Source organism: Equus asinus, unplaced genomic scaffold (genome assembly GCF_041296235.1).
Source record: "Equus asinus isolate D_3611 breed Donkey unplaced genomic scaffold, EquAss-T2T_v2 contig_1, whole genome shotgun sequence".
Taxonomy (NCBI): Eukaryota; Metazoa; Chordata; class Mammalia; order Perissodactyla; family Equidae; genus Equus; species Equus asinus.
Genome location: NW_027224738.1, coordinates 1,358,898 through 1,503,076, shown reverse-complemented (window position 1 = coordinate 1,503,076; position 144,179 = coordinate 1,358,898). Strand labels below are relative to the sequence as shown.

At 43.9% G+C, this 144,179-nt stretch overlaps 2 protein-coding genes, 1 long non-coding RNA gene and 1 pseudogene across 13 annotated transcripts; 2 read left to right on the top strand and 2 right to left on the bottom strand.

Moving 5' to 3' along the window:
* The first annotated feature begins 10,154 nt into the window (after positions 1-10,154).
* LOC139042858 (uncharacterized) lies at positions 10,155-17,189 on the top strand. 2 transcript variants are annotated; one of them, XR_011499995.1, is made up of 3 exons: positions 10,155-10,385; positions 10,900-11,128; positions 11,428-17,189. It is a non-coding gene; the product is annotated as an uncharacterized lncRNA (long non-coding RNA). The 2 variants fall into 2 exon arrangements; XR_011499994.1 differs by having other exon boundaries at positions 10,157-10,385; positions 11,424-17,189.
* Positions 17,190-41,798: 24,609 nt separating this feature from the next.
* LOC139042847 (ral guanine nucleotide dissociation stimulator-like) lies at positions 41,799-43,553 on the top strand. The gene is made up of 4 exons (XM_070503416.1): positions 41,799-42,121; positions 42,497-42,618; positions 42,824-42,915; positions 43,250-43,553. Exons 2-4 carry the CDS (start codon positions 42,509-42,511, stop codon positions 43,309-43,311), a joined length of 264 nt encoding a protein of 87 aa, XP_070359517.1. The 5' UTR covers positions 41,799-42,121; positions 42,497-42,508; the 3' UTR covers positions 43,312-43,553.
* A 15,020-nt stretch (positions 43,554-58,573) lies between these two features.
* LOC139042831 (sodium/hydrogen exchanger 9B2-like) lies at positions 58,574-118,277 on the bottom strand. Of its 10 annotated transcripts, none has more exons than XR_011499981.1 (13): positions 112,979-113,103; positions 100,410-100,549; positions 99,559-99,738; positions 87,928-88,098; positions 82,941-83,083; positions 81,952-82,079; positions 80,082-80,257; positions 76,497-76,603; positions 74,272-74,421; positions 65,526-65,600; positions 64,789-64,912; positions 61,791-61,927; positions 58,574-58,904 (listed from the first exon to the last, which is right to left on the bottom strand). XR_011499981.1 is itself a non-coding variant. In XM_070503374.1 (13 exons), the coding sequence occupies exons 6-13, from the start codon at positions 83,079-83,081 to the stop codon at positions 58,683-58,685; spliced, it is 1,170 nt and encodes a 389-aa protein (XP_070359475.1). In that variant the 5' UTR covers positions 83,082-83,083; positions 87,928-88,098; positions 99,559-99,738; positions 100,410-100,544; positions 113,605-113,723; positions 118,179-118,277; the 3' UTR covers positions 58,574-58,682. The 10 variants fall into 10 exon arrangements, 8 of the variants coding, with proteins under 8 accessions (XP_070359475.1, XP_070359476.1, XP_070359474.1 ...); XM_070503374.1 differs by lacking the exons at positions 64,789-64,912; positions 112,979-113,103 and adding exons at positions 113,605-113,723; positions 118,179-118,277 and having other exon boundaries at positions 65,492-65,600; positions 100,410-100,544; XR_011499980.1 differs by lacking the exon at positions 64,789-64,912.
* Positions 117,924-143,887, bottom strand: LOC123284038 (dehydrogenase/reductase SDR family member 6-like; annotated as a pseudogene).
* Positions 143,888-144,179: the final 292 nt, after the last annotated feature.

The following is a 144,179-nucleotide window of genomic DNA, read 5'->3' as shown; positions in this document are numbered from 1 at the left end:
ATTTTTTGATGTACATTTTAGATAGTAACTAGAACTGCAGTTAATAACGTTATAATAGGACATATCAGATTTTTAGGAATTATATACAATTTCTACAACACATTAGTAACGTTCACCCATACAATAAACCTAAAAAGATTTATTATTGCTTATTTGGCCATGTTTCTCATGTAATTTGATATATCAAATAAGCCTAATTAGTGTAATATGTCTCTTTTTATAAGGAGAGGGAATAAATCTTTTGAGATGTCCGAGGTGCCACTCAGAAAATCCCAAAATTATATCCAGGTTGAAAAAAACTTCATTTAGAATTTGAATATTTTGGGAAGCTTGTCAAAATAGCAAAAGGTTTGGACGCTTGACCAAATAGGATCACACATCAGTATAAAATAATATTTAAGTATCTATTTGACCAAAGTAACAGAACAGGTTTCAAAGGCAAATAAAAAAGTCACGTGGTGATAAGCAAAACTCAACTTCAACCCTAAGAAGATTGAGTTTTCCTAAGAAAGTAGAGACCTAATTTTAAAAAGCACAAGAAATCATTTTGATAAAACATAAAATCTCTGTTTTGTAGGCATATTACTTAAAGGCAAAGAAGCTTTCCAAATCTGTTATCACGAGCAGACCAATAGCCCAAGAAAACCTTGTCCTTTCCATAGAACAGAAGGCCAAGTTTTAATTTTGCATCACCTTATTTTAGTATTAAAGCTCATTTTAATAAATTCATTTTAATCTTACCCAGCCTGACCACACATTAAAATTCTTTTCACAAGATTCTTTTCCATAAACCTTCTACAGCTTTCTTTTTACATTTAGATTTTGTCCTATGATTCCCTCTTTCCCATTCCAAAATAACCAGCTTCTTTTTAAGACAAAATTACTTTCTTTTTGCTCAATAAAATGCATTTCCAATCCTTATACCTTCTTTTACCGAAAACACATGCTACTTCCCTTGCATACAGGGGTGTTTCCCTTTTTATTTCTTGTAGCTTTAGTTACATATATTAGAATTCTTAACCCTTAGAGTCCCCAATTCCTGGTAAAAATTAAGAAATAAGAAATTGTGAACTATATTAGCATTTTGTGGCTTAGCAAACCTAAAATACCTTTTATAAATTTCTAGAAACATTGCCCTTTTTTCTGTGGAAAATTTCTCAGCATGGCATAGAACTTGTTCACTAATAGACTCAAATATCTTTAGTTTTCTGCCACAGGAAGCCAAAATGAGATAAACTTATCTTCGGTAATTAATGTTTTGGTATTTTGTTTAGTTTGGAAAATGATTTAGGGATTCGATGAGTAGCCATTATTTAGTTTAACTTAGTATAAACTTTGATCTCATTTACATTTATTTTAATTACTTGCTTTAGCAATCATGCTTGGAGTAGACATTAAACAGCCAACCGTCATCTTGTTACTTTCTTGCTGACAAATTTTGTAGCAGACAGAGACAGCATGAGCCTACATGACTCGTGAACCCAGGCAGAGAGAAAAGTTGCACGTTTGCATTACACCCAACTAATGACTCTGAAGATATGCCTACTTTTTATTTACACCAACAACCTTCAGCCAGCTTTTATTTACTAAAGATTAATTCTAGATCACATAAACTTGAAAAGCATTTGAGTTAGTTTCTTTTATATTTCTGAGATTTAGGAATACTTAATTTATAAGTAGTTAATTTCAAGCCAATTAAATTGAGCTTTTTACAAGTCAATTCTAGTAACATCATTTGGAGGTAGAAAAATATCACATCTCTATAACATGCATACATAGACACATAGACAGACACAAAGAAAGATCTCATAGCTTTCATTTAAAGAACTTTAGACATGTCTCAAAAGAATAATCGGATCCAAGCTGTATTTCTGGCAGATGGACTAAGGTGAAGTTTAGCTGTTCAGAGACGGCTGAAGTCTCTTACTGAAGGTTTTTATTTGCATCATTTTAGAGCTACTTTTGGAGTCATTTTGTCTATCATCAAAAGTCTAGGGTAGTTGATATTTAAACTTTTCCTTCTAGTTTTTATTTGTTCCAGTTAACTTAGAAATAGCAATAAGGAGTTAAGCTTTTGAATCCTCAGAGGTCTGATTTTAAAGGGGCAGGTTTTTGCAGAGAGGAAGAGTGGAAGGTGGCATCTGGGGTGGAGCCTGAGACAAAGGAGTCTGGGAAGACAAGATGGTGCCTGAGACAGAGAAAGGGGGAAGGGAGCAGGAGGCTTAAGAAACCTTTTTGTTTTCCCTCAGCTTTTTAGTTGTTTTGGTGAATTTAGACAAGATGTCTAGTAGTGAGGCAATTTTAGAGCTTTGTGGGTATCCAGTGAAAATACACTTACCATTTGTTTTGCTTCATTTTAGAGCCATGGTCTTCCAATATGATTTTAAGAAAAGCTAGTTTGGGGAGATTGAAAGTTCTCCATGATGGCCATTGCAATTCTGAACTGCTTTTGGTCAGTTCATCCCACTTAGTTAAAAGTGCACATATAGAGGCCCACAGTTCTTAAACATAACCCGGCTGGCATCCCTGAAGGAGGATTTCCCTCAGAACATTTAGATGACTGGGATCCCATTTCCGAAATGTCCTCTGAAAACCCAAGAAAGTCTCTGGAGTCCTAGCCCTGAGCCCTGAAGGAATCTAAAGACAAAAGAGTTGCTGTATTCCCAACCCTGATTCCAAAAGGAACCTGAAAACCAAAGAAACCTCCAGGAAGTCAGCCAGCTTTGAGCAGTCCCACGAGTCCTTCTAGGAGGTGAAGTATCAAACCTGACTGTGATCTGGAGGACCCCACCCTTGGGCCCACAACACTGATGTTCATGCCAAATCCTAGACATGAATGATGCCAGCAGCTCTGTTCATCACTGCTCCAAGCTGGAAACCACACAATGTCCTTCAAAGAGCAAATGGCTAAACATAGGGTTGGGGGTTAGTTGAACAGTGGGTGGAAGTGGAGAGAGGTGTTGGGAGACACATACCAGAGGAGGACTGGGCAGGACCGGGCAATGGATTGTGTGTGATTTGGGGAGATACAGGATGAGGACACACTTCTGGAGTTTGGAAAGAGTGAGGTCACCAGGTGAACAGGGATACAGTCCACTCAGCGGGGAAGCCTGGGGCACGGCCCAGATGACTCTGAACAAACTTTTAGTGTCAGATCATTCTTGGAATGTAATGTTCAGGCAACATCCAAGCCAGAAGATCAACCAGGCAGTTGTATGTCTGATTCTGGGTGGAGATAAATCTGGGGTGCATAAGCACTAAGGTGGTAATGAATGCCTTCAGAATGGATTGGATCACCCAGAGGTTATTTAAAACAATGAAAGCATAGAGATAAAAGATTACGGCCCTGAGTTGAGCATGGGAGCACTTCAATTATTAAAACCCAGGCAGATGAGGCTCTGCTGGCAAACATTCCTGCGGAGGAGCATCCAGAGAGGTAGAAAGAGAAGGAGAAGATTCTGGCATCAGGAGCAGAAACCAGAGTGTCCTCAGAAACAAGGAGGAGCCCATCCCCACTTCTTTGCCCCTGTCCACCCCAGAGCCAGGCAGGTGCTGGTATCCCAGCCCCTCAGTCTCGCTGCTCCACACTGACCTGGGGCCAACCAGGGTGGGTGGGACCCCAAGCCTCTAGGTCATTGGCCTCTTCCATATACCAGAGCCCCTGGAGATTCAGTGGGCTGTCCCAACCCTCCAAGACCTGGGGCTGGCAGTCCTGATCTCTGGGCCAGTGCAGTCCTGCTCTGCATGAGACTCAGGCTGCTTTCCCAAGGGAAGGATATTCCTGTCACATGGCAGGGATGAGCCAAGGGGGCAGCATCCCTTTGCACCTGGACCCCATCTTACAAACTTTGAGTGCCCTCCACTCTGGAGAAACAAGATGACTGATGCTTCAGGCCCCACTGGCCTACTGATATCCACTGCTCTCATGGGAGGCATGAGCTCTCATTAGGTCCAGGGTTACCCAGCAGGCAGGGGAAAGACACACACAACACATACACTCACACACTCCCCAAGGGCCAGTTGGTCCTCCTGCTGGGGCCCAGCAGTGGTGGTAGTAAAAAAAATTTCAGGAGACCATCGCTGCCACTTCTTGGTCCCCTAAGCTGTCACCCCCAGCTGATTCAAGTTTGTTTGTTTGTTTGTTTGATGTTACCACAAATTGAGAGCTTGGAGCTTCCTAATCTGCCATTGCATTTTATTCTTTCTACTCCACTCCTTCTCCAGAGCACACAATCATAATTAAGAAAACAATATTATGCATATATTGCATTTGGCTTTCAAACTTGAACCAAGGTTAGTAAGAGAGGGAAATTGAGTTGTCTTTGTTAAGAGAACTTTATCTTTTTTTGGTACTATCAAAATGTTCAAGTATAGTCTATAAAAACCTTAATATGTTCAAAATTGAGAAACATACATAAGTGGTTCCTCATTGCTGTCTCTGGTCCTATCCTCTCCCCCCACCTCCAGGCTGCAACTATTTACTGGGGGGCTTTGGGGAGAAAAGAAAAAGAAAAAAAAGAAGATTGGCAACAGATGTTAGCTCAGGTGCCAATCTTAAAAAAAAATATTGATTTAGTTGGTACTTTACAGATTACAAATGCTGTTATATATGTAAACTGTGAAATGAAGAGTTGGTCTTCTCACCACATCCTCACATGGTCTTTCCTCTGTACACTATAGCTTATAAAAACTTTAATATGTTCAAAATTGAGGGACATAAATAAGTGGTTCCTCATCGCTCTCTCTCGTCCTATCCTCTTCCCCCACCTCCAGGCTGCACAGCCTCCACTCCAGCTCTTGTGACACTGGACTCACCTGCTGAAACACCTACCTCCCCACTGGTCTAGGAGCTTCTGCCCTCACTCATCTCTATTGCCTGTGTTCACACATATGTAAGGCCACTGCAGCTACTAACATGGTAAGTGAGGGAATTATTTCTCCACTGAGCCACTGGATGAGAAGAAAATCTTTCCCATCTCTTCTGTGAAGACACAGCCTCAATGGAGACTAGAGCAAGTGAGTGTGAATGCTGGGAAGATTATTTCCACACCCATCCCTCACCTGCTGCACGCCTAACAGGGTGGTGAACATAATGGACACCAATATTTCCCAGGGTGTTTAGAGGATCCAGGCCCGAAGGAGAAACCCGACCACTTGGCAAAAGAGGGATCAATCCAGGAATGAGAGCAAGTCCCTTCTCACCTGTTGTGTCATTGTCAGGAGCTCAGCTGCCACCCGTCCTCCTCTGTGTCTCATCCAGGAACAGTTTGAAAACTAAGCAGATAAAGCTGATGAAAAAGAAGGAAGTCATGAGAATCCAGTCTTTAAAACAAAAGAGAGACCACATAGGTAGGGAGTATCGCTGGATACACCAGGCACGAACCCCTGAACATTCACCTGGGAGTGGCCCCCACCCAGCCCAACCCACAGGAATGCCCTGTGAGTGAAGACCAGCAGGGAGACCCTCTCCCCTCCCAGGGTCAAAAGTAAGAAGGCTTTGGTGACTTCGCACATAGGAAGATAGCAATATCCCCATTTTACAGATAACAAAATGAGCATCGGGGATGTTATGGGCTGGACTGTGTCCCCCTAACTCACATGTTGAAGTGCCAAGCCCCACTGTGTCTGTATTTAGAGACAGAGTCTTTAAAGAGCTAATGAACATTAAATGAGGTCCTCTGGGTGGGGCCCTAACCATAAGACTGGTGTCCTTGTAAGAAGAGGAAGACACACAGAGGAAAGACCATGTGAGGACGTGGTGAGAAGGCAGCTGTCTGCAAGCCAAGGAGAGAGGTCTCTGGAGAAACCAACCCTGCTGACATCTTGATCAACTTTCAGCCTCCAGAATTGCGAGAAAATACATTTCTGTTATTTAAGCCCAGTTTGTAGTATTTGGTTAAGGCAGCCCTTGCCAAATAATAATAGTTTTAGACTTTAATTAGACCTCCTGTTCATAGTTGTTATTTAATTTTTAATTCCTAGGATTAAAACCATATCCTAGGAAACCCTCACAATTGTCACATGGGGATTCTTGTCTCCACAGCAGCACACCACTCTGGAATTTATGGGTTAATAATTCTTGGTTAGGTGCACCCGATTGCTTCTCCAACACCACCCCAGCCCTTTAGAGCCCCCACCCTCCCTGCTGTGCCCTGCCACCACTCTCTGGATGCACCTGCCTTCAGTCCCCTTGGCTCCTCCACATGTGGGATTCAGATAACATCAGAAATTCAGCCCTAGCTCTGCTTAACATGGCCTCAGACATGTGGCCAGGCTCCTGTGGTATCTCTTTTTTTTTTTTTTTTTTAGGAAGATTAGCCCTGAGCTAACATCTGCTGCCAATCCTCCTCTTTTTGCTGAGGAAGACTGGCCCTGAGCTAACATCCATGACCACCTTCATCTAGTTAATATGTGGGACACCTCCCACAGCATGGCTTGCCAAGCAGTGCCCTGTCCGCACCCGGGATCCAAACCAGCAAACCCTGGGCTGTCAAAGCAGAATGTGCGAACTTAACCTCTGCGCCACCGGGCCGGCCCCTGTAGTATCTTTTTAGTGGTGAGTGGAACGATCTAAGGACTCATGTCAGTGACTCTCATTACACAAGTCAGGCACTAACCCCTCTCACCCAGGGAAGAAGCAGGAGTGCACACATCACAAGTCTAGTCGTGTCCCACAGTCCCCACAGGGTGGACAGGCGGAGCAGAGAGTGCAGGAGTTTAATTTGGGGGAATTGAGTTGACTCCTGCAGATATCTTAGTGAAATGCTAGCTAGAGTTCCGTCTTAGTCATTAGCATTGGCAGAAACATTCTTCACCTCACAATTTACGTATATACATATATATTTGTAAACTGTAAAGTACCACCTAAATCAATATTTTTTTAAAAGATTGGCACTGGAGCTAACATCTGTTGCCAATCTTCTTCTTCTCCCCAAAGCCCCCCAGTATGTAGTTGTATGTTCTAGTGGTGGGTGCCTTTGCTTGTGCTATGTGGGACGCCACCTCAGCATGGCTTGATGAGCAGTGCCATCTCCGTGTCCAGGATCCAAACTGGTGAAATCCTGGGTCACTGAAGTGGAGCACACAAACTTAACCACCTGGCCACGGGGCTGGCCCTAAATCAATATTAATCATTAACTACTGCAAGGTCAAATACTGATAATGTGTCAGGAAAAAGGATGGCTTAAAACACTTTGACCCTGGAGGTCCCAAAAAGAGAAAACATTTCTCGTAGCTTTAATTGAAACCCTGCGATGGGGATTTACATGTATTTGCTTCTTTAACCTCTACCATAACCCTGCTAGTTATAGACAAGTTATTCATTTTATAAGTGACATGAGCTAGGTTCAGAAAGCTTGATTAAAATGACAAAATCATGAGGCTAGAAAATGACAGAGCCAGAACTTGAACTTAGCTCTGCCTGTCTCTGAATCTCAAATTCCTAAACCCGGTGGTCTTGAGGGGTGGCCCCCAGACTCTAGCTTTACCTGGATATGTCACCTCTCAGATCAGTGATCAGAGACACCTCTTCTTATCACAGTGCTTCCCAGTGCAGCCTATTTACACAGTCTTCCATGCCCAGGTTCTCCCACCGCAGGGGTCCTCAAGGGTGCTCAACCAACTTCCCCAAATCAGCCGCAACTTTCCTCTGCTTTACATGTCAGTTTCACCACGCAAAAAAGTCTCAGGCCCCTCTGACCTTTCAGCATGGCTGATGACCAAGCCTCAAGCCCACAGGATAATACTATCTCCCCATCCCACAGCTGCATCTGTCATAGCCCCCACTGGGTTTTATAACTGACATTTATCACTTGACCCAGGTGGCTGGGACAGCTGGCCTCCTTTGGACAAAGCAGGCAAGCTGCAGGGTGCTCCTCTCCTACTGCCCCGCATGTATGCACTCACGGAGAGGGCCAGGGGAGGGCCAGTATCAGCTCACAGTCACAGATTTCTCACAAGGTTAGTGCCTTAGGGAACAGGAGAGCATGGCTTTCCTGACTCCAGAGTTGAGGGCAGTACCTGCTGATGGAAGGGCATGCCTGATGAGTTCCCTGTCTGTTCCCTAGGGTGTCTGCCTTGTGTGGTCACACTCCTTTGGCAAGCTGTTCTCGGCCTTGTGACTTGACGAAGTCTTTCCCTCTCTGGGTGTCAAAAGATTCATTTGTGATGAGAGGCAGTGTCTGTCAGAAGAACAAATGAGGCCTGGAATGAACCATCAGGCAGAGGGACAGCTTGACTGACTCTGCGGTCTGTTGCAGGCAAAGAGGGTGAGAAAACCACCACTGCCAAACAATGCAAATGGGCCCTTGGAAAAGTAGAAGGGGATGTGAGGCACAGCTGAGGGAAATGGGGACCACTGCCTTCACTGGCAAATGATCACTGGAAGAGTGTGCCCCACACCATCAGAGCCCTGCTGACCCGATACTCAGCCATCGTGAGGGTCACTGCGAGGCCACAGGCACCAGTCACAAGGCGTGTGTAGTTGGAGTGATGGGCTTAAATAAAGGCAAGAGGGCTCCTAAAGGGGTGAGAGTCAGCAGGAACTTTGGGAAAGGTCAGGGACTTGGGGATGGTGTGAGTGGTCCATGACACTCTCCTCAGATTCCCAAGATGCCAGGTGTCTGGATTACAGCCACCTCCACACCCCACCAAAGCAGCCACTGCCACCCCCCCCCACCCTTTCTCTCACCACTGCCAATAATATCTCAGCATAGGCCCAATAGAGTGGTGAAAGCTGGGTCCCCAGGTCACATCTGTGGCCTCTGAACCAGACCTGGTTTCATGGGGAAGGGGGGCATGAGGCAGGATGAAATCCACTGAGGCATGGGTGGTGAGGATCCCTGAGTCCCATTCCAGTGTATGGTCATGGCAACTGACAATCTCTGGACCACAAGACAGTCCTTCCAAGACCAGGCCAGAGGCAGCCTGTTCCCTGGTCCCAAAACCTGGGGTACCCAGCTCCTCCCAGGGCAACACAGGAAATGATGGAAGGCCTGTCTCACCACTCACATCCTTCTCCCCACCACTGCCGAGACAATCAACCTCCCTCAGGAGGAAGGACATGGTCGGCAAGGACCCGGATGAAGCTGGTGCTACCTCCCATGTCAGGCACATGACATGCACAGGAGCTTCCTCCCAAAACAGGGGCAATGACACCTTCCAGAAAACCTTCAGGACTCAGGGCCCTTTCCTCTGTCCTTGCCCCACTGACAGAGTCTTGGCCCAAATGAGTGGGACAGTCAGCCTCCTTTGGGTATATCAGGCAAGCCCTAGGGTGGTCTCCCTCCGCCCCTCCTCGGTAGACTCAGGGAGTGGGCCAGGAGAGGGCTTCTCTCAGCCCTTCTTGTCAGGTATCTCCCAAGGGGAGCACCCTAGGCAGCAGCAATGCAGGCTTTCCTCAGTCCAGAGTGGAGGGTGGGAACCGCTGATAGGAGAGCATGCCTGTGGGTTTCCCCTTCGTTCCCTGGGTGGCATGCCTGTGCTGCCACACTCCTTTGGCAAGCCTTTCTCAGCCTTCTGACTTGACACAGCCTTTCCAACTCCTGGGGAAGAAAGGTTCATTCGTGATGAGAGGCTGTGTTTTTTCCAGCAATAAGTGAGGATGGGGATGAACCAGCTGGCACAGGGAGAGTCTTGCTGCCCTTCTGGGTCAGATGTGAGCAAACAGGGCTGGAAAATCTCTTCCAAGGAGGCAGCAGTGACCTGAGCGGAACGGGGGAAGGGGATGTGAAACACAGCTGAAGGAAAGCAGGCAAGCCAGAGTGCACCTCCCCCTGTGCCCTGTGGCTGTGCACTCAGGGAAAGAGCCAGGAGAAGGTGTCTCTCCGCCCTTATTCTAGGATTTCTGGCAAGGGTAGTGCCCCAGGCAGCAGGACATCAGGCTTGTCTGACTCCTGGAGCTGAGGGTGAGTCCTGCTGAGGGAAGAGCTTGCATGGAGGGCTCCTGGTTTGCTCCCTAGGTGGCCTGTCTGCCTTGCCACACTACTGAGCAAGGCATTCTGGGACTTCTGAATAGACAGGGCCTTTCCTTCTCCTGGAGTCAAAGGGTTCATTTGTGATGTGGGGCTGTGATTTTTCTACCAGTCACTGAGGCCTGGAATGAGCCAGCTGGCAGAGAGACAGCCTGGGTGTCCTCCCCTAGTCGTTGTTGGAAAACAGGGTCAGAAGGCCTCCCCCGTGAGAAGGCCAGCAGCCACCTGAGCCGAAGGTCAGAAGGGGAGGTGAGAAACAGGAGAAGGAAAGGTGGACCCTAGTTCACCTTTGAACATTTCTACCCCAGGAGGAGGGAAGACTGTGCCTAGTCTGTCAGAAGGCCTGGAGCTCCTTGCAAAGAAGAGCGGCACAGCAGACTGGCCACCTACGTAACGGATGGGGCATCCCCCCAGGTAAGTGCTTGCACTGGGAGGACCCACCCACATGCCACTCTGGGGCAGAGGGAGAGGAGAACCCTATAACTTGCCGACTTTCCCAAAGAGGGCCAGCCAACGCAGCCCCTCGAGCCAAGACGGTGTCCATGGGACTGCTAGGAAGGAAAGAGCCCTGGGTCCAGAAAGTTTTCGGTGAAGGGTCATCAGCTCTATCAGAGGTAGAAGCTGCTGGAATTCTGGTGTGCCCGACCTGGGAGCTGCTGCCCGCCGCACCCGGGTCCTTAGTGCCCTGCCTGGGCTCCCCAGGGAGGATGCCAGACTTAGTCTTGGCCTTGGCCTGAGGGATGCCTGCGGTGATGGGGGCGTTCCACAGTTGCCTGGGCTTCCCTGGGAGAGTCAGAGATCCCTGGGTGGTGGCCTTATGGAACGGGCCACCTCTGGCCAAGTCTAGGGGAGGGAGCCGCCTCAGGGTCGAGATGGGTGGTGGCCAGCATCATCCTCACCAGGAGCAGCCCTCGGGGATCTTTCGCAGGGATTGTGTCACGCCCCGCCTTCCCCGTCGGATGCTATCCTCCTGCACCCAGATCCAGGTTGGAGGCCACGGATGACGCCTGGAAACTGCCTTTCAGCACCCTGTCTGGCCTTCCCTGCGCCTTGTAGGGCAGCGGTGGGAGAAAAACCTGTAGGGACGGCTGGACGTTGGCTTCGTGGGCTGCCACGTGGGCATCCAGAATCTTGGGGACCTGAGGAGAGGAGGGCAGGTGCACCCATGGCCTCTCTACCTCCCCGACCTGACCTAGGGTTCTGACTGACTCTCACGACTGTGGGAGCCCTGCTCCCTGGCCTGAGGACCATTCCTCCCACTGTGCATGCACGGGTGGGAGGGAGGGGTGGGGGGAGGAATCCGGCCTCTGGCCTCACTGGGAGCCCCGCACTGGGTGGGGGGGATCTGGCGGGGTGGGGGCGCCCTCTGGCGGAGGCCCCGTGCAGCTGCCAGGGAGCTGGGGTTCCCACTTCCTTCAGGGCTTCTCATGACCCTTTCCCCTCTCTGCTCAGGTAGCTGCTTTCCTCCTTGGAAGAGGTTTTCTGGCCCTGTTTGCTCCCAACTGACCCAGAAGGGCAGCAAGACTCCCTGTGCCAGCTGGTTCATCCCCATCCTCACTTATTGCTGGAAAAAACACAGCCTCTCATCACAAATGAACCTTTCTTCCCCAGGAGTTGGGAAAGCTGTGTCAAGTCAGAAGGCTGAGAAAGGCTTGCCAAAGGAGTGTGGCAGCACAGGCATGCCACCCAGGGAACGAAGGGGAAACCCACAGGCATGCTCTCCTATCAGCGGTTCCCATCCTCCACTCTGGACTGAGGAAAGCCCGCATTCCTTCCGCCTAGGGTGCTCCCCTTGGGAGATACCTGACAAGAAGGGCTGAGAGAAGCCCTCTCCTGGCCCACTCCCTGAGTCCACCGAGGAGGGGCGGAGGGAGACCACCCTAGGGCTTGCCTGATATACCCAAAGGAGGCTGACTGTCCCACTCATTTGGGCCAAGACTCTGTCAGTGGGGCAAGGACAGAGAAAAGGGCCCTGAGTCCTGAAGGTTTTCTGGGAGGTGTCACTGGCCCTGCTGGGGGAGGGAGCCCCTGGGTGTGTCATGTGCCCGACATGGGAGGTAGTGCCTGCTTCATCTGGGTCCTTGCTAGCCATGCCCTGCGTCCCAAGGGAGGTTGATGGTCTCGGCAGTGGTGGGGAGAGGGATCTTCGTACCTCACAGAGACCTCCCCTAATCTAAGAGATGCCCTCTGAACTCAGAGAGACCTCTCCTGACCTCACAGAGCCCTCGCCTGACCTCAGAGACACCCCATCTGACCTCACCTGGATCTCCCCTGACCTCACAAAGAAACCCTCTCACCTCACAGAGACCTACCAAGACCTCACAGAGACCCCTTTCTGTCCTCAAAGGGCCCTCCTATGACCTCAAAGAGACCTACTCTGATGTCACATCCTCCGCTGAACTCATAGAGACCCCCTCTGACCTCACAGAGACATCCCCCTGACCTCACAGAGATGTCCAACATCACAGACACCCCATCTGATCTCATAGAGATGTCAAGTGACCTCAGAGACCACCTCTGACTACAGTGACCCCTTCTCTGACCTCAAAGAGAACCCTGGTGATGACACAGAAACATCCCCTGACATCATAGATTCCTCCCCTGAACTCAAAGACCTCCCTGACCCCAGAGACATCCCTGATCTCATAGGGACCTCCTGTGACCACACAGAGAACTCCTCTGAAATCACAAAGACTTCCTCTGACATCAAAGAGACGTTAGCTGACCTCAGAGACCTACTGTGACCTCACAGGGACCTCCCCTGACTTCACACAGACCCCACTTGGCCTCACAGAGACCTCCTCTGTTCTCAAAGAGATGCCATCTGACCTCACAAACTCATCCTCTGGTTTCATAAAGACACACCCTGACCTCAAAGAGACCCCACAGAGACTTCTCTGACATCACAGGGACCACCTTTGACATCACAAAGTCCTTCCTGACCTCACAGTGACCCCCTCTAACCAAACAGAGACCCCCCTGACCTCACAGAGACCTCCTTGATCTCACAGAGGTCTGCTCTGACCACACAGAGACCTCCCCTGACCTCACAGAGAGCCCTCTGACTTCACTGAGGCCTCCTCTGACCTTGCAGATAGCCCCTCTGACCATACACATACCTCCCTTGCCCTGATGATGACCCGCTCTGACACACGGAGACATCCCCTGATCTCACAGAGACCTCCATGACCTTGCTGAGACCCCATCTCACATCAAGAGACCTCCCTAACCTCACAGAGACCAACTGTGCCCTCACAAAGACCTCCCGTGACCTCACTGAGAAACCCTTTGACCTCACAGAGACCTCCCCACACCTCATAGAGACTCCCTCAGATGACACAGAGACGTCACATCACCTCACAGTGATGTCCTCTGGGCTAGCAGAGACCTCCTGCGAACTCAGATAGACCACTTTGACCTCAGAGAGAACTCCCCTGACCTAAAAGAGAACTCCCTGACCTAAAAGACCTCCCCTGACTGCACAGATACCTCCCCTGAGCTCACAGAGACCTCCCTGACCTCAGAGACCTCAGTGGCATCAGAGACCTCCACTGAACTCAGAGACATCAAGTGAGCACAAAGAGACCTCTCTGATCTCAAAGACACCTCCCTGACATCAAAGAGACCTGTGTGAGGTCACAGAGACATCCAGTGATGTCACAGAGACCACTCTGACCTCACAGAGACCTCATGTGACCTCACAGAGACCTCCAGTGACCTCAAAGAGACCATCTTTATCCTCAAAGAGACCTCTCCAACCTCACAGAGACATTCTCTGAACACACAGAGACCTCCCTGCCCTCTGAGACATTCTCTGATCTCACAGAAACCTCCCCTGACCTGGAATAGACCTCCCCTGTCTCACAGAGACCTTGCCTGACATCACAGATACCTCCCTGTCTTTGAGGACCGCTCCTGACCTCAGAAAGACACCCTCTGATCTCACAGAGACCTTCCCTGACCTATAGAGACCCACTTTTATCTCATAGAGACCTCCCCTGATGCCACATAGACCTCCCCTGAACTCACAGAGGCCTGCCTGAACTCACAGAGATCTCCTTGATCTCAGAGACCTCCCATGACCTCACAGATACCCACTCTGACCTCACAGAGAGCTGATCTTGCCACACAGAACTTGGTCTGACTTCACAGAGACCTCCGCTGACATCACAACATGCTCTCTGACCTCACTGTGACAAGATCTAATCTCACAGAGACCTCTGATCTCACAGAGACCTCCTTGAAATCACAGAGGTCTCTCCTGACCTCACAGAGACCTCTCTGCCATCTGAGAAACACCCAGATCTCACAGAAATCTCCCCAGACATCAGATAGGCCTCCCTTCTCTCACAGAGACCTCGCCTACCATCAGAGACACATCTCTGTCCTCACAGACCTACCCTGACCTGAGAGACAGCCCCTCTGACCTCACAGAGATATCCCTTACTTCACAGAGACATCCTTGACTTCACAGAGACCTCTCCTACCTCACAGAGACTTTACTTGACTTCATAGACACACCATCTGGCCACAAAGAGACCTCCCCCTAACTCACAGAAAGCCCCTCTGACCTCATTGAGACCTCCCCTGGCCTCACAGATACACACTCTGATGTCACAGAGACCTCCCAAGACCTCACCGAGAACTCCCATGACCCCACAGAAACCACCTCTGACCCCACAGAGTACTCCCTGACCTCACAGAAGCCACAGCTGACATCAAGAGACCTCTCTGACCTCAGAGAGACAACCCTGACCTCAGAGAGACAACCCTGACCTCAGAGAGACATCCCCTTACATCACAGAGACCTACCCTGATCTCACAGAAACCTCCCCTTATATCATAGATATCTCCTCTGACCTCACAGAGAATTCCTCTGACAACACACAGACCTCTGCTGACCTCGGAGACCTCATATCCCCTCGCAGAAGCCTCCTTTGAACTCAGAGAACTCCCTTGATTTCAGAGATCTCCCTGACCTGACAGAGACCTCCCATGAAGACACAGAGAACTGTGGGGGACTGGAATTGGCCATCCCAAGATACGTCTCTTTAGCATGAGGATTATTTTGGGCTGGTTAATTTTAAAAACTGCAGACATGGGGGCTGGCCCGATGGCCAAGTGGTGAGTTTGCGCGCTCCTCTTCAGTGGCCCAGGGTTTTGCTAGTTTGAGTCCTGGGTGTGAACATGGCACCGCTCATCAAGCCATGCTGAGGCAGCATCCCACATGCCACAACTGGAAGGACCAACAACTAAGAATACACAGCTGTGTAGAGGGGCGCTTTGGGGAGAAAAAGGAAAAATAAAAAAAAATTTAAAAATCTTTCAAAAAACTGCAGACATGAGAGAAACTCTGAAAAGTAGAATTTACTTACCCTCTGTTAAGAGATATTTACATTTGTAAAGGAAATCTCCATCTGTAAAGATATCTCCCTTTCTGTACCAGGAAGAAGGGGGATGACCTTATCTCTAGAAACTCTTATCAATGCAGAAGGCAAGGACTTATATCTGTATATAACCTTACTCTGTGTACTGTGCTTTTCTGACAATCTCCCATAACTGACTCCCTCCACCCCCAACATCCTCCTTTGTCTTTAGCTGAAGATGGTATTTAAGGTGAGGTCTCTCCCATGTATACATGTTATAAAGCTTTAATTTTCTCCTGCTATTCTGTCTCATGTGAATTTAATTCATTGTACAGCCAGAAGGACCCAGAGTGGATGGAGGAAATGTCTTCCTCCCCTGCAGAACTCTGACCTCACAGAGATGACCCTGAACTCAGAGACCTGCATGGCCACCCAGAGACCTCCCCTGACATGAAAGACCACCCATGATCAAACAGAGACAACATCTGTCCTCACAGAGACTCCCTCTGACCTCACAGAGGCCTCCCCTGACCTAACAGAGAACTTCCCTGACCACATGGCTCTCCCATGTGATCAGAGGCAACCCCTCTGACCTCACAGAGACCAAATCTGACCTCATAGAGACCTGCCCTGACCTCACAGAGACACCCACTTACCTCACAGAGACCCACCCCTGAACTCATGGGGAGTGCCCCTGACCTCACAGATACCTCCCCTGACCTCACATATACCCCCTCTGACCTCACAGAGTCCTCCCTTGAATTCACAGTGACCCTGTCAGAACTGACAGGGACCTGCCCTTATCACTGACTAGTTGTCCTGAGGAACTCAAGAGTGGGTTTACAAGAATTTAACTTTTTCCAAATTTTTTCCTTTTGTTATGTTAAGAAGATGCCATCACCAACCTCCTGGTGCCAGACCAGACCTTCCCACAAGAGCTACATGTATGACCTTTGCCTTATTTTTAATGCTAAGTTCTCTCCAGGAGGAGCGTAGGCCTTGTTAACATCACCTGCAGTGTGTGTGGAAGCATGCTTTCTATCTGAGTCTGTGCAAGAGGATATTCACCTCTCCCTTTTGAATATTCATTCCCCATCTGAAATAAATGTCCCTCCTTCCCTTTGTCTGGGGACACCATGACTCTGGAAATGATTCCTCATGGTCTCCTATTTGCTGCAAATATAGCTTACTTTGTGAGACAACTACTTCTGGTAGAGAGTCTGATGTAACTCACCAGGATGGAACGCGTTTTGCTTTCAGTAACAAATTGGCACCCAATATCGGGTTTGCCTCTTTGTGGTGCTCATGTTGCCAGCTTGATGTCTCCGCCCCCTCGGGAGACCCAGCAGCAGCTGCACTGAGCGCGTTGCTCTGTGGATCTTTCAATGGAGGTGAGTGGCGCCAACCGCACAGCATGGCTATAAGATTTATTTCTTTATGTTGCCTCATAAAGTCTTCCTGTTAATGTCTGGCTTCAGGGTTTGAGTCCCATCTGGGGGTAGCCTGGCTCAGGGGAGTGAGAGTCCCCTCTGAATGGAAGGATTGCATGACCCAGCTACTCAGGATGGGACGATGCTTGGCTCTGGTGAAACAGGAGCAATCCCTGTTGACTAGTCTAGGGTTCCGGATCCCTCTGGAGAATGAATCTCCTCTGGAATGATGAGGTGGGGCTTTTAGGCTCCCACCCGAAGTCACTGAGTCTGTCTTTGTGTTATGTCTGTGATCGGAGAGGGGTCCCCTTAGATGCGGTCAAGCCCCCTCTGGAGTTGGTGAGTCTGTTTTTTTGTCATTGGTTTTTGTTGAGGATGCTCGACATCAATCTTGTTTGTCCACAGTCTGGCTTTTCTGGACTCCTAGGTCTCTTTCCTTGCCCTCCCTATCACTGACCCCTGGGTGAAACCCAGTGTTCACCCAGTATTATTTTCCCTTTTCCGGCACTTGGTTCTGGCATGTCCGGCAGGTAGTTTCTGCGAATCAGGCACCTGGTTCTGGCGTATCCAACAGGTGGTTCTGGCGTGTCTGGCAGGTGGTTCCAGCATGCCTTGCAGGTGGTCCAGTCGTGTCTGGACCCTGGTTTTGGCGTGTGCGACACATGTTTCTGGAGTATCCGTCCGGTGATTCCAGTGCATCCACCAGGTGGTTCTCGCAAATCTGGCAGGTGGTTCTGGCGTGTCCAGCAGTTGGTTCTGGCGTGTCGGGCACCTGGTTCCAGTGTGTCTGGCAGGTGGTTCCGGACCATCCGGCAGCAGGTTGTACTGTGTCCCCTACCTGATTCCCACGTGTGTGGGGGGTGGTTCCGGTGTGTCTTAATGGTGGTTCCAGTGTGTCCGGTGGGTGATTCCAGCATGAGTCCTGGGTGGTTCTGGTGTATAAGGAGCTTGGTTCTGTCATATCCAGCAGGGAATCTTGGCTTGTCCGGCAGGTGGTTCCAGAGAGTCAAGCAGTTGGTTCCAGACTGTCGGGCAGGTGGTTCAGGTGTGTCCAGCAGGTAGTTCAGGCCTGTCTGGAAGGTGGTTCCGGCGTGTCTGACACCTGGTTCTGGCATATCTGACAGGTGGTTCCGCCGTACCCGGCGTGTGGTTCCGAAGTGTCTGTCAAGTGGTTCAGGCATATCCGGCAGGTGGTTCAATCTTGCCTGACACGTGGTTCAGTTTTTGTCTGGCAGGTTGTTCTGGCATATCCGGTGGGTGCTACTGGCTTATCATTCAGATGGTTCCGGCGTGTCAGGCAGGGGGTTCCTGTGTGTCTGGCATGAGCTTCTGGGATGTCTGGAAGGTGGTTCTGACCTGTCCATTGGGTGCTTCCGGTGAGTCTGGCAGTTGGTTCCCGCATGTCTGGCGGGTGATTCCAGCATGTCTGGCAGGTGGCTACGGCATGTCTGGGACCTGATTTCATCGAGTCTAGTTGGTGGTTTCAGCATCTCCAGGTGATGGTTCTGGCATGTCCGGCATGTTGTTCTGAAGTTGGTTCTGGCGTATCCAGGACCCGGTTCCAGCATATCCACCAGGTGATTTCGGCGTGTCTCGCACATTGCTCCAACGTGGCAGGCGAGTGGTTCTAGCTTGTCCGGCTGGTCGTTCTGGCGTGTCCACCAGAGGGTTCCAGCGTGTCCTGAAGGTGGTTAAGGAGTGTCAGGCAGGTGGTTCATTCTCGTCCAGCAGGTGGTTCAGGCTTCTCCAACAGGTGTTTCAGTCATGTCCAGCACCTGGTTCAGGTGTGAGACACCTGTTTATGGTGTATCAGGCATGTGGCTCCATAGTGTCTGGCAGGTCTTCAGTCATGTCCGGCACCAGGTTTCGGCGTGTGCCACAACTGTTTCTGGCATATCCAGCAGGTGCTTCCAACGTGTCCGGCAGGTGGTTCACAAAAGTCTGGCAGGTGGTTCGGGCGTGTCCAGCAGGTGGTACTGGCGTGTTGGACATCTGGTTTTAGTGTGCCTGGCATGGTGCTTCAGAATGTCAGACTACCCGCCGGACATGCTGGAACCACATTCTGGCCATGCCTGAACCACCTGCTGGACACCCTGAACCACCTGCCAGATACGCGTGAACCACTTGATGGAAACTCCAGAACCACATGCTGGGCACGCCGGAACCACTTGTCAAGTACACCAGAATCAGGTGCCGGACAAGCTGCAACCACCTGCTTGACTTGCCGGAACCACTGCTGGACATGCCAAAATCACCTGCCAGAAACGCTGGAAACAGGCAGCTTATATGCTGGAAAAACCCGCCAGACATGCATGAACCACCGGCCGGACACACTGGAACCACCACTCAGACACACCGGAACCACCTGCCAGACATGCCAGAACCAACTGCCGGACATGCCGGAAGCACCCACCAGACACGCCGGAACCACCTTCTGAACGTACCAGAACCACATGCCAGTCACACAGGAACCACCTGGCAGACACACCGGAACCATCTGAGGGAAGTGGCGGAGTCACCCACTGGACATGACAGAGCCACCTTCTGGACATGCCGGAACCACCTGCCAGACACTTCGGAACCACCTGTTGGATATGCCGCAACCAGGTACCAGATACTCTGAAACCACCTGCCGTATACGCCAGAGTCAGGTGCCAGACATGCCACAAACACCTGCCACGGAGGCCGGAACCACCAGCGTAACACGTCGGAACAACCTGCTGGACACGCCAAAATCACCTGCCGGATACACCAGAACCAGGTCCTGGGTACGCCAGAAGCAATTTCTGGAAAAGGCCAGAACAACCTGCTGGACACACCGGAATCACCCCTGGACATGCGGGAACCAATGGCCAGACATGCTGGAACCAACACCTGGACACTCTGAAAGTACCAACCGCACACGACGGAATCAGGTCCTGGACACATGGTAGCCACCTGACGGACACGCTGGAACCACATTCAGAGCATACCGGAACCACATGCCAGACATGCAGGAACCACCTGCCAGAAACCATGGAACCCACTGTCAGATACGCCGGAACCAGGCACCCAGTACGCTGAAGCCACCTGCCGAATATGCCAGAACCATGTGCCAGCCATGCTGGAACCATGTGATGGATACACCAGAAACAGGTACAGCAGAGGCCAGAACCAGGTGCCTGAAATGCCAGAACCACCTGCTTGACACACCTGAACCACCTGTCAGTCTTGTGAGAACCACTTGCCGGATACACCAGATGCAGGTGTCGCACATGCCAAAAACCAGGTTCCAGACACATCTGAACCACCTGCCAGTCTTGTGAGTACCACCTGCCAGATACACCAGACACAGGTGTCACACATGCCAAAACCAGGTGCTGACATGACGGAACCACCTGCAAAACATGCCAGAACCAGGTGCTGGACATGCTGGAACCACCTGCCGGACACGTCGAAATCCCCTGCCGGATACACCGGAACCACATGTCACATGTGCTGGAATCGCCTACCAGACATGCCGGGGCCACCTGTTGGATACGCCGGAACCAGGTGCCTGATTCACTGAAACTACCTGCCGGACGCGCCAGAATCAGCTGTCGGACACGCATGGAAAACACACAGGATATGTCGAAATCACCTGCATGATATCCCATAACAATGTGCCAGAAAATAAAGTACCTAGGATGTGTGAAATCCTATTGAGGCATATTCATATAATGCATTTATTATCATCTTTCTCGCTTTTTCTGTTTTATTGTTATTATCATTTTTTTTTGAGGAAGATTAGCCCTGACTAACATCTACCACCAATCCTCCTCTTTTTGCTGAGGAAGACTGGCCCTGAGCTAACATCCATGCCCATCTTCCTCTACTTTATATGTGGGACTCCTGCCACAAAATGGCTTGATGAGTGGTGCATAGGTCTGCACCCAGGATCTGAACCGGCAAACTCCAGGCCACTGAAGGAGAACATGCAAACCTAACCACTGTGCCACCAGGCTGGCCCCAAGCTTTCTGTTTTTTTAAAGCAATTTCAATTCTTGCATTTGTTTCACCAGCAGTGGTATCATCATCTTGGACAGTTTCCTCCAGAGTCACAGTATCTAAAATTTGGAGCATTTCTGTTGCTTGTTTGGATAAGTGATGTCAGAATGTCTAGTAAATCTTCCCTAGGAGAACTGTCTAAAAGACATCTCAATTTAGCAACTGCAGGGACATGTATATTCAACATTTCAATCAATAGTAGTTCATTTTTGTAGAACTCTTCTGATAATTCTCCTAGTTTCTCTTTAGTTTTACAGGTGTTGAAAAATTCCTCAAGGCAGCCCACCAGTTCCACTTTAACGACAGGATATGACTTCTCTTTTAAATCTGTACCATCTGCAAACAGCACAGGTGTGTGGTCAACAAAAGTGGGTGGGAATTGGGCTGGGTATTGCCCACAATCTGAACCATCAGTGCAGCTGCCCCAATCCTGTGCAGTGGAGGCAGATCCTGAGTATTGCTGGCCATGTAGGTCATGCTGGGGATGAGACTTAGGATGGTGCTCTGCAGCCCTCGAGCAGGCAGCTCCACACCAGCTGCCAGTTGCAAGTCCAGTCCACACTGGGTGCACATGGGGGAGCTTGGAAGCAGGCAGCCATCTGGGTGAGCAGCAGCAGGAAGTGGCTGAAGAAAAATTATGGGAAGAGGAGGGGAAAAAATGTATAATAAATAAAGCTTGCCTTGTTATGCAGATAAATCTCTCAGTTAAAAAAATTCTCTAGGGGTTGGCCTGGTGGTTCACTGGTTAAGTGCGCACGTTCTGCTTCGGTGGCCTGGGGTTCACCGGTTCTGATCCCAGGTGCAGACATGGCACTACTTGGCACGCCAGGCTGTGGCAGGTGTCCCACACATAAAGCAGAGGAAGATGGGCGTGGATGCTAGCTCAGGGCCAGTCTTCCTCAGCAAAAAGAGGAGGATTGGCAGCAGTTAGCTCAGGGCTAATCTTCCTAAAAAAAAAAAAAATTCTGTAGGGGCTGGCCTGGTGGCACACGGGTTAAATTCACACATTCTGCTTTGATGGCCTGGGGTTCACCAGTTCAGATCCCAGGTGCGGACCTACACAACACTTATTGAGCCATGCTGTGGCAGGCATCCCACGTATAAAGTAGAGGAGGATGGGCACGGATGTTAGCTCAGGGCCAATCTTTTTAAGCAAAAGAGGAGGGTTGGTGGGGAATGTTAGCTCAGGGCTAATCTTCCTCAAAAAAAATTCTCTAAGAGTCATTCTCTTTCTGGTGCAGATGCTTTTACTAACGGAAATTTCCTTTAGAAACATAAATTTCCTTTCCAAAGAGGAAGTCTATCCTTCATTTAAAGCAGTCAAGGTGGAGATCAAGAGTTTTTCTTGCATCTGCTGGCTCTCGATTGCTTTTGGCTCCAAATAATTTGTATGTCAAAGTACCATACTTTGGGCATCTTCAGCATTCCTTCAAGAAGAAACAACTTGTTCTTGGAAGTCTCTGTCTCCTCCCCAACCCAGATGCACTCAAGCTGTTAGGGGCCAACAGCAAACAGGGTTCTGCCTCAAGAAGCTTTGGGGAAGCCTCTTCACCCTCAAAGGCCTGAGACACACGAGAGGGATAGATCACTGCAGGTTCTTCAGCCATTGAAAATAATATAAACAGTTCCATTCTCATAAATTTAACAACTTGAAAACAAGGAACAACTTACCAAAAATTTCAAACTAACAAAACTCAACCAAGATGATAGTATTTTCCTCAATCGGGCGCTGCTAGCCAAGCTTTTTGCCACAAAACTCAAGACTTGGATTCATGCGACACACCTGAAGAAAGCACAAACTCTGGGGGGAACTGCACATCATTTGGTGACTTAAAAATAAAGATTTCTCCAAATGGAAGCAGACAGTATCTGATGCGAAGATTTCCAAGGTGTCTGGACCAGGTCTGTTGGAAGTTTGTCTGCCAAACCTTTGAGGATGACATGACACTTCAGATCATCTCCAATGCCTATGATCTTGATAACATGCAAACTTCAGGTAAAAAGTGCCAGAGAGTTCTCCCTCCTCTCCCTCCGTGTTCCTCAAATGTGGCCACAATAGGTTTCCAATCTGTGTGTTTTTCCTCCAACCTGGGACATGACTCCCAGAGAAGCTCCTTCCTGGCCTCGAGGGACGAGAGGCTACTGAAAGTGGAAAAATCTGACTGCAGATCAACAGTGCTTTCAGAGAAAGATGGCAATCAAAATGGGGACATGTGAAAGTTAATAAACGGAAACGTAGTTGAAATAGTGTTGGAAGGCTAATAGAGGGAGTTCTCATGCCCTATGTCAAAGGCGCAGTGCAACAGGAAGAATAAAGACATCCTCTTCCTGACCAGTCAGAAACTAACCCAAGGAGAGACTGTCACAACTCTGCCGATGAAAAGCCACTGCCCTCAAGACTGTGTCCAATAGCCCCCACAGTTTTCCCCACTCTGAGATAAAAGAGCTTCTCCTCTCTTCCTTGCTGGGTGCTCCTGCATGGCTTGCCATGGTTGCACACTCCAAATGGCTATTCTTTGCTAATCCCAGATAAACCAATTTTTGCCAGAGAAATAACTGGCTGTCTATTTGTTTAAGGGCAAGACTTGTTAATAGGCAAGAGATGTAGAGAAAACATTTGATACAATCCAACTCCTGTTTGTCATAAAATTTTCTAGCAAGTTTGAAATAGATGGAAACTACTTTAACTTGTTGAAGGTCATCTACAGAAAATGCACAGTTGACTTCATGCTTAACAGGGAAAGACTAAATGATTCTCCCCACAATAAGGAACACGGAAAGGAATACCACTTTCACTACTCTTATTCAACAAAATACTGAAGCTTCTGGCAATAACAGAAGTAAAGGAAATAAAAGCCATAGAGTTTAGAAAGGAAAAAATGTAACCATTCCTAGTTTCATTGTTGTCTGTGTAAAAAAACTCTGGGAATCTACAAAAAAAAAAAAAATCAGAACTAATACATGAGTACAAAAAGTTCACCAAGTACAAAGTACAAGATCAACACACAAAAGACAATTTTATTTCTACAACTAATGATGAACCTGCAGATGATAAACTTGAAAATGCTGTATTATTTAGAACCACTCCGAAGAACATGAAATATTCAGGCATAAATTCAAGAACATGTGTACAGGATCTGATGCTGAAAATTATAAAATACTGATTACAGTGATTAAAGAAGATGCAAATAAATTGAGAGCCTTACTATTGTCAAAGACAAATGCAGCAGAAATTAGTTAAAGTGGTGAAAGCAGATTTTATTCAGTAACAGCTGACAGAAGCTGAGCTGCGCTCAGATTTGTACGGAGGTGAATCTAGAATTTTAAAGACGGAATGAAGGAGCAGGGTTCAGGGGCTCAGTAGAGTCAAAGAAGTAAAAAAGTACAAAGGTTGGTCAGTGTAACTGTGATTAGACCCACTGTGTTCGTTACTTTGCAGTTATCAAAGTTAGGATTCTATCCTCACTCAGAAGTTGAGAGAAAGAGGCTCTATCTGTCTTAATGATCGTATTTCAAAGGAGTGGCTCTTAGGTCCTTTAGAGAATTGTGAGAGATACATATCTACAGTTGTAAGCCCTCTTTAGTAAATACTCTAAGAAGGGGGATCAGAGGCCTATAATTGGGTGTTGACTAAAATAAATAGCAAATTTTTCTGTCAGCTTTGAGCTCTCAGGAAGGCATTTTAATGGTGGGCTGGAGTCATTCCGGTTACACAGACTTATGCAGCTAGAAGCCACGCCAGAGTTTGGTTGAGTCTCCTCCTGGTGTGGGGGTTTGGAAGGAGTTGTTATGTGCTGAGAATTCTGCAGTCCTCACCATGTTACTGGATAGAATAATGAGGACAGGTCTCAATTATCCCCAAATTGATCTATAGGTCTAATATTATTCTAATAAAAATTCCACCACAGTTTGTAGACAGAGACACCTTTTTCTAAAATTTATATAGAAAGGCACATAGCTGAGAGTAGCTAAAACAATCATGACAGGAAGAATAATGCGGCAGTAAACACTTTAACAATATTTAGTATTGCCTTGTACATACTGTAATCACAGCATCATCATTTTCATTGTAGGACAGCTACATAAATCAATGGAACAGAGTAGAGAATCCAGAAATGGACCACAGAGTTATACCCTAGTGATCTCTGACACCAAGAGTGAACCTTAATGTAAATTATGGACTTTGAGTGATAATGATGTGCCTATGTATGTTCATCAATTGTGAAAAGTATACTACTCTGATGAGGGGTATTGACAACAGAAAGGTTATGCATATGTGGGGGCAGGGACTATATGAGAACACTGTGTATTTCATTAAATTTTGCTGTAAACGTAAAACTGCTCTAAAAAATAACATCCATTGATTTTTTAATAGGCAATGCAAGAATACCTTGTAGTGATTAAACTGGTCATTATTTTAGCTGTGATGGATACAGAAACTTGCACATCTGATAAAATTGTACAGAACTAAATACACAGGAACAAATTAGTACAAGTAAAACTGGAGAAATCTGAATAAGATAGTGGATTGCATCAATGCCAACAAGCTGGCTGTGGTATCGTCCTATAGTTTTGCAGAATGTTATCATTGTAAGGAACTGGGTAAAGTGTACACTGGAACTTTTGGAGTTATTCCTTACAGCAGTGTAGAATCTACAATGATCACACTATAAATTTCAATTAAAAATAGTTGGCAAATGGAAAGTCAGTCTATGTTTTAAGTTAGGAAGTTTCATTAAATGGTCAGTCCCATTACTTTATAAATTGAATACAATGCCAATAAAAATTTTAACGAGCTTTTCTGTTGAGTTAGATAAATGATCCTACATGGAAAAAATAAACGCATAAGCTAAGCTAGGAAAATATGGACCAGGAAGAACTCTGAGGGAGGAGCTGGTCTATCACACGTTAAAAATATTGCAGAGACTGTAATGCGACAGGAGAGGATTGTCGCATGCACAAGAAGAGGAGAGAAGGGAAAGGGAGGGGAGAGGGTGGCAGAGGTCAGGGGAGTGGGGGAGGGGTGGCCTGATTGGAATTTGTTGACACGGGGAAGCTGGAGCTCACTAAGTAGAAGGCAGGCATCCTATGTGATGGTTTAGGGAGCACATGTGGCTTTCTCTGGCGGTCCTGTGTTGAAAGCAGAACGAGAGTTTTGGAAACTGGCAGTTACTGACCAAGTGCTGACTGTTCTGTGCTGAATGCTGCAGGGGCTGTGATTTGGCTTCTTGGGATGTTTGCTTCCCACGTTGGGGGGTCAGAGTTATACTGTCATATATGATCTGTCCTTTGTCCATTTGTATATTCAGTCTCAAAAAAACAGTTGGTGCACAAATTCATCAGTTAGCTCATCATTAAAAAATAGTCTCTTGGAAAGTTAAACCTTCGAAAGTTAAAAAGATGAAAATGGTAAAAAGATGAAAGATGCCAAATAAGTTTTATAGATAAATATGAAGAAATTGAATAAGAATCTCAAAATAAAATGTCCAGCAGTTAAGTGTATTTACTTGAGAATATATCATGCAAACTATGTTTCAGTAGAGTGTCATTTTTATTATCAGCATAGGAGAAAAGATGAGTTATGGAAGGGATTCTGCTCATGCTCAGTTATTTCCTTTACTTAACATTAAATCTTGAATAAAGTATAATGTCAAGCTGACTCATTTACTCCTTCATTTTAAAAGCTGAAGACTATTTCCTTGGTTTTTAAATAATGAGGTGTAAAGGAGGGGGTGAGGTGTTGAAAATAACTTCCACTGAGATTGACAGTAGCAATTGCTCTTGATTTTTTTGAGAGTCGTGGGGTCACCCATCAAAGCAGGAATGCTATTTATGTTCAGAAATTAAGAATCTGAATTTTATTAGAAATTTTGACTTTTATGCACCCTCAAAAAGTAAACTTAGGAATTTATTTGAATTTTTAGCTCTGTTGAGGTATGAGTAATAGACAAAAAATGCACACGTTTTCTATATGTGTATTGATTAGTTTGGACATATGCATACACCCATCATATCATCCCCACAACCAAGTGCTGAACACATCCATGACCTCCAAAACTTTCCTTGTGATTTTTGTGTGTTTTTTTAAGCTTAGGAATTTCATGGATTTTAACCTAATGCTCAGATAAAAGAGGGAGAAGATGAGGTGTACGTTGTTTCATTATGGTACCTTAAGACATAGACTTTCAACATACACATGACTTCTGAAAAGCAACATTTATTACTTTCACAATGAAATATTTTCTCCTATTTCCTTCAAATATATGGCCTTCTTATTCTACCCCCCACCCACTTCCTTTTTGAGTAGGGACTCAGGAGAAATTTCCAATGGTACTAACAAACAGGGTCCAAGGGGTGGCTGCCCCTCAGCCCTGCAGGCTTTTCCCTTGTGAGAAGCGACCACTTTGCACATGTGTGAGCCAGTGTGGAACAGGACAGAGTATGTCTGCAGACTGGTTCAGCCTGCTGAGCCCCTTTGCTGCTTCTAACCTATGGCCACGAAAAAGGCTAAATGGAGGGAAATTAAACTTTGATGTGTTGATGATTGAAAAGGAAAGTGCCTTGCTCTCTAAGGGATAAAGTCATTTGGAGGAAAATCAAATAACTATCATAGTTATTTTTTCCTATCTTATTTTTCCGCTGAAGCCACTAGATATTTCAATCTTTCTGACTTCCTAACAGAATCCAGTAGTACTTTCCTTTTCTAAGGCCAATGAACTGTCATGTAAGGGGCTTCTCTTGCTTTTTCCAAACCCTCCTGGGATTCTGTTTATCTACTGTTCGTTTTTCACCCCCTGCTTTTCAGATTGCTTTGTTCACTGTCCTTGTCAAATAAATGTGGCTCATTAAAATAAGCAGCATTAATATGTATCTCTTTCACTGCATTTTATCTAATAAATATGCTGAAGATTTTCTGTATTCTGCATGTGAATCCTTTGTTGAATATTGGAACTGGGACAATCTCTTCGCATCCTGTGACTTGCAAATTCCCTCTTGTAATGTGTCTTATGATGAACCGAAAGCCTAAATTTTAGTGAATCCCAGTTTACCGATATTTCTTGTATGGAGAGTGTGTGTGTGTCTTCTTTGAGAAGTTTTTTCTACCCTGTGGTCCCGAGGATGTTTTCTTATGTTGTCTTCTAGAAGTTTCATTATTTTACCTTTCCCCTTTAGGTCAAAGTGTCCAGGAATTGAGTTTTGTGTGTTGTGAGGGTAGGGCTCAAGGTTTCCTTTACATCCATATGCCCGTCTCTACGAGTAATAACAGGCAGCATTGGGACAGGTGGACACAAGCCTGGGAGTTAGGGGTCCTGTATTCTCAGCCTTACCCTCCCTTTAAAGCACCCTCTGAACGTGGGCAGGTGACTTTCCCAGTTCTCCCTCCTCTCAGACTCCTTCCTTCCTCTCTTCCTCCTATCCTTCATTCCTCCCTCCCTCGCTCCCTCCATTCTTTCCTTCCTTCCTTCCATCTATCCACCCGAGCATCTGTCCAGGTATCAATCTGTCCAACTGTCCTCCTGCCTGTTCGCCGGTTTGTCCTTCTTCTCTCCTTCCATCCTCTTTCCTCCCATGTCTCAACTTCTCTTCCTTGTCTTTGTTCTTCCTGCTTTCCCTGTGACCCTCCATTTGTCTGCTCTTCCTCTGTCCATCCAGGTATCCCCTCTATCTGTGCCTCTACCTGTCTCTTTGTTGCGTCTCTCTCTTCTTCAAGCACACTGTCTCTCTTGGGTTCATCTCACTCACAGGCTCGAACATCCCGCTACTCACACAATCCCTCCTTCTGTCACTCACATTTATGGCTCACCTGTGAATGGTTGTCCTGGGACAGCCACTGTTGGAGTGCAGATGAGCCTGTGGGGCTTCACCCACTGTGTGGGGTCTCTGTGTCTCCCAGACGACAGCCCTTTCCACAGCTCCTGAGCCGGGCAGCATGTTCCTGCCTACTTCCTCATTGCTTGAGCAACCAGAAGCCACCACAGGCCTAGGGGGCCCCTCTTCCTTCTCCAGAGGAGCTCTCCAGCCCCACACCTCAACTGACCAATTCTTACTGGGCAGCTGGGAAGCCGAGGTGTGCAATTCTGCTTTGAGGGCAAGCATGCTGATCACAAGGATTATACCAATATTTCAATCTGATGCAGCCCTCAGAGAGCCCCTGGTCTTGTGAAAGTCACAGAAAATTCTAATACAAGGTGGGATGTTTTGAGGAGAAGCACCTGGCATCCTTTGGGTGGGAAGAGCTCTCTGGAGGGAGTTTTGCCCAATTGGGGTCTTTAAGAAGGAGTAGGAGTTATATAGGGAAATAAGGTGTGGAGCGTGTTCCTGGCAGAGGAAATTGCATGAGCAATGGCCCTGTAGGCAAAAACAGCATAGTGTACGGGAGAAGTGACAGGAATTGTGTTTGCCTGAAGCACAAAGCCTAACTCAGAGTGAATGCATCAATGAGGCTGAAGAGTCAGCAGGAGCCAGATGTGCAAGGGCTTTGAGTGCCAGGTCAAGAAGTTTGAACTTAACCCTGAAGGCCTTAGGGAGCCATGGGTGATGCTAGAGCAGGAGTGTTCTAGTGAGATCTTCATTTCAGAAAAATGCTTCTAATGTTCAAGGCAGAGAACATCCTTTAGACAATGCATCCAGTGAGCATGTTAGGGTGTTGGTTCCGGTGAGAAAAGATAAGACCTACCTGGGACGTGAATGAACAGAAGGAATGCATTGAGGAGCAATCTGTAGGTTCAGTTGGTGTTACCGGCAGGGGAGGGAGGAGGAGCTGAGAGATATGCTGGCTTCAACTTGGATGAGCGCAGCATTGGGTGGTGGTTCCACTGGGAGCAAAGGCAACAGATGATACTGAGTTCAGGCTTCTGATCTGGTCTCAGCCCAGCTCTCAGTGATGGCCATCTCTCTCCCTCTCTTCTTGCAGCCAAGGGGCACGACCTGAAGGCCCTCACACTCAACTCCACCATCTCCAACATCCAGTATTTGACAGACATGAGCAAGAGCTCAGCCACATTGAACTCCACTGAGAGAGTCCTGCAGCACCTGATGAGACCCTGGTGCCAGCAGCTCCCGGCAGGATGAGTCCCAGCCAGCCGCACCCCACCTGCTGTCTCTCCTGCTCGTCCTTCTCCTGCCTCCTCCCCTGCTTGGATCCTTGTTCAAGAAGAGCAGCCTGGGCCCCTTGTCTTGGGCTGTAGACTGATCTCCCTCAGGGAAGTCCCTTTTCTGAGCATTTGAGAGTCATGAACACTTTCGGTGACCACCCCAGTTTTCACTCTTCCCACTGACTGCCAATTTGCTCCTCCCTCCCTCTGGCCCCCATTATCAGAGGATTTGGGACATCTCTCTAGAGTCCCCACATTCCTCTCTCCCCGGGCCTGCGGAGGAAGGGGCAGCCTCCAGCATGGAAGCTGTCTGCACCTACCACCCTGACCCCATGGCTCATGATGGAGAGTGTGACAGAGACCCCATGTGACAGAGAGCAGCATTCCTGGGTGCGGAACCAGCTGATCCACCCTGTCACCCCGAGGGGCCTCTACTCCCTGCTCAGGGACAGCCTTTTTGTCGGTGGTGAGTGTTCGTGCTGAGCTGGATTGACAGTGATCGTTACTTATGCCTGTTCTGCTTTATTTCATCTCTAACACGTCAGCCCAGGTTCTGAGTGGGGGACACAGAAACCGCATATGTAAAAAGTTTCAACTTACAAACGGAGACTATGTAAATGGATTTGTTGATCCCAATAAAAAAAAATGTGAACTATCTCACTATTAATTTTTATATAGATTGCCTGGACAAATGGTAATATCTTGGTTATAATGGGTTTAAATATCCCATTAAAAATTAGTTTCACTTGTTTATTTTTACTTTTTTAAATGTCAGTATTTAAAAAAAGTTTAAATTTCATTAGATAGAGTGTGAAATTCTACTGTTGGACAGCACTGTTCAAGACGTGAAAATAAAGCCCAGAGAAAGTGGTTAGGGACAACTTTTCCAAGGAAAGGAGTCAATCTGACCCACGTGGCAAGATGCAGACAACAGTCTCATACACACATACATACACACACACACACTTAGAAAGCAAGACCAACATCATCATAGAGTTGAACCACTACTTCTCAAGTGGCAAGAGCTTGCAGTCCTACATTGCTCTAAGTGGATGAACCTCAGGAAAGGAGCCAGGAGTCAAGAAAATTTACCAACCAGGAAGATCTAAAACCAGAGAGTAAAGGTCAGGATCTTTGGTGAAGTTCCCAGCAGTGGATTCTGTTAGAGACTCAATACATTAGCGAGAACTTTGCAAGAAGCGTTGTTACAGAACTCACCTATCCTTTCCTATGTAAAAGTACACAAGTTTCGTAAAGAATACTAGCTCCTGCCAATCAACGAAAAGATGGTAGAACACGAATATCGCCCTTGTAAATCACTCCTGGATTAGTGAGCCAGTCAGGGAACAGATGACAGTGGATTGAGCTGGACCTCATTAGGCTGATTCTGACTTCATGACCATCCTGTGGATTGTCTCATGCCAGGAACTCTAAAACATGCTGTCCCCACCACTCTTTTGCCACCAAGGTCCACCAACCAGACCTTGCTGACAAATGCCCTGGCTGGGCCCCTTCTGACCACACCTGGAGGACTCTCCACAAATCCTACTCCATCACGGCGCTCTTCCACCTGCCACTGGCCAGGGAGGCATTTCCTCCAAGGCTGACACTCTGTGTGCCCAGCTCTGGGAATGACACGTCTCCCTCAAGTGAAGAAAAGGATCTGAGTTCAGAGCCTGTGGGCTGCAGCCATTAGGACAAGGCCTGGGGTTTGCTGTCAGACAGAAGAGAACCTGTGGTGGGTGTGGGTCCCAGGGTTCAAGAAGCCCCCGTGATTCCTGGATAGAATCCCAGAAGACGATGCAGGACGGAGGAGGGATGCTTGGGTGTGATTGTGCTTGGGAATGTCCATAGGGAGGCGGATTTGCCATTGGTAATGCCTTCAACAGGGTTGTTCATTCATCGATTCATCCTGTCTCAGGGAGTGCTGTCTACATCCTTCCAGCCCCTAGTCTCCCGTCTGGAGCAAACAGACAACGTCAGAAGAACATTTACATTTCATTTGTAATGTATGCGTACAGGGCATGCAATGTGCTGGATGTTGCAAGTGTTCTGAAACATTAACTCCTTTAGCAGTCTCCATATCCTCACAAATTAGGTACGCTTATCCTTCTTGCCAACAACAGATGAAGAAACTGAGGCACCAATGAGGTAAGTACTTTGCCCTCTACCAATATCTAGGAAGTGATTGAGGTGGAATTTGCACATAAGCTGTGGCTCCATATTCTCTGCTCTTAACCATGTTCTTTGCTCCCTATGACTTCACACCATGAAGACGTTGGCTCAGTGTATCCATTTTCTTGTTACACCCGGTAGCCCCACTCTTTGATCTCTGTCTGAAAAAGATGCTATTCGCATCAAAACTGTTGCACATACACAACCAAAATGACTTCTCCCCATATCCCATGTCCTGGAAAATACATAGAGAACATTTCAAAACATTTCTTGCCCAGGCTGGGAGTGCTTCTGGGAAATCCCACTGTTCCTGTAAGAAGCCAAGGGCAGGCTGGGAGCTGTGTCTTAGCGGAAAGGTGAGATCAGGAGATACTATGGGGTTACAAAATGGATGGGGGACCTCAGCAGGAATTGACTTCAGGATCTGGTGGTGTTTCAAGCTGGGTGCTAATTTTCTGGCTTTGGGTGTAGGGGCTGGTGCCGCATTCCAGGGAGAGGCCAGTCTCCCTGTGTTCTTGGGGAAACCAGACCCTTGAAAGCAAGGGAATGAGAATTTCCTTTCACGATGGACTTGGGAGGGGAAACATTCAGCCCAGAAGAGACAGTCATGATCCTGAGGAAACCAGAAGAAGCTGCCTCCTCGTCCGCCAAGCAGAAAGCCCTCCTTCATGGACTCACTTTATCCAGATGAGACCAAGAAGGAGGACATCATGAGATGCCCTTGCAGGTGGGAGACCTGTGACAGTGGAGCCTGTGCCTGGGAGGCTCTGAAAGGCATCATAGGGGTGACATTTGCTGTCAGCAGGGTGCCAGATGATAGGCACGCCTGCTTGTGTCTGGGAACAGTTTGAGTGTCAGGGAGAAGGCACTGCTGGCGCAGAGGCTCACAGGAAGAAGTGGGTCTGACCAGACAATGTCTGAAAGAGGGCAGTGTAGCTGGAAGGAGCCTGAGAAGAGAGAGGAGGGTAGATGGGGACAGGCAGGGCCAGAGGGCAGGAACTGGCAGACTGTGCTTTTCCCGTCGCTCTCTGATGACACTGCTCTAAGACATTGCACCTAGAAAATACAAATCCTTAACATCTCACACATTCTGTGTGCCAGGAATGGGGCACAGCTTAGCTGGGTGCCTCCGCCTCAAGGTCTCTGTGAAGCAGGGGCTGCGGCTATATTGCGGCTCGACTTGTGGAGGGTTTGCTCCCAAGTTCACTCACATGCATGCTGACGGGGTTTGTTTGGACTGAAAGTCTGAGTTCCTGCCTGTCTGTTGGCCAATCATTCCCTCCGTTCTCTCCTATGGAACATCTTCATAGGACAACTGAAAACATGCACACTTGCTCCCCCAGTTCCAGAGATATAAGATGCAGAGAGAGAGAGAGATGGAAACAGAAGGAGGGAAAGACGGAGGGGACTAAAGCCAATGAGTAAGAAGGAAGGGCCAGGCTTTTTGTTCTTAACCCTGGGTTGCAGGCCATCCCATCACCTTGGCTGCATTCTATTCAGAAGGCAGCTCCTGACCACTTGTGGTTCCACAAGGACGTGCACAGCAGAAGACAGTGAGCACCAGGAGCCATAGTGGAGGCTGCCCACTACATAGGCCGACACGAGGCACTTGGGTCTGATTCTAAGTCAAACAGGAGACCTTGCAAGGTTTCATGCCAGTGAATGGAAGTATCTGAATTTCCCCTAATTTCCACCTCTTAAAGGTGCAGACCTGGAAATGAGGCCCAGAGGGGCAGTGACTTTCTCAAGGTCACAGAGCTGGAACCCAGTCCTGTTTTGAGGGGTACTCCACACTACATCCCACCCCTTCTTGTCATTCTTTCATCTCTAAGTGTGTGCATCAGACACATGCAAACCAGACCACAGGTGTTGTTGCTATTATCTCTTCTACACCTGAGGACGTCCCGAGGGAGATATTTCTGGCCTCGTCCCCATTGTGCAGGTTGGGTGATTGAGGAGGCCCTGGGAGGCCCATTGGCATTTCCAGGACACAGAGCTTGTAGGAAAAAAGAGGTCGGAACTCAGCTGCATGTCCTCAAGCTGGAACCCTGGTTCCATCTCAAGGTCCTGTGTTGGGATCTGTGCTGGCTATTTGTGTACAGTTCTGGAGGTGACATGGGCAAGGAGGGTGAGCAGCCAAGATCCCAGAGAGGTTTTCGGTGGGTGTGATTGAAGAAGGCGCCCAGGTAAGGGAAACTTGAGGAAGTGACCTCACTTCCTTGGAGACAGACCCCAACAGAACTTAGCACACAGGTCTCCAGGCGCCCACATTCTAGACATAGCATCCTATTGAGCCCACTTGAGTGGCGACACTGAAGACAAGAGGATGTTCTCCTGCTGTCTCCCGAGTTGTGGAGGCTCTGGCTTCAGGAAAGCCAAGAAAAAGAGCCTTTTCAGTCACTATAGACACTGGCTTGGCCCTCACCTGCACCGCCTCTGTCCAACTGGCAGGAGGAGCACTCAGGTAACACAGGGAAAGCCAACCGGGTTAGGCCACAACTGGATGCCACCCGCACACCCCTTTGAGCCTCCTTGTGTGTCGGAGGGGAGTGAGAGATGGACGGCGGTGCTGAGCGGGGACCCACCCTGGGCAGGAGCCATTTGCTCGGTGTTGGAAGCCTGGCAGTGTGTCGTGTCCCCAGCCTAGGTGGTGGCTAGCAGGATGGGAGAGTGGGTGCTGGGAACCAAGCTCCTCTACCCATAGGTTAGTCCCGAGCCATCCAGGTGTCATCTCATTCCCTCCCTGGCTGGAGGTCTATGCAGATGCTGCTCGGTACCTGATCTGTGCTGGGGTTTCCTCCTGTGGCCAAGTCGAGGCATGCCCCTCAGACCTCCCGGCCCGGCTCTCGGGCACTGTCTTTGCAGAGCTGCACGCAGGAGGTGGTGGAAGAGCTGATGGATGGCTTCGGGTACTCCATCTCCCTGGACAGGGACCAGCTGCACCGCGCCACCATCAATAACCAGGGCTGCTCTGAGGTGAGAGTGGGCACAGAGGGTTCTTCCCACCCAGGCCCCTGAGATGACCAGGGCCGGCCCAGAATCCAACCTCAAACTGCCGTTCTCCTGGGACCCTAACAGGGCTGTCCCCCATGAGTGTCCCACAGTCCCATTCCCAAAGGAATCTGGACTTCCGCTCCTCCCCACCAGCTGCATAGGAGGGTAGGAGGGCACTCTTTGCATTTTCCTAGGAAGATTAAACGTTGATGTCGTTGTCACTTCCCAATAGGCCCTGAGTATCTTTGAATTTTGCCTTTTTTGGAAAATGAAACCTCGATAACAAGGGTCTCCAAACTCCCTTTAATGTAAAAGAAATAACCATCAGCGTGTTTGAAAGTCAAAGGGATTCTCAGAACGTGTCACTGCCCTGTACACTGTTTCCAGACCTGGGAGGGGTGAGGTGGCCACATAACATTTCCCTCCAGGTCAGGGTCTGATGAAGCCTCAGGCAGTTACAGGGGATGTCCCTCAGCCCTCACTTTGGGCGGTTCTCAGTTCTGAGCCACAGGACCTAGAGAAGCCACTTGGCATGCCTAAGCCTCTGTTCTCCTCTCTAGAGAGGGGTGTCTGTTGAGGATTCACTGGGCTGGTGCCCTGCACAGACGGAGGTCTGTTGTCCCTCAGCGAGCAAATGGCCTTGAGGGAGATCAATGTGGAATCCTTCGCAGGACCAAAGTCAGATTGTGCTTTGAGAGCCCAGAACTTTGCTGAGTTGGGACCCCTGTCTCTCCTGTCGCACACGTCTGGGAGGGGCTAGGAGTTCCTGGGTCAGCTGCAGACCCTGATAACGCTGGTGGTTGGCAGTGGTGACCCTGACTCTGTGTCCCTCCTCGTCCCACCCAGAGTGAAGATGAGTCCACTCTGTCTGTCACTGAGGCCTGCAGGATGCGTGCCCTCCGGGCAGGCATGATGCAGAGGCTCTCAGAGACTGTGCTGCCAGCCTTCCCCAGCAGAGTCCTCCGCAGTGTCATCACCTCCCTCTGCAGCTACTCAGGCTCCAGCACAGCCCACCAGGTGCTGGACCAGCTGTTTCCCAGGTGACTGCCCGCCTCCTCCTCAGCACAGTGGTGACTCTGCCCACTGCCAGCTGTGTGTCTTGCCTTGGGAATGTCACCGCATCTCTCTGAGCCTGAGTTGGCTCCTATGAAAGGTGGGGTGGCAGAGGATGAACTTGCTAGGCTTCTCCCAGGGATGAATGGGATCAGCCCTCCAGGTGCTGCCCTGGTGCCCGGCTCTGCAGAGAGGGTGGTGGGCCATGCTGTGGTTGCTGGTGGTGATTATTTCTCTGTCCCCCACGGAAAGTAGTCTTCCTCTCCCTTCACTGGCTTGTGGCTTTTTGAGTTTGGAAAAGCACCTGGAGAGCACCCTGTCAAGGAGTTTGAGATGCCATCCAGCTGGTCCTGGTGCTTGTCTTTGGTGTAGCCACTTAGGGATCTCTAGGGCCACAGAGGGGCCACAGGCCCACTCAGACACCCGGGGTGGTTCTGGTTGGAGGTCATTCAACAATGTCTATGAAGGACCTACTCTGAGCAGGACTTCTGGACACACTAAGTGTCACTCAGTGACTGAAGCAGACAGCCTCCCTGGCCCTCCCCTCTAATCTGAGAGTCAGACAGTCACACTTGACATCATTCACAGGTCCCATCTACCCTCCATCCCGGGCGATGCCCTCATCCCCTTTGGGACACATGGAGGCAGCTTGGCCCATTGCGTGCGGGATGCTGGAGGACAGGACCACCTCCCAAAGTGAGTGGTCTTTGGGTCGAGAAGGAGGGCCTCCTGTCTCTAGCAAACAGGGTGTGGGGAGAGGATGGAGGCTGTGGCCGGGTCAGGCCTGGGAGAACCCTGCATCTCACCCATCTTTTGATCCCCATGGGAGGGCTGAGTTCTGGTGGCTTCCACTCCGGCAGGACTGGACTCAAAGAGAGCTGTGCATGGGTCCCAGGCCCCTTGAGAATTGGAAGGGAGGCTGGGCTGCGTTGTCCCCAAGAGACCCACTCCCAGCAGAGTCCCAGCCCCTCCTGCCTCCCTTTCTCCACATCCACACCTTGTGAGCACCACCGCCAGGTCCATAGTAGGAGGTGTGTGAGCAAGCTGCTCCCAAATCTGCTGGAGTCTTCATTCCAGTGGCCCACATTCATGCAGGGCTTGGGTGGGCTCTGTCCAGACCCTTGGGGAGGAGAGTATCGGTGGGAACAAGAGACTCTCACAGACTCTGTGTTCAGCCTGCTGGATGAGCAGGCCTGCCACAGCCAGGACAGCCAGCCAGGGCTCAGGGCTGGGATGGGGCCCTCCTCTGGAGGGGGAGGGTCTGGCAAAGGGGCGCAGATGCTAACAAGAGTGCCTTGGGAGGACGGTGTTTAAGGAAAGGCCAGGCCACTGACTCTCTGGCCCATCTGCCTCCACGCAGTGCTATCTATTTCCTGCTGGGAACTTGGCTGGGCCAAGGGCAGGATTGCAGGGAGCCCCTGCGGTTTCCCTCTTGGACCCTGCAGCTGGCCACTCTGCACGTCAGCTTTGGTGGCTCCCACGTGGAGGGCCATGCCTACCTTCTGCCAGGCCACCTGGAGCATCTCAAGGCCATTGAGGCCGAACGGAAAGGTGAGGGGACTGGAGTCTGGGAAGACTGTCTGTGTTGAGGTTCATGGGCTAGCGTTCCCTTAGAGGCAGTAGAGCCCTTCCTATCTTTGGAAAGGCACAGAAACTGTCAGGTGTGTGGGTGCAACTTTCTCTTTATCCTGCTCCAGAGCCAGCTCCAAAGCTCCTGCCACTTCCAGAGCCAGAGCCAGTGCCAGCCCCCGGGCTGGAGCCAGCTGCACCTCCAGTCTCACCACGTGTGGTAGAGCTGGAGCCAGCAGCCCCTGAGTCGGCCACTCCAGGACCAGAGCAAGGGCCACCATTAGAGGCAGCCCCAGAGCCCAGCTGCCCCCGGGCCGTGACCACCGAGGACCAGCTGCGGGAGGAGAAGCTGAACATCTTGGACTTCCCTCCCCAGCTGGTGGCAGAGCAGCTGACGAGGATGGCTGCGGTGAGCAGAGGAGCTCACGGGGCGGGTGGCCCCTGCCTTCCCGGTGCCATGAGCCACCCCACACCTGCCATTCCCTGCTCGGGATTCCGATGATCTGGGTCCAAATCCCTGCTCCCTCCCTTATCAACACTGTGACCTGGGCAGCTTTCTTTCTCCCCAAGCCTTCGCTGTCCCCTAGAGAACAGGGGACAGTAGAGATGGACACTCAGAGCACCTGCTGTACAGGGTGGCTGTGCCGGTGAATGAGGTGGGAGAGAGTGGAAGGTGGGCAGAGTCTGGCCCTTTGGTGGGGGATGGGCACTCACTGAAGTGCTGCCAGGTCCTTGGGTGGATCCCCCATCTGTGCAGGTGGCCCGGACAGCCTCAGCACTTAGCAGGAAGGTGATGTGTATTGACTCCAGTGGAGACAGTCAAACAAAGCCGGGGGTTGTCCCTGCCTCAGGGGGAATGTGCATGGGAATGGGGAGTGGGACTCGAGGGGCACTGGGATGGGTGGATGATGGCCCTTCTGGTGGGCATGTGTGGGCTGCCTTCTGGAGCTTGGAGGAAGTGAGACGGGGCTGGGAGCAAATGTCCCCTCCCTTCCCCACAGTACTGTGTCCGGGGTCATCCTGGACTGGGTGCATTCAGTGGACACAGACAAAACCCAGGGACTCCCACAAGCCTCAGGCCACATGCTCTGCTTCCTGAGCTCCAGTTCTGATCTCACCCTGCTGGGCCTATGGGGGACTGTGGACGCCGAGCTGGGGTGCGGCAGGACCGGGTGACACTCCGAATCTTCTGCAGGAGCTGTTCAAGAAGTTGGTGCCCGCCCACTGCCTCGGCTCCATCTGGTCCAAGTGCGACAACAGGGAACGAGATTACCTGGCACCCACTGTCCGTGACAGTGTGATGCACGACAACACCGTGGCCAATTGCATCCTCGTCACCTGCCTTGGGGACCCCAGCATGACAGCGCGGGACAGGGCCAGGGTGGTTGAGCTGTGGATCAGGGTGGCTGAGGTAAGCCTTGGCACGCTCTGTCTGGATGCGTGGGAATTGCCTCTTGTTTCTCAGCTCTCAGGATTGAAGTCTGGGGTCTTAGTCACTGGACTGTCCCTTGACCCTCATGCCAGGGCCACGTTGACCTTGACTTGAGGTCCCAGTGGGGACAAGCTCACTTCCTCCCTTGTGTTGAGCTACAAATCCTTGTGCCTGGCAATGTTACTCATCGGGTGGCAGGTGTGCCCTCCCTGGCTTCCCTGGGCATGTGTCTCCTCCAGGACAGGGGAAGTCCGTGAGGGGACAGAAACCAGAGGCAGCAGAGCTTCAGCTCCCCCTCACGGCTCCAACTCTTCGCTTCCCCAGGAGTGTCGAGGCCTCGGGAACTTCTGTTCCCTCCACACAATCCTTTCTGCCCTGCAGAGCCCTGCCATTGCCCATCTCCAAGACACCTGGGGACAAGTTTCCAGGTGGGTAGTGGGTGGTCTGCTCTCCAGCCAAGCACCATGAGGGTGAGGTGGCCCAGGCAGCCTGATTTGGGCCGGCATGTCCCCCAAAGTCAGCTGAGACCACCTGGGAGACAGCGAACGCCGGGCACAGGGACTGACCTGGGTGCTGGGTCTCTGAGTCTCTCAGCGCCCTTAAGCCAGCAGTTCCGTCCCAGGGATTCATTTCCTTCCAGACCAGATCATGGCTTGAGCCCAGGTGGAGATTCTCAGGTGTTTCCTTTGCAGCAACAGAAGCCTCTATGCAGCTGAAACCAACACTGTTCCAAAGAGATCTGTTTGGGACATCTGGGAATGGAGGCCCCAAGGGACAAGAGGAGAGGCCCCTCTGCAGTCCCATGGGGACCTTAGAGCTCAGAACACCCCAGTGAAATCCCTCATCCAGGCCCCAGGCAGTTTGGATCTGCTGGGTTCTCAAACAAATGGGATTTGCCTTCAAGCATCCCACAGTTTTTCTTGCTTGCTTGCTTTCTTTCTTTCCCCACCCCGCAGGGAGAGTTCTCGAACCTGGAAGAAGTGGGTCAGGAGAGAGAAACGCGTGAGCAGGGAGCTGCTAGTGCAGGTAACCTGGAGGCTGGAGATCTGGAAGGAGGCCAGAAGGAGAGGGGAGGGGAGCATCCTGAGGGGATCCTAGGAGGTGAGGCTATGGCAAGGCTTGGCCCAGGCTGGGGGTCAGAGAGCCCTGTGAGGGTGGGGCAGGCCGGGGCCACTCGGCCAGGTCCCCCAAGACACCCTGCCCTCCCCCTCCCTGTCTGTTCAGCTGGGGTCTGGACGCACCCCTGGAGTCCAGAGGTCGGGGCCTTGGTCAGATTTGGAGCCAGGGCTGGGGTGAAGGCAGCGGGGACAGGGCCTGTAGCTGGCACGGGGAGCAGCCTCTCCCAGTGGGTCCTTGAGCCAGTCACTGCCCCTCTGGGGGCCTCCATCTCCTCCTCTGGGAAGTGGAGGGAACTGATCAGTGGTGCAGGCCCCCCAGCGAGGTGCTACCATCCAAGGGAGGACAGGAACGCAAGGAGATTTGTGCCGGCTCCTCCTCGAGAGGTGAGGGGAGAGCAGTGATGACACGCAGATGACTCTGAGTCCTCAGGAGACTCCTGGAAGCAGGTGACGTTCTCCTCACACTTTTCAGCTGAGGAAAGAGGGCCAGGGAGGCCTGGGCAGGCCCAAGGTCACACAGGGCTGAGTCCTGGAGCTGGGACTGGTCTAGAATCAGAGCACCCTGGAGGTGGGAGCAGCAGAGGCAGCAGGGGACTGGAGCCGATGGCCAGGGTCTGAGATCAGGGGCCTTGGGGGACATGCGGAGGGGAGTATGGGCGCACTGACCCTGTCCTCGGCCCCGACAGGAGGCGACCTCCGTGTTAAAGACTGCAGAGAGGGCCCGCCAGGGAGCCCAGGAGAGGCAGCGGCAGCAGGTGAGGGTGACTGTGGGGGAGGGGCCTAGGAGTCAGAGGAGAGGGGGCTCCCCCTCCCAGCTGGAGACCTCCCTCAGGAGAGGGGCCTTCCTCCTCAGGCGAATCTGCTGTGGCTGCCAAGCATGACGGGCCTGCAGTGGCAGTGAGCAGGAGGAGGCCTGGAAGGGCTGGCAGCAGGGCAGATTTGGGGTGGGGAAGGGCAGGGGCCACTACCCCTGGGAGGGGCCAACAGCCAGCCCTGGGACTTGACTGATGGAGTTTGGTGTTCCTGGCGGGGAGCGGGGGAGGGAATTGTGTGTGTTGGGGTGTCCCGACGATCGTAGGCTGCTCTGTGTGGGAGCGTGGGGTGGGCAGGAGGCTGGGCTGAGGGGTTTCAGGGGAAGGTTCATGGGGGCACCTGAGAGCGGGAGCTCATCGCCATGCCCATCCCGATGGCGGCACAGGGTGTCGTCCCCTCCCTGGTGACGTTCTTCCATTCCCTGGAGCTGCTGGACGCTACGATGGAGGATTATGTGGAGGTGAGTGAGCCCGGAGGTGGGTCCGGGGGCTCAGGCTCCTGAGGGTGGGGAGGAGAGAGTCCTGTCCTGAGCCCTGAGCTCTCTGCGTTTGGCAAAGGTCCTCTCAGCAGGGCCTCCAGCCTCGTGTGGGAGTTGGGGTGTCAGGCCCATCTCCCCAGTGGGTGATGCAGGCTCTGCATAAGCCACCGTCCAGGTTCCCTGGGCTGATGAGGCTCAGAGCTGCCTGACTGTGTGGCCGCAGGAGGTGGTGTCTGAGCTGGACTCAGCGTCTCCCTCTGGCCCTGCCAGTGAGGGAAGAGAAGTCGGGCCCCTCCCAGTCAGGAAGCACATCAGACGCTGAGCTGTCCCTTCCTGCCTGAGGCCTGAGTCTCCCCACGTGTCATCAGAGAGGGTTGGGTCACAAGGTCTGTTGCCTCAGTTGCTCTGCGCCCCCTGCTCTGGAGCCCAGAGACTGGCCCAGGTCCAAGTCCGGGCTCTGGATGGGCCTGCCCACTGGCAGTAGTGCAACATTGCAAGAGGTGTGGACGGGGCCTAGTGCTGGCCCCAGGGGGCTGTTTCTGATGGACTGCGGCTGTCTGCTTTCCAGGGCAATGTGCTCAACTGTCGGAAATGGAATGAGGTAAGCGGCTGCGGCCTCCCGGTGGGGAGGGTGGGGGTTGGAAATCAGAGACCCCCCCCCGCAGTGGGCAGGACCCCCTCTGGCCCAATCCCCAGGGTGGAACATTTATTTGCCCACTTCGATATACAGAGCTAGGGATCCTATGGCATTGGCGGGTGGGGGAAGGGCTGGCATCAAAGACTCCTTCCTGGAGGAGGAGCTATTTTGGGCCAAGTGTGAGAGCAGGCAAGCCCTGACTGGAATCGCAGGGAGGGAGGGCTCCCAAGTGGGCAAAGGCCCCAGACTGGCCCCTTGCCCCCTTCCTCACCCCCTCCACGAGCCCTGCAGGGTCCCCCACTCAGGCCCTGTGGGCATCCTGTGCTTGCTCTGTCCTAGCAATTCAAACTGATGGACGAGATCGAGCTGCTCCAGGAGGCTGCAAATCTGTACACCGTGCAGCCCGACGAGCACTTTGGGGCCTGGTTCCAGGCCGTGGAGCCCCTGAGCAAGGAGGAGAGGTGAGTCGGGTCAGGAGTTGGGGGAGGGCAGGGCAACCTCTCTCTGCTGACCAGCTCCAGAGCCCATGGCCGTTGCTCCATGGTCAGCCCCTGATCTGACTGCATGGCGACCCCTGGGGCCCTTCGACCCCAGCTGCTGGCAGGCTCCAGGACGCACATGTGATGTGTGGCTCCTGAGAGCTCCCAGCTCCACTCTGTCGCGTAGCTACAGCCTGTCCTGCCAGCTGGAGCCCCGATACCACTGGGTCAGAAAGATTCGACTCTTCTTCAAAGGCAAGAAGAACCGCTCAGGCCAGAGTGAGTGTCCAGACCGGCAATGGCTGAAACCATGGGCTCAGGAAACATTCAGGCTGAGCGTGGGCCTGGGGAGGCAGACAGCTGGCCCTGGGTTCCAGCTCCACTGCTGAGCAGTCCCGTCCTGGGCGATTGCACTCACGTTTCTGGGACTGGTTTCCTCCTCTGTGAAGTGGGTGACGCTAAATATCAGCCCCTGTGTCAGGGACAGATGGGGTGCTGTTGGCTGACTGAGCACTGAGCACAGGGCTGGAGCACAGAGCGCAGTGGGGGCCGGGATGCGGTGTGCACTGTGGTTCCAGGGCAGGCCGCTCAGGAAATGCCTCTCTTTCTCCAGACACCAGACCCCCAACCAAGGGCCCAGTGGTGGTGGTCGATGACCCTCCTGAGACCAGCTGAGCTACAGCGGGGACACAGCGTTGATACTCAGGGTGCACAGGGCCACCTCCCCTGATTCTGATGAGGAGAACTTTGTGATCCGTTTCTTGGGGTCCCCTGTTGGCCACGAGGGAAGGCACCAACCCCTCTTCCCCCTCCCCCCTTTTGCCCAGCACCTATTTCCCTATTTGGCGGGGCCATATTTTGTTGTCAATGGTAAATGCTCCGTTTGAGTATTATATTAAATTGTTGCTTCCTTCTAATCCTGGGAGTGGAGGTGTGAGTCTTTCGCTCGCAGCGCTCATGGAAACCAGATCCAGAAACTCACATTCCTCCTCGAATTTAGAAATCTCCCACAGTGAGCGGCTCAGTTTATGTGGAGAAGGGAGAAGTTCCAGTCCCCTCCCTGGCTACTGAAGGACGTGCCCAAGTGCCCCTCCCTCCGAGGACAGGATCATTGCAGTGTGGTTCACCCTGTCCGGGAGCAGAGAGGGCCCCTCCGACCTCTTGGGACTAAGCGGTTGGAGGCGTTTTCTCAGGCAGAGCCACAACCACTAAGCTGGGCGTGTCTGTCAAACTAGCACGTGCCTGTCCCTAGCACACGTCCTGCCCAGGACAGTGGCTGCCTTTCGACACTCTGCCGGAAGAGGGAACATTTTCCCGGTTTCTCTTGCACATAGATTAGGACCTTGTTTTCTGATTCAGTCTCCGCAATGGCTTCAGCTCTAAGTGGGGAAAATACCGTCAAAAGCTCAAAACGTGCACATAGAGAGGACGAGGCCAGAGGAAGGTCCTGTGGACATGGACCATGGGCAGGCAGGACTCTTCCTTCTCGGGCCCACTAGGGGCTCCCTGTTCACCTCTGACCTAGACTGGATCCCCCTGGGCTTCTGGTCCCTGACTCCGAATACCATTTCCTGCTTGTTGCCTATCCAAGGGGAAAGCTGTGGGATGCAGCTTTTAGGGCCTCAGCCAGGTCTCCCTCCAGAAACCTAGTGCTCCCAACAATCTGTTCCAGAAAATATAACCAGAGACAACACTTTCCAACTCATCTTATGAGCCCAGCAGTACCCTAAAAGCAAAACTAGAGTTTAAAAGTAGGGAAAACTTGAGAACAGCAAGTCTCAGAAATGAGCAATTACTGTCTTCTACAAATATTAGAAAACTGAAGCCAACAATGTAAAACAATCATACACCAGGACAAAGAGGAAATTTATTCAGGTATGCAAGGTTGTATCAGCATTCCAAAATCAAATCAATGTGCATCAATTCTGTGTTTGTGAGGCTGTATTCCTTTGAAGTCTTTGGAACTGTTGCTGTCTTTCAGACAAGTCTGAGTTTACATCAAAGGTCATCAACTAAAAACAACTACAGTATAAATCTTTTAACAAATGAATTTGAGAGTCATACCCACAAACAGAATATTCTTTATAAAGAGCATTCAAACTAGATCTATTTTTTCTTTTTTAAGATAATGACTAGCTGGCATTAAGGTTCAATCAGAAAAATACAACTCTGGGCAAAACTACTATTCCAATTCAAATAGACTTTGCTACTGTTAAAATTCCTATAGTATTTGGTGTTTGTTCTCAATAATCAGATATTATCTTGAATTTATATTCTTTTCAAGTGCCTAGATCTTGTTTCCACAATAAAATGGCATTCCACGGTTCAGAGTATGCTTTATATTATTCTCTTTCCCTTAGCACCAAACACATTGGTTTTTCTCACCTATAGAACAGTTGCCAACAACTTACCCAGAATCTGTTTTCCACAACATGGCACAAACTATCTTGTCAGCTTTCTCTTGAGTTCTCTGGACCCTGCATTTCAGTCAATTAAACTGTTACATGTTCTCCCACGCATTATTTGTTTTCTTTTATTTGCTCGGAATACCTTCCCACCGCATCTCTTCTTTGTAAATGATATCTGTCTATCGCTTGAGGGTCACTCCAAGGAAAGCTTCCTGCAGGTGTACCACCAAACTGGCAGTCGTCTTCCCCTTTGGAATTCTTACATCATTTTGTCACTTGCTCTGTCTTCCTTCTCCCTCTGCTTGTGCCTTCTTGGTCTTCTTTACAGGCTTCTTTTCCTCTGTCCATTCCTCAATGCGCACTGAAATGTTAGACTTCCTCGGCATTCTGCCCTATGCCCTCTTCTCTTCTTGCTCTCCATACATTTCTTAAGCAATGTATTTCACTCCTGTGGCTCTAATGGTGACCAGTATGCTAATGAGCCTGGCCTAGAGAAGCTCTCTTGAGATTCTGACTAGCATATTTAACTATTCATTGGATATCTCTACCTGATTGTCTTTACAAGTATCTTAAGCTCAACATACGCACAACTGAATTCAAGACCTTTCCCCACCAAACCTATTCCTTCTTCAGAGAATTTCCTGTCTTAGAGATTGGAGCCACCATCTACCTAGTTGCTCAAACTAGAAACTGAGGAGTCATTCCTTCTATGCACTACCCCTCCTTGCTGACATCCACTGAGTTACTCGATCATGTTAAATCAGGCTCCTAAATATTTAAAAACTTTGTCCATCTCTCTCCATATAAATTGCCATTATTTCAGTCCAGGCCATAAGCACCTTTCCCCCAAAACACCATAAGGGCCTCCAGTCTTGGTCCTCCCCAGTGGAATTTCCACAATCCAGAGTAATCTTCTAAAATGTAGGGCAATTATGAGAACTTCCTGCTTAATATTCATCAATGGCTTCCCATAGAAGAAAAATGTCCAAATTCCTTAAACATAGCTTACAGAGCCCTCTGTAATAAGGGCTAACCTTGTCCCTGCCTATCTCTTCATTCTTCACTTAACATTCTAAACTTCAGGCATATGAAATTTCAGTTCTTCAAACTTGCCATGCATCACATCTCTGAGACTTTACATTCTGTATGCTGCCTTCTAACCCCACACCCCTGCTTTTTGCTCAGCAAACTCTATGTCAGTGTAAGAAGTCCTTCTTGTGGAAGCTCTCTTCACTTTGCATTCTTTTTTTTTTTTTCTTTTGGGGGGTGAGGAAGATTGGCCCTGAGCCAATATCTGTTGCCAATCTTCCTCTTTTTGCTTGAAGAAGATTGCCACTGAGCTAACATCTGTGCCAGTCTTCCTGTATTTTGTATCTGGGATGCTGCCACACCATGGTTTGATGAGCAGTGTATAGGTCCATGCCTGGGATCCGAACTTGTGAACCCCAGGCCACCGAAGGGGAGTGTGCAAACTTAAGCATTATGCCACCTGGCCGGCCCCCAGGATGCATCCTTATCATAGCATCTACCCCTTCTCACAGCATCCACCTTACTACTGTAATTGCTTGTTTAACTATTATCATTCTTTTATTTGACAAATATTCACTGAGAGTCCGCTATGTCACTGGTACTGCATTCTCCTCTGCATATAGAATTTAGTCAATTCAGGGTATTGTGTAAGCACATAAGGTATGTGGGAGACGGTCCAAGAAATGTCTCTTAATGACTTGCATTTCCATCTATTTCCCTACCAGTTTAAATTTCATAATCATTTCCGAGTTCTTTGAATTACCTAACACAGTGGATGGTAGATAAATATCTAATCTCATTAACTGTTGGATTTTAAACATATACAAACAATTTTTGCATTGTAAGAGGACTGCACCCAGCCATTACTTTCTACCTAGCAGAGTTTTTCTTTGATATCACTTTGGATATAATGGAGTGTAAACACTTAGGCAAATTTCTGCAGTGAAAAACGTGAGCCTCAGTATCAGAACAGTGTAATAATGCTGCCGCTTACTAGGCTGTGTCCATGGCCAAGAGCCTTAACCCCTCTGAGCCTCAGTTTCCTCATCTGAAAAAGTTAGTTACAAAGTCAAATGAGATATGAGAAAATAAAAGCATAGCACAAAATGTAAAGGGCTATCCAAATGCCATTATTACGATTGTTATTAGAGTGAACACAGATCAGGCCTCCCTGTCACTGGTCATCCCAGCTCTACAGGCAACGAGATTTCCAAATCTCATCCTTCACCTTCCCTTTATCATTTAAGAGGTAGGCTTCTGTACTTTAATAAACACATATTGATGGAAATGGTTAAAAAAAAAACACCCCACAACACCAGGAAAACCAAGCCAAAAAATTTAACAAGTAAATATTAAAGGGACAAGAGAGACAGAAGCACCAGCCTATGAAGTCTAGAATTTGGATATATGGACCAAAAAAAATCAGGCCACAATTACTTTTTTATTTTTATATTAACTAGAAGGGTAAGTGGCACAAAAGAGTAATGATCTGAATCACTTCTCAGTAAAATGGTAACCCACTGAGCTGCAAAGTCAGGAGATTGGGTTCAAGAACTAGTTTAGCTACGAACCTAACCACTAATCCCCAGGCAGTCTACCCACCCCACACTCTGGTCTTTCAGCTCCTGATCTCCTTGGCTCCTATCATCTTTTTTTCCACCCTATCTCAGCCACACACTCAGAAGGCCACAAATATCAAATGGCCACTCCATCGAGCCCAGCGATGCTACCATGCTCCTCTAGTATTACTATATACTGAATGTTTGTGTCTTCTCAAAATCCTTAGGCTGAAATCCTAACCCCCAACGTGATGGTGTTAGAAGGTGGGGCCTTTGGGAGGTGATTATGTGATGAGGGCAGAGCCCTCACGAATGGGATTAAGGCTCTTATTAAAAGAGACCCTGAGAGCTCCCTTGCCCCTTTTGGCCATCCATGGACCAGGAATTGGGCCCTCAGCAGACAGCAAATAGGCTGGCACCTTGATCTTGGACTTCCTAGCCTTTCGAACTGTGAGAAATAAATTTCTGTTGTTTAGGGGCCAGCCCCAGGGTTGAGTGGTTCGGTTCGTGTGCTCCACTTCAGTGGCCTGGGGTTTGCCAGTTTGGATCCGGGGTGTGGACCTATGATCAGGCCGTGCTGTGGCAGCATCCCACATAGAAGAACTAGAATGACCTACGACTAGCATATACAACTATGTCCTGGGGCTGTGGGGAGGAAAAAAGATAAAAGGAGGAAGACTGGCAACAGATGTTAGCTCAGGACCAATCTTCCTCACCAAAAAAGTATACTTAGAGAAAAAAAAATTCTTAAATTTCTGTTGTTTTATAAGCCTATGGTATTTTTATAACAGCGTCCCAGACTAAGACAAGTATGATTGCCTTCTGTCCTCCCAATGATTATTTTCTACTTTCCCTTTGCCCCTTAAACTGCCTACCCAAACATCCCTAGTCTCCTCTTACTGATCATGCTCATAATTCATTGAGAAAAAGTGAATCAATATCAGGCAGAAACTCTCTCACCTTCTAATCACTGAATCTACCCATCCACCTGCATCTCTACTTATACTCATTACCTTTCTTCCTATTACTGTAAATTTTATGTTCATATTTCTAAGCCAATACTTCATACAAGTTCTTTGGATCCTATTCCTTCTTGTTTCCTCAAAGACTTTACTCCTCTAATATACACATTCTCTGTTATACTATAATTTTTCCCCCTCTCTACTGGATCGTTCCCATCAGCCTTTTTATCCCCATCTTTAAGACCCTAATTTGACCCCACATATTCCTCTGTTACCTCCGTTTCTCAACTCTTCATAGTAAAGTATCTTGAGAAGTCTGTGCTATGTCCATTTCTTCACGTCACGTTTCGTCTTCATTGTGCTTGTCAGAGCACATCACCATATGTTGCCAAAATCCAATGGTCAGATCTCTTTATTTACGTGACTCTTCAGCATGTTTCAATACCATTGGCCATGCTTTGTTGTCTTGGCTTTTAAGTCATCATACTCTTCAGGTTTTCTTCACCAGATACTCCTTCTCCATCTCCTTTGGTTGCTTCTTTTCCTCGGCGTTACCTCTGATCATTGGAATACTCTACAAACACACTTTCTCTAGGTAGTTTTTCCTACATGCTGATGACTCTCAACTTTTATCTTTCGTCCCTTACACAGAACTCGACTCCCAAATTACTTTAGATTTCTAATAAGCACATCAAACTTAAGGTGAGCAAAACAAGAATATACCCCCCCCCACACACACACACACTATTTCTTCCCTAGTCTTTTCCATTTGGTAAAGGGCACAACCATCCACTCAAGCTCAAGATGAAAATCAGGAGCTCCCCTTTTTTTTCTCACCTCTATATTTAAAACATCATCAAGTCTGTAGGCTCTGCCTCCAAATCTATCTCACAGTCATCTACTTCCTACCACTTTAGCCCAAGCTACTGTCCTTCCTTCCTTCCTGGATTACTGCAAGTGTCTTCTGCTACTAATCTGCTCCCCATCCCTATGACCCATTCACCACATGACAGGTGGAACAAACCTTTTCATAAAGTAATCAGATTACTCCCTTCCGAAACACTCTGTACTAGTTTCTCATCACACTTTACATACATTCCAAATGTATACCATGGGTATATTGCCATGGCTGATTCAGAGCACTACCTGATTTCGCCCCTCCCTATCTCTTCATGCTTATCCTGTACCGCTGTCTCTACATTCCAGCTACAGCGGTCTTTATGATGTTCCTTGAAAGAGTCAAGCTCTTTCATACCTTACGGCTTTTGCAATTGAAGTTCCCTTTACCTGAAATCCTCTGGCCCCAAATATTTCTGTGGCTGGCTTTTTTTAAAGATTTTTTAATTTTTTCCTTTTTCTCCCCAAAGCCCCCCGGTACATAGTTGTGTATTCTTCGTTGTGGGTTCTTCTAGTTGTGGCATGTGGGACGCTGCCTCAGCGTGGTCTGATGAGCAGTGCCATGTCCACGCCCAGGATTCGAACTAACGAAACACTGGGCCGCCTGCTGCGGAGTGCGCGAACTTAACCACTCGGCCACGGGGCCAGCCCCTGTGGCTGGCTTTTTTATATCACTGAGGCCAGCACAAATGTCAGCTCCTCAGAGAGGCCTTCCCTAACCAATCAATCTAAAGTAACCCCTCCCCTAGTCTTTCTCACTTCACACGGTTTTACTTCTTCACTGCACTCACCATTATCAACACTTCCTTGTTCATATATTACCTGTTTATTTTCTATCTTTGTTCACCAGAATTTAACCTCCATGAGAACAGGAATCTTACCAGTCTTCCTTACCGTTGTATTCACAACGCTTGGCAAAGCAGTAGATTCCTTAAAAAGATGTGACATATGCCCATCTCTGAGCAAGTCACTCAACTTCTCTGACTCATATTTGTGGGGCTACTATTGCTAGACTTAGCTCTGGGTGTCGGGATTACAAAGGTGAATAAGGCATGGCTCCTTGAGAATCTTATCCATTTATCTCTTCAACAAATATATACTGAATGCATATTTTACTATGTTCCAGGTCCTGTTCAATGTCATTATGTAGTTCCCTCTTCAGTAAAATGGAGTTTTGTTAACTAACTCTATCTCACAGAGTGTATAAACAGGATGAGTATGAAAATTATGCACAAAAAGAGGACTGCTATCAAAATGTTACCTTATATATTACTATCCCTGCACCTGCCTCTTTCTTTTTGTCTGGTAATGGGCAGGAGCTTATGACAAGAGAGAATCAACTGACAGAAACACAAGTATAAATTCTGGTACTCATAGAAAGTAACAAATATGAATAGCATTTCATAGGTTTTCATAATGTGCCAAACGACTAAGACGTTTGGCGCATTAATGTTTTAGATGTGATAGTAATCTGTTAATTTTCTGCATTTGTATTGCACAAATAACAGTTCTATTTACCTCCCTGCGAAAAACCAGGGAGTAGGGTGTGGCCTCCCTCAGTGCCACCGGGCCAATCGCCCTCTCCATCACTGCGTCTGATCTGTCACAGACTACAGGGCACACTTGGAGGGCGTCAGGGGCCTGGCGTGGGCCTGCAGAGCTCTTGGGCGGCCTCCTAAATGATGCGCCTGACACACGGTGCATGTGCAACAGCTGTCCCATCCTCTAAACGCACTGAGCTACAGCGCGGTCCACTGTGAGAAAGCCAACACCGGGAGCGGGGCAGGGTGAAGGAGCACGGAGGAGCGCTCTCCCTGCATCAGCAGCCAATCCTGGGCCACGTCTCCAGTCACAGGCGCGCGTGAAGGCTCCTGTGCAGGTATTCACTATTTGTACAACAGGCTGCGCTGAATAAAATGGATTGTGCGGTCTGGACTGACAGACCCGCTTTTTTCTTACTTGTGAGTACCTGTAAGACGAGAGAGAGGAGGCAGCGAACAGGAGCAGCGATGCGAGGGACGCGAGGGCGTGAAGGACCGAGTCGGGGGAGAGGAGGGGTCCGCGGCTGTGCCCTGCGTCGTGGGGAGAAGACGGGCGCTCCCTCGAATGGAGGGGGAGCGGCGTTCCCGCGGCCGCCGGAAGGGACCAGCGCGGGGGACGAGGCGCTGGTGCCCCGGGGCCTGGAAAGGGGCAGTGTCGAGAAAAATGGACCCTACCTACAATTCCTTTAGCATCCCCCGCCGCCCCAGGAGCGGCCCTGGCACCCAGCAACCGCCGCGGAGACCGCGCGCCGCTCTGGCAGAAGCCGCCAGGAGCGGACCTCTGGGAGGGTCACGGGGCCAGGCTGAAGGCCGCGGGCGCGGCGGGGGCGGCGGGGCGGGGCGGGTGGCGGCGGCGGGGCGGGGGCGGGGCCTGAGCGGGCGGGCCGGCCGGCGGGGCAGGGGGCAGGGGTCGGGGGTCGGGGGTCGGGGGCGGAGCCTGAGGGTGCAGGCCGGTGGGGGCGGGGCGGGGCTGGCGGCGGCGGCGCCTTCCAGTGGCTTGGCGGCCGCCTCGGCTTGCGGAGGCCTGGGTTCCAGGATCACCTGGGACCGCCTGATGTGTTTTCAGTCTTTTCTGACTATTGACCTACTGGGTTATACAAGTCCAGGGACAGAGTTGACGTCACAGAGCCCGTTAGCCAAAAAACAGCGCCAGGGGCTGCACGTGCCAGAAGTAATTTATCAAAACTCAGATCGTATTTCCCCTTAAATCAGCTTAAGTATAGTGCAATCGTAAAAGGGCATAGTCTGTGGGGTCATGACCGTCAGGGTTCAAAGTTCAGCGCTGCCACTTTTTAGCTATGGGACCACCGGCAATTACATGATCTCTTTGAGCTTCGGTTTTCTCACTGTAAAGGATGTGGTGGTGAGAATAAATGAATTGATACCTGGCAAGTGTCTGGAATAGGGCTTGGTACAAAGTAAACACAATATCCTGTTATCAGTATAGAACCTTTGGCTTTTCCCCCCTCACAAAATAACCTTCATAGGAAACAAATGAAAGCAGAACTGCTCTGGTTGAAGGTGGGCCCAGAAGCCTTGATTTCTCAATCCCAAAGGTTGTCTATAAGGTTCCTCTAATGGAATCTCCAAGCTTCCTAAAATATAGACAAAAACAACTATTATGGGAGAATATCCAAACTTCTTAGAAGGACAAACTGCTCTTTTGTATCTAATTTTTCTTGTGATAATCCGAACTTTTCCTCCTGCAGACAGTACTCCTTTTTGCCTCTGTGTTTTTTCTAGTTTGTCTATCGGCAGTGTTCTCTTTCTCCTTTTCCTATTTATCACTTAAGATCTGATTCAGATTACAACTCTTTCTTGGGTGACAATGAGAAATTCTCTTTTCATTGTAACCCCCTCCCACCTTCAGCATGGTGTAGACATCTCAGCAAAGATGGAAAGTTATTTTCCTCCTTGTTTTAGAAGAGTAGACAAAGTCTTTTGTGCTTATAGGGTTAAACGCTTTGTTCTCATGGTAGGGAAAGGGAAAGCAGGTAGATCCCCAAGGATACTGGGAGGAAGGACCTTTGAGAGAAGTCCGATGACCTCCAGGGCACGGCTCTGTGCCTCAGATGCAGTGGACTGCTGGAGGTGAAGTGCTTCCGGGTCCATCTAAAGAAGTGAAGGGCACATCAACAAATGGCGTTTTGGAATTCTCACCAGGTCAGAGGGCTCAGGCCAGATTTGAGTTAGTCAACTAACACTTGTGATGTTACTTGCTCCCAAAATGGCATGAAGCAATTCCCACCTGCTACGGAGAACTACAGAAATTATTCATATAGAAATACGTTCAGAAATGTTTAAAAAATAATGTCCTTCATTTATTTAAGGACAATGTGATGAACATCTAATAATGGATTAAACAACATCTAAAGAAACATCTGATATTTTTTCTCGTAAAAAATTAACAGCAACTTAAAAATAATTAAATTGTTTATATTAGCATCAATGCCACTGAAAGCAAACAACTTCTGAGGAACAAGGAGAACCTTATTCATGACAGCAGTTTTCAATAAATTTAATATGATGAAAATAGTTTTATTTTTAAAGATTGGCACCTGAGCTAACAACTGTTGCCGATCTTTTTTTTTTTTTCCCCCTGCTTTATCTCCCCAAATCCCCCCTGGTACATAGGTGTATATCTTAGTTGCAGGTCCTTCTAGTTGTGGAGTTTGAGACGCCGTCTCAATGTGGCCTGACGAGCAGTGCCATGTCTGCGCCCAGGATCCAAACCAGCGAAACCCTGGGCCACCGCAGCAGAGCACGCAAACTTAACCACTCAGCCACGGGGCCGGCCCCAAAAATAGTTTTTAAAATATCTTCTATATAAATGGTTCTGTACTTCTGAAAGCACTTCAATAAAAATAGAAATTTGGCTAATGATATATTTGGTATGAATTAAGTGCCAATCTTCTCTTCCAGTCTTACCTCTCACTAATTCTATCAACCTTAAGTGTCAATCATTTACTATATCCTAAGCTTTACTGTTTTTAAACTTTGCTAATATACTGGCCCTCCACCTACTTAATCCTTTCTTCACCTTACTCCCTAATATTAACCCACCAATGCAAACCATAGCCACCCTTGAAGGTCCAATTCAAGTGTCATCTCCTTTAAGAAGTTCCCCTCACTCAGACTCTGAATCCTTCCTTTGGATTACAGCTATTTGTACATATTTTATTTTCTTGTAAGGTTCTTGGAGGCAAGTATCATGTCTCATTCATATTTGTATTCCCCACAGGGTCAATCTCCCAACTAGAATACAAGTTCCACCACACAGAGCCCTTGACTATCATGTTCATCACTGTATTCCCCAGCAACCATAATGCCTGGCACATAGTAGGCATGTTATGAGAATATTTCGAGTGAGTGAATGAATGGATTTTAAAACATAAGCTCCATGAAGGCAGGGATTTGTCTGTTTTATTCATTGCAAAGTGAATATTTGAATATTACCAGGTGAATAAATGATTTTTTTGGAAAGCTTAGCATTCATTATAGACAACAAAAATTCTTCAATCTATATATCTTCACGGAACTCAAATATAAAGTATTTATGTTACCTTTCACCCAACTAATTCAGTGGATGATATATCTTTCTGAAAATAAGACACCTCCCAAAACTGTAAGAGCAAAATTTAAAAGAATCATAAAATGGGTGTTTACATTAAGAGTAGTTTCAGTTTTCTTCTTTGCACTTTTCTGTGTTCTAAATTTTCTGCAATGGAAATATATTATTTTGTAATCAGAAAAAATAATATTATTTTTAAAGAATGTAATGGATGAGATCATTTGCAAATCTATGGCTGAGGAAATTTTGAGGACACTCAAATCTCATCAGGGTTATTTGGAGTTAATACTTAAAGAGCTGAAACTTAGTCTGCTTAAAAAAAAAAAGAGCTTCTCAGAGGGAAGATGGATGACACCAGCCCTAGGAGAAAAGGGCACTGAAGAACAAGAATTTATTCTGTTTATCTAGCACCATCCTTGGAACTCTGACACCCCTGCTGTGGACTGAATTGTGTCGCAGCAAATTCTAACCTCCAGTGTGATGGTATTTAGAGGTAGGGCCTTTGGGAGGTGACTAGGTTTAGACGAGTCTTGAGGGTGGGGCTCTCATGATGGGATTAGTGTCTTATAAGAAGAGACCAGAGAGGCTGCACACTCTGCCCCAAACCCCTCTATTTCCCCACCATGTGAGGACACAGGGAGAGGAGGCTATCGGCAAGCCAGGAAGAGAGCCCTCATCAGAGCTTAATCGTGCTGGCACCCTCCTGTTGGACTTCAAGTGTCTAGAACTGTGAGAAAGTCAACGTCTGCTGTTTAAGCCCCTCCGTCTATGGTGTTTTGCTGTAGTAGCCCGCGCTGACTGAGACAGATGAAGCAGTCTAAGATCTGAACTCTTAAGTGGCAAGGAGTTTTCTGATACTGGAAGAGGATCTCCTGATTTGGTCAACAAACATTTATTAAATGCCTACTGTGTTCCATGCCCTGTGCAAAGTGCTGAGGATTCAAAGATGACCAAGGCAAGGCTCCCACCCCTAAGGGGCTGATTTAATAGGAGACAAACCTGTAAAAAAAAAAAAAAAACTGAAAAAAGGTTCTAAGTCCTCTGACAGAAGTGTGTGTAGGGTACATACAGCCTTCTTTCAGGCACCCAGAGGTTAAAGTAACCCTTTCTATCTGTGGTTGGGGTGGAGTAAATTAGCTTGGTGGGAGTCAACACTCTGTATCAAGTTAACTCTGAGTTCACCAACCAAGTCAAGAGCTGTGACTTAGGATGTGGTGATGAACCTGAGACTTCACACGGTGAGCCCTGCAGAGGCCAGTACTGGACAGAGTCACAGAGATTTAGACAGTGGCCATCCACCGAGGAGAGGGAGGAAAGAGCTTGCTGCCTGCTGTGCAAAATGGAACACGCTATCGGCAGGGGCTTAGTGGGCTCTTCAACTATTTCTTCACACTGAAGTTCCATTTCTGATACTTCTTTGGGGACTTGGATATTTATAATAACATTCTCATTTACTTATACTAACTGTACTTTGTATAAGTTAGTAAGTATTCAAAGCCTGGTACTTAAACTACTGGTGAAGGTGGGAACGAGCGCTAACTGCTGCGCCCTTCGGTCTCACGTGCCCTTTGCTGTCCAGGTCCTCATCGTCCCCCATGTCCCAGCCGAGGCCACCCCCTGGATTAGCTGGGGGCTCCTGCTGCAAGCTCCCTAGCACTCCTGTACTTCTTGCCTCACAGCACTTATCACACCATTCTTCAATCTCTTGTTTAATTGTCTCTCTCTTCTATCAGACTGTCAGATCCTTAAGGACACGAACAATATTAGTCTTAATAATGTGCCTGGGTCACCAAAGCCCTTTAGTAAGTATTTGTTGAATGGATCTAGTTTCAGAGTCTGTGAAAGTGGAGGACCAGATGAGCATTCGGTTTATGGTACCACCAAGGGGCACCTAACCAACGAAGTGCAGTTTGAAACATCTGTCTGAACTTCGGCATGAATTAACCCAGTCCAAACTGACAGCACAAACACTAAGGGAATATATTACCATGGAGTAACCAGTGTCAGGCTGACATAAAAATTAAGCCTGTTAAGGCTTCATATTGTGTTAGCTTAATAAGAATTAAGCTAGTTTTGGACAGGGGTGAAAGTCATGGTGGCAGTGGCTGGAATGGTAGTCTAATGACGAGAGGAGTGGACAGGCTATATGCAGATCAGCTTGGTGGGATCAGAAGATTCTAATTCATTCATTTAATACGTATTTAATATCTCCTTCAAGATTAGCTTCAACTTCAAGTTCTAGATTAAAGAGTTTAGATGGGAAGTGATAAGTAATAAACGCTGCAGGTATACAGCATGATAAAAGGTGTAAACTGTATTTAAACATGATTATTCTAGCAACTAGGCAGGAGTTGACCTAGACTAAAGAGAAACTTACGGGTGATACACAAAAGCCAAGATGGTCTGTTGAATAAGTGGGATAAAATACGACCTATGCAGATAAGCCTTTCTTCTAATATCATCTCTGTTGTCATGTCACAACGTCTGAAATTCCTGCCACAGAAGTCAGTTTTTTGGTCAAAGGTACTATCTTTAGAAAGCCCTTGTTAACATGCAAGAACATGCTACTAAGTGATGGTAACACCCAATACAATGGTACCTCTGACTCCCAAATCTGATCTTTCCATCTTCATAGGAATGTGAATGTTTATTGACAGACACTTCTCAGCTTCCTCATAGCTGGGTGTGGTTATCACCAATAGAAGGTAAGAGAAGAGATGTGTCTAACTTCCTCACAACTTTCTTAAAAATAAATTGCTTGCCTTGGACTTTCTTTTTTCCTTCTTCCTGAAGGCTAGAAAAGAGACATGGGAGAGATCTACTTCCAACCTGTGTCCTAAGCTAGGGCGTGGCGGAACATCAAGACAGAAGGACACAAATCGGGGCTGGCCTGGTGACGCAGCGGTTAAGTTCGCACATTCCACTTTGGCGGCCCCAGGGTTCGCTGGTTCGGATCCTGGGTGCGGACATGGCACCACTTGGCAAGCCATGCTGTGGCAGGCGTCCCACATATAAAGTAGAGGAAGATGGGCACAGATGTTAGCTCAGGGCCAGCCTTCCTCAGCAAAAAGAGTAGGATTGGCAGCAGATGTTAGCTAATCTTCCTCCGAAAAAAAAAAGGACACAAATCTCAGTAGACCTCATGAGCAGAGTAACCCTGTCAGCATCGACCAGGCAGCCAGTTTCATGAGAGGTAAATAAATTTCCATTTTCTTTTAAGTACTGTATTTCTTGTTTCTTCATTATAGCAGCTTAACTTACCCTGATTAATATGATATTCTTGAGAGTGGCATAGATTTGAAAATTGGCTCTCTGTCACCTAGAGAACAGGAAGAGCCTGAAGACGTGGGTCACAAGAAACAACTAAGAAAGGGCTAGACCAGGGCACGTCTTAGCGGGAGGCAAACTCAGAGGGGCCACTGAAGTGGGGGACTCTGTGGAGCCAGGCAGGAAGTTGAATGAGGGCTTTTGTCATCCAAATAGGTGCAAGAGGAAGAGCCAATGAAGATACTTTGTGTACATAAAAATTTTGGTGGGGCCAATCAGTTACAATACTTCACAGAAAGGTAGTAAGAGGGGCAGAAATGGAGAAGAGGCAGATTAACAGGGAAAGCGAGGGGAGAAACTGATGAGAGATTACAATGTATTTAAAAAGAAAAGAGGATCCAAAAACAACTCAAGGCATGAGAGGCTAGGTGGCCACGCATCATAAAACTGTGGCGGCAACAGTCACTCAGAGCGAGCTGTTGGCCAGCAGAACGCCACACCGAACTCGGTCTTTCCCCTGTTAATCTGATATCGTGGTAGTACATTAAAGAGTATTTCTCCCCACACAGATTAAGATAATGATGGAGTGTTTGAAGCAAAAAGAAGAAGATAGAGAAATCAGGCTAGAAATGTAGAACATTACCACCTACATGGAAAGGGTAATGGCTGAAAATGCTGTTTAAAGAAATAACCACACTTTAAGTTCTGTTACATTTTAAGCTTAAATATTATATATTTCAATATCTATCTTGATAAAAGCAGCCTCTGGTACAGCTTTCTAATCATATATTTAGCATTCTCTCTTTTCACCTCTAAACTTCTTCAGAGGGCTCTCCTCGAACTTCTCCATCATTATTTTGATGTGCAGCTTTCTGGAGAAGCCTGGGGCCCAGCAAACCAATGAGGAGACTTCCAATTGGGGCTGTGATGAGGATGGACAAAAATGCCACTGTCAACACATCCATTCCATATTCTTCTAATTGTTTCTCTCCATGTGACCTTGCTGTGTCCAAGGCCACGGATCCTATTGCAGCCTGTAAAAGTTTAATGGTAAAGTTGGACACAGGCATATAAGACAGGCACATAGAAAAAAGGTGAATTATTTTATCATTTGCAAAAACAAACTGCTTGTTCTTTTGTTCAACTAAGAAAGTTCTTTCTTTCAAAGTGTACTGCAATTGGTTTTGGTATTCTGAAAATTCTCCTGCCCTGGCATGGGGAAGGGATGGTGATTCATATGTACTTAGTTGCAGAAGGCAGGGTTACAAAAATATCAGGCAAATATATTTCAAAACACAAGGTAAATACAGCCTCATGATATAATTGACTATAAGACGATTCTGTATACTAAATTCCTTATGAGTAAAGAAAGTCACTGGTCATCTCACTCTTTTATCTTCAGGAATCTGGAATTAAAAAAGAACAAGATGAAAAAGTGCAGTGAGCCCTGTGGCCGAGTGGTTAAGTTTGCATATTCCACTTCAGCGGCTGAGAGTTTTGCTAGTTTGGGGGTGGACATGGTACCGCTCATCAGGCCATGCTGAGGCGGCGTCCCACATAGCGCAACCAGTGGCACTCACAACTAGAATGCACAACTGTGTACTGAGGGGCTTTGGGGAGAAGAAGAAGAAGAAAAAAGAAGATTGGCAGCAGATGTTAGCTCAGATACCAATCTTTTAAAAAAAGTGTAGTGATACTTACTGGAAGATGGCAAAGTTTTAAATGAAAAAACATAAGAATATGTATTGCTATAGAGCTAAACTAATTGTTAAACATAAAGAAACCTGAAAGTGGTAGGCACTGTCAAAACTTGAAGGTAATCTTATTAGGTATTTGGTGAACTCTTTGCCTTAGGTCTTGGTGAAATGTTTTATTTAAAATTTGTCTACTGGGAAGTATTATGAAAACCTTCATTTTCTTTTAGAGGCAAAATGCCATATTAGTGCACTTGGGAAAATAATATATTAATCAATCTGGTTATTCCCTTATTCCACAAAACACAACAATGTTGTCCTCTAGGACAATGAATCAGAAGAGAGAATGCTGGTGTGGATGAGACACAATGGCAGAGACTACTAATTGCCCACAAATATCTGAATGCCCCTTTTCCCTTCTAAACTAGAACTCCTGAGTGTTAGCTGGTCACATTGCTGTCCAAACCAAGACTTTTTTTCATCCTTCTTTGCAACTAGATGAAGCTATATATCTAAGTTCTGGCCACTGAGAGGTGAGCAGAAGTGATAAATGCTACTTTTGGATTGTTCCCTGAAGAGAAATGGACACTTGCACATCATTCTTTTTCCCCTTCCCCCTGATGAGAAATGGTGAACTGATGGAAGGCACATGCTGAGGACAGTGTCACCCTGCCAGCTCTGGAGTGTCCATGCTGGACTGCTGGTGGGAGAGAAGGAAAAATCTATCTCACTTAGTCCCTGTATGTGAGGGCTCTTTGTTATTTCAGGTTCCTTGTACCATAACTAATTCAACATTTCAAGAATTCTTGGCAAGAACTGCACTCATTACAATGTATATTTCTCTTTCAGTTCTCCGTTGTGTGTGTATGTTTTGAGGTTTGTAGGTATGCTGATTTAAAATATATTGTGATTTAAAATATATTTCTTACAGCAGGTCATGGACCAAAAAGTTTGAAGAACACTAATATGGAAAAAAACATACAAGAAAGTCTTGTTTCTTAGGCAGTGGCAAAAGAAGAAAAAAGAAAATTCCATACAATACTTGCTTCACAGTACATACATTATTCACCACATCCAAGATAATTTCTCCTTATTATAAATTTGCTTTGACAGCAGGAAAGTGCTGTCTTTCAAATTTTAACCTTTAGAAACAAATCTTTCAAACCAAAGCTACTAGAGTAATTATTTTGATAGTTACCTAATAAAGTTACCAGAAGTAGTGTAGAAGCTGGAGACACTGAGGGAGAAACTATTCCACTTATTGTACCATATAAACCTCACAGTATTCTTAGCCATTATGTCCCAGACATCTTTCAAAGTCTGATGAAAAAAAAACTTCTCTGGGATAATGCCCAAACCTATAGCCACACCAAATCTGGCATATAGTTACAGAGCATACACAACCCTCAAAGTTTCCTAAATTAAAAATATCTGATTTTCATCTCATGAAATAGAAATTTACATATTTAAATAATTGCAAAATAATCAAGGATGCAACAGTTAAATCTTGTTTGCTATAATTAGTCTGAAAATATACAATACAATCAGGGCTATTTGCAACAAATGATAATCTATACAGTTCTAATTTAATTAGCAATTATAGGTATTCTACCAAATGCATGGTCAATAATTTCAAGCACCTGTTAGTGCCTTGTTAGAGTGCACAAATTTTGGGTCATGTGATTGAGACAACTGACAGGAAGTACAGCTAGTTTGAAAAATTTAATATTAACTAATAATCTAGGAAATCAATAAAGCATTTTCTGAGTTGTTTCTCAATAAATCTTTCTCCATTATATATAAAGACCGAGGTTGAGCATAACTGATCATCAATCATATTGACAGTGAAGTATTTCCAAACACTAACATGGGCCGCGCTATTTCTGTTTCACTCTCTTCTTAGAAGACATCAAAACGAAAAATCTCTAGGTGATTCAGAGAGCTCTGACTGATGAAAATTCAAACTCTTCCCTCCCTCTACTACTGCTTTCTAGTAACATAGGGATTTATTGGATTTTCAGTTGTACCCTGGAGATCTAAAGAAATTTAAATGAGCCATCATATTAAAGGAATCAGCATACCAAAAATAAAACTTTTAGAGTAGATTAGTAAAAATTCTTTTCATAAATCAAACTTTAGTTACTTTTGTTCACCAAATTTGGACAAGCCCTCTTATTCAAAATTTTAAGGGATCATATTGAAATAGGAGTTAAGATCCATCATTACCTGGACTGTGGCCTTTGGAAGCCATGCAAATGAAATAAATATCTTTTCCTTTATGTTAAAACCAGCAAAACACACCATCAGAAATGTAGTCAAAATTCGTATCAGTACTGCAATACCCAGGGTGGCAACACAAAGGCCTGTAAGAAATACTCAATTTTTAGACATAACGAAATACTGGGGAAGAAATGGAATCTCCTGATTATTGATTCAAAATTCTATCAACAGAAATAATCTAAAAACATTAAAAAATTAAAAAGACAAAAATGATTAGGCATAATTTGTCAAAACATCAATATTAAGGATCAATCAGACCATTTGTTTAAAAGAAGGTATTTGCCCTAAATTAAAGCCAGAAATTAACTAAATATATTTGAATTTCCACAAAGGAGATTTGAATGTTATTTATCTTATGCTTTATAGCAAGAACCACACTTTTTCCCATGTGTTTATTTAACAAGAATTTATTAAACTATAACTACGCATAACAGAATTTGGACTAGGTTCTGATACCCAAACACGCATAACGTACAGACTTTGCCTCCATGAACTCCAAAGTCAGAGGAAGACAGAAACATAAAGAACCAAAAGGTGAGTGCAGTGTAAATATACCGGTAAGAGGGCGCAGAAGAGAAAAAACTTAATATTTTCATCAAAGTGGTTGAGAATTCTTTACAGACGATAAGACCAGAGGTGATATTCAAAATATTTATCAGCAAGTATGGAGGCAATCAGGCAGTCAGAAGAGAGCTGGCTGGGCACTGACCAGTCAGAATAGACACTGGCTTCTACACCTGTTTCCCCATACTGGTGTGTGCACTGACTGCCCATCACCCTGGCTGATGTGTACAGCTACTTCGTTCAGTCCTTCAGAATCCTTTGCTGATAAAGGTAAGTTCATTCTGATTTGCAAAATAAGAGATTGTGACTAGGGCAAGGCAAGCTACCGGACCTGAGAAAGGCAAAGCTAAGGTGAGTACTAGGTAATAGGGTGGTTTTTGAAAAAGTAACATTTGTTGAGTTCTTGCTCTGTGCTAGGTTCTGTATTAAGCTTTAAATGCATCTCTTTACTTAATCTTTACAACCTGTGGAGTAATTATTCTCACTTTACAGTTGAAAAAAAATGAAGATCAGAAAGGATAAATAACTTTCTCAAGTTCAAGAGGCTGGTAAAACACCAGACAGACATTGCTTGATGCTCTATTGTGAATCTGCAACATGGTTTCTTTATGAAAAGGTTCTGTGGCTCTTTATTGGAGGGTATTTTTCCCAGCGTGGTAGATTTTCAAAAGTATTTGTTGCCTTAAGTACAAGATACAAAAGGGACGATCCCATTCCCAGGAGGGAGCAGTCTGGGGAGGATGATGAGGAAGCCTTGGACACACTGAGCCTCAAGTTTTGTGGGATTTACAAGTGGTGATGTCCAAGCAGCAACTGGCTATGTTGAATTCGAGATAAAGATTTTGCAATTACATAGTTTATAATCGAAGCCACTGAGTGTAGCTGAGCTCAGAGAAATGATACCCAGCGTGAAGTGTAGAAATCTTTTGAAAGAACTTGGAGGAAGAGCAGCACTTAAGCCATATATAGTGTAAAGGAAGACTCAGAGGGCACTGGAAAATGTAAAAATTCAACGTAAAAAGTGTTGTAAAGAGGTCAATAGCGTCCAATGCTGCTGAGAGATCAAGTCAAGTCAAGACTAACACGTATTTCGTGTATCCAGCAATACGACCGTGGTGAGGGCGGGGCTGGTTGTGGAATGGGGCAGAAGCTGGGCTGAAATGTTCTGAGGGAGGGCATGAGAGTTGAAATGGAAAAGGGGGACACAGTTACCTCTTTAGAAAAGTTTGAAAAGAGGAAGAGAGAGAGAGAGTGGTAGGTGAGGGGGGAAGTGAAATGAAGAAGGGATATATATATATATGTATATATATTTATTCAAATTTTGACTGTGGTAAAATACACGTAAAATTTACCATCTTAACAATTTTTAAGTGTACAGTTCAGCAGCATTAAGTTAAACACTCACATTTTTGTGCAACCAATCTCCAGAACATTTTCATCTTGCAAAGCTGAAACTCTACACCCATTAAACAGCAAGTCCCCATTTCCCCGCCTAAACCCTGGCAGCCACCGCTCTCCTTTCTGTCCTTATGAATTTGACTCCTCTGGATGCCTCACAGGAGTGGGATCATGCGGGATTTGTCTTTCTGTAACTGGCTTATCTTACCCAGTGTAATGTCCTCAGGTTCATCTATGTTGTCACATGCGTCAGAATAGAAAGATACTATTTTAAGATAGGAGAGATTAAAATCTGTTTCAATTCTGCAGAAGAGAAAGCTGTGACAAGGATATCTGAAGATGTGTCAGAAAAAGGGGAGACTCTGTGTGAGATCTAGAAGGAGGTGGCAGGGATGGGATCCCTAGTATGGACGGAATAATACTGTGATGCAAGAAAAGAAGGAAATAATGAGTACAGGTCTTTCTTGATGTACGATGGGGTTACATCCTGATAAACCAATCATAAGTTGAAAGTCAACTTTAAGTCAAAATATTGTAAGTCAAAAATACACTTTGGGCTGGCCTGGTGGCATAGTGGTTAAGTTCGCACCTGCCGCTTCAGCAGCCCAGGGTTCCCAGGCTTGGATCCCAGGTGTGGACCTAGCACCGCTCTCAAGTCATGCCGTGGCGGTATCCCACATACAAATTAGAAGAAGACTGGCACAGGTGTTAGCTCAGCAACAATCTTCCTCAAGCAAAAAGAGGAAGATTGGCAACAGATGTTAGCTCAGGGCCAATCTTCCTCACCAAAAGAAAGAAAGAAAGAAAGAAAAAGAAAAAAATGCATTTAATACACCTAACCTACCAAATATCATACCTTAGCCTAGCCTACCTTAAATGTACTAGGAACACTTACATTAGCCTACAGTTAGGCAATCATCCAATACAAAGCCTATTTGATAATAAAATGTTCACTATCTTATGTAATTTCTTGACTACTTACTGAAACTGAGAAACAGAAAGGGTAGAAGTGTATGGGTCGTTTGCCCTCATGATCCTGTGGTGATTAGAGCTGCAGCTCACTGGCGGCTGCCCAGCATCTCGAGAAAGGATCATATGGCATATCGCTAGCCGGGGAAAAGATCAAAATTCAAAATTCGAAGTATGGTTTCTAATGACTGCATATCACTTTCATACCATGGTAAAGTCAAAAAATCCTAAGTCAAACCATCGTCAGTCGGGGACCATCTGTATACGTGTACAAATTAATTTTTGAGTATGGTACTAAAAGTCAACAGTTTTAATATGATGGCTTTTGAATGTATGAATGAATAAAAGAATGAATGAACAAACATTTCTATCCCATGGATACATATTATAGAACTGCCTAATTATCTTTAAAATTCTGGCCCTTGATCAGGACAAGCCTAGATGAACATTCTTATCGTTGGAAAAAAATTTTAAGGCCTGCATTTTCTTGATAGTAGTTAAGAGCGACACTTTTCTTTACAAGCAACAATATTTAAGGCATAAAATTTACTGTCTTAGATTGACAAACATTCTTTTCTAACCAACTGCTTAAAAGATCAGTATTAACTTTTTATATAATTGTGACAATGGGAACCACCAAATATAAACCTACTACAGATACTACAACTGAATATAAAAAGTTGATTTTAGCAAAAACACTACTTTGAAATTCTCACCCACAGTTTCTGGTCTGAGAGATGCAATAGATACCTCTGCTCCAATCAGTCCAAAGAGAAGGGGCTGGAAGATATCCCAGGCCACTGCAATAATCTTTTCAACCTCTGCCTAAAAGAAACACACATACACATACAGGGATTTTTATTATGTGAAGTTAGAAGATCTAAGAATTTTACTAATTTGAAATCTGAGTCAATTTGACCTGAGATAGGCTTTATCTATGTGGCATCTATAAATAAGAAGGTAGCTAGAATACAGCAAAAAATTGCATAAAGATACTTCTAACAGTTAAGGTATTACATAAGGTGCGTTGGTGTTGGTTTGCAAAAGGATGTTAACTATAAAGAATCTCATCAAGTCATCTCAGGAGGACTTCGACTTCTGAATACATGATGTGTGTGTCCATAATACTTAGTATTACTTTATAGTTAATTTTCACTCAACAATATGATTAAAAGATCTTGTAATATTTATACATATATCTAGAAATGCACCTTATTGCTGCATAATAATGTATGATATGGAAGTACCATAGTTTATTCAACCATTTCTTTATTAATAGACCTTTAAGTTGTTTCCAATTTTATTTTATTATAAAAGAATACTGTTTATGACTATCTCAAATCATGCACAAAAATAAAATTCCGGTATAGTGAAGTGCTGTGCCAGTTATTAACTTACTGCCCCTCGGCTCCAAATCCTCCTTTCAATTGTTGCTCTGCAGAAGATGGAGCCAGGGGCTGGCCCAGTGGCCGAGTAGTTAAGTTCGCGCGCTCTGCTTTGGCGGCCGCGGGTTTCGCCAGTTCGATTTCTGGATGTGGACGTGGCGCTGCTCAACAAGCCATGCTGGGGTGGCATCCCGCATGCCACAACTGGAAGGACCCACAACTAAAAACACACAACTATGTACCGGGGGGCTTGGGAAAAATAAAATCTCAAAAAATGGAGCTGGACCCTTTTAAGTCTTTCCCCTTTGCTAGCTGGACCATATTAAATTTTGCCACTAGAGGGCGCCCAAGAGCTACTCCAAGAGGAAGGCGCTCGTCTGGTTCGGTGGCTCCTCCTAGCAGGATGCTTCCGCACCGGGTCCTGCGGCCCGGGTGGCTTCTCCAGAGCCAGGCTCCTAGGGTGTATGGCGGCCAGCAACACTCAGCGGTCAGCAGCTGCCCCCAGCCTCCTCCTCGGGTGATTTCATAGCCAACTGCCCTGGGCAACATACCACCCCATACACCTTTAGAGGGTAGATTTCCAGCAACTTCTGCAGGCAGGGTACCATGGTGACTTCTCTGCCATCCAGTGAACCAAGGCTCTAACAAGGCTTGGGTTCTCAGCCCTGGGTGCCAAAGTAGGTGGGGTGGGGTGGGGAGGTGGAAGCGGATGCTGCATCTCAGCCCTAGGGGTTTATAGCTGCTATTCCTATATTCTTTAGGGGCCTCTTTACATCTTACAAGACAATCCCCAGTATGGTTAATAATAAGCTTTCCCTATTCCAGTTACTATATGGTTTCTTATTCCTTCTAAGACCCTAATTGATATAAGTACTAACTTTATAACACACAATACAAAAACCCTTGGAAAAGATTGACATAATTGACTAGAATAAAACGAAAATATTTTGTGGCAAAAGAAACCATAAAAAAGGATAGGTGACAAACCAGGGGAAAATATCTGTACTATGTGTAACAGAATAAGGAGCAATATCCAATCAATAAGAAACAGACATAGAACCTAATCGAAAAATGGGCAAGGCATACGCACAAGTAATTTGTACCAGAAGAAACACAAGGGCCAAAAAACATGAGATACTAAAACTCAGTAATCAGAGAAACACAAATTAAAATGATATACCATATATTTTTTTGGGGGGGGAAGCCATCATATTGGAAAAAAACACTAAAAAGTTTTAATAATGTCTAGTATTTATAAGACTGTAAGGAAACTCAGCAATTGGTAGGAGAGCAAATTGATAATGCTTTTTTTGTAGGGCAATTTAGCAGTACCCTTAACAGTGTCTAAGAATTTACATTTAACAGATTTTTTCAATCAACTAATAAGAATCTATGTTTTTGAACGACATTTTAACATTTTTTTACCATTTTTACACATCTAAGGATCTATACTTTCATTTACGTACTCAGCAGTTTGACAAAGGAGGATTACCTCGTTTCCCTATTTTCTTAATTTTTGTTATTTCTGGTATGTTTATTAAGGTGAAGATTCTATTTCCTCTTAGTTTATAAATGTTTAAAGACACCGTATATGAGGGGTTGGTTGATTTATTTATATAGTTCTATTCCTATATCATTATAAAGTTATGTTTTCACATCGTAAGGAATCAGATCATGACTGAGGTTCAAATTCTGCCACACACCAACTGCAAGCCACTCGCCTCTCAGCACCTAATTTTCCTCATTTGTAAAATGAGAGGTTTACATTAGATAACGTCCAAGATCCTTTATCACTTAATGACAGTGAATCGTCTGCCAAACTAAGGTCCAGATGCCACCCTTCTACATATCTTTAAATTTTACTTTTTAATTTAGTTTTTAGAGTATATCATAGCTAAAGTTCAGACTTTAGCTGATATCCATAGTTGTAAAGAACAAAAATCAACTCTATTAATTTTAGGTTACTTAGCCTTCTGTTGCCATGACTAATGGCTTAACAGAAGTCCTCGAAAGTATTTCATGTACTGAGAACTCCAATGAAAGCAGAGGCATATTGAGTTTTCTCTATCAAATTGTTTTTATTTCTAAACTTGGACAAAGGCCACAATTTGGTTTTTTTTTTTTTTCTCGCTGAGGAAGATTCGCCCTGAGCCAACATCAGTTGCCAGTCTTCCTCTATTTTGTATGTGAGCTGCTGTCACAGCATGGCCACTGATAGACAAGTGGTGTACATCTGCGCCTGGGAACTGAACCCAGACCACCAAAGCGGAGCATGCTGAACTTAATCACTAGACCACCAGGGCTGGCCCCACGATTTGGTTTTTGATTGTAATACTGTAGACTAATTTAATATCAGACATGGCCCTATATATTGTAAAACTTAAAGATGAGAGAGAAGCCACAATGTACCTTCTTGTGGGTTTTTTTGTAACTTCAAAACTAAAATGAATCTGTTTATAAAGAAAATAGAGGGGCTGGCCCCGTGGTGTGGTAGTTAAGTTTGGCACACTCCACTTTGGTGGCCCAGGTTTGCAGGTTCAGATCCCAGGCGTGGACCTACACCATTCATCAGCCATGCTGTGGTGGTGACCCACATACAAAGTAGAGGAAGACTGGTGCAGATGTTAGCTCAGTGACAATCTTCCCCAAGCAAAAATAAAAAGAAGAAGATTGGCAATGGATATTAGCTCAGGGTGAATCTTCCTCAGGAAAAAAAAAAGAAAGAAAAAGGAGTCATCAAATAGGCTAAGTACAAAAGAAGACATGAGTTCAGAGGAATGAAGACTGTGGTGTCCACTGAAAGTTAAGGCCACTTTACCTATCTGTATGCACCATTAGTAAGAATCTTCAACAATGGAAATCACTTTCCATTATGGACAAAAAGAGAAAGTTAAGAGAAACAGAAGTTTCATCATGAGTTAAATATCTACTTAAGCTGACACTTCTCTTCTTAGAGAGAAGATTTCAAGATTCAGAAGATTGAAAATATATCAAGAAAAACATCCTGTAGCTGTTAAAGTCATCAGAAGAAGCACTGCATTTGAAAACAGATGAAAAATATAGATGAAAAAGGCCTTAAAAAAGTGAGTGCATTTGAATACAATAATGGCAAGATTACAAGGAAAACCAAGCAGGAAAGTATGAGATAATGTCAGAAAACTACAGGCGCAAACAAAATTTTATAAAATATTGTAGCTTGTCAAAGCATAATTCAACAACAATATAGCTACAGCAGTGAGTTTACAAGTGTTTTATTTCCATTTTCCCACATAATAGCCACAATAATTCTTTAGTGATTATTATTATTTTTCTCAGTGTACAGTTGAGGAAACTGAGTATTAGAGAAGGTAAGTGACTTGCTTGGGATTACACATCTAGACAGTAGAATCTCTGGGACTGGAATCCCAATTTCCATAGATTAAATTTTATGCTCTTTTTATTACATTGTGCTGCTCAGAGATAGTCATAAAAATTATTAGTGTGTTCTAAGCACTTTGCCTTATATAGATTATTTCACTTAATCCTCCACTCTATGAAGTTGTTGCTATTATCATTCCCCACTTGAGAGATATGGAAATCGAAGACTGAGAAGTCAGATACTTTGTACATGGGCATACAGCTACTCAGGTGTAGGGCTGAGCTTAACCCAGGAAGTCTGAGTGCTCAGACCCTATGCTACACCATGGAACAAGGAGGAAAAGCAGTCCAAAACCTGGACTCATTGGTTTGGTGCCTCCAGAAGTAGGGACTTGCCTGAGTACTAAATTAGAAAAGATATGGAGAGTGTCTGCCACATAAGTGATTCAATGAAGGTTTTTTTACCCTGTCTTTAGGAAATCATTTTCATATACTCAAACAGTGTGTTTTCATCCTGGCTCTGCCACTTATTAGCTTGGTGACCTTAGGCACTCTATCTACTATCTCTAGGCCTTGGTATCCTCATTTGTAAAATGGGTCTCGTATCTACCTCTCAAGGTTATTGCAAAGAATAAATGAGATAACATAGGTAAGATTTCACTAGGAAAGGAATCTTTAAGAAAAAATAAACTGAGGAAAGGTCATAATAAGAGATTGATAGATCGGACCACGTGAAACTATAAGATATTTGTGTGTTAAAAATGAACAATAAAAAAAGGCACAAAGGGCTAATATCATATATATAATCAGTACATTCAACTTTAGGAGATAATGGACAAAAAACCTATCAAAGAAAAAGAAAAAATACAAATAGCTAAATATATGAAAAAGCATTCAATTTTATTGTTAAGCAAGGAGGCATAAAACAAAAAAAGATACCACTTTTGACTATCAGTAAGGATAAAAATTAAAAACAATAATATTCTAAGGCAGTGTTTCACAAAGTGTGGTCCCCAGGGAAGCAGCATCAGCATCACCTGGTAACTGATCAGAAGTACACATTCTCAGGCCCCACCGTAGTCTAACTAAATCAGAAATTCGGGAGTGGGGTCCACAAGTCCAATTTAACAAGACTTCCAGGTGGTGCTAAAGTTGGATAAACATTATTCTAAGCTGATGACGATGTAATGATATAGGTACCTCACATATTACTGGTGGAAAAGTAAATGGATACAACTCTAGAAAGCAACCAGTTTGGTAATACGTGTCAAAAACCTAAAAATGTTCATGTTATTTGACCCAAAAAATTTAGCATTAAGAATCTGCCCTAAGGAAACGATATTGGATTTCAGCATAATTTAAAATAGCAGAGACTGGTTTTAAAAAGCTTATGGTGCATCCACGTGTGTGTGTGTGTGTGTGTGTGTGTGTGTGTGTGTAAAGAGACATACATAGGAGATTAACCAGAGGTAAATATGAAAAAAAAAGCTGTCAGTTCTCTCTCCGGGTTTTGGGATTACATTGATCTTCTATGTAATCAGCCAGGCTGCTGGCAATTCAGGCAAAGTTATGGCAAATGCAGAAAAACAGATGATTTGTTTGGTTTATAACGGTCTTTTCTACATGACTCACATCCTCGTTTTCTGAAGAATCGTGTAACCGGAACTGGCCGGGCCCCCTCCCTTGTCTTCTGCGCGAGTGGCTCACGTCCACTTGCGGTGGGCACCCGTCTTCCCCTCGACGTCTGTTGCTAAAACTACTCTTTTATGTTCTATTCCAAATGATATGGTTCCTTTTCACTGTTTATTTTTTATCCTATCATTTATTAATTTACAAACAATCTGAAATTGCAAAGTTTGGAAGTATAATGTTTTTAATACACTTGCTATATGTTATTCGAATAGATGTCGAAACATAAAAACGTGCCCTGCACAATGATGGTATATTCTGGTCACTTTGGAGTCGATAAACCTGAGTTAAATCCCAGTGCCACTTTCTAATTTTGTGACCTTGGACATGTTATTTAAGTCCTTCTGACTTACAGTCTCTATAAAATGTAAATGGTAATATTTTTTCAAAGGTTTTTTTGATGAGAATAAATGAGAATATCCCCTCACTGGCTAGCACAGGGCCATACGGAGTGGCAATAAAAATTGATTAATTCTCTTCCCTCTTTTCACCCATGACAGTATAATATAATGAGTTGGTTGTAATTTTTGAAGACTTTTAAACAAGTGACAACAGAAAGCATTTACCTATAAAATTCAATTTGAAGAAACTTACTACAAACATATTTGAGAATTTTCCTGTTGAATAAATGAAAGGAAATAAACCAAAATAGTTTACAGAGCTGTTGGCTTTAGGTGGAGAAATTACAAATCATTTTTTCTTTCCTTTTATCTGACTTTTAAAAAATTTTTCAAAGTTCTACAATAAGCATATACCGCTTTCATACTCAGAAATCAAATAAACTTTATTCTAAACAATATTCTCTTTGGTAATTTATTTTTTTAAATGCTAAAAAAGGTTACCATTCAAAAGTGAAGGGACAGTTTGTAAAATGCTAATGTCAGGCAAGCTCCCAGATGCTCGACAAGGGTCACAGTGCACACACAGTGGCATGCCTTCACGGAGTGAAGACTGCGAGCTCTGTCCCGGACAAGGGGGCCAGAGTGCTCCGAGAGTAGTGCGCTGGTCAGCAGCCCAGGCAGGATGGAAGGCACTCAGCAGTGAGCGCTCAGCGAGGAGCCAGGGAGCTGAGATCAGACCCGAGACTGAACAGCAATGTGTGATCACCTGCCTCGGCCTGCAAGGAAAGTGAAGCCACGGAAAAGCAAATTTTGACAAGAGCAAATGTTTACAAGAGATGAGGGATGATAAGAGGACCCAATTTATACTGGGAAGTTTATGTTTTAGCTTTCCTCTTGTCAGATGTTAAGTTACGTGAAATCACAAAGGAGAATTTAATAATACGGGTGCTGCTAAGGAAAAAAAAGTAGACCTGAAATAAGCCTTACAGCCAAGCCTCCCCAGGAGGACGCAGCAGCCCTGGGCCCATGCAGTGCCTGCAGCAGGGCTCTGCAGAGCCTTGCTCCTTGCCTGCAAAGCCCAATCCACTGCGGCCTGCTTTCCTGGGGCCTCAGTCCCTTATCTACACAAGGCTCCAGGCAGCCCCACCAATTCACCCTCCTCTACAGCAAAGGGATGCCCAACTGCACATGTCTTGCCTCCCGAGAGTGAAAGCCTCCAACGGAGTGCCATGTGCCCACAGTGAAGCCCTGCCTCTACAGACCTCTGCAGAGACCGCTCACCTGCAGGGCACTGCACACCCAACCTCAGGACTGATAATCAACATATATTTTTCATGTAGTATTATTTTAAGCTGAATTATTTTCAACAGTTGTCTTTGGTTTTCCCAAATGATATATGTGTATTTAGTTTAGGTCACCCACATCTAATTTCTTCATGAAGCAGAATAGTATATGATCCTCTCAAGTTCAAATCCATAAAAATGTACCTTGAAATTAAATAAATGGCAACCAGCTAATTTCCATAATACACATAAAGGAAATGAATAATTTTAATGATCTTGAAAGTCAGTAAGAAAAACAGACAATCATAAAAAATGGGCACAGGCTTTTGAATAAACTGGCTAGTAAATATATGACAAGATGATTAGCTCCACTTGTAAAGAAATACAAATCAGATCAATAATGAGAAACATTTTTCACCTGTCAGATTAGCAAAATATCTAAAGATTGAAAGTACACAGATCAGAAAAACAGATCCTTTCACAAACTGTTGGTGGGAATATAAATTGGTACTGCTGTTTAAGAGGGCAACTCAAGGGGCTGGCTGCATGGCTGAGTGGTTAAGTTCGTGCACTCTGCTTTGGCGGCCTGGGTTCACCAGTTTGGATCCTGGGCACAGACCTACTACACACCGCTTGTCAGGCCATGTTGTGGCGGCGTCCCACATAGAAGAACTAGAATGACCTACAACTAGGATATACAACTACGTACTGGGGCTTTGGGGAGGAAAAAAAGAGGAAGATTGGCAATAGCTGTTAGCTCAGGGCCAATCTTCCTCACCAAAAAATTTTTAAAAAGCATACGTTAAAAAAAGGGCAAATTGATACTATCAAAAGTATCAATGTGCATACTCTTTCATAGAGAAATCCTATTTCTAGAAATTAATCCTATAGATACACTCAAAGATATGCTATATTTTGTTGATTTTAAGAAACACACTTTTTCATTTCTGAAATTAGGAAGTGATGTCATAGTTTAATTGGCAGCATTCTTTTTCTCTCTTGGTGGCATGTAAAATAATGGTGCTTCTTAGACTTGATAGTGTCTTAGTGGTATATGCAAGGATATTTTATTGATGCACTTTTTGTCTTGGCAGAAAATTAGAAACAATTTAAATGTCTGTTAAATTAAATTTAGGCAGGAAACTGGTTAAATAAAGTACAGTACAGCTATACAATGCAATACTCTGCAACCCTTACAAAGAATAAGGGAGGCATCATGGAAATATGACCATGATACATTTTAAGTAAAAACATCAAGTTATAGATTGGTATGTAACAGGAAAAAAGGAAGTGTATGTGTGCATTTGGGCATACGTTTGTATATGTACAGAAAATAGCTCTTATGATTAATTTTATTAACTTGATATTATGAAAGTATCTGGAAAAAAACTAATCTAATCAGAAAGTAGTCATGAGAAGAAGAACTTAAAATGAAATTCACCTTTTCACTGCTCCATCCCATGCCTGCAAGGAAAGCCATGAGCAACGTACACAGTCCTCCTGACCCAGGGAAACCAAGATACACACTGCTGAACACCGACAGCACAGACAGCCCCAAAACAAGGCACGCCCGCTTCCATACAAGTTTGTCCTTGAGGAGAAAAAACGTGGGTTAGCTCAATTATTTCATAGAACTGATTTTTAATTATTGATTTTTCCATATTCAGGACTTAGTAGAAAATAAAAATGTCTGTATCTGTGCACATAAATGCATGACATAACATTTACTTTCTTTTCCTTAACAAAAGTAGAGTTAGCATGTGTACAAACGCAGCTTCCCCGTTCAGGAACCTCAGTGAGCCTCCTCTGAAGTCATTGACGCAGAAGTCCGCAGGGCTGAACGGAGCAGCAGAAAAGAGTGTGTGGGCTTTGGAAGTGGACAAATTAGGGTTAAAATGCAAGCTCTTTCCCACCATTGGCTATGCAGTGGCCATATTACTTAGCCTCTCCAAGCTTTGTTTCCTCCTCCTTGAAAGCAGTTACATCATGGGGTTTTTGTGAAGCTTAAAGATATGATATCTCTATTATTTTTAGGTTCTCTATTTACTCTTTAATGTGATGCTCTCCAGTTCTTCTTTCTAAATCTTTGAATACCAAGAAACTCTAGGTGGCTGTAGACTGAGAGGAGTCTGTGGTGTTGATTTTTAAAATCTAAGCAATGTGCTCCTCTCTTTCGTTACTTGTCCCTGTTCAGCCTTTAAACTTCTTGATTGCTTTAGAAGGCAGCAGGTCCTTAGAAGGGTTCGACTGGAAGCGCACAGGCCCTGGCAGTGGATGAACTGAGTTCATACCCAGCTCTACGGCGTTCTAGCTACGTGACCTTGTTTAAGTCATCTCTCCCTGAGCCTCAGCAGTGAAATGGTCATATTAAAGGTATTCTCTTCATGGGTTATTGTGTGGATTGCACTAGATCAGCGCTTCCCAACAGAACGATCAGTGATGCTGGAAATTTCTATGTCTGTACTGTCTCTGGAAATGTCCTGTGTCTGCTGGAGCTGCATGTAGATAGTCGCTGCCCTGATGAGCACAGCGGGACTTTACTCAACTCACCTGTCATTTTATACACAGTAAGCAACAAAATGTAAGCCATCATTTTTCTTTGCACTTTGTTGCATAATTAGAAAATCCTTGAATTTTCTTTTATGCATTCATAAAATCTTTTACAGACTATTTTACTTGGAGTTTTTTTGCAGCACAATAAAAATTCAAATCAACATACATTCTGATAATGCAAACATTAATTTTCTTAATTAAAGTTTTACTTCAGTTAAGATTTGAATTCCATTCAAAATGCTCTGAAATCTCAAAATAACACCAATTCTTTTAGAAAAGAAAAGATTTTTATATGTTTACCTATCAGAAGAGACTAAAGAGGGTAAAGGAAAACAAACAAGCCTTTGTTTCTCATTAAGAATCACTATGTACAGTAAAGAACTTCAATCTACTCGGTGAGAAAGAGACTATATTTTAATGAAATGTTAAGGTCTATCTATTTGATAGTATTAGAATCTAAGGTATTTTGACACTAAAACCGTGGGCCCAAAGAACCATTTTATATCTTGATTTAGTTGAGTATTATGAATAATAATAAAAATAAAAAATAAATTAATTAAAAAAATAAGACTTGCGGGGCTGGCTGGGTGGCGCAGTGGTTAAGCTCGCACGTTCCACTTCGGCGGCCCATGGTTGGCCAGTTCGGATCCCAGGTGCAACCTATGCACTGCTTGTCCAGCCATGCTGTGGCAGGCGTCCCACATATAAAGTAGAGGAAGATGGGTACGGATGTTAGCTCAGGGCCAGTGTTCCTCAGCAAAAAGAGGAGGATTGGCAGCAGATGTTAGCTCAGGGCTAATCTTTCCTCAAAAAAATGAAAATAAAAATAAGACTTGCATATCCTATTAGTTTGGAATTCATGTTATTTGTTTTACAGTGCAAGCTGAAGTGTACAGAATATAAATAGGAGAAGAAAATCCCAGGACTGCATTAACATCTTCAAGGTTTAGCTGTCTTCCTAAGCCTCACAGACAGCACTGACAGAGCAGCAAGCAGTTTTAAAATGGGGGTCATTTGCTAAATCACGTCCTTCACATGGCTCTGAGGGAGTGTTCCAGAATGTTTTCCCGTGACATTTTAGAGCACGACTTTCCCACAGATGGTTTCCTTTACCTGGTCACTGCTTGGGAAGTACTGAATAAAAAATCCAAGAAGAGCCCCAGCTGCCACACCAATTACTACCTCCAAAATGCCTCTGAGGACATTAAAAACCGTGGAACCTTAGACACACATAAAAAAAAATCTTCAGTCAGAACTCTAAATCCATAAATACAAAGACTTTACTTCAATCATCACACAAAGCATCTGATTACACAGAAGGAAAAGTTTACAGATATTTCCTGCTCTCCACAGTCTTAAATATATGTGACTTAAAGTGTCTAATAAAATGGGCCTATCTTATAAGAAAGGTATGCATTATTAGAGATAAACTTCAAAATAGGCATAAACTATGATTTGTGCACTTTTTTGTACATTTACTTCAAAAAACTTTACCTAAAGGGCCTAAGAAAATATGAAAGATAAAATTCATGATTCAGAGCTAATTGGTATGATATGCATAGGCTGGGTGAGTAGACTGATCTAGTTTTCAAACAGCCATTTAATAGCCTGATTTTTTTTTGTGTGAGGAAGGTTGACCCTGACCTAACATCCGTTGCCAATCTTCCTCTTTTTACTTGAGGAAGATTGTCGCCGAGCTAACATCTGTGCCAGTCTTCCTCTATTTTATGTGGGACACCGCCACAGCATGGCTTGAAGAGCAGCGCTATGTCCGTGCCTGGGATCTGAACCCACGAATCCTGGGCCACTAAGGCAGAGCACACAAACTTAAACCATTACCCCACAGGGCTGGCCCTACGAGCCTGATTTTAAAATAACAAATGTACACTGATTTTAGTAGGTTTGATATGTATAGAATACAGGAACTTAATTTGAGAATTAAAATCAAGAATCTTTTCTTACTATGATGAGTGTAAAGGACTCATTCCTTCTTGAATGTTTATTCTAAAAGCAAACTGAAAACAAATTATTTTTGAAATTGCTCTTAGAAGAATCTTTATTTCTTACTCAGCTTCTTTGAAATAATAGAGAGGTAAGTAGAACCAATATTTTCCCCCATATCATACAGAACTTAGGAAACTTTAATTAAAAAAACTTTGTGAACACATTGTGCAGAAAATTATATTAAAGTTGCTCAAAGGGGCCGGCCCAGTGGTGCAATGGTTAAGTTCACACATTACGCTTTGGCGGCTAGGGTTTGGCAGTTTGGATCCCGGGTGCAGACATGGCACCACTTGGCAAGCCATGCTGTGGTAGGCGTCCCACATATAAAGTAGAGGAAGATGGGCAAGGATGTTAGCTCAGGGCCAGCCTTCCTCAGCAAAAAAGGGGATTGGCAGCAGATGTTAGCTCAGGGCTAATCTTCCTCAAAAAAAAAAAAAAAGTTGTTCAACACATAAAGCCCTTCTTCACACACTATTCTAAGAAAAAATGTACTAACTAGTTATTGTGGGTTTTTGTCATTGTGGTTTAGAGTACACAATATGTCACCCCAAATATGCCACTGGGGCATAAGGATTATTCTGAGTTGAAGGCAATTGAGAAGAAGCAGATATAAGAAAAGCTCTCTGCCCTCTCACTATTTGCCCAAAAGCAGGACATACATTCATAAAGGTGTCCCCTCTCCTTTTTACCAGGAAGGACAGAAGTTAATCACTGAGACAACTTGGGACACTTATGGGCCCTTATCAGCCCCAAGACAGCACCAGAGGAATTCACATCACAAACTTTGCTAAAACAAGCCCTTATCTACCGTTAGGTCCCCATATGTTTCTTTTCCCACAATTTGCTGCCTCTAGAAGCTCAAAGCTCCTTTATCTTGTGCTTCTCCACATAATTATTGTTCTTTGCTAAAATGCTGAACAAGCCCAAATTCTGACCGCTCCTTTGACTTACTCATCTTTGAGGTCTTGTGTAAGCACAATGCACACGTTAATAAACTGTTTTTCTCTTGTTAGTCTGTCTCTTGTCAGTCTGATTACAGGGCCCCAGTCAACGAACCTGGTGTGGGAAACGGTTTTTCCTCCCCTACAGTTTCAATTATCTTTTGTATTTAAAAAAATGATTACCTCTGTAGTAGTTTTATTTAGCTAGGACAGCTCTCTATTAGGTAATAGTGTGACTGTCAAAAACATTTATCTGTGATAATAGTATACGTTGCAAGATATTACAGTAAATAATTTACTATAAATGTGTAGAAAGTAACTAACCACTTTCAGTCTCCCGTATAGTAAGATTGTTTAAAAGAAAAAAAGACTTCTTGGGCCCCACCTCTGAAAATTCTGATGCAGTAAGTCTGGCCGGGCCTGGGATCCACATTTTAAAGAGGCTCCAGGTAGCTCCTATCCAGATGGTCTAAGGACTGCATTTAGTAGGGCAGGGCAGAGGGTACAGAGTATTGTCAAGTAGGAAGGTTCTTCAGGCTAGCCCCACCCCCACCCCCACCCCTCAGATTATGAAAACCCCAGCAGCCGCTCCCCACGGCCCTCCCTACCCTGCTCCTGTGTGATTTTAATGCAAACTCTGTTGCTCTAAAGCTGTGGTTTCCATTCCCAAAGATTATGATTTAAGTGGCCTAAGGTAGGGCCCACATATGAGTATTTTTAAAAAGTTCCCAGGTAATTATAGTGTGCAGCTGAGGCTGAGAACTATTGTTTTAAAGGTGTATACCAGGAAGCAGGGAGAATGTACGATTGGACAGGTACAGTAGAGTTAAAATAGAGACAAGGGTGTAGATTCGACCTAATTGGTAATAGAGAATCCTTGCTGGTGCTTGAACAAGAAAGTAAGACTATCAAAACAATGCTTTGAGAAGATTAATTCACCAGTGATACACGGTGGGGACTAGACATAAGGCAACTTCAGGGTGTGGGAAGAGGTGAAGTACTAGGTAATTGGCATACGTCAAATATAGTCATAAAATGGGAGGATAACCATGGGGCAGAGAGACTGAGAACACAAGACTTTCTAAGGTGTGTTCCCACTAAATAATCTGAAGCTAAACTTAGCCCACAATTACATTTTGTCAATAATATGAAATTGCAAATCTTATCTTCCAGTCTTGGAAACAGATTAAAAAGTGAACTTAAATGTGTGCTGTCCCAAAGGATAATAAAGGTGTTGAATAACAGTAGGGAAAAAATGCCTTAAGTTCCTGTTTTATTACTACTTAAAACAAAATATGTCTGTATCAGACAGTTATTAAGTATTAATAAGATACACATTAAAATAATTATTTCCCCTAAAATGTTAAAGACGAGAGAACAGAAACTGTCCCTCCCACTTGGACTACTTTGTCCTTTGTGCTCACTGAAACACCTGCTCACCCTCTGTGCGCAGTCTCGAAGGCTGACCCTCCCGGGTGGCTGCATGCAGAAGCTGTTCTCCTTCTTTCGACTTTGCTCTTTTGAAGCCCCCTCACGCACCTACCACAGTACTTGAGCATTTTATATTTAGAGGGTGAAGGGAGTAAAGACAAGAAGCCACTGGTTTCTCCTTAGGTATAGAACTAACTCTTGGAGTTGCTTTTTCTGTTTTAATTTGCCTTAATCAATTATCAAGGAAATATGCCACACTCACAACATCATATCTATGTCGCTAGAGCATAAGAGAACAGCACACATGAACTGATCAGTTTACCTGTGGAAAAGGCCATGCCCAAGCACGTGTTGAAGCCAGTGGTGGCCAGAATGTCATCAAAGCTGCCAGCAGCCATGAGTAAGGTCGGGACACCTTTTTCAACACCATAGCCCCCTTCCTGCAAAAGGAGCATTGAAGGCACCACCACAGCTGGAGACACAGCACCTAAGACAAAACTAAGCAGGCAGCACTTTAAATATTTATGATAGCATCTTCTTCATTATTACTATTATTAGTGAAATTATAATAACCTCCACTCTTTCAGAGGTTACACTTTAGACAATTACAGTCTTTCAAAGGCAGTGAAGTCCCAAACAGAAACACACGCACAGCTACAAGTTCTACAGAACACTTCTTCTGAGCGTGGCCATGGACAACTTGCGTTGGGACTACGCAGCCTGTCTGAAATCTGTGTTTACGGCTGGTCTGGGAGACCTAATGGGGTGAGGCCCCAGGAATCTGCCTTCTATCTAAACAAAACATCCACGGCATGAGGTTTGAAAAACACGGCCATGGACTTTTTGGATTGGAATCCAGTGATGCGAGGCCTTCTATCAGGACCTGGCATGTAAAAATCAGACAACAGATTAGAAGAGGAAGGCCATAGTGACAGTAACAGTGACACTGATAACGGCAGCAGTAGGATAGCAGAAAGCATTTATGAAGCTCACTATGTACCTAACACCATTTTAAGCACTTCACATATATTAACTAATTTAATCCTCACAACCACCCTATGAGGTAGCTACAATCATTATCTTTGTTTTGCAAATGAGGAAATGGAGGCACAAAGAGATTAGGTAATTTGCCGAAGATCACATACTGGAAAGTCAGAGCCGAGATTTGAATCTAGGCAGTATAGCTCGAGAGTGTTAACCATGAGAAGTAAGTAGTTCTTACTTCTTGCCTACTTATCAGCACCAAATTATTATTATTTTTTTTAAAGATTGGCACCTGTGCTAACATCTGTTGCCAATCTTTTCTTTTTTCTCCCCAAAACCCCCCAGTACATAGTTGTAGACTGTAGTTGTGAGTGCCTCAGGCTGTGCTATATGGGACGCCAATGCCACCTCAACATGAGCCGTGGGGCTGGCCCCAACACCAAATTCTTACCAAGTACTTTCATATTTATTTACTTCTTATGGCTCTTAAATCTTAGAAGTAGGAACCGGGGCCTGTCCCAGTGGCATAGTGGTTAAGTTCATGTGCTCTGCTTCGGCGGCCCAGAGTTTGCTGGTTCAGATCCTGGTGTGGACCTATATACTGCTCATCAAGCCATGCTGTGGTGGCATCCCACATAGAAGAACTAGAAGGATTTACAACTAGGATATACAACTATATACTGGGCCTTTGGGGAGAAAAAAAAAGAAAAGAGGAAGCTTGGGAACAGATGTTAGCTCAGGGCCAATCTTCCTCACCAAAAAAAAAAAGAAGAAGAAGAAGAAGAAGAAAGAACTAACAGCAGGAGGAAAATACAGCAGAACAGATAATCATAAGAGCCTGGTGAAAGGAGGAGGAGGCCTGTGCTAGGTGTGGATCACCGTTGAGCATTCGTTATCCTTTGTATGGACTTTGAGGAGAGATCTGGCATCTCTCACTGGCATGGAATCAGGCATAATAAAAGTCTATTACTTCCTCAATAGTTTAAATTATTATAAAACTGTCAAAGTTAGCACCTACAAAGACATACACTATATTTTGAAGTTATAATGTTTATATGCTGGTATATTAATAGTCATAATATTATGCTGGAATATCTGTATTGTATTTTCTGATGTCCTTATGAAAATATTATGCATTCACTTGTATAGCGTCAGAGAAAGTCCTAAATGTCCGTGTGTATTTTCATACGACAAAGAAAAATCATTACCCCAGTATAAATCCCCATTGCCACGGCAAACCCATTAGGAAGTGGGCAAGAAGAGCAGATGAGCATGCCTCCACAAGACAGGGACCCATGGCTAATCTTACACAGACACCCTTCAGCTTCCTCAGGGCCTGAAATATAAAAATAGACATACAAAATAACCCTCTAAAGACACACAGAGAGAATGACATTAAATGCTTTTTCTTCAGTGTTCAGACTGTCTGGATCATCCATCATGAATTTTCCAGGTAATGAGTTTTATTTAACAAACATTTCAGTGTTCTAAGTGTTTTAGAGTTGGCTTATTAGTCCTCATAGCAACCTATGACACAGGGGATAATATTATCATCATTGTTTAGATTTTCTCATCCAAAAAGGCACAAGTTAAAGCTGTTCTCCAAGATCATGAAATTAGTGAGTGGTGGAGCTTGGTTTGAGCTCGGCCAGGCTGCTTTCAGAGTCTGTGCTCATAACCTCCACACTAGCTGATCTAACCGTCTCAGTGTTGGCCATATGTATAATTTGTGGCCCCAGAATGAACCTGATGTAAAGGCAATCCTCAAGAACATTCATTCCTGCTTTCAAAAGCAAACACGAAAAAAGCACACTTTGAGACTCATTCTGTATGCTAGGCAGTTTTCTGAGCCAGCATAGTTAGTCCTAAACACTCGTATAGGGCTTTCCACACCAAAAATATGATGTCTTCTCTCTCACAACCCTTATTTATAACTATGGCCTGTATCTCTGTCAGAGAAAAGGGGAGCCTTTATTCTTGGTGCTGTCCCTAGATAGACAGTAACTCCACCTTTCTCCAAGAGAGAGTATGGGAACATCTTTTGGGGACAGTCCTGTATGAAATAAATTTCATTCTGTCGTTCTGAATGCTGTGCAAAGTGTCCACATCCATTTCCTAAAGCTCAGTCATTCTAAATACTTGCAATATTGGAAGAACAAAATTCCAAGTCAATAATTAGAAATTTATACTTCAACACCTGTGGATCAAGCCCAAGGCCAGCACGAACCAATATGACAGATAGTGCTATGCTTCTCAAAGCGGAAGACCACTTCTGCTTGATCTGTACGTTATCATTGATGACAGGGATATTTCTGATGAGAAACCCAGCAAGCAGCATGCCTGGGATGGAGAAATCAAACAAATCTTTAGTTTTCAAATACAGAAAATATTTTCAGTACTTTAGATGTAGAAGAGACTATCCCAGGATTATAATCCCAGGAACCACTTCTTTTATGCTTAGTCCTTAGATGAAATTATGTCAAACTTTTAATGAAAAAAAAAATTACAGGAGCTAAGAAAAGGCTTTAATATGCAGATAAAAATGAAAGATTAGAATAATTAATAATTCATTAATAATTGAACCTGAAAGAGAGAAACAGGATGTAGTATTTGGGTAGAAAGTATGATCAAATTCTGAATATAAAATGTTTTAATACAAGGCCCAATTCAGTCATCTCTTTGTATGCAAACAGCAGAAAGATTCTAAAATTATTTACCATGCCAGATTACTTGAAATATCAATACCTATATGGGCTCTATTTTACCTATTTTCAAACCAGATAATTTAATAAAAAACATATAACCTGCTTTGCAAAGGCTTAGAAGTGAGTTATCATGAAATAGACATTGTTCTGTCATGTCAGCTGGTGACTCTTCTTTCCTTCAGCCATTCAACATTTATCAAATGCCTTCGGTACTTTCGACACTATAGTAGGTATTAGAGATATTGCAATGAACAAAGGCTCAGTACTATCCCTCAACAAGCTTTCAGTCTATGGGGGCAACCTCAATTTTATGGAAGCATGAGGAGGCCTTATACAAGCTGAGACAAGGAAGGGTGAGTCAGCAGGGGCCAAAGAAGGGGAAGGGGAATGAAGAAGGGGCTGGAGAAGTTGAGAAGTTTCTGGGAGAAATAACAGTTTCTTCCAAGGTATGAAGGGAAAGTGTGACACATTCTGGGAACTGCAAGTAGTTGAGTGTGCCTGAGGAAGCCGGGTAGTTTGTCAGAGAATCCTGCCCTCCCTGATACCACATGCCCAGATAGGGGAAGGATTTCTCCTCAGAGACTGCAAGCCGTCCACACTCCGTTCTTCTCCAGCAGGACTCTTTTCTTACCACGTCCTTATATGGACCACACTTCAAAGGACTAAATAAATTTACTAACTTTGGGTTGTTTTATATGTAAGCTATGAGAATAGAGATGAATTACAAGTATAGCTTTTTGTGACTTGTTCCAGACACCATTAGGCAAGGAAGCATCTCTTCCAGGCATTTCTCATTGCTGCCATTTAATCTAGAAGAAGTTATGAATTCTGCAGTCATGATCTTTCTAGAATTTTTGAAAGTAAGAACCAGCCTACAATAGCTGTTTTTAAAAGAATAATAATATATTTGCTCATGATAAAATTAAACCATGACAGACAATGTAAAGTGACCAGTACATGTCCTACCCCAAGTGCAACTTTCCAGCTTCATTCCCCAAAGGTTTCCACTGTCCAGAGTTTTCTGTGCCCTTCCAGAAAGTTTCTCTACCTATTAAAGCATGCTTCTCTGTGTGTGTGTACGTGTGCTCTTTTGCACTGGACACAAATGAGAGCATGTTTAAATACCATTGTATAATCTGTTTCTTTTCCACTTAACAATATATCGTGGACATATTCCCAATGATGCACATATATATTTGCCTTGTTTTTTTTAATAGTTGGAATAGTTTCTCGTTGTGTGGAAGTACCATAATTTTTGGACTAAGTAAGGGACTTGAAGGAACTTTCCAGACTTTTCATTACAAACAGTGCTGAAATGAGCACAGTATTTATTAACTGCATGCCAGACCCTTACTCTACCCTGGTAATGCAGAGGCGAGCTACACCAACATGGGCCTTGTCCACATAGAGCTTACATATTTGTAGGTTTGTGCAAGTATATCCATAGGATAATTCTTAGCAGTGGAAATGTTAGGCTCCAGGGTACAGTGTATATCATTTTTATAGATATTAATGAATTACCAGCCAAAAATGCTGCACTAACCTTACATTTCATTAATTTGTCAACAGTTCTTTACTGAAACTTAAAATGTGAATCTAAACCAGCCCTAAATTGATTATAGCATACAACTACCTGAAATCAAAAGGAATAATAGTCTAATAAGAACTCACAAATATGTAGGAGTTTCTTTTGGAGTTTTGGAGGGGATGAAGGAGCATTTTTCATTTCTGAGATGAATGTACAAACAATTTCCCTGAGACAGTTCTGTTTGCCGATGGCCTCCGTTGATGTGGCCACCTGACTGTGATTAGGAAGGCGCCCCCTCTGGCCTCTGAGCCCCTGGGGGGGCCTTTCCCTTGGGTGTGGAGAAAAGAATACCTTCTTTGATAAGGAGTATTCTTCTTTCCTCCTTAATTTCTATTACGGAAATTTTTTAAAACATGCAAAAATTATCAATACATGGCCAATCTTATTTCATCTACTCTCAAGTTATTTTGAAGCAAATCATTATTGAAAAAAATTTCCAGCAACCCAGACCATCAGCAAAGGAAACAGTGTCCTAGGAAAGTTGTTTTCACATTCATTTTTGGAATAAAAAATGCTCCTTCATCCTCCATCTCTGGCAATTATTTCAATGAATTTTTAAAAATATGGAATAGGCAATCACCACACATGTCTGCCTTAACAAGTCTTCTTTATGGATTCAGATAATGTTTCAGTTTTAGATACTGGCCCTAATACACTAAGAGCCAGTAAACTTCTGTCACAAGCGTACCACTATAGAAAGGGATGGTAAGACACATTACGTACGTGACTTTTAAGAATGATTTCAGTGACCTCAGGAGATTTCATGTAATCACAAAGCCCAAGGATTTATCATTTTGCAACATGTGTATTTTGCTTGTTGCAATAACAGGCATGGAGTGGAAAAGAGAAGGATGAGGTGTAAAGGGCCTTTTCATGGCGTCTAGAACAGTAGTCCTCAACTTAGGTTGCATATTAGAATCACCTGGGGAGCTTTTAAAAATTCTGATACCCAGGGCTACTCCATTCAATTAGTTCAGAATCTCTGGGGTGGGTCCCAGGCATCAGCTTTTTAAAAAATTTCCCAGATGATTCCTACGTGCAGCCAGGTTTGAAAACTTATGATTTTTCTGTGGAAAGTGTGGTCTTTGAGCTTATTAGAAAGGCAGAATCTCAGGCCTCACCCCAGACCTACTGAATTAGAGTCTGCATTTTAACAAGATCCAAGGTCATTCTCTGGATAATAAAGTGTGAGAAGCTCTGACTTAGATGCAGGGGTTAGTAAACATTTTCTGTAAAGGGCCATACAAGAAACACTGCAGGCTTTGTGGGCCACATGGTGTCTGTTATAAGTTCTCAGCCCTGCCACTGTAGTATAAAAGCAGCCACAGACAATATGTAAATGAATGAGCATGAGTGTGCTCCAATAAGATCTTATTTACAAGAAGAGATGGTTTGCCAACCCTTTATCATAGCACACAGGCATATTTAGAAACAGCCCCCCTTTTGTTTTTTGGTGAGGAAGATTTGCCCTGAGCTAACATCTGTGCCAAGCTTCCCCTATTTTGTATGTGGGACGCCACCACAGCATAGCTGACAAGGGTGTAGTCCACAGCCAGGACCGGAACCCACGAACCTGGGCCACTGAAGCAGAGTGCACGGAACTCAACCACTACACCACCGGGCTGGCCTAGAAACAACCCATTGTCATAATAATTCAATTAAAAACTTTAACAAAAAGCACCCATGATAAACAATATGAATTAAGTGAAATAACTTGAATTTTACCTAAATTGAAAAATATATTGAGAAACAGTGTAGAGTAAGATGTAAATAATTCTACTTCTTTTTACATTTAGTTTCAATTGCTCACCACAAATTCACAAGAAAATAATTTTGGTCTATGTTAACCAATCCTGAGGTCCTCACTAATAGAAAAAAATTTTTACTTAGGAAATGTGTGTGGGGGGGGGGTCTGGCCCTGTGGCTGAGTGGTTAAGTTCATGCACTCTGCTTTGGCAGCCCAGGGTCTCACTGGTTCGCATCCTGTGCACTGACCTAGCACCGCTCATCAGGCCATGCTGAGGTGGTGTCCCACATAGAGGAACTGGAAGAACCGACAACTGGAATATACAACTATGTACTGGGGGGCCTTGAGGAGAAGAAGAAATAAAAATAAAAAGAAGATTGGCAACAGATGTTAGCCGAGGGCCAATCTTTTGAAATAAAAAAAGGAGATGTGTGCAAATATGCATGTGTAAAAGGTACATGGTTTTTAAATAAAACTTAATGATTTATAAATCTGTGAGAAAGGGACACAAAATGTCTTTTGTGGTATACTGAAAGTAGTACACTGAAATTTTGTAATATGGAATTTTTAAAAGAAACATTAAAGATATAATACCTAGTTTTAAGACTAATTTTTACGTGTCGTATCTGCACAGTTCTCATGGCCTCTGGAAGAATAGTTTTGTAATACATGTTGGAACTTCACTCGTTTGTCAATGATGTGAGTGACTGACAACATATTAAGCCCTGGGCTGCAGCATTTGCTGATTTCTGTATTACAGATACTTCTACCAGGGCTGATGTTAACCTACCAACCTGACGTCATTGAACGTGGAGCTGGGAACAGATGGGCAGTGACACACCGTGATATAGTATTTCCATAATCTCAAGAGGAGAGATAAGAGGAAAATGTAGTAAAATAATTAAGAAGTGATTGGTTTTGAGTATTGCTCTTGTGTTTAATGCAAGTTATTTAATTGTAAGTATATATAATTTAATTTTCAAATTGCTGTTTACCAACTGGCTCATAAAACTCATCACAATTTAACAATCAGCTTTAAGGGCCAGCACAGCAAATACAGAAATAGTTTATTCCTTTATTTCCCAAACTACTATTTTAAAAATATGATTTACTCTGAAGGACACAGGAAGTGTTTGGTACTTACCAAGAAGAGGAGGCAGTGGAGGCAACGTAGGTAACTTAATGAGCCCCAAAAGTTTCCCTCCAAAGATGGCACAATAGAACAGGATTATAATTCCAAATAGGTTTCCTCCAGGATGACATTCACTGCCAGTAATTGACCACACTACAGCCCACAGAAGAACAAGGATGGTAACTGAAATAAACCAGGAAAACTTCTATCAATAAGTTGTCATATGTCGGTTTTGATATAATCTAAAAGTTTTTAAAAATAAATACTGAATACACATACAAATATTTACAACCATGTGTAAGTTTTGAAGAACACCAGTGATATGAACAACTGGGTAATTACCAACCATCTGAAGAAATAGGATACTACCAGTGCCTTGAAGGCACCTCTGTGTTCCTCTTAATCCCATCCCCCATCGCCTTCCACACTGCTACAACTACTACCTTGAACTTTTTTCTTTTTACCATTCCCTTATTATTCTTTTTAATTTTACTATAAATATATCAGTAGTTAATAAAAAGAGAAACAATCACTATCTTTAACCTCTTCACAGGAGCATGAGAATACTTGAACAACCACACTCCCCTATTTTAGCTCTGCCTTGAATTAAACATTATCATTGTTTCTCTTCTATGTTGACGTTTGTTTAGAATTACTCAGATACTTACCTTTTTGGGGGGGCCATCATTCATTGTGGCACCTCAAACCTTTCCTCTGGGACAATCATCTGGTTACCTGAAGTATTTGCTTTAGTAGAGGCATTTCTGTTAGAATGCAAAATATGTTTCCCTGTTTCAAAAACCTTGTGTTCTACAAAATCAGACACTGAAAACAAAAAGACTTATGGGAAAAACAGAGTTGGAGCAGACGACCCAAAACTCAAAACTCAAAACTTGTGACCAAAGCACTAAAAAACAGTAACAATTCTAATACAGTATCAGCACAGTTAAATCTCTACTGACATCGCATCTAAAGTCAGTCTCTTCTTTGCAGACTTAAACCCTGGAACCACACTTCCTTTTTCCCGAGATGTAGAATCTTGAGGGCATTTGCTTTAAATAGAGAGCAGCTCCATCAAAATCTTATGCAGATTGTAGCTTATTCATCAAACAAAGGTTTGTTTGTTTTTAACTGAGGGAAAAGTGTTGGCAGCTTCTTCACCTGTACTGTCAGCTTCTTCATCCACGTGTGGTTTCATTAGATAGCTTAACATTGTGGGAAGTTTAAAAAGTCTTTGAAGCCCCTAAACCAGCAACTAACTGCCCAAAAAGAACGCACTTTCACAGAGATTTCAGCTTTTTAAAAGGTCCTCAAGTTGATAAGGCTTTATCTTTAATTGTAAGAAAACATCTATCTGATTTTTGTTTTCAATTCACTTTGTATTCACTTGCTATTGCTTGATGATGAAAAATACTAAGGTGACAGGAAAAATTATGTACAAAAATGCAAATTCCATCTGGCACTCACACAATTCCCTATTTACCATCGCATAAGAGCTAATTGATGGTACAGAAACTCTCTGTAGCAAAGCATGTTATGTTTCTCTTAAGGCTCTGTTGGTAGTAAAGTCTTAGTTTTGTCTGAAATTATCTTCATTTTCATTCTTAAGACAGAGTTTTTCTGCATATACAATTCTAGGTTGAGAGTTACTTTCTCTCAGGTCCTTGAAAATATTACTCTTTGGCTTTCTGGCTTTCATTGCTGCTTTTACGTCTAATTTCTGCTTTTTTAGGGAATTCTTTTTCTTTGGCTGTTTTTAAGATTTTTTCCTTTTCTTTGGTTTTCTGCAATTTCAGTTTGATGTATTTAGGTATGACTTCCTTTCGGTTTGCTTGGGATTTAAGTTTTTCACTAATTCTGGAAAATTCTCAGTCTTCATTTCTTCAAATATTTCCTCTTCTCCATTCTCTATTCTCTTTTTCTGGAACTAAGATCAGACAGTCATACTCTTCTCCATGTTGCTAGCCCTCATTTTCACATTTTCCATCTTTGTGTGAACTGCATTCTAGATAATCTCTTCAGATCTCTTACTAGTTCACCAATTCTCTTGTCACTTAACCCACTGCTTCATCTATCCACTGAGTTTTACATTTCAATTACTGTACTATATCTTTCATTTCTAGAAATTCGACTTGGTCGTTAGCAAAATGTTTGTTTATTTTTTAAAAATAGTTCCTTGTTTTGTACTTATATTTGCTATCTCCTCTTTAATTTCTTTACAGATACCAAAAATATTTTCTATTTTCTGATAATGCAAATTTTTGAAATCTCTGTTTCCTTGTGCATGTTGTGATCTTTTAAAATTTGTTGTGACAGTGACCTCTTCCTTGGAACTTTACCTTTGGGGATTGTTGGAGCCTTAGGTTGAATGTGAGTTTTCCTGGATCGGATCTGCATTTGCTTCTACCATGTGCTTAGAAGCTTCCAATCTGGGATCACTTTTAGATATATTTTCAGCTTGTGTTTTTTATGTGAATTTGGAGCACAGATCAGCATGGAGTTACACATTTTTAGTGGGACGCTCCTCTCCCCCAGCCAGCACCATAGTTGAGATAGGTGTGGGTGCAGGCCCCATCTGCAGCTGCCACGCTGGGCTCCAGCTTTGTGTGGGTGAGGGAGGATGAATGCTCCTGAGACTTCTGCCCACCTGGACCAGCTCCAGCGCAGCCCCCTATGCTCTCAGGGCCTCAGAATGACTCTCAAGCTCACAGGTGTTTTGCAGAAGCCTCCAGGGTGAAGGCCAGCTTGAGTGCATATTTATCTCCTCTGCTCAGTTTGGTTTTGGTGTCCAATGACTTCCTGTTTTCTTCACAGAAAAAAGGTACATTTAAAAAGACTTAAAATACTGTTTTCATCTTGGCATAAGTGAGAGAATTGTTCACTGAATCTTGTCTACCATACTGCTAGAGACTGAATCTAATGCCCCAGTTTTTACATCCTCACAGAATTCTTCCTGATTTTCTAGGCTTATGATGATGTTACAATGAAATAAATAACTTAAGGCCTTCAGTATTTTCCAGTTGGCTATAGGGGCTGAAATTTCTATACAGTATTGAAGGTATAATGGGAAAGTAGGAATTACCAGCTACTAAATTTTACTGTATCACAGCATGAACCTGATTTTATACTAAATTCAGCAAGGTAGTTTTCTACTTCAAGACCACTTTTAAAAAAAATCTCTAATTTTCCTTTCCTCTCCCATACTCAAAATTCAGTTCTAAATACACAGTAAATATATGTGTATAAGGTTTCTCTAAATCATCTTTAATTTAGTTAATAATTTACTTCTCATTTATGATTTTGGAAAATCATTTTTTCACATGTAAGATTGACTTCTTAAGACAAATACTTATGTATTCTGAATGGGCACAGGAAGGAGTATAGGAGAAAGCCCTCTTGTGAGCCTCAGGAACAGAAGTACAGAAAACAAGAGAAGAGGTGCTCACACACGTGAGTCCACTTCTCAGGCAGCTGATGGACAACGATTACAGAACTCAAAACAGTGAGTCTCCAGACCACATCGTTCATTTACACCTTTCCTATGTCAATCTGTATCAGTTTTCCTGTAAATGTTTTAACTAGAAATGTGCCATAATTTGAAGGGTAAAAGTTTAAAAAAATAATAAAAAGGACAGAAAAGGTATTAAATTATCTGTTGCCTTATGAACTAGTGTACATTTTGGAACCTGGTTTTCTCCATGTGTTTTAAATAAAGTTTGAGATTTTTTTCTCATGCTAGTTTAGAAAATTAACTAATTTCAGTAAAAACATATCCAGAGTCTAAAGTATAACATACCATTGTTCCAGTTGAGAATGGTAAAATGTCTTTCATTTTCATTTCGTGAGCTTCAGAGCGTACATACACACACAGGTACATTCACACACTTCTTTTTTGAACAAAAAACAGCATTACTGAATCTGAACATCCATTTATTAATCAAATTGATATCAGCTTAATGTTTGGCTGCCTCCAAAGACCAAATCCATTCCTAAAAGACAAATATACCCCAACTCTAACAATATCCAAAATTGTGCTGAGATAAATTCTCAAGGAAAAATCTTCCAAATATTTTTTTTTTTAAATTGAGATTCATAATAGTTTGCATCATTGTGAAATTTCAGTTGTACATTATTTCTTGTCTGTCACCACATAAGTGCTTCCCTTCATCTCGTGCCCACCCTCCAGCCCCCTTCCCCTGGTAACCACTGAACTATTTTCTTTGTCCATGTGTTTGTTTATGTTCTGCATATAAGTGAAATCATATGGTGTTTGTCTTTCTTAGTCTGGCTTATTTCGCTTAGCAAATAATACCCTGCAGGTCCATCCATGTTGTTGCAAATGGGAAGATTTTGTCTTTTTATGGCTTAGTAGTATTCCATTGTATATATGTACCACATCTTCTTTATCCAGTCATTGGTCGTTGGGCACTTGGATTGTTTCCATGTTTGGCTATTGTGCATAGCGCTGCAATGAACACAGGGGTGCATATGTTACTTTGGATTGTTGATTTCAAGTTGTTTGGGTAGATACCCAGTAGTGGCATAGCTGGGTCACATGGTAGTTCTATTTTTAGTTTTTTGAGGAATCTCCATACTGTCTTGCATAGTGGCTGCACCAGTTTGCATTCCCGCCAGCAGTGGATGAGGGTTCCCTTTTCTCTACATCCTGTCCAACATTTGTTGTTTTTGGTCTTGGCAATTACAGCCATTCTGACTGGTGTAAGGAGATATCTCATTGTAGTTTTGATTTGTATTTCCCTAACAATTAGTGATGTTGAGCGTCTTTTCACGTGCCTGTTGGCCATCTGTATATCTACCTTTGAAAATGTCTGTTCATATCCTCTGCCCACTTTTTGATCGGGTTGTTTTTTTTTTTTTGTTGAGGTGTGTGAGTTCTTTATGTACTTTGGATATCAACCCCTTGTTTGATAAATGATTTGCAAATATTTTCTCCTAGTTGGTGGGTTGTCTTTTCATTTTGTTGATGGTTTCCTTTGCTTTGTAGAAGCTTTTTAGTCTGATGTAGTCCCATTTGTTACCTTTTTCTTTTGTTCCCCTTACCCGAGTAGACACGGTATTCAAAAAGATGTGGCTAAGACCAAAGTCAAAGAGTGTACTGCCTGTTTTTTCTTGTAGGGGTTTTACGGTTTCAGTTCTTACATTCAAATCTTTAATCCATTTGGAGTTAATTTTTGTGTGTGGTGAAAGATAATGGTCTACTTTCATTCTCTTGCATGTAGCTGTCCAGTTTTCCCAACACCATTTATTGAAGAGACTTTCCTTTCTCCATTCTTTGCTCCTTTGTCAAAGATTAACTGTCCATAGATGTGTGGTTTTATTTCTGGGCTTTCAATTTTGATCCATTGATCTGTTTGTTTTGGTGCCACTACCACGCTGTTTTGATTACTGTAGCTTTGTAGTATGTTTTAAAGTCAGGGTTGTGATACCTCCAGCTTTGTTCTTTTTTCTCAGGATTGCTTTGGCTATTTGGGGTCTTTTGTTGTTTCATATAAATTTTTGAATTCTTTGTTCTATTTTTGTGAAGAATGTCATTGGGATTCTGATTGGGATTGCACTGAATCTGTAGATTGCTTTAGGTAGTATGGACATTTTGACTATGTTTCTTCTTCCAACCCATGTGCATGGAAAATCTTTCCATTTCTTTACATCTTCCTCAATTTCTTTCAGTAATGACTTATAGTTTTCAGTGTACACATCTTTCACCTACTTGGTTAAGTTTATTTCTAGGTATTTTATTCTTTTTCTTGCAGCTGTAAATGGGATTGTATTCTTGATTTCTTTTCCTGCTAGTTCATTGTTAGCGTATAGGAATGCAACTGATTTTTTAAAATTGATTTTGTACCCTGCAACTTTGCTGTAGTTGTTGATTATTTCTAGGAGTTTTCTGGTGGATTCTTTAGGGTTTTCTATATATAGAATCACATCATCTACAAATAGTGAAAGTTTCACTTCTTCCTTTCCAATTTGGATTCCTTTTCTTTTTCTTGCCTAACTGCTCTGGCCAAAACCTCCAGTAATATGTGGAATAAGATTGGTGAGAGTGGGCACCATTGTCTCGTTCCTGTTCTCAGAGGAATGTCTTTCAGTTTTTCCCCATTGAGTATGATGTTGGCTGTGGGTTTGTCATATATGGCCTTTATTATGTTGAGGTACTTTCCTTTAATACCCATTTTATTGAGAGTTTTTATCATAAATGGATGTTGGCTCTTGTGAAATGCTTTCTCTGCATCTATTGAGATGATCATGTGATTTTTATTCCTCATTTTGTTAATGTGGTGTATCACACTGATTGATTCATGGATGTTGAAGCATCCCTGCGTCCCTGGAATGAATCCCACTTGATCATGGTGTATGATTCTTTTAATGTATTGCTGTATTCAGTTTGCCAATATTTTGTTGAGGATTTTTGCATCTAAGTTCATCAGTGATATTGGCATGTAGTTTTCCTTCTTCGTGTTGTCTTTGTCTGGTTTTGGTATCAGGGTAATGTTGGCCTCACAGAATGTGTTAGGAAATGTTCCCTCTTCTTCAATTTTTCAGAATAGTTTGAGGAGAATAGGTACTAAATCTTCTTTGAATGTTTGGTACAATTCTCCAGAGAAGCCATCTGGTCTTGGACTTTTGTTTTTTGGGAAGTTTATGATTACTCTTTCAAGCTCTGTACTTGTGATTGGTCTGTTCAGATTCTGTTCCTTATTGATTCAGTTTTGGGAGGTTATATGAGTATAGGAATCCATCCATTTCTTCTAGGTTATCAAATTTGTGGGCATACAGTTTTTCACAATAGTCTCTTATAATCCTTTGTATTTCTGCCATATCTGTTGTAATTTCTCTTTCATTTCTAATTTTATTTATTTGAGCCTTCTCTCTTTTTTTCTTGTTGAGTCTGGCTAAGGTTCTGTCAATTTTGTTTATCTGCTCAAAGAACCAGCTGTTAGATTCATCAATCCTTTTTACTGCTTTTTTAGTCTATATTTCATTTATTTCTGCTTTGATGTTTATTATTTCCCTCCTTCTGCCGACTTTGGGCTTTATCTGTTCTTCTTTTTCTAGCTCTGTTAGCTGTATGTTAAGATTACTTATTTGAGATTTTTCTTGCTTGTTGAAGTGGGCCTGTGTTGCTATGAATTTCCCTCTCATGACTGCTTTTGCTGCATCCCATAAGAATTGGTATGTTGTATTTTCATTTTCATTTGTCTCCAGTTATTTTTTAATTTCCTCTTTGATTTCTTCAATGATCCAATGGTTGTTCAATAGCATGTCCACATATTTCCGACTTTCCCAGTTTTGTTCTTGTGGTTGATTTCTAGCTTCCTAGCATTGTGGTCAGAAAAGATGGTTGGGATGATTTCAATCTTCTTGAATTTATTGAGGCTGCCTTGCTATCCAACATATGGTCTATCTTTGAGAATGTTCCATGGGCACTTGAGAAGAACGTATATTCCGCTGTTTTTGGATGGAATGCTCTATATATGTCCATTAACTCCATCTGGTCAAGTGTTTCATTTAAATCTGCAATTTCCTTGTTGAATTTCTGTCTGGATGATCTGTCCCTTGAAGTAAGTGTGGTGCTGCGGTCCCCTACTGTGATTGTGTTGCTCTTAATTTCTCCCTGTAGGTCTGTTAATAATCGCTTTATGTACTTTGGTGACCCTGTGCTAGGTGCATATATATTAATAAGTGTTATGTCCTCTCGATGGAATTTCCCTTTTATCGTTAAATACTGCCCCTCCTTGTCTCTCATTGTCTTTTCTAACTTGAAGTCTGCCTTGTCTGATAAAAAGTATGGCAACCCCTGCTTTCTTTTGTTGGCCATTAGCTTGAAGTATTGTCTTCCATCCCTTCACTCTAAGCCTATGTTTGTCTTTGTAGCTGAGGTGCGTTTCCTGGAGGGAGCATATTGTTGGGTCTTGTTTTTTAATCCATCCAGCTGCTCTATGTCTTTTGATTGGAGAGTTCAGTCTATTTACATTTAGAGAGATTATTGTTATATGAGGGCTTAATGCTGCCATTTTATCTCGTTTTCTAGTTGTTCTATGATTCCACTGTTTCTCTTCCTTTGCATTTCTGACTGCCATTTCATTTTGTTGGTTTTCCAAGAGGGATTTCTCAGTTCTCTCTCTTTGTGAATTGTGGTTTTGCTCTGATTTTTTTGTTTAGTGGTTACCGTGAGGATTGTATGAAAGATATTGGAGATGAGACAGTCCATTTTCTCATAGCCTCTTATCGCCATTAACCTAAGCAAGTTCCTTCCATTTCCTCTCCCCTTCTGGGTAATTGCTGTTACACAATGTTCTGTTTTTAATTTCCTGAGTTTGTGGCTAAGTTGAAGTGTTTATCATTGCTTCTGATGCTTTCTTTCCCTTTCTCTTTTAAGTTGTAATTGAGTTTTTACCTTCCTATTCTGGTAGAGAGCTGCAGGTTTCTGATCATGTCTGTCTATTTACCTTCTTGCTCAGAGCTTTGTAGACCTTCGCCTTTTTGTTGCCAGTGTGAGGGCATCTTTAATTATTTCTTGTAGGGGAGGTCTGGTGGCAGTGAACTCCCTCAGCTTTTGTTCATCCGGGAAAGCTTTCACTTCTCTATTGTATCTGAGGAAAAGTTTTGCTGGATAGAGTATTCTTGGCTGAAAGTTTTTGTCTTTCAGTATTTTGAATATATTATTCCATTCTCTCCTAGCCTGTGAGGTTTCTGCTGAGAAATCTGCTGAAAGCCTGACGGGGTTTCCTCTGTAGGTTATCTTCTTGTACCTTGCTGCTCCTAATATTCTTTGTTTATCCCAAACTTTTGCCGTTTTTACTATTATATGCCTTGGAGAGGGTCTTTTCACATTGATAAAGTTGCGCATACGATTAACTTCGTTTATCTGTAAATCTGAAACCATCCCCATGTTTGGGAAGTTCTCAGCAATTATTTCTTTGAATAAGCTCTCTGCTTCTTTCTCCCTCCCTTCTCCCTCTGGGATACCTATAATCCTTATGTTGCTTTTCCTAATTGAGTCAGATATTTCTTGAAGAATTCCTTCATTTTGAAAAAATCTTAGTTCTGTCTCCTCCTCCACCTGTAGAATTTTTACATTTTTATCCTCAAGAAGACTAATTCTTTCCTCCATAAGATCAATTCTATTTCTTAATGATTCTAGATTATTATTTGTGTTTTTCATATCCAGAATTTCTGCTTGATTTTTTTTATAGTTTTAATCTCTTTGGTGAAGAGATCCATTTTGTTGCTGGGCTCCTTGAACTGTCTTTCTGTGTTTTCTTGTAAATCGTTGAGTTTCCTTATGATGGCTATTTTGAATTCTCGGTCATTTAGCTTGTATATTTCTGTATCTTCCATGTTGGTTTCTGGAGAATTGTCATTTTCCTCCTGGTCTGAATTGTTGCTGCAGTTTCTCATGGTGTTTGATGAACTAATCTTTTGTTGTGGCATTTGTGGTATTCTTAGGATGCAGATTCCCCCTGTTACCGCTAGCGGGGAGCAGGAGTAGTGTTTCTGGCCGTACCCCATCTGCTGGAAGCTGTGGGGGTATTATGGGTGCTTGCCCCAGCCTGGGATGCATTCAGGCACTTGTGTGGACTGTCCTTGTCAGGCGGGGCTTCCTCACTAGGCTAGGGCCACTCTTTGGTGCCTCAGGGGCACTCTGAGCTCCCCCTCTCCACCGGAAAGTGATCACCAGTGGGCTCAAAGCTACCTCACCTATTCCCACAGCTGCCTGGGACATGTTCCCTCTTTGGGAGCACTCATGTGTGCCTGGAAGTGTTTGTCCCAGCACAAAAATCTGCTGAGGTCCCTTATGATCCACAGTCCATGGTGCTACTGAGCTTGGTGGGCAGGGCTTCCAGGCAGAGACCTGAGCTATGGCTGCTCCTTGACAGCCCTGGGGCATGGTGGGCTCCCCCTCCCCGCCAGGAAAGTAAGTGCATGTGGGTTCAAAGCTGCCACACCTATTCCCACCGTTGCCTGGACTGGTTACCTCTTTGGGAGCACAGCTGCACTGTGAGCATTCATGCACACCTGCGAAGTATTTGCCCCAGCTTGGAAATCTGCTGAGGTCCCTGTTTACGATCTGCAGTCCGTGGGGCTGCTGAGCTTGGTGGTCAGGGCTTCCCTGCTGGGACCTGGGCTATGGCTGCTCCTTTACCGCACAGGGGTGTGGTGGGCTCCCTCTCTCCGCTGGGAGATCAACCACGAGTGCAGGCTAAGGGTTACCGCCGCCTCCTCTTATGGTTGCCCTGCTGCGTGTTCCCACTTTCCAGGTGCTTGCACCAGGTTGGAGTGTTCGTGTTGCATGCACAGGGTTAGCGGGGAGAACAGGGTGTGCTCACCTGTCTCCATCACTTCCTGGGGGGCCAGTCCACCCACCCTCAGATTTATAGCTGCGTGTGTCTCTCAGGCATCCTGTTGTGCTGTGTGGGTTTCCTCTGTTGGTCAGTAAGTGTCCATTTAGTTATAACTCAAAAGGGAGAGCGAGGAAGGGACTAGCTCACTCAGCCATATTGCTGACGTCACTCCTCCCAAATGTTTTAAGTAATAGCAGCTCTATGGGAATAAATTGAATTGCAAACGAGGATTCTTCCTTATAAAATGATGTGACATTTGGAAGTGTAGCTGTGTTGGCTTAAACCTTAGTTGCATTACTTAACAGTAATAACAACCAACATTTATGTAATGCTTTTCTGTTTACAACTGATTTCTCAATCACTTTTCTCATTGGAGGTCTAACATAATCCTGTGAGATTACTCTGACGCAGAAGAGGAAAAGGTCCTTGATCTCTGCTCTTTTCCTCTTTCTGACAGCTGGAATGGTGGTGACCACAGTGCTCTTGGAAGCCCTCCATGTTGAAGATGGTGGAGCTTTTCAGCCTGGGCCCCTAGTGACTGTGTGGAATAAAGACACATACCATTGTGAATTGTTCACCCAGTAACTTTTTTTTTTCTTTTCAGAAGGGAAGCCCACCCGTTTCTACTCTCCCCTTTTTTTCTTTAAGATTTTATTTTTCCTTTTTCTCCCCAAAGCCTCCTGGTACATAGTTGTGTATTTTTAGTTGTAGGTCCTTCTAATTGTGGCATGTGGGACGCCGCTCAGTGTGGCTTGATGAGTGGTGCCATGTCTGCGCCCAGGATCTGAACTGGTGAAACCCTGGGCCACCAAAGTGGGGCTTGCCAACTTAACCTCTCGGCCATGGGGCCGACCCCTCTTTTTTTTTTAAATATGGTTTTAAGGTATCCTTTTTTTGGTGAGAAAGATTGGCCCTGAGCTACCATCTGTTGCCAATCTTCCTCTTTTTTCTTGTTTTTTTCCTCCTCAAAGCCCCAGTACGTAGTTGTATATCCTAGTTGAAGATCTTTCTAGTTCTGCTGTGTGGGACGCTGCCTCAGCATGGCTGGATGAGGGGTGCTACGTCTGCACCCACGATCCGAATGGTGAAACCCTGGGCTGCTGAAAGGGAGCATGTGAACTTAACCAGTACACCACCTGGCTGACCCCACCTAGTAGTTTTTATGTGTGAGAGAAATAAACTTCTTTTTGTCCTTTAAACCATATTATTTGAAATCTTTCATTATATGACAACTTCATCTTTTACCATCTTTCTGAATTCACCCGTACCATTTACATACCATTTGTTATCACTCTATCCAGTAAACCATGTGGAGGCAAGCAAATGTTTGTCTCAGTCTTTGCAAATGAGTTGATTCAGTTGGTGTTTCCTGCAGCCTTTTTTCACTGCTACTCAATAGGTTACTTCCTTCTGTTGGTTCATTTCCCTCTGTACCTTTGAGGTTCATAACTGTCTCCTCCTGTGTTTAAAGCAATTAAAAAAATACTTAAAACTGTATATTTGCTGTCCATTTTTATACTCACTGAGCCACCACATCACGAATAAAATTTCCATTATTAGAATTAAGGGTAACAGTTCATAGGGGAAATATACAGCTTCATTTCTAGCTAATCAGCTACTGCTTGGAACAAGAACTCTCTTAGGGGTGTTTACCACTGAGCCACTATTGTAGCATTATAAATGCCTGAGTCACATACAATGTCATTACATTTGCAATACTGTTTAAAAATTAGCCTATTTAAGATATGATTCAAAGCAATAGTTGGTAAATATATCAAAGTGGTTCAGAAAAAAAATAACTATCTGTGATGAAAAACAATTCACATTCATTCATCTACTTAAATTTAAGCAATAAAAACAGAGAGGGAAGAAACCAGAAGCATTCTAGGGTTTAGGCTGCGAACACAAAGCATTTCACAGGCTCTCTATTTCTGCAGTTTTATGTAGGGCTAGCTGCTAAAATGACTGGGAAAATTGGTAGTCACACCTACTGTACAAGCTTGGGGATTAAGAATGGGAGAATTGTTAACTGAGTGACAGAGAACAAAGAGGACACGTTGCTATCATAGATTTGGAAGTCCCTTCCTTAAGGAAATGGTTGAGACGGTCTACACTTGATCACAGATTTACCTGGGTTTCTTGATCCGTAGAGGCTATGTTATTCATCTCTGTGGATGGTGCCAAATCTTCATGTTCAATTGTCTTATCTTCATTCTCCATGATTGATAATTAAGAGTAAGATGATAGAGGGAAAAGGAACAAGATCTGTTCTGAAGGAGAAACAGTATAGATATAGAATAGCAATTTGGGATTTAAATAAATGAATCAGACAGCAATTTGAGCCATTTAAAGGAATGAATTGTACTTATTTTTCCCCTTAGAACTCTGAATGGCTAAGATATTTTAGATTATTCTTAACTTTCAATTGCTAATCTTTTCTTTGATTACAATATATTATCCTATTGCTTATCTACCTTTTTATCTCTCTTAAAAAAGCCCTTGTTGACCATCATATGTTCATGATTTCTCTCCCATCCTGTTTTTTGAGTTATACTTTACACATTCCAGGCAATATTACTGTTAAATTGTCCTCTGTAATGGGCCAACTTGATGAAGCAGGAAAGCTCCAGGTAATTTTCCAATGTTGATAGAGGAAATGAGTCACCAAAGAGAAATCTATGGACTCCATCATTTTCAGAGAAACCAGAGTCACTAATTCCTGCCCGGCTCTTATTTCTGAATTAAAGTAAAAAAATACAACATTGATTGAGTAGCCACAATGTCTTAGACACTATAAGTGCTATGGTAGTCTCCTGCTGGTTATTATGGGTAACTCAAAGATTGCCAAAACACATTCTTTGTTTTCCATAGGCTTATGGTATGCCAGGAAACATAAACTTATACCAAGTAACTAAAAACTTGTAGGGCAGACCTACAAGGTTGGCTTCGTAAACACCCACTTCAACCTTTTCTCCCCTGGCTGCCCAGGCTATAGAGGCTGAAAAGCCACATAATCCAATTCTTAGCCATGTTTGCAGCTAGAGGTAGCCATGTGTCCCAGCTCTATGTAATGAGACATAAGTGGGAGTCCCTGGGAAGGGCTTTCATTCCCAAATAATAAGGGAAGGACTTTTGAGAATCATACTGTTTACTTTTCACCTCTAACATTTCCCTTTCTCCTTCCTTGGATGTAGATACACTACCTGGGGGACAGCAGCCCTCTTTCCACCAAGAGAATAAAAAGCCTTATACCAAAGAGAGTACAGAAGTGGAGTGGGTTCCCTGATGACATCCTTGAGTTGCTGCATCAGTCTTGGGCTGCCAAGCTTTGAGGTAATGGTTTAAACCACTATTAGTCAAGTTTTCTTTTTACTAGTAACCAAAGTTATTCCTAATGCAACATGTATGATGAATATTATAGTAGAGGTACAAACTACAAACCTAGGTAGGACCAAAGGAAAAATTATGTAAGATAAGGGAAAATCTAATTCAACACATATTTAAGTGCCTAATATGTGCCAGGCACTATGCTAGGCCATAAAGACAAAGATTAATTAGACAGGACTCCTGCCTCAAGGAATCATTTTCTGTTTAACAAAGTGCCAAGATGTTTGAATTTAAAATTTCAAAGAAAATTATATCCTTTCCACCACGACCACCATCACCACCACCATTTTTCTTCCTTACAAAACACAGTGTTAGCCAGAAAGGCATCTCAAAGAACCTTCAGCTTGATTTTTATTATGTATAATAAACATATGCATATATGATGACATATTATATATATGTATATATAATTTTTTGAATTAAAAAACTTACTCCAAAATTTAGACTCATAATGAGAAAGAACAGCATTTTGACAGGAAAATGTTGGGCTCAGAAAACCCTTGTCTTAAGGGCATAGAAGCATGAAAGCCAGTGGGGTGTGAGGGAAACTTTGCTGCTCCCACTTTGCATGTAGGAAGAGGCTGAGAGTAACGGGGGAGGAGGGTAGAGATTTGGAATATCACGTCCAAAACCATGGGGCTTGGCCTTTACCCTCTGTAGAGAATGACCCTTCATCTCAGAGTAAGTGACCAGGTCTGCTGGCTCTGGAGTTGGACAAACCTGGGTCTGAAGTTCAGCTCCATCATATACCAAATCGCTTAGCCTCTTTCTAACTAATTCCTTATCTACAAAATGGAGACGAGTAGTTCCAACCATGCACACGATAAGCATCCAACAGTGTTGGTTATAAGCCACTCATATTCCTTCTCTCTAATTATCATAAATCTCTAAGAATCCTTCTGCTTTTCCTATTAACCTTGAAGAATTTATTACTTAAGCCCATTGATTTTCTTTGACCATATTTTTTACTTCTTTCTGTCAAGGCCAGCTTCTTGATTAGGTGGATGTAACACTCACCACTGTCATTTCTTCACCTTTTTCTTTAGTAGAATTACATAGAAACTCTTGGGCAGCGCCACTAGAACTACCTCCACCAAATTCTCAAAATCAGCCAATTATGCTACTTACGAAGAGTATTTTTAAACAGCCAACAAGTACAACTGATTATTTCTAGTAGAGATAAACTATTGACTAAAATGAAGCCTTTGAGAATTTATTTTATTAATGTTATTCTGGTCCTTTTTAACATAAATGATCAAAACTTGGTGTGTTGCACAGTATATGATATTTGTGGAAATACATAGTTTTGTGTTTCAAAAAAATTTCCCTATTCTCCCCTAAACTCCACCATGAATGCTAAACTACTTATCTGCAATCAGAGCAGTATTACAAAGAGGAAAGGTAAAATAAAATGCCAGTCTTTTAGTAAGTCCAGTAAAGCAACTTACAGCTGCTCAGCTTTGTTTATTCTCTGCTGTTTTCATTTCCAAAAGAACACGTAAGCTATCGTCAGAAACCCACTTAAATTTAGAAAAATCACAAAAATGTAACTTTTACTTAAAGCAACCGTGTTCATGGCATTTACTGTTCATAGTCATTGGATCTTAAAATTACAATAGTATATCACCTATTAAGAAAGCAGTTTTGGCAAAGAAATCAGAAAATATGCAGAAATGACTTTTTTTTAAAGACTGGCACCTGAGCTACCAACTGTTGCCAATCTTTTTTTTTTTTTCTGCTTTTTAACTCCCCAGATTCCCCCCAGTATACAGTTGTATATTTTAGTTGTGGGTCCTTCTAGTTGCAGCATGTGGGACGCTGCCTCAGCGTGGCCTGATGAGCGGTGCCATGTCTGCACCCAGGATCTGAACCAGCGAAACCCTGGGCCGCCGAAGCAGAGCGTGTGAACTTAACCACTCGGCCACAGGGCTGGCCCCCAGAAATGACTTTTGAAGGGCCAAAAGAAATGTGATGAAATCCATTAAAAAGTAGAAAGTTTATACCCCTTACTCAGAGAGAGGCTCTCCAGTCCTCATTCAGAGCCCATTAACTCTTATTTTGAAAACAACTCTAATGACTCTGCTCATCTGGTTTCCAAACCCTCAGAAGATAAGACGTTATAAATTAAAACAAACGAATGAAGAGATTGTAAAGAAGCAAACTGACAACAGCACGAGTGACAGCTGACAGTGAAAGAGATGGAAAAGAGCAATCTAGGTGTACAAAACGTGGGGATAAATGTCTTTTCCACAGGAGTATTTACAGTTTTGTCCTGCCAAGTGTCTCTTCCCCTCCTTTTTTGGCAACAGCACACTAATTTTCTCTTGTGGAATCCACAGCTCCCCTAGTCTCCATCCATGGTTCATGTGAGGCTCACGTCATCCTCACCTCCCCAACCCCCTACTGCACCAATGTTCCAGAGAGGGGGACAGGCCTAGACAATGAGGAGCTCCTTCCCTGGTCACACTGACTGTTCTAGGCATGAGCAAGTGACTCATACCTGGCTAATGAGAGTCAGCTTTATGGTGTTTCCTGGAATCACTGGGAAAGAGCTTGCTTTCTTTTAGAGTTGCTAAGCCCAGACTTGCTGTTGACAATCTTTGTGACATATAAGAAAAGCCTTCCAAAGAATGATCATAGAGCAAAGCAGATTCTGAATATGCAAAGAGAGAGAGAGAGAGAGAGCTCCAGATTAATACTCATATTGTTGGTACACCTAGAAGCAGCTCCTTTCAGTTAGGTGAGCCAATTAATTCCTCACCAGTTCGAGCTGGGTTCCTGTCACTTGCCACCAAATGCATCCTTCATAAGAACCTTCATACCTGAACTGCCCTGAAAGATCCCCAGTATTATAAGAGATGTTTAGAAAGGTGATTCTACATCTCCAAGAAAAAGAAAAGAAAAGAAAAGAAAATGATGTGGAGATATTTTCTGTTATTAAAGGCATTAAAATATATAATACAATTTAGAGATTTTCTTTAAAGAGAATGTTAAAATAAGCAAAAATCTGGTATTCAATAAAATAGGTGTCAGTTATCCAAAAAATAAATTTAAGTGAAATGCTCTTTCTTTAAACAATGTTGGTTAAATAAAATACTCTAGTTAATGGACCTTAATTATTTTTTCATTGTGTTCACGGAAGACTTTTGAAGTCCTCAGTCCCAGGGAAGTTTTAAGAGCTGTTAAGCATCTGAGATGCTGAGTATCTGGGATGGAAAAATGAAAAAGTGGGGAAATTCAGAGAAACTAGGTGGTTTCCAAGAAATTAAGAATCACAGGGTAATGGTATAAAAAAAGTTGGAAAGGTCTTTAGAAATATCCTAGTCTAATCTCTTTAACATTCAAATGAGAAAACTACTGCCTAGAGAAGCTAAGTAACTTTTTCAACTAATAGCCAATGTCAGCCAAGCCTCACAGTAAAACCGTGTAAAAACTTGTGAAATGAGTTGGTTCTTTAATCTGTATCATTGACTTCATGCATCTCTACCAAATCACTATATTATATTTTTACATTTTTGCTATAATATTTTATTTAAAATCCCACTCATATATACTCATAGTTAATTCTAAGTTTGAAAACACATTCCACAAGAAGTTTGAAAACATCTTCTACAAGCAAATACAAATATTTTTATTTTCTACCTTGTATTATGTTCAGCTTTACTCTTTCCCATTGTTAGAAATGTTAATAGAGTTTATTATGAATAAAAAATTGTACTAACCTAAATGGTTGTACAACATTGGTGACAAAATGAATGGAACAAGAACTTTTGTCCTATTCTCATGACAAATATTATTTACATATTCTCAATTAATAGTTAACTGGCTGACACCTTGCCACTTAACCATGTCTTAAGATTCTAAGAATTAAGGAGGTTTTCTTTTAAAAAAATCCAGTTAAGCTGAGAGGCTTTGAGAGATTTTTATCAGAAAATTACACTGAGAACTCGGAAGATATTTTAGATAAAAGCGCCTATACACAGAAACAAGTTTTTTTCTGCTTCTCCATCAAGGTAGTGCCTTATTCAGACTGATATCACAACCTGTACACTATATTAGGAAAAAAAACCTATCCTGCGTCAAATGGTGAAATTTTATAGATTTCATAAATTCAGTAAATAACATGAATTTAATCAAATTCTGTGACTCAAATACAGATTTCAATAGAAGAAGGAGGTTTGACCTGAGCCCAGGGACGTGGCTGCTAAGACCATCTGCCTGTCCACTTGCATGTAGGTCAGTAGGTCAGGTGTCACCTGCATACACACGCCAACGGCTGCTGACTCTCTAGCATTCTTAATATACAGAATTTCCTACAGGACTGACCCAAACACTTAGAAACAATCTTGGCTCAATTTGAGCTTTGCTTTCCAGTATTATGGATATATGCCACCAAAATCATAGAGCTGTGGACCTGAACAGTTTCCTTAGTCTTTCCTCAAAACCTGAGAGAAAACTGCACATCAAGAAGATGAGCAGTTCTGTATATGAGTATGGATGTAAATAGAGAAAAAAGGTCTGTTAATAGTAGTTGCCTTTGGGGTGGAAAATGGAATTGAAGAGGTTGAAATTTCATTTTCATTCTCTATATTTCTGTACTGTTAGGATTTTTACAAGAAGACTTTCTTACGCAATTTAAAATACATTGAAAAAATTTATGCAATTCTTAAAGCTTTAGAGAAAAGGAATACAGCTTTCCTTGGTAACACTATTTTTCAGAGATAGAATCTCGTCATTTGACTTTAGGTAACTTAATCCCACCCGCTACAATTTAAGGTCATTTTTGTTTTTGTGGTTAAGAAAATGGAGAACTGCCTAGAATCTTCTACAGCCGTTTTCAAATATTTCTTAAGCCAAAAATCTTTCACCAAATGAAACCTTTTCCTGAAACCCAACAAATGGGACAGAGAAAAGGTGGAGCTGAAGGAGCCTATCACTTGCCCTGCTCCTTCTGCCAAGTGAAGCACAATTAAAACCCTTTTGTAAACACGCTTTCACATAGAGGAGATGTTTGTTAAATCAGCCTTCTCTTTTTCAGGTTATCTTATTAATCTAAATGTTTAAAGGTGCTTTCTGCGGGCTGGCCTGGTGGCACAGTGGTTAAGTTCACACGTTCCACTTCGGTGGCCTAAAGTTCCCCAGTTCGGATCCCAGGTGCGGACCGACATGCCACTTGTCAAGCCATGCTGTGGCAGGCGTCCCACATATAAAGTAGAGGAAGATGGGCATGGATGTTAGCTCAGGGCCAGCCTTCCTCAGCAAAAAGAGGAGGACTGGAGGCAGATGTTAGCTCAGGGCTGATCTTCCTTAAAAAAAAAAAAAGTGCTTTCAGTAATATTTCAGAGGAAATAAAAGAACTATGATTTGCAAATGTCCAAAGGCTTACTGCTATCGACTGAATTACTGCTAAAAGATCATTACATGGATAAAGGCTGATTATTCCTGTTGTTTGTTGTCTGTGATATGGACTGTCCAACATTTACTGGGATGTTCTTATTGAGAATTTACATATATTGCTGGAGTACAATATGTGCTGTATTCGTACATTTGAAGGAGCATCTCCAGGACTGTTCATGAAGCCTTCTATAATGATTACAATGATAAACATCACCTACCTTCGGGGTTTATCCATTCACGTGTTGAAAGGGGGGGTTCTCAGTCTCACGCAGTACTTCTATATAGAACATACAGAAACCTTCCAGTTCCTGGGTCCTGCTAACCAACTCTGATCTAAGGCTCATTTTCCAAAAGGAGCACTGCCCAGCCGTGACGAATTCAGATCAAGTGAAGAGTAGGGCTTAAAATGTCCTTGATAAATAAGTACTGAAACGACTGAGAATGTTTCCCTGAACAAGAACGACCTCATCTGAAAGTGTTAGCGTGCCAACCACATGGGACCAAGTTATCAGAGAAAAACAACTGCTCTGCTGTTTGGTTAACTGATACAGACACGTAAAGTAAAACACTGTATAATGAGATATGAATGAAAGGAAATTATCCCTAGGTAAGAAAGGACCCAGTACTTGCTTTTCTCCTTTGTAATCTCTCTCCTCACCTAGGAAAAAAGCATTTAATTGAAAGTTTAAAATATTATTTCTAGGCCTACTACAATCAGAATCTCCAGAGACTGAACCCCCCAAGTGTGGCAGACAGGACTTACTAACTACCTAAAACCACTGCTCAGGCATGCCGGTGGGGCCCTCCTCCACCCCAAGGGGTAAATCACGACTGGGCTAAATCAATCTCTCTAACACCATTCCTCTCTGCCGGCTGGTGGTTCAGAGCTGAGTGTAATTCACTCTGTCCAATGAAGTTTGTGAGCAAGGCTATTGGAGGCCACTGGGTAAGACTCCTAATAAAAAGACAGGGAAGCAAGAGAACCCTCTCCTCTTTGTGCCTTTAAATTGTGTGTGTGTGTGTGTGTGTGTGTGTGTGTGTGTGGAAATGGAGCTGTGGAGGGGCACTATGTTTCTTGGAACTCTAGCAGCCATCATTCACCCATGAAGAAAAAGGCAAGATTGGCTCATAGAAAGTGACCTAGAGCCTGATATCACTGGGGACCGAACAAACCCTGGACGCGCTTACCTTCAGACATCTTGTTGTGTGGGAAAAATTAAACCTGTATTTTTGAAAGTAATTTTGGCCAAATATCCTGTTACTTGCAGCCAAAAGCACCCTAACCAATCCAACAGGTGATTCTGACGCAGAGCCAGCTCTGAGAAGTTCTGATGAGGAGCAGTGATGAGGGACCTTTGGCTCACACATATCTATCTCCCTAGCTTCTTGACATGGTGCAAAATCTTCAGAGGACACACAAACAGAACACTGCCTTTGTATTGATATATCTCAACAAATAAACCAAAAATAACAATTTTAGTAGCTAAAGACCAATACCAAGGTTTTTAGGACCACCCTTTTAGTCAATAGAGATCATATACATTGTAAAGTTGTATATTTTCCCTCCCCATCCCTGAAGTTCATTTGTAATATTTGAATATCGAATTAAAAAAAATTGGGCTTATAAACATGTGATTGTTTTCTAAATTTCTACCCATGAAACAAACAAAACAGTAACACAACACCACTACCATCCCTGCCTGCACTTCCTTTTTGCTCTCTCTACTTGGTAAAATTCTATCAGTCATTCAACATTTAACTTACAAGTCACCTTCTCAATTAGTATTTCCTAACTCCACATAGACTAGCTCTGTCCCTCTTTCTTCTCTCTGAGGACTCACTCACTTATTTGACAAACATCTATTAAGCTCTTGCTATGTTCTAGTCCTTGTGCTGGGGATTCAAAAGTAAACAGTCTGACATAGTTCCTCTACTCAGAGGTTAAAACCTAATCAGAGAATGACAGATCATTCCTTAAGCAACCATAATAGAATGTAGTAAGTTTCAATTTGGGGCACATAAGACAGCAACCCCATCACTTCAAAATCAGTGACGTTCATCAGACTTTCACTGGATAAGATACCAAGATGACAGAGATGCAGTCTCTATTCTTTAAGGGAGGCACAGAGACTGATATGTGTTCATCAAACCAGTTTCCCCTGCTGCCTGCGCACACAGGTATTTGACATTTCCTAGCCTCTCTTGCAAGTCAGTGTGGCATGTTACTGAGCTCTGGCCACAGGACGTGGGCATGAACAATGTCTGCTACTTCTACTCTTCACTTGTAAGAAACCTCTCATGCAGTCTTCCACATACCCTCTCTTTTCCTGTCCATTGCCTGGAAACTAAGGACTCGACGGTCTTAGGGGATGGCACAGCCATAATATAAAAAGAGTGTGGGTTCCTGAATCACTGAGTAGAAGGCCACTAGCTGAACACCTGATTGAACTTTCCATGAGGGAGAAATAAGCTGCCTCTGTGTTGTTACTGAGATTTTGAGTTTATCTGTTATAGCAGCTAGTGTTACCTCAAGGTAATTTAATTGTGATGTGAGAAGTACAGTCACATAGTTAAACGGAGAAAGGAGGTATTGCCTACTTGGCTGGGGTCAAGCCTTGAAAGAGGACCCACTCTTGTGAAGAAAATAAAGACCAGTACAGGCAGAGAAACCACAGGATTAAAGGATGAGAGGTGAAAGAGAATGTGTCTGTAGGGAACTCTGTGTATATCTGCATCAACTACACCATAAACGGCAAGATGCGGAGTGGTTAGAGGACAATGGGATTAATCCTTACTGTAAATCCTGTGTCACTGCCTCCTAGTTGGGCCATTTGGGGCAAGTTACTTAACCAGTACAGATAAGTTTCTTCATCAGTAAAATGGTGAAAATGCCTATGTCACAGAAAATCTTAAAAAAGTACTAAGTACATCATGCAGTCCCAAAATAGTCCCCTCAATGCTTTCTCCTCCTTTTATAGGATTTTCCCTGAGAAGAAAGCATACATGTGCTGAAGGGACACTGGTAAATTCAAACCTTTCAGTCCTTCATGTAAACCACAGAAAAATAAAGGAATGGATTTCGAAAAAGGCAAAGAGCTTTTATGATATCAACAAGATATCTTTAATAACTTTATAAAGCTGTTAAAAACTCTTTAGAACTTATCATAATTGTGCTTTCTTTAACATGCAGGATACATGACTCTAAAAACACTGAGAACACCACCGCCTCACACAAGTGCATATACAGGCAGCTCCATTCCCCACATACTGTGTTCCTAGGCTTTGTGTGCAAAAGATGTAAACCCTTTCCCCTAGAGGAAACATCTGTTCTATCATTGGGGTCTGTGAGCAGCCTATCAATTATCAATAGGACTAGGAAACAGTTGGGCATGAACCAGATACTCAACAATTTCTTGTTACAGAATACATTCTGTAAATGTTTTAAATGAAGAAGGCATTTACATTATATTTGTACAGCAAGAGATGTCAGAGATAATCTAGTCTATGCGTAACAAACTCAAATACCTTCAGGGATAAACTCAATGTGGGGTCTGCAGCACCCGGTGAGGGCACAGCCCAGCTGAAGGCATCAGATCACTGCAGGCCCCTGGGCCTCATCTCATGTCTTCACTTCCCATCAAAAGAAACTGAAGAGATTAGGTTTAGATGACTCTTGGAGGCTACAGAGCAAACATATTAATGAGTCAGCGCAGAAAATAGAAACCACTCCAGGTATTTTAAGCAGAAAGAGATTCTACAGGGAATTGAGTGAACTGTTCAAAGGGCTAGAGAGCAGGGTCTACGCTGGGCCTCCAGGAAGGACTTCTAGAACACTAGTAACTGAACCACTGGGGAATGTACTATTTTTGCCTCAATCAGGAGACCCCACAGGGACTACAGCGTTCAAGAACAACACTGTAGCTGAGACCCAGAGAGGCTGGGATCTGGAAGCTGCCTGGACAGAGAACACAGAAGATGTTTCCCACCTCCCTCAACCACCTCCGGACAGCCAGAGAGCTGGTGCTTCAACACGACAACGCTGACCTGGCTGTCCCTGCTGCTGTAAGGCCCTCCCAACACCCACAGTTCTGGAGACTGGACACTCGCATCTCCTGCACCGTCCTTGTCAACAGAAATTCGCCAAAAATAGCAGGGAGATGCCTCTGCCTCATCCCTGCCTTCGAAATCTCAGGCAAGTCATCTACTTGCCAGATGCTAATTTTACATCCAGAACTCTACCTGCGAGGGAGTCTAGGAAATACTTTAGCTTTCCAGTTTCGCCTGTACAAAGAGGCATACAAGAAGCAAGCAGGAATGGATGTGAGGGCCAAACTTCCACATCCAGGATAGCAACTTTTGGTGTAGGCCCCAGGGCTCAGACCTACATCATCGACCTTTTCCCACTTATTCTACAATGCCTTCTAGGGAAATCCTAAAAAAAGGAAAAAATTAAAAAATAAAAATACAGGCAAAATATGCTGGAAAATATATTATGCGATTCAGTCACTTTGCTCACATCATTAGCATACCATGAATCCACTACCTAATTTTTTGTTAGGTATATTCTGATCCATTGGATTTTGAGTTACTGAATGGCAGAAACTTTATTTAATTCATATTTGTATCTCCTGTCCCCATGCCTGCGTGGCCCAGAGAAGACACACGGGTACTTGCTGAATTGAAACGTTACATTCTTGACTTGGAGAGAAACAGTAAACTAGAATTTCACGAGAGCACTTTGTAGCAGCAATAACTTCAGGCGGAGGCCCCATTAGAGAGATGGAGTGGGGTTGAAAAGGGCTTTTAGTCTTTCAGTGGAAACAGAGGTTGACTTGTCTCAGTAGGGTATCTGCCTCTCTCTATCCACTCATGTTATCCATTTCTTGACCGGAGGCTAAAGGAAATGCGGCTTCCTGCTGTTAATCTTCTAGGGCAACAAGTACACCAGCTTCTAGGGTGAGATAACAGGCTGCTGCCTGGGAAGTACAGTCACTTGACATGTTGATAGTTCTGAGAAATGCGTTCTCGGGCAATTTTGTTGTGCAAGCATCAGAGTGTACTGAAGCGGAACAAAATGTGTGACCCCAAAATGTGTTCTTTCAACATGAACATTATTTTAGGATTATTTGTAAGAAAAAAAAGACTCAGAGGTTTTTCTTGTTACCTTCACTTTAAGCGCCTAAAAGTGATACAAAAACCTGTCTCAGGAAGCGAGCTATGTCACCTTGGTGTGACAAGAACGAGGCAGTAGAGCGGGAGGAGCCTAGAAAAGCCTGTTTGCTGGGCTCCCCTCTGTCTTCTGTTTCTGCGTGGCCAAACACTTGTTTTCCAAATGTTTGCTCCTTTTCTCCTACCTGTGAACTGCCTTCCTACCCTCTGAAGCCCCTGGCTCTCCCCACCCCCAACATCTTTTGTCTTCAGCTGAGGATGGCATTTAAGGCGAGGGCCTCGGCCATTTTGGCAAGTTACTTGTTTTCCTGGGTTTCTCTCGTGTACACACGCTATTAGGCTTTCCTTCTCCCGTTAGAGTCTCTCGTGGCGATCTGATCATAGAGCGGCCAGAAGAGCCGGAAGGCAGAGGAGCATCTCTCCGCGCCCCGCAGCGCGCACGCAGCCCCGGCGGCAGAGCCCGCACCGCCACCTGCAGGGCCGCTGACGCCCCCGCGGGAGGCCCGGGCAGCACGGCCGCCCCCAACTCGACAGTGGTGCCGGCTCCAGCGGCGGCGTCTGGGCGCAGCGGCACCTCGGCCCACAGGAGCCACACCCTCCGGTTGTTTTAAGAACTAAAATAAACGAGAGAAACCCACGGCAGCAACAACTAACAAGTGAGCGCGCACACAGCCACGCACCCCAGGGCCGCGCCCGCCTCCGCGCCCCCGGCCCGCAAGCCCTGAGGCCCCGCCGGTTCCGCTTACCCTGGTGTCTCGGGGGCCCAGCTCGCGGCCCGCGGGGGGCCCGGCTGCGCCGCGGCTCAGGGACGGGCGGGCCCGCGGGGGACCCGGCTGCGCCGCGGCCCAGGGACGGCCGGGCGGGCGCCCGCACGCATCGCCCCAGGCGGCGCCCCGCCCTCTCGGCGCGGGAGACCCGGGCGGGCCCGCGGCCTCCACGGGTCCGGGGCTCGGCGGCGCGGCGCTGGCGGCCTTAGGCGCTGTGCGGGCGGGGAGCCGGCGGGAAGGGTCGGGCGAGGCCGCGCGGGGAGGGCGGGCCGGCAGCCCGCGGCGGGGAGCCCGGTTCCCGGGCCGTGCCGTCGCGCGCTCCGGGCGCACCGCGGCGCGTCTTCTCCGAGGCGCCGCGAGAACAGGACCCTTGCAGCGAGCGGCGTGGCGGGCGGCTCGTCCCCTCGGCCGCGTGTTGGCTCGAGCCTCCCGCTGGCCCGCGTGGATGCTGCGGTGCCGGCGGCAGCCCGCGTCCCTCCCCTCCCCTCCCCTCCCTTCCGCTTCGGGTCTGCCTTCCCTGATTGACCCCGCCACCCGAGTGTGAGCCTGGGCGCGCGCCCCTTCCGGGGCATTTCCATGTCCTTCAGAAATAAAGAATTTCTTACCTGTTTTTTACTCCTTTAAGCAACTGCCAGTTTTAATCACCGCTGTTCAGGCGAGACAGACAGTGTCCAGGACCATCCCCAGCAGACAGGAGCCGCTCCTCCTCGTCTCTCAGGTGCTCCTTTGTGGACAGGATGGAGGAACCCAAGTCCCGTCCCATGACCTGGCTCAGGCCGTCTACAATGGTTATTTTCCTACACTGACTCTTCCTCCCTAAAGCTTGAAAGGCTTCTGGTGACATCCAGCTTCCTCTTACCACAGGAGTGAAATGTATTTTTCCTTTTCTTTCAGTCATATGCTCCTCATTGATCCATCAACCTGATTAATTAACCTTACTTTAGAGAACATGAACTTTTGGGCTCCAGTTTACTTTTATTGTTGACACTGTTTTATAGTTCACAGTTAGCTCTGAGAGAACTGACCCTGAGGGTCATGAGTTAATGTTAGAATCCACTGCAATTATTATAACAAAATGTTATCCTTTCATTGTCCATTAAAAATTTCCTTGTTAATATTAATTAACATTCTAAGAGAAAAGACTGCTCATTTATTATCTATATGTGCATCATACCATTTGGTCTTTTGAGGTAGCTACAAATAAAAAACAAACACAAAACGCTAAAACTAAAAGAACAAGAAAAAACTTCCTAGTACTCTCTCATACATGAATTTACTTGAACTTTTTCTTGGAACTTTTATTTTCTTTAGTTTTGTTTCCTGTTATATGATTCATTTATATTTATTTATCCAGAGACTATTTCTAAGTTTTATATCCTCCTGTCTGTTATCCTGGAATTTGGTGAAGAAATCTATACTTAATCTAAAAAATATCCCTCAAACTGATGATACTGCTGATGCAGATCAAGGCTGCCCGCTGGAGAGAAGCCCAAGGCGTCCTGGCCTACATACCGATCTACATCATCCTCCGGGAAGCACAGGACATCCTGACCTCATTGATCTGATTCTTACCCAAAGTTCTAGGACCACCCAATAACCAGACGCCACCTGCAAAGACACCATTTTAACATTTTTTTCATGATCTTTCCTTTGTCTTGTAAAGAAATAACTCACATACCTATGCCTTATAAATTTAGCCCTACCCTCAACCCATTGCAGCCCTTCACCGCCCCTGGGTCCTGTCCCCATGCTGCAGCTCTTCACCGCCCCTGGGTCCTGTCCCCATGCCTGCAGCTCTTCACTGTCCATGGGTCCTGTCCCCATGCTACTCCATGCTATTCTCTTAATAAAAGAGCACTTCTGCCAGACCTCGAGAGTCCAAGAAATCTTTCTTTTGACTCCTCGGCTCGCCAAGCCTGCATCACTGCGTTAGTTAACTATTATGTTTCTTAGGCTCATGTCAAATGTCATTGTTTATTTTAATAAAGATCTTTTAGTTAGACTAAGAAAATAGTACTTAATTACAAGTGATAACATCCATTAAGTATAAACACCTGATGATTATTTTTATTTTATATAACAGACCAACATATAGTTCTGAATAGTCTATAGTTCTTTTAACATAAGTTAGTGAAGCCAAACTCCTTCCTACCTTTGCTGTTCATTTATAACGGTGTAAAAATTTTAAATTAGTATCCACATACAGACCAATGCAGACCTGAACAAAAACATCTGAATATTGGGAAATAGAAATGAATACACTTTTCTTTTAAAAAACTTACTTTTTTCCTTCATATTTTAATTTTATATGCTTACAAATTGAGGCTTATTTTAAAAACTATTCTTTTGCAGTGATGTTATTAAGCTACAATGATTTCAAAAGAGATTAATATATTTAAAGAATCAAATTCTTGTGAACAATGACATCCTTAAAAAGGGCTTGTTTTCATTAATATTCCATTAATAGGAAAGAGATGATGAGTGAGTTTTCTTCATAGCCGGGTTTACAGTGTATAGGAAGGGCCTGCCTTCCCAGCAAGGAGATCCTGAATCACAAGCTCCAGCCTCCATCAATGATGACAGGATTACCTGTGATGTAGGCAGACTGTAGTGATAAACACAAGGAGACCCAACAATTAGCCAGGTTTAACACAGGTTGTGTTTCTTCAATTTTTGTATGACTGAGATAACTAAACAATTTACTCTCCTGGTAACAGGAAACTTCACTTAACAAACAGAATTTAGGAAAATTAGAATTAAGTTTCGGGTGATTTAAAACTTCTGAGTGTTCTTGTGATCCAGAGCTAAGTGGCCTCTAGCTGGTGTTTGAGCATGTATCACATTCTACGCAGGGGCTATTAGGTATTTGGTCTCAGAATCAGAAAATTAAGCAGTTTGGTGATATATACCCATTCTCCAAATTAGGATAAAGTCGAGGCTAAAATAGTACACTTTAATTTTGAGACTCAGAACTATTCTAAACTAGCTGAGTTTTATGCCACTAATAAACTTTTGAACATAATCAAGTGTGTCAGTCATAAAGTGGTGGTGTCAATTTACAAATAGAATTGTTTTAAAAGATGGTGTATATTTAGTTGGTCAACATACACAGGTAATTCCACGAACTGGAGCATGCTAAATGTGTTTTTAAAATTTATGTGAATACTAATAATTATCTATTGAACTACAAAAAAATATTCTATACTAACTTCAGACATCTAAATCTGTGTAAAACTAAAGGAGTTAAAAATATTACTGTTTTTTCCCCACAGAATTTTTCATTTTCTAAAGAATTCAAGGTGAAGTGATCCTTGTGGTAGAGGTTTAACAGTCTTTTAACTTAAACATGGATAATAAAGACTCAAATTTGTGTTCTTAGTTTTAAACTCATCTAAAGCCTGAGACAATGGAAGAGGCAAGAAGGAAAGACATCATAATAGAAGAACAGAAATTTTTTTTTTTTAGGAAGAGTAGCCCTATGCTAAGATCTACTGCCAATCGTCCTCTTTTTTTTTTTTTTTTTTTGCTGAGGAAGACTGGCCCTGAGCTAACATCCATGCCCATCTTCTTCTACTTTATATGTGGGATGCCTGCCATAGCATGGCTTGACAAGCGGTGCATAGGTCCACACCTGGGATCCAAACCAGTGAACCCCTAGCCACCAAAGTGCAGACTGCAAACTTAACTGCTGCGCCACCAGGCTGGCCCCAAGTTCAATATATGAAAACGGATCATATAAAGCAGATAAATCAGTTTATCAAGAAACAACCCCAATTCCCTCAAGTTTTTTTAAAAAGGCAAGTTCTCTGTTTTATATATGGACTCCTCTGGTCTCCTCTAAAAGGCCAATGGTCCTTTTGTTGCACATTTCAAGCCAGAACATTTCTAAATATTTGGTAACTTAAGTTCTGGCTAAACAAGGACAATTTAGCTTATCAGCAGTACCTCAAAATCAAGTGAGCTCTTCTGAAGATATAGATTCAGAGAAATCACAAAAGCCAATGTATGCTCCATTAATCAAATGCCTAGCAATTTCCCCAGCTATTAATTAACAGCTGTTGTAATAGTTCTGACAAGTAGTAACTGCTCTGTCACTAAAACATTTCAACCCTTCTATCTGCCACATTCATCAACCACCTCATGTGCACCAAATCACTGTAAAGAGGAGCTAAGTGGCCAGTGACACACCTCTCTCCTGCCTGCTCCCTTTTCCTTCTTTCTGCTCACACGTTAGTTTCCAGGGCATGTAACATTTCAAGACATAACATAGGGGGATATTCTTGTGCTCTATTCCTTATAAATGTAGTTTCTGCCTTCACAGTTGTAAGCCATTTAAAAATATACAATAGCCATTAAGGAAGAAACTGGGGGGCTGGCCCGGTGGCGCAGTGGTTAAGTTCGCACATTCCGCTTCTCAGTGGCCCGGGATTCGCTGGTTTGAATCCTGGGTGTGGACATGGTACCGCTTGGCATGCCATGCTGTGGCAGGTGTCCCACATATATAAAGTAGAGGAAGATGGGCACGGATGTTAGCTCAGGGCCAGGCTTCCTCAGCAAAAAACAGAAGGACTGGCAGTAGTTAGCTCAGGGCTAATCTTCCTCAAAAAAAAAAAAAAAAAGGAAGAAACTGGTTACTAAATAGATGCAAAGTGGAAAGAGACAGAATTAGGAATTTCCATATATGATGACAAACAGTAAAAATTCATAGGAAAAGAGTCAGTGGGATTCTTCTAAATAAGTTTCCAGTAAAACTAAGAACACCAGATGCCAATTCTGTGTCTCCTGGACACAATTATATCTGGTTAACTCTCTCCCCATTTCACCTGAAGCTCTCATGATTTTGGAGGTTCGTTTGATTTACACTTAATCAAGGCTTCCCCAACTGTAATTTTTGAAAGTAACTGTTTCTCATAAAATTGAGTGATTTAATTTTTTTCCATCCTCCATTTTATTTGCTACAAGATTTGGTGACATATAAACTTGAATGAGGAAGAGTTAGTGGCTCAGATCAAAGTGGTCTTTCTTTGAGCAAATTAAATCAGAACTTATCCCTACCTCGTAAATGCAGCAACTTAACGATCATATGCTGTAACTCTGTAAAATGACATTACTTGATGAGCAAAAATAGCGGGCCAATGTGATTGAGAATAATGACCTCCCTGGGAAGAATAGCGCTTACTTCATCAGAAGCCAGGTACACGCAGAGCAGGGCTATTTCTTCTGCGGTTGCAAATCTTCCCGTCCTCTGTCTCTTCAGGAAGTCGCTCCGTGCCTGTGACCAGACACCACACCAGACATCAGTGGTGTGAGCTAAAGTATGAACTCACTGGCAGCTCCTTCAGGAGGCAAAGCAAGAGAGATCTACAGAGGCCACTGGCCTGCTGCCTCGATTATTCACGCATGATACATGAGAGTATCATTAATATTATTAACTGTGGGCCACGCAGGACTATGGTGACTCCTACGCTGCTCAAACTATTTGTGTTATACTAAAACCTACAGACACTGTGACAGATCAGGAAGTTAATCTTAAAGTAGAGGGTTTTTAAATTTTTCTGAAAATGTGGTGAAATATACATAATATAAAATTTATCATCTTAACCATTTTTAAGTGTACAGTTCAGTAGCATGAAGTGCATTCACACTGTTGTGCAACCAATCTCCAGAAGTCTCTTCATCTTGCAAAGCTGAAACTCTATGCCTACTAAACACTAACTCCCCAGGCCCCTCCCCCAGGCCCGGCTACTACCCTTCTACTTTCTGTCTCTATGCATTTGTCTACTCTGCGTAAGGAAGAGGGCATTTTTTTTAACTAAAAGATTTAAACACATTTAAAATAGGAGACATACCTCTTCAGGGTTTGGTCTGGCTTGTATTCTTTCTTGCAGAGATGGGGTATCAACGGTTCCTAAATCAAAGGGTGACATTCAGCTTGGTTACTTACTTAGACTGAAAAAGAAATTGGCAACTCAACTTTAAACTTCCTTTCCGTAGGATACAGGTACCAGAGAAATCCTGTCCATAACTTGGAACAGCAATTTCACCTCTTCTGCCTGCCCTTTTATTTCATAGGCTTATAACTTCTTTAACAGCATTTCCATGATTTTTAAAAGCACAGACTACAATTCACTATGACACTAGGCAGGGACTCTGAGTGAAACACCAGCATTTTAGTCGCATTACACTGACATGATACTTTATGGACTGTATGCAGTTTTACAGGTATTATCTCAGTAATCCTCACAACAACCCTGAGGGCTAGGTAATATCACACAATTCTTTACCAGTACAAGGACCCACATTGTCTCAATGATCTCAAAACCATTCTTTGCTGTCACGTTCACTCTGAATCCTCAGGGACAGCTCCATGCTTGTCACAGTCCTTGGTTCTAAATTTTCCTCATTATCTTGCCAGTTTTCATTGGCTTCAAATTCCTATTTTAACATTGTTTCATGTTTTTCATTGAAAAATATAATTTACAATATTTTACTTAAAAAAAGAAAAATAAGAATGACACTAAAATTTTTACAACCCCACTTAGTTCACCTTCCTACAGAGCAAGTTCCCCAGACTTTTTTTGTTAACGTATGTAACCTGTAAATTCTCAGGAAGCCTCTTTCTGACTGACAGTACTCCAGGAGGCCACACGGTCTTCCTACAGTCACGGAAAATGATCTGCAGTCATCCTTCAGGTCCATCTTTAGAGCGGGCTCCTCACAGCACTGCAGATTTGAGGTCTGCTCAGAAATAATTCCTTAATTTTATGACCATTTGCCATTTCTCTGGAGAGGCTGGGAAGCTTCAAAATTTGCACTTTCTGACACTTTTCTGTCTAAGAACCCTTTCTTTAGCTTCTTTCTCCTCTCACATTTTACTCGGAGGGGCGGCACTCTCCCCACTCTGGGAGGAAATTGCCTTCGCTACATTGCCTGGTTCATTAGAAACATTTTATACCTTCCATGTCACTGCAGCCAATAGTGCTGATAAAATTTCTGAAACCACATAACAAAGACCCCCTTGTATCCAGTTTCAGACAACATTTTTTTTTTTTAAAGATTTTATTTTTTTCCTTTTTCTCCCCAAAGCCCCCCGGTACATAGTTGTATATTCTTCGTTGTGGGTCCTTCTAGTTGTGGTATGTGGGACGCTGCCTCAGCGTGGTCTGATGAGCAGTGCCATGTCCGTGCCCAGGATTCGAACCAACGAAACACTGGGCCGCCTGCAGCGGAGCTCGCGAACTTAACCACTCGGCCACGGGGCCAGCCCCTCAGACAACATTTTGCTTACTTCTCTCATCAACAGCCTCCTTAAAGTCCAAAATTTCACCAGCAGTGTGCTCAAGATGCCTTGAGCTTCTCTAACACTCTCCTCAAAATCCTTACAGCTTCTACAGCTTCCTCCCACTGAGGAAAATGAGCGTCACATCTTACATGTGGCCAGTATGAACGGCCATTAAATGAGAGCTGTGGATCAAGCCTATGCCTTCTGCTTCATTCCACTGTCACCTGACTCTGCTGTGTCCATGGTACAGGCTGACACACCATGCTACTGTCTACCCAAGTCGTGCTGACCAGCTGTGACTCTACAGCCATCAGCACCATCCCACACACACTCATTCCCCATCATGTTTCCTTCTGGGACTGGCTCAGTGAGTCACAGCTAGTTCCTTGTCCCAGAGAATTTGATAACATATTTTCCAATCTTCTGAAAAGGCTAGCTGCTAAAACAATCACATTTTCCAAATCATTTTGCCATTTATTCCACCGGGTAAATGGTACCAAGAACAGCTAGGCTCAGGTATCACCAGTTTGTATGTTAAAACCAAGTGAAACTGTCTCTTCTGTATCCTCCTGTTTCTTAGTGTTACCGATGTTTACCTTTTTAGTCCAAGAAAAATTATACACAACACCTCCATAAGGGGAATGCTGTAGCTTGAAAGTGACAAGAAATTTTCACATATTGAGGTATATGGGGTAGCTATTTTGGTTTAAAACTGATTTGGCTTGAACTAAAGACACCTGACTTATAGCCTATCAAACATCTGCCTTAACCATTAAAGAGGGCATTATGCATTATCTCAAAGTAAAAGAAGGCACTCTTTGAAGATAAGGATGCACACTTCCCCTCCTGTGCCCACCAGTATCAGAACTCTTTAAAGATAAGTTCCCCTTCCTGACATCAGGGTCATGTTGACCTGCTTGCTAATTTGCAACTGAGTATCTCTCTGAAACTTTGATGAATATGTATCCTGGGTGTGTTTTATGGATGTTCTGTGTTCTAAAAAGGTATAAAACTGTACTGAAAACCATGCCTCTCTGGAACGCTTTCTTCCTTTGTAGAGACTGCCTGATTCAAGTAAAACGCACCTTATCTTTCTTATCTATAAAATGGTTATTGGTTATTCTGTGTCAACAAAAGGTATATAGTCATCTTCCCTCTTTAATAAATCAGTGGTTTTCAACCTGAGGGGAGACCAGGCTGGATTACATCAGAATCTCCTGTGGGGCTGTCCAGCCTATTCCCCGTCAACTCCCCCCCAGATCCTAGCATACCCTCCAGGTCGTGAAAGGTCCCACAGGGAACTGCAATGCTTCCCCTCCTCAATCCCCACACCAGCTGTGAACTACTGAGAAAAACCTGGATCCTGGATGTTCATTTCATTTCTTTCCAGAGAGGAAGTTAGTAATTCTTCTTAGGTAGCCTATATTCATTTTGGTCAGTGGAACCAGGTGAAAGGGCATATCTAATTAATAGACACACCTACAGATATTAAGAAAATGAGAAGTCATTCCTAAGAAATAGGTTATTGAATGCTTTAGTTTGGACACATTGAATGTCCTTGCTACTAATAAGTTCTGCTTTTCTCCTTTCTTTTATGAGCGGTCAGCACATTTGGGTGAAGAGCCAAACAGTAAATATTCTTGGTGTTAAGAACCATTTGTTTTCAACTCTGCTGTTGTAGGATGAAAGCAGTCATTGCCAATACAAGAAGCAAACTGGGTGTGGATGTGTTCCAATAAAACTATATTTACAAAATAGGCGGTGGGCTGGATTTGGCCTGCAGGCCATAGTTTGCTGACTCACTTTGTATAGCATCAAGGAAGGTATTAATCCCTCCTTTTTATCCCTGGGCCAACCCAGGTGATTTCCACGGCAGAGCCCCTGTGTTCTGGGAGGCTCCTCTTACTTTCTTCCGCTGTCCTGTGAGCATGGGCTACTTTTCATCTTCCCCCCGACACAGTCATCCCTGGTCTGCTTCCAAAACAGTAAGCCCTGGTGACTCATGTCTCTTAACCCAGTGGTTTAGAATTGCCGCCACGTGCATGAGCAGCATGTAAACTGTTTGCCTCAGTGGCTTATTCCTGATGACTTAGGATCTCTCTCCCAACTGACTGTTAGACTGTTACCTTAACAGGATGGGACTCTTTCCCTTTTGAACTTGTCCCAATGACAGGCCACAGTAACAGGTAGTAAACAAGCTTATGGAGATCTCTCTCACAGTGGCAAGTGGGATGTCACAAAGGACAATTTCATAGCCCTGTGGAGCCTAACTCACCTGGACACACACAGTTGCACCTGATCCCCTGCTGGATGAAGTCTGCAGCCACGGACTTTGTGAGGCCAATCACGGCTGCCTTGGTTGTGCTGTAGACACATCTGTTCACAACTCCTGAGGATGAAGAGAAGGTTCGACAAGTGAAGGAATGAAAAACACAGTCTCCTCTAGAAAGGGAACACAAATTAGTGTCCCCAGTAACCAGTGTCATGCTTCCTCTCACCCCACTGTTTTTTAAAAATTGATATCAGGTTTTCTCCCTTAATAGGGTGAGTTTCTGAATTTAGGAAAATAGTATCATTATCGGCACAACTCAACTGAGACTCAGGTGTTGAGATGCTGCACTTAAATGACAAGTGGTTTTAGTTTTTCATCATCAGCTGGGAGAAACCTTAGGCAGATTCCAAAAGAAAATTAGGAGTGACATCGGCATCATGGTGGAGTGAGCTGTTCCCTTTGTCTCTCCCTCTTCGAACTACAACTAAATGGTCATTCATTGATCAGCAGAAGATACCCACACAGCACCTCAGGATGCCTGAGAGACCTGCGCAGCTATACATTTGAAGGGGGATGGACTACCCCTGGAGAGGTGGTGGAGATAGGTGAGTACTCTTCTGGTCCCCCAGCAGACCTGTACACGCATGCAGCTGCTCTCCCAGCTGGAGGCCCATAGTACTGCTGCAGCCCCAAGGGTGGGAGCGTGCCTCGGCGTGACCACAGGAACAGGTGATGGCAGCCCTGAGCCCCCGCACGATCGCTTTCTTGTCTGGTGGGAGAGCCCAGAGCCACTGCAGTCCCAGGGAATGGCTAGGCTCAGACCCAGTGGGGAGGCCCTGCCCACAAAGCACTAATGGCTGGTGTGACCTAGGAGCAGATGGCAGTGGAGCTGTGCACCCAGGCAAACAAATTCCCAGCTGCCTTGAATGCCCATAGTACCACTGCAGCCCCAAGGGGTGGACTGCAACTCAGTGGGACTGTGGGAGCAGGCAGCAGCCCTGAGCTCCTGCATAATCGCTTTCTTGTCTGGTGGGAGAGCCCACAGGGCCTCTGCAGTCCCAACAAGTGGCCCAGGCTCGGACAAGCAGGGCTGACAGGGATCACGGTGGGCTCAGATTACACAGGTGCTGCCCCCTCTCCAGTGGTGGCAGGTGGAATGTATGACCAGATACTATCAGTATGCAAATGCACAAATCCACCCCATTGAATGGTATGAAGTATATTAATACTCCTGACCAGAAGGAAAAAGACAAATACTCAGAAAGCAATCCTGAAGGCACAGAAGTCTACAATCTAAATGACAGAGAATTCAAAATGGCCATCATAAAAAACTCAATAAGTTATGAGAACTCAGAAAGACCGTTCAATGAAATCAGGAACAAAATTAATGAACGGAGAGAATTCTTCACAAAAGAGATTGAAACTATAAAGAAAAAAACGATCAGAAATGTTGGAGATGAAAACACAATAAATGAGATAAAGAAAAATTTGGAGACCTTGAATGACAGAGCTGATATTACGGAGGATAAAATTAGCAATTTAGTGAACAGAAATACAGGTATTCCAGAGGGAGAAGAGAAGGAGAATGGAGCACAAAACTTGTTCAAAGAAATAATAGCTGAAAACTTCCCAACCCTGGGGAAAGAGCTGGAATTAGAAGTAAAAGAAGCTAAGAGAACTCCTAATTGCATCAATGTAAAAAGACTTTCTCCAAGGCATGGATTAGTAAAACTGGCAAAACTTAATGGCACGGAAAAAATACTAAGGACAGTAAAGCAGAAGAAAATCACCTACAAAGGAAACCCCACCAGGCTTTAATTGGATTTCTCAGCAGAAACCTTACAGGCTAGGAGAGACTGGAATGATATATTAAAAATTCTGAAAGACAAAAACTCTAAGCCAAGAATACTCTATCCAGCAAACATATCCTTCAGATATCATGGAGAAATAAAATCTTTCCCAGATAAACAAAAGCTCAGGGAGTTCATTGCCACAAGGCCCCCTACAAGATTTGATCAAGAAGGCCTTCATACCTGAAAAGAAGAAGAAAGGGTTTACACAGCCTTCAGCAAGGAGATAAACAGGCAGACAAAATCAGAAAACTGCAACTCTTTATCAGAACAGATTAGCATAACATTAAAGATGAAGGGAAGGAAAATATCAAGAATAAATATAGTCTCATCATTTTAACCACAAACTCACAATACAAAATGGAACAAGTTGTGACAACAATAATGCAGAAGGCGAAGGGGAAAGGGATGGAAACTGCTTAGTCAAAAGAGATAAGAGTCTATCAGAAATGGACTATCTCATCTATGAGATCTTGTACACAAAGTGCAGGTTAACCACTAAAAAAATCACAACTGAGACACAAATGATAAATAAGCAGAAAACGGAGAAAACCATCATAGAGAGCCAACAAACTGAATCATCCGTCTGAAATACACGGGATAAGAAAAAGGGAAATACAGAACAACTGGGAAACAAGTGATAAAATGGCAGCATTAAGCCCTCATATATCAGTAATCACTCTAAATGCAAATGGATTAAATTCCCCAATCAAAAGACATAGAATAGCTGGATGAATTAGAAAACAAGACCCAACAATATGCTGCCTCCAGGAAACACGTCTCAGTTCTAAAGACAAACAAGCTTAGAGTAAAAGGATGGAAGACAATACTCCAAACCAATGGCAAACAAAAGAAAGCAGGTGTTGCCATATTTACAGCAGACAAAGTAGACTTCAAGATAAAAAAGACAATGAGATGGGGCCAGCCTGGTAATGTAGTGGTTAAGTTCACGTGCTCTGATTTGGAGGCCTAGGGTTCATGGGTTCAGATCTTGGGCGTGGACCTACACATTGCCCATCAAGCCATGATGTGGTGGCATCCCATATACAAAAGAGGAAGACTGGCATGGACATTAGCTCAGGGCCAATCTTCCTCACCCAAAAAAAAAAAAAAAGGCAATGGGAGACAAAGAAGGGCAGTATATAACAACAAAAGGGACACTCCACCAAAAGGATTTAACACATATGTGTATGTAACCCAGGAGCACCAAAGTACATAAAGCACCTATTAACTGACCTAAAAGGAGACATTAACAGCAACACAGTAATAGCAGGTGATGTTAACACCCCACTTTCATCAATGGATAGACCATCCAGAGAGAAGCTCAACAAGGAAATAGTGGAACTAAATGAATTACAGACCAGACAGACTTAATAGATATATATAGAACACTCCACCCAAAAGCCAGCAGAATACACATTCTTCTCAGGTGCACGTGGAACATTCTCAAAGAAGGACCACATGTTGGGAAATAAGGCAAGCCTCAATAAATTTAAGAAGATCGAAATCATATCAAGCATCTTTTCCAACCATAATACTATAAAACTAGAAATCAACTACAAGAAAAAAGCTGGGAAAGAGATAAACATGCAGAGACTAAACAACAACCTACTGAGCAACCAATGGATCACTGAAGAAATTAAAGGAGAAATCAAAAAACAACTGGAGACAAATAAAAATGAAAATACACGATACCAACTCACATGGAATGCAGCAAAAGTGGTCCTGAGAGGGAAATTCATGGCAATATAGGCCCACCTTAACCAATAAGAAAAATCTCAAATAAGCAATCAAATTACGCCTAACAGAATTAGAAAAAGAAGAACAAAAAAGGCCCAAAGTCAGCAAAAGGAGGGAAATAATAAAAATTAGAGCAGAAATAAATGAATTGAAACCAAAAAAACAGTAGACAGGATCAATGAAACTAAGACCTAGTTCTTTGAGAAGAAAAACAAAATTGACAAACCCTTGGCCAGACTCACTAATTTAAAAAAAAAGAGAGAAGGCTCAAATAAAATTAGAAGTGAAAGAGGAGAAATTACAATGGATACCACAGAAATACAAAGAATTATAAGAGAATACTATGAAAAACCATATGCCAACAAATTGGACAATCTGGAAGAAATGGATAAATTCTTAGACTCATACAACCTCCCAAACTGAACCAAGAAGAAACAGAGAATCTGAATATACCAATCACAAGTAAAGAGATTGAAACAGTAATCAAAAGTCTTCCAAAAAATAAAAGTCCAGGACCAGATGGCTTCTCTGGAGAATTCTACCAAACACTCAAAGAAGATTTAATACCTATCCTTCTCAAACTATTCCAAAAAATTGAAGATGATGAAATACTTCCTAACACATTTTATGAGGCCAATATCACCCTGATCCCAAAGCCAGACAAAGACAACACAAAGAAGGAAAATTACAGGCCAATATTGCTGATGAACATAGACGAAGAATCCTCAACAAAACATTGGTAAACCAAATACAGCATCACATTAAAAGGATAATACAACATGATCAAGTGGGATTTATTCCAGGGATGCAGGGATGGTTCAACACCTGCAAATCAATCAATATGATACACATTAACAAAATGAGGAATAAAAACCACATGATCATCTCAAGAGATGCAGAGAAAGCATTTAACTAGAGCCAACATCCATTTATGATAAAAACTCTCAATAAAATGGGTAGTGAAGGAAAGTACCTCAACATAATAAAGGCCATATATGACAAACCCACAGCCAACATCATACTCAATGGGGAAAAACTGAAAGACATTCCTCTGAGAACAGGAACGAGACAATGGTGCCCACTCTCACCACTCTTATTCCACGTAGTCCTGGAGGTTTTGGCCAGAGCAATTAGGCAAGAGAAAGAAAGAAAAGGAATCCAAATTGGCAAGGAAGAAGTCAAACTCTTGCTGTTTTCAGATGATATGATTTTATATATATAAAACCCTAAAGAATCCATAGGAAAACTATTAGAAACAAGCAACAACTACAGCAAAGTTGCAGGGTACAAAGTCAGCTTACAAAAGTCAGTTGCATTTCTATACTCTAATAACAAACTAACAGAAAGAGAACTTAAGAATACAATCCCATATACAATCCCAACAAAAAGAATAAAATATCTAGGAATAAATTTAACCAAGGAGGTGAAAGACTTACACAATGAAAACTTTAAGACGTTAAATGAAAGAAATTGATGATGACATAAAGAAATGGAAAGATATTCCAGGCTCATGGACTGGAAGAATAAACATAGTTAAAACTTGCATACTACGTAAAGCAACCTACAGATTCAATGCAATCCCAATCAGAATCCCAATGATGTGGAAATAGAACAAAGAATCCTAAAATTTACATGGGGCAACAAAAGGCCCCAAATAGCCAAAACAATCTTGAGAAAAAAGAATGAAGCTGGACACATCACAATCCCTGACTTCAAAATATACTACAAAGCTGTAGTAATCAAAACAACATGGTACTGGTACAAGAACAAGCACACAGATCAATGGAACAGCACTGAAAGCCCAGAAATAAACCCACACATCTACGGACAGTTAATCTTCGACAAAGGAGGCAAGAACATACAATGGAGAACGGAAAGTCTCTTCAATAAATGGTGCTGGGAAAACTGGACAGAAATATGCAAAAGAATGAAGTTAGACCATTATCTTTTGCCACACACAAAAATTAACTCAAAACAGATTAAAGACTTGAAGCTAAGATGTGAAACCATAAAACTCCCAGAAGAAAATATAAGCAGTACACTCTTGGATATCAGTCTTAGCAGTATCTTTTCGAATACCATTTTTACTTGGACAAGGGAAACAAAAGAAAAAAATAAACAAATGGGACTTCATTGGACTAAAGAGCTTCTGCAAGGCAAAGGAAACCAGGAACAAAACAAAAAGACAACCCACCAACTGAGAGAAAATATTTGCAAATCATAAATCCAACAAGGTGTTAATTTCCAAAATAGACAAAGAACTCATACATCTCAACAACAAACAAGCTGATCCAAAAATGGGCAGAGGACACGAACAGACATTTTTCCAAAGAAGATATATAGATGGCCAACAGGCACATGAAAAGATGTTCAACATCACTAATTATTAGGGAAATGCAAATCAAAAATACAATGAGATATCACCTTTTACCTGTTAAAATGGCTATAATTACCAAGAGAAAAACCAAAAAATGTTGCAGAGGATGTGGAGAAAAGGGAAGCCTCATCCACTGCTGGTGGGAATGCAAACTGGTGTAGCCACCATGGAAAACAGTATGGAGATTCCTCAGAAAGTTAAAAATAGAAATAACCATACCACCCACCTATTCCACTACTGAGTATTTATCCAAAGATCATGAAAACATGAATGTGTAAAGATATATGCACCCCTATGTTCACTGCAGCATTATTCACAATAGCCAAGATGTGGAAGCAACCCAAGAGTCCACCGACTGATGAATGGATAAAGATGTGGTATATATACAACGGAATACTACTCAGCCATAAAAAAGACAAAATTGTCCCATTCACCACAACATGGATGGACCTGGAGGGTAATATGCTAAGCAAAATAGGCCAGATAGAGAAAGACAAACACCATATGATTTCACTCATATGTGGAAGAAAAACTAACACATGGACAAAGAAAACAGTTTAGTGGTTACCAGGGGGAAGGGGGTTAGGGTGTGGGCACAAGGGGTGAAGAGGCACCATTTATAAGGTGCACAGAGTTCATTGATCTCCCCACCTTCCAAGGATACTGGGCCTGGGCCCTACACAAAGGAATGTGTCTGGGCTCAGGGCCACTTCGGCCCTGACTCTAAGGCACAAGTTACAAAGAATGAGTCCTGTGTCATGTTCCTTGTCTGGGCTGGCCACCCTGACGGGCACCTGACAGGACTTTAGAAACATCCTATCCATGGGAACGAAAAAGATAGAAGCACCCCATCTGTGGGAACAAGAAGAAATAACTCAAAATATCCAAATGTCTAAAACCCTGAGTCAGAACCCAGAGAAACCTTAGGGTAAAAGGGAGTCACAGGCATAGAACAATTGGGAGTCTCACTGAGGAAAGGACACCTTGCCTCAGACCCGGACAATCGGCACTCCCACCCGCCGTACAAACTATTGGGACTTCCCCAGCTGATTGTGGTGTGGATGTTGTAAGTACCGATTTGTTGTTCTCCCTTATGCCCACTCCTTGTTCTGTTTCCCTTTATCCAAAACCTTTGATTGCTGAAACAACCAAATAGCCTTGGCGGTGCCTGTCATTCCTTGCCCTTTGCGGCTGCGGGCAACATATGGTGACTGAAAAATAATAATGCACAACTGAAACTTCACAGTGTTATAAACTATTATGACCTCAATAAAATAAAAAAGATAAAAAAAGAAAACTGGCGCAGTGGTTAAGTTTGCACGTTCTGCTTTGGCAGCCTGGGGTTCGCCGGTTTGGATCCCGGGTGCGGACACAGCACCGCTTATCAAGCCATGCTGTGGCAGGTGTCCCACATATAAAATAGAGGAAGATGGACATGGATGTTAGCTCAGGGCCAGCTTTCCTCAGCAAAAAGAGGAGGATTGGCGGCAGATGTTAGCTGAGGGCTAATCTTCCTCAAAAAAAAAGAAAAGAAAAGAAAAGAAAATTAGGGTAAAGCAAAGCAAAACAAAAGACCAAGAAGCTTAGGCATTTCTTTGCATTTCTCTCTCATGCAGGCTTAATGTGTGTATCCTCGCAAAGAGAAGGAATGTTCTCTCAGCAGTGGCTATTTCTTTTTTTGTTTTTTTTTTGTAACAGAGCTTTGTATGAAGTGCTGTGACAATACGGGAAGTAACTCTGCCTGTGGGCTTGGGGGGGTGCTTCACAAAGACAGTTGATCTGGGCCCTAAACGAGAAGTCAAGTTGAAGGGCCAGGATTGCAGTGCAAGATGGAGATAAGGGCACAGTCTGGCACACATGGATTTTCAAGTTTAAAATGAAATAGCTGGGGCCAGCCTGGTGGCTCAGTGGTTAAGTGCGCGTGTTCCGCTTTAGTGGAACTATCACATGGTGGAAGACGTGTGTTTGCCTGAGCCTCTCCCCTCTCCCCGTTTTGGACTGTGAACTCTCTGGGGGCAGGGGCACACAGTAGGTGTTCAATACATTTTTGATTAATCAAATGAATAAATGTTTCCTTCTCCCACTTTGATCTCCACTGCCATATCCATTAGAAGAACTAAACGGGAGAGCACAAAAAACAAACTTTCATTTAATGTCACTGGATCACATGTAAGGTGAAAGGACTGGTAGACAAGGAACTTAATACTAATTTTAAAAGAGCAGTTTTGAAGTTATGGGTAAGTTTTATCATATCTGCTATGCTTGTTTCCAAAACCCTTAGCTTGTGAAGATTATGAGTATGTTCATCACAACCCCCAGAGGAAAACAGACTTACCTTTGATGCTGGAAGCCACAGAGGACATGTTGATAATATTGCCAGATTTGTGAGCATCTGCCAAAATAAAACAAATAATAAAAAAAAAAATGCCACTCTGCAGGCTAAAAATACTACCTCTTTAAAAGATCTGCATTTACTCTGGGTTTGCAGAACCATCTTATTAGCTGTTAACATGAAGTACTATTAAGCAGTCTTAACAACCTCCTCATCACTGCTGGGAACTGATGGCAGAGTACACTCTCACTGGCAAGAACATCTCCCAGGGGGACTACCACCTTCCCTGTCACAAGAGTATCAGCAAGACCGAGGATGAACTCTAAGCCAGTGCAAATGAATGTTCATATTTACTGTGTTCCTGATGTTAGAAAACTCTTACTCCAGTGAACACATTATTTGATGAATACCTACAGTGGCTGGGTATTGTGTAGGTCCAGGAGATTCAAAGATAAGTGACACAGTCCCTGCCTATGGAGAGCTGCCAGTCTGACTGGGTGGCTGACATAATCAGCATCCAGAGACAGCATGGGCCTTCACAGAGAACAGGTGGTGGGTGGTAGGAAGGGGCCAATCCACTGTTGGACACTCAGAGGAGGGCTCCTAGGAGGAAATATGTGGGTCGATTTTTGAAAACTAGAGTATTAGTGTAACCGTGGGCCCTCCAGGACCAGTTCAACTGACCCCGTCTTACCAACAGAGTAATAAGAGTGGGTTTTCAGGAACTGAGAGTCCCCCCTTGTCCAGTTCAGGCCAGGTAAGACCACCATTCCATCAAGTGGGCCTGCGCAAATGCCTGTTAAGTAATCTTTTTGACATCAAAGGGCTGAAAACTCCACCCTCAGATCATGCCAACATCACCATTCTGTGAATATGCGTCCTATGAAGAGCCATGGAGCTGACTGCACTTGCACAGATCATCACTCACCTCATTTCTCACCTCCAAGTATCCGTCTCCACCCTTCAGACCACCCTGCCCTTCATCCCATAAATTTTGCCCCAAGTCCTTGATCAGGGAGACAGATCTGAGAGAATACGCCTCCTGTCTCTTTGCAGATCAAGCTAGCAATAAAGCTTTTTTCTTTCCCCAAATCTGATGCTGTAATTAATTGTTTTTTTTCTACGTGCATTGGGTAGGAGAACCCCATTTTTGTGGAGTAACAGTCAGAAAAACAAAAGAGAAGTGTGTTTTAAGGAATGAGAACCATAGGTATAAAGGTTCTATTATGGAACTGGGGGGAAGGGATGGGTCTGGCTGGAAGGCAGGCCCTGGGAGGAAAGAGGCCTTAGAGGCCAACAGGGACTAAATTTAGGAATTTGGGATTTCCCCTGAAGATAAGGCAGGCCTTAGTGCAGAGGAGGAGCGGTATGTCTAGATCCGGGGATTACAGGTTCCTCTGGCAGCCTATGCTGGAGACGACTGGAAGCTGCAGTAGTGGTTCGGGAAAGGAGTGGTAAAAGCAGACACAGCAGGCAGAGCTCAGTCCATGGCCACATGCACTGATGGCAGCCTCCTGTCAAGGGCAGTGTTTCCTAAAAATACGTCCTGCAGGATTTCCCCACTCAATTGTGAACTTTGAGAGAGGAGGGTCTGGGGCTGTGTTGTCCTCCTAGACAAGGGGCACAGTAGGCGGTCAATACGTTTTGATGAATTAAGATCTCCTGAGGTGCTAGTTTAAAGTGCAGATTACTGGGCCCTGCCCCAGACCTAAAAGAATATATAATGAAACAGGCTGCTATGACTTAAAAAATGTTTTGTTTTCAATGAACTTACACTTTATTAATTATAACATATACGTATGTTTTCAAGATAATATTATGTACATGCAAGGGCATGGGTACTCATAAACGTTTTGGAGGAAGAAGCAAGAGGTTGAGAGAATGGGCCTAATGGGCACTAACTTTTCATGGAAGTCAGAGGCTGGGAGGATGACTATAGAGAACAAGGGGAGATGGTGGCCACGAGAAAGTGGGGAAGAGTTCAAATAACTGCCAGGAGGAAAAGGGAGAATATCAACTAGAGAACAGAGGAAGGAAAACCAGGATATACTCTATCATGAAAATCAAGTGAAGTTTCTAAAAGAGCAGAGTCTTGAGAGGCAGTGTAAAGGGTCTAGAGAAAAAAGTCACTTCCGTTGGGGTGAGTTTCTCCAGTAGCTTTCAGACAGAGGCAGGAATGGAGACGGTGAATGATCGAATGGATCAGGGATGAGGCTGCCAAGATTATACATCTCTTTATGGTCATCTTCCTACTTTCCGTTTTGATACTTAGCTACCAATCATACTAAAAGCAGAGAGTCTGAAACCAGCCTATGGCATGGTGCTGGAGACAGCGAAGGACACCGGGAGAGGCTGAGGTGACCCACCAAGTCAAGGAAGATGGAGGGGAGAATATATTTAACTCAACTTGTGTGTCTATAAAATAAAGAGAATCATAATGAAATGGGGTCCTCATAAAAAACACTAGGAAAATTAGTAGAGTAGAATGGTGTTGAAAACTAAGCCTTAAAATTATTCTTTCTTATCCATTTTAGCAAATAACCCATTTTACTTTATTGTTCCAGTTTTATTGAAATATAATTAACATACATAATCCATTTTTAATACATACAGCCCAACTTAATATATAAAAATGGGCTATTAAGTGAGTTCAGTCTCCAATCTTCTGAAATGCAATAATCTCTCAGGCAAACTAGAATTTCACGCCTAGAGATGCTACTGCTGCCCCAACACTGGTACCATACATTCGGCTGGGCCTGTCTGCTGATTCTCCAGCCCAAAGTCCTTGCCTCCCTCCATGCTGCCTTCCTACCCCCAGCTCAGAACCTGCTGTAGCGTGTGATGCTCCCTCTGCCTGCCAAGCAGCAGCCCTCTGTGGCCCATAAAGTGGAGTGTCTGTACATAGTAAGGCCACATAGGACTGATCTTCCAGAAGCTCAGGCAGGGCTACAAAGGTCTCTAAAGATCTCCTCTAGCTGTATCTAGTCAGTCCCACTCTGACTCAGCTCTTCTGTCCCCATCAACCAGAACTCAGCTCCTAAACTTGGCAGACCTTGGCTCCTTGGGTCTTCAGTGATTCCATGCCTGACCCCAACCTGGACTGATAACCTAGATTCACTTACTCATTCAACCAACATTTGCTAAGCACTTCCGTGTGCTAGGGACTCTTCTACAATACAGCAAAGGAGGAAAAATCCCCAAACATCCAAGCCCTCCCCAGATCCTTGTCGTAATGGATCTTCTTTTCTAGTGGACCTTGGATTCTGCACTGACCTCTTACAGAATCTTCAATTTGTCCTCTGCCTTTTGACCGATCTTTCAGTCTTGGAATGTCTATCCATGAACAGAAATTTCCTACAAGTGTTCCTATATTTTGACCACCTGACCTTGCAGATCTGCTTGGACTCCAAATCCTGGCTTCCTCTGGAAAGTTCTAACTGGGTATATGTGTGTCATGGTTAACGAACACAAGAGGATCCTAGACAATTACTGCTGGAAGGGATTGTGTAATCTATCACCCTCATTTTAAACAGAAGAAACATGGGGCTGGCCCTGCGGTTGAGTGGTTAAGTTTGCGTACTCCGCTTCGGTGGCCCAGGCTTTTGCTGGTTTGAATCCTGGGTGTGGACATGGCACTGCTCATCAAGTCACACTGAGGTGGCATCCCACATGCCACAACTAGAAGGACCCACAACTAAAAGTACACAACTATGTACCAGGGGGCTTTGAGGAGAAAAAGTAAAAATAAAATCTTAGAAAAAAAAAAGTAAATAAATAAATAGAAGAAACAGATGCTGAGAGAGCCTAAGTACCATCTCCTAGGGCACCTGGCGAATTAGGGGCAGAGCTCAGGCTGTGCCGAAGGTTTTTTGACACCAGAGTCTGACCTTGGGGTCATGTTGGTTAGGGTCACCTTAACAAGTGGCACTGACTCCTTTTGATTCCCCATCCCACTGGTTAATATTTTGGGGGATTTTTTTCTTTTCGTTTTTTACAAACGAGTGTCATTGTTTCATATGGATTATTGTTAAGGTGCTTTAAATCACAGGCAAACTCACTAATTTGCAAGTTATTGTTCGATATTTTAAAAGTTAACACTTACAAGTGTAAATTTCAGCTCCACTGTGCCTCACACCTACGTTCCTCACTGATACTCGTGAAGCACTGCAGACACGAACAAGCTCATTTTACAAATGAGTCTCACACGTCTCACCAGCTGTGACGGACGCTCTCCCCTTTTACCACAGCCTCTGCTTCTCCCCAAATCCTGTGTTAAGGACCAGCCTTCAAAAAATGCATCCAAGTTCCAAATAACAGATTTTCATCACCTCCAGATAGGTAAAAAAGGCAATTTATATTTTTAAAAAATTTGCTAGTTCAACAATCTGTGGGCCCACCCAAAGATCCCTTCTAGGCACTAAACAAATAGATTAAAAACAAATTCCTTTGTTACTAAGTCAATTTCTCTAACTTTCCTTTTAGCATTCATCTGCATCCTTCTTGACGTTAGGTTGAATGTTCAGAGCAAAGTATCAGTCCTGCTGCGCCATTAAAAAGCTCTTCTCCTGTCCCGCACAGGGCAGCATTCAGTACTCCAGTCATCTCATCCAGCAGGGATGGATGGAAAGAATGGCTCTTCTGCATTTCACTAGGATTTAATTTACAACCTTGAACTGAGCTGGTTCTGTACACAGTCAACCCGTCCATTGTCTGAGCCCGTGCTGTCTGCTACTGCTGGCTTACAAGCTCATTTGAAGTCAACATTTTTCATATTTACACCTGTCTCCCCTAGAGCACCTGGTGTGGTGCTTTGTATCAAAAGGTACTTAAAGCTTATTTGTATAACAAAATGAAAAACATTGATGAGCTGTGTGAAGGCTGGAGAATTCAAGGGTGGCAGACTCAGGAGGAATACTCTCTCTTCAGCACATGCTGTCTCTCACCTCTCTGGAACTTCAGTGGCTCAGCTAAAGACAGGAGAGTAAGGAGGGTACTCAAGGTACAGAAAAGCAGTGGGGTACATCCATCCTGAGAGCGTGTGCCTAATCTTAGCTCTAACCACTTGCTAGTTATGTGATTTGGGCAAGTTACTTAACCTCCTAGTTTCTTTCTCTGTACAGTGAATGGGACAAAGTAGTACCTACCTCATCGGATTGTTCTGGTCCCACAGGCCTCCTGCTGTCCCTCTCCCTGGAAGCTTCTCCCCAAACACCTGAATGGTTAGCTCCGTTGCTCCATTCAGCCTCTATGAAAATCTCACCTTATCAGTGAGGCCCTCTGGGACCTCTCTAATAACTGAGCTTTTTTTCTCTTCATAGTACTTATAACTACCTCACATGTTATATGTTTATTTGATTACATATTATCCTGTCTCACCTCTCCAAAATGGAAGTTCCCTGACAGAAGGGACTTTGTTTAGTTCTCTGATTTGTCTTCTGCACCTAGAATGGAGCCTGGCATGTAGAAAGTGCTTAATAAATATTCTTTGAATGGATGAACTGGAAGGTCAGACGAATTAATTTATACTAAATGCCTTGGTATTTATGTTCACTACATGTTAGTCATTACGTTAACTACCATTACTCTTCAGCACATGTGAGGATTCTTTCTGGATGCCCAGGATGGAGACCTGGAGACTAACGTGGTGGTCATCCTGGTGGTGGTCACCTTACTTTAGGAAGAAAGGCCTTGATCATCAGGTACATGCTGCGGACGTTAAGATTCATTGAGAAGTCCCAGTCTTTCTCCTCACAGTCCAGGATGGTTCCATGATGAACAAAACTGGAAGAGTAATTAAACAATGGGGAAAAGTTATCATTAAAAACGATTTCTATTCCACTTCCTTTTCATTTTTATTTTCATTTATTGACTTAGACCATTGTCCCTTCCCTAACCAAGACTTTTAACAATTCAAACATAGTATCACTTGGTACATTAGGTAAGTAAGTGTCTCAACAACTTAAGGTAAAAAATTTGTTATTTGAAAACAAGATCCTTCTTTTAAAAGAAGGCGGCAAGTGTCTGGAGCCCCCAAACATAAGAAGCTCTATACCAAATGCACAGGAAATATCAACGCCATTACAAACAACTGAGGACACTTGCCCCAGTGGACTCTGATTTCAAGAGCAGCAGTGCCCTCAGGTGGCAAGAACTTATCATTCTCAAGGGAAATCAAAGTTGCAGGGAAAACAAGTATCTCACCATCTCAGGGCAGCAAAGTAATATCGCTACTGTACAGTTCTGACATACTGAGTAAACAAAGCAGAACAAAATAAAACCCTCAAAATAGCCTTTGCTATTTTCCAAGTCACATTTCCTCAAGGAAGCTTTATAACAATGGGGTCCTAATTGATTTCACTGTCCCCTGGACCAAAATTATGTAATTACTTATAAAATATTGTCAGTTGTGATTCCCATGTACCACTGTACTTCCAGTTCAATCAAATGACAGCAAGAACCACATGCTATATTTCTATATCCCTTACTTTGCTGAAAATTTAATAGATGCTCAAAAAATAATTTTGCTAGTTGATTTTTTCATGGTTCTGAATATATTCTTCTATGAAAGATGAGCAGATTATTTATAAAATAGATAATCATAAATTGTTGCTTTAATTTCCATACATTGTAACACATGATAAACTATGAATAGACAGACTTTTTTCATACTGAAACATGATTAGGAAGAATCATAAAAATACATAAGAAGGCTCTAGGATTTTTCTATCAATGCCACAGTATAAACGTTAACACCACACAAGAAAAGTGGAACATCAGACTCTATCTACTTAGTCCTGCGTAAGCCTCAACTGTCCTCATCTCTACTGTCATGCCTGAAAAGGGAGAGTGAGCACAAGCACTAGCTGCTCCACATGGGGCTGCTCCAGCTCCAGTCTCTCATCCTTCAAGCATGGTTCAGCAAGTTTGGTACTACTCTATCAAGTTCAATTAAGCCATTCTCTTTGTGCTGTATATAAAGCAACAGAGTGAAACTTCTTTTGCTGGGATTAATTGTCCTAATAAGAAATGCTGCGCTTGGGAGGTAGAAAGAACTTGCCAGAATGTTGTGCCAACAAATGGGGAACATTCGCATTTCAATAAACTGAGTACTCAGTTTTTGGCAGATATACTTTGCCTTAAAGACACTCCTGGAAAACAGTTTTTGATTTTATTTTATAAGTCTTAGTGGAACATCAGTGACAAGTCCACTGGTGTGAGCCTGTCCCCAGCCTTAGGTAGATCAACAGCGTTGGATTGGTAGCAGTTGTCTTGAGTATCCTTAAGTGCCTTTAGGCCCCAAGCACATGTCAACTTCTATGGCTGTTTTACTTGCTGAATCTTACTTGTAACAAAAATTCTGTCCAAAATCCAGCTTTATTTCCTAAGGAATATATTAGGGTTCACAAAGAATAATTTGGCCATATTATCAAATTTCTTTTAATAAAAGACATAGAAAACTTTCTGTGAGGAGAATGAAATTAAAAAGTTATGAATTACCCAGCAACATTAAAGAGAATGTCAACTCTCTCAATTTCATTGGCAAACTCATCAATTTGGTTTTTTTTTTGTGACATCCAGGACTCGAGTCTGAATACCTGAAACATAAAACAAGGGAAATTATTTACTTATACCCATAAAAAATGTTTAGTCTTGTAGATGTAGCTGCTTTGAAGTACAAAGATTACAGTATCTGTCCATTTTGCCTTCATAGGATTGTTGACCATTGGTAGGGTCTTAAGAATCTTAAGAATCTCATTAATAAAAATCTTAAAATCCTCCCCATCCTGAACTCCCAATAACACACCTCTCTTTCCCTCCCTTTCTCTTCACTCTCTAAATTGAATACTAAAGGCCTTTTCTGAGAAAAGACTTTACAGTGAAGTATGATCTATATTAGATGCTTCTCAGTGAGCCAGCAGTAATAACAGAGCGCAGGCTTGCTCTTTCCCCAGAGGTGAGTCACTGCCCCAGGAACACTGAATCCTATCTGAGTGAGGGGTAGGGAAGGGCAGGGCAGTGAGACAGGAGACTGCTTCCATTTGTGCACTTTACCTTCATGTCAATTCCATTATTTATTGGAAACAACTTTGTCAGTCAAGGGTATAATCACTTATTTCTGCACTAAATTGCAAGGAGAAGAAATGAGGGGCCAGGAGAAGGGATGAAACACTTGAAAGCTAGACATGAGAGATCCAGCATTGGATCTCAGAGACACACTGTAATAGTTACTAAAAAACCCCAAACATTCTCTAATAAAAGAAAGTCACTATTTTAATGTTTTTTAAAAAAATATGGTTTATTATTCTTTTATAGATATAGAAAGAAAAGATTATAAACATAGAAAAGGAGAGAAAGGGGAGAAAGTTTTGGGAGGACTTTCTTCCCTTAGTACTTTTTCAGTACAACAGCGTTTTTCTGACTTGGAGTTAAAATTCCCTATTATTAAAATTAAATAATTTTCCAATAATAAATAAACAATCCAATAATTAAAATAGCATAGTCTAATTCCGTTCATGAATTCAATGTGCTAATTTGCATTTGATTATATAACCTGTTCTATTTTGCTGGAAGAATTAACTTTCAAATGAGCTGTCTGTTCTGATTTCTTTCAGAGGAACTCTAGTTGAAGTCCTTTGATGCTGGAGTTGAGTTCAGTGTGGTGCAGTAAGGGGTGATACACAGCGAAATAATTTGCATAATCTCTTAGGGTTTCTGATCATATGTGACTTTAGGGCTGAGCTGTCTCCAATATGGTAGCCACCAGGCACATGTGGCTACTAAGCACTTGAAATGCAGCTAGTCAGAACTGAAATGCGCTGTAAGTGTACAACACACGTGAATTTAAAAGATTTAGTATGAAAAAAGAATGTAAAATATTCCATAAATTTTTTTTATATTGAGTATGTTAAAATGGTATTTTAGATATATTTAGTTAAATAAAATACATTACTAAAATTAATTTTCATCTGTTTCTTTTTACTTTTTAAATGTAGCCACAGGAAATTTAAATCACACACGTGGTTCACATCATTTTCCTACTGGACAGCACTGTGCTGAGTAGGGCACAGAAGTGAAAGTTGTCATTAAAAGTTAACGCAACAACTGTTAAATTTCACATACAACTTTGTAATTAGGTACTGAATCCTTCAACATGCTGGATAAAAAAAATTTTAAGTATACAACTTTTATATATTTAAGTATACAGATTTTTGTCTGTAGGTTCACAGAATATAGATTTGATATCAAAGAATCAGGCTCTAAGAAGAAGGCCGGTGGAGCTGACCAGCCAAGTAATTTTCTTTCAGCAGACGAGTACTGTTTTTTATAATACCTTATGGACTCTGAATCCCAAGTTCAAGCTGCTGAGTTGCTTACCCGGGTACTTTTCCAGTTCTTGAAGTTTGGACTCATTGATATCTGTGGCTATGACTTGGGCACCTTCTCTTGCAAAAGCCTGGAAGACAACACACAAATGAATCCTTTGTTTACTTGGTTAAGCTGCTCTCATGAATAGAAAATCCTTTAGCCTTTTCTCCCTTTATCTTATTTTCATTGTTTTCCTTATACATGGGTGGAATTTCAAACTATCTAGTCTCACTTAGCCCTTCCCATTGTTATTTTTATCATTAATTAGTACAACATGACATACATTGTGCTTGTCATCTGACTTTGTCCCTTTTAGTAACATCAAATACAATAGTGTTTTTAAAAAACTAGGATTCTGTTATTAACACCTCTCAAAATACTACTATTCTGTGATTTGACAGCCTTTATTCCATTTCTGAGCAGGTGACTAAACCCAAAATAATGAGAAAAATGGGTTATTTCAACACTTTTCCTCCTAAGAGTATACTAGTGTATTTACAAATATCAAACTAATCCTACCGTTACAGTTAAGCTGCATTATTAGCTCAAGTGAGGACTATAATGTGCAAGAAGCTGCTATAAATTACAAGGTAAAGGTAACCTGATAGTCTTAGAACTCTGGAGTCCTATGTCTGAACTGAGGTGATTTCAGAGGGCTATGTACTCCTTTAGGCCCGCTGTAACAAATTTATTACAGTGCAGAGAAACTGAGGCAAAGAAATAAGTTCTCAGCGTCAAAAGTTATGAGACGTCACATAATAAATATGTGAGGTAAGCCTTGCTTCATCTGCCTGGGATCAAGAGTAGCAACTTTTATTTTTGTAACTTAAGACAACAGAAGCACAAAAGCCAATAAAAAAAAGAAGTAGAGCAGAATTAAACAGCCATGGGATCTGTCCACGTGATTCAACACCTCCAAAGGCAGGAAGCAAACAGAGATAGTAACTTACTATGGCAGTGGCCCGGCCGATCCCCTGAGCAGCAGCTGTCAGGACGATGACCTTCCCATCAAGTCGACCCATAACGGAACCTGCGGTTTAATCTACAGACACGTGTATTTAATGGCATGCACTGTAGACATGGTCCTATGCAGTAACATCTAGAATGAATGGTTCAATGTACTCCTTTAAGAACCTGAAGATGGCACCTCAGCACAAATATTCCCACCATGAGAATTCTCCAAGAGCGCCCACTCTAGATACCTAGCTTTGTACATCAAAACCATTTGGCACAGCCCACTCAACTGATACTCAGTAAGAGACAGACATTGGACTTGACCCACCTTTCGGTTTTTTGAGAACCCAATGCTGATCCAGAAGGGGTGGAGTCCTCCCGTCCCCATCCTCCCCGCTGTGCCCGCACGCACTGCTATGCCACTGGGCATGTCCTTCCTGCTTTCTGTCCTGTAAACTTCCGTTGGGTTTGCACCATCAATCATTTCTAGTTTGTTTATTTATATTCTTATTTTTGCAGGGGAAGATTCGCCCTAAGCTAACATTGAACCAGGAGGCTGAAGTGGAGTGCACCAAACTTTAACCACTAAGCCATCAGGGCTGGCTCTCATCTGTGGTTTTTCCTTGTCCCTTGGAAAGATTTCACCATCGGCCTCAGAAAGTCACTGAACAAAAGAACCGGAAAATCAAATCATGTCCAATACCCCCATTTTACAGATGAGGAAACTGATGTGGCCTGGTCCAGGTGAGAGAGACAGACGAAACGCAGGCCTCCCCATAACGCTGCCGATTCTCTTCTCAAGCTTAAGCCGGCGGGAGTTAACGCTTTAACAGCCACAGTCAGTCACTTCTGACAGGCAGGACTGAGACACTGTGACCGGGGGAAAGGTGGCGTGCATCAGGTCTGATCAGTGCCGACTGCAGGGCGCGCGGAACGGCTAGTGCTGAGGTCGGGGTGGCGAGGAGTCAAACGATGATCAAATGAGGTGGTCTTCAAGGAGCCAGGCTCTCTCCCCCATCCTGCTGTTCTCAACGTGTGCCTCTGACCTCGCGCCAAGTCACAACATGGCTGCTATGTCCCAAGGCACCATATCCGCATCCGCGTCAAAAAACACCAAGGGAAGGAGCAAAAGCCAAAGGTCTTTCTACCCAAGAAGGAAGGCCTGCTCAGAACCCCGGCCCACGTTTCACCCGCCAGCCCTAGCAGCCGCGGGGGCCGGCGTGTGGGGGCGCCGTCTTCCCCCCTCAGGATGGGAAAGGCAGGGAAGCGAGCTGGGAGGGCGTTGAGCGAACGCACTCAAGCAGCACGCGCGCACACACACCGCGCCCGAGAAGGCGCAGGCGGCTTCTCCGGCCTGGGCCCCGAAGCCCTTTCCTCCCGAGCCCCACTCCGTCCTCCTCAGCCACGCGCGGCTCCGCCCGCCGGGGGCGCTCACGCGGGCAGGCGTCAGGCAAGCGGGGGCGGGAGGGCCGGGGGCGGGGGGGGGCGTCAGGAAGGCGTCGGCGGACGCGCCGGGGGGGGGGGTGTCAGGCAGGCGGGGGCGGGCGCGCCAGTGGGGCGGGGCGGGGGGCGTCAGGCAGGCGGGGGCGGGCGCGCCGGGGGAGGCGGGGCGCGGGGCGAAGGCCCGAGGTGCGGCCAGGTCCCGCGCGCTCCTTCCCGCGTCCCAGCCGGCGTCGCACCCGGGCCTCCCACCAGCCGGCCCAGCTGGCCTCGTGTCGCCTGGACGCCTGCCGTCCAGCCCTCGGCCGCCCGGGGCCCGCGGCGTCCACGCGCGGACAGGCGGCGGGCGTTCCAGGGGGTGCCCCGCCGTCCCCGCCCCTGCCCGGGCGCTCGCTCCCTCTGCTCCCAGCGCTGCCCCGAGCTGCCGGCGCCCGACTCCGGGACCAGCTCGCCGCTGCCAGAGGCGCTCCGACCGCGGCCGCCCTCGCCAGCCACCAAGAAGCCCAGCCACTCTGAGGCAACGAAATTTTCACTGGTTTTCCCCCTTCTTACACGAGAGGTTCATACTCACTTTAAACTTGGGGAGAGTTGAGATATTTTCAGTATGTACTTTAGGAATGAGAGACTCCAGGAACCTTTACCCACCCCCAGTCCTGAGCGTGCGGATCAAACGCTGTGACTTGAGACCGTGCGCCCCGCGGCTCTGGGCGCCGGGCTCCGGGCGGCCTCCCCGCCTTTCTGGGCCCGGAGTTTGGAGCCGAAGGTTTACTGTTAGGTCAACTGCACTGCCACGCTAAAACAGAGTTTTTGGGAAAATGAGTTGCAAACATAGACTGAAATGGTAAAATCCAATATGAAAAGCAAACTTGATGGCTTTCTTACTGTAAACACTGGAATCAAAGTGTTAATTTTTCATTATCAGAGACAGAGCATTTTCAGGAATTCTGTCTTCGTGAGCCCGGAAGAAAAATGTTCACTTAAAACACTGAAAAATCCTCTCTTCTTTGGTTATTTTGAAAAACTTAAGATACCAGACTTCCAAATGCATCCTTATCCTGATCTAACTGCTAAGATTTCCTGAAATAAGTAACGTGCAGAGCAAAGCAACATCTAAAAATTAAACATCTCCTTTTCCCAGTCCATTTAAAGTTTCATTGAAAAAATACCAGGAAATCTTACTTTAGAGTAGCAGCAGGTGGATGGCGTCCTCCAGGTCACTGCGCGAGCGGCAAACGGAGACCGACCTTCGTGCAGACAAGTCAGGCGCTTAATGATGAATGCTGGGATGTGTAGTTCAGGTTTCTTCCGAGTTTGCTGGTTCTGTTTCCTTGAGTTTTTAAGGATTCGCACATCGGTATACTCAATGTGTGTACGTGCTGCCGTCTAGTGGAGCTCAGGTCGAACTGCTAACTCCGAGTAAACGGTGAAAAGCGGAAAAAGCCCCCGCAGCATGCTCAGGACTGGAAACCACTCCCTTGGCTTTGACCCCTCTCAGTCCCTGTCGTTTGTGTCTACTACGTGCTGTTCTGCGGTATTCAAGATGGAATGAGGCAGAAGTCGCACGTGG

Excerpts from the sequence above, each read along its gene's own strand:
- LOC139042847 (XM_070503416.1), top strand. The coding sequence starts at position 42,509 with ATGGACGAGATCGAGCTGCTCCAGGAGGCTGCAAATCTGTACACCGTG. Across the intron at positions 42,619-42,823 it reads CCCCTGAGCAAGGAGGAGAG|CTACAGCCTGTCCTGCCAGC; the intron begins GTGAGTCGGGTC and ends TCTGTCGCGTAG. Across the intron at positions 42,916-43,249 it reads GAAGAACCGCTCAGGCCAGA|ACACCAGACCCCCAACCAAG; the intron begins GTGAGTGTCCAG and ends CTCTTTCTCCAG.
- LOC139042831 (XM_070503374.1), bottom strand. The coding sequence starts at position 83,081 with ATGCTGCTTGCTGGGTTTCTCATCAGAAATATCCCTGTCATCAATGAT. Across the intron at positions 80,258-81,951 it reads CAATGGGGATTTATACTGGG|TTTTGTCTTAGGTGCTGTGT; the intron begins GTAATGATTTTT and ends CTGCCTGCTTAG. Across the intron at positions 65,601-74,271 it reads TGGGATGGAGCAGTGAAAAG|GCAGAGGTTGAAAAGATTAT; the intron begins GTGAATTTCATT and ends TGTTTCTTTTAG.